Source organism: Sminthopsis crassicaudata, chromosome 4 (assembly GCF_048593235.1).
Source record: "Sminthopsis crassicaudata isolate SCR6 chromosome 4, ASM4859323v1, whole genome shotgun sequence".
Taxonomy (NCBI): Eukaryota; Metazoa; Chordata; class Mammalia; order Dasyuromorphia; family Dasyuridae; genus Sminthopsis; species Sminthopsis crassicaudata.
In genome coordinates, this window is record NC_133620.1 from 115,999,848 (window position 1) to 116,144,026 (window position 144,179).

General features: G+C 34.0%; 1 protein-coding gene across 1 annotated transcript; it reads left to right on the forward strand.

Moving 5' to 3' along the window:
* The first annotated feature begins 36,605 nt into the window (after positions 1–36,605).
* Positions 36,606–94,467, forward strand: LYPLAL1 (lysophospholipase like 1). Its single transcript, XM_074309190.1, has 5 exons — positions 36,606–36,758; positions 54,431–54,530; positions 76,938–77,107; positions 91,581–91,696; positions 92,579–94,467. Exons 1-5 carry the CDS (start codon positions 36,656–36,658, stop codon positions 92,816–92,818), a joined length of 729 nt encoding a protein of 242 aa, XP_074165291.1. The 5' UTR covers positions 36,606–36,655; the 3' UTR covers positions 92,819–94,467.
* The last annotated feature ends 49,712 nt before the right edge of the window (positions 94,468–144,179 follow it).

A 144,179-nucleotide genomic window follows, 5' to 3' on the forward strand; every position in this document is an offset into this window, starting at 1 on the left:
ATGAACTGATGTTGAGTAGAATCAAGACTACATTGTACACAATTACAAGAAGAATGTGTGATGATCAACTATGAAAGAGTTGGTTCATCTCAGTGATTCAGTAATCCAAGGAAATTTCAATCAACTTTGGATAGAAAATGCCATTTGCATGTGGTAAAAGGACTATGGAGATTGAATGTAAATCAACACATGGCTATATTCACTTTTTTTCTGTCTTTTCTCTCTCCCACGGTTTTTCTCTTTTGCTCTGATTTTTCTTTCTCCCATCATGATTCATAAATCAGTGTAAAAATGAATTAGTCAATTAATTTTACAAAAGAAAAATAAATAAAAGCTAATATTGCCAAATACCACAATTCAAATGAATTAAAATTGGAAGTGATTCAAGGGGTAAAGAGAATGGTTCTAAGTATCCTACAAAAATATTGACAACAATAACTCCTATAAAAAAGTAAAATAAATTATTCATGAAACTTTTGATGCTAGTAAGTGACACAGTGGAGAAATTGTTTGATCTGTAGTCATCTATAAAATGAAGATAATGAATTTTTGTTGGAAAAAATAAAATAAATTTTGTAAAGCAGTTTACAAATCTTAAAGTGCTATATAAATTCCATCCATTGCATGATTGAAAAAGTAGATGAACTACTTATATATCAAAAACAAGGGCTAACAGATGGACAATTGATGAAATCCATGGACTATTAAAACTCTTAATTTGGAAGAATCTTCCTTCACATTATGTCAATCCTCTAGGAAGAATTTGAGAGATAATATGGACAAGAATAATACAGATTGAGAAAATTCACTTGGATTACAACCTGAAAAAAGTATCAAGTCATACATAGCTACTGTCCAAGTACCCAGAGATGTAGGATGGCTATGACATCAGTCATATCAGAAAGACATTGAAGAACTAAAATATAGATATGTCTTTAGCACACCATGAACCTAACTTAAAAGCAGCTGAAGAAAGCAGTTAATTCTAATAGAAAAAAACTCCATGCGGGGTGGACTCATCAAAACATCTCACATTGTTTTGGTAGACTTGTTGTTCATTAAACACCTAAATATGTTTGGCCTAAGTCATTTCCCTTCAGTTCCTTTAATATACCCATGTGGATTTCCAGAGAAATGTGAACCATATGTTTCTGATTTTTTTATACTTAACTCATCAACATATTTGTTAAGAATGGTTCAATGCCCAAGAAGCCTTCTGAATATTTGCCGCAGATTCTTTCTTTAAAATTCAGTAAACAACTGGAATATAAAACCAGAATATTGGAGGCTTCATTTTAAACTTGAACCCCTTAAGGTCAGAATTAATTCTTTAACCTGACTGTACATGTACACTCCCTTCCAATTTTGCAACTGTGAAGAATTATGTTTGATAATTCAATTTGTGTTTGTCCCTTTGTTTTATAACAAAGAGTGACTTTTGACGATCTAAAATTTAAGAATTAGGCACAGAGAGATCCTCACTAGTTTTGTTTATTAGTCCAAGTCTAAACCATTGTTGCTAGTTCCATATGCTGATAGAACAAATTATTCTGAAAGGAACATTTTTTTCCTCAGTTATTCATTCTAAGAGTAAGGAGAACTAATCCATGTGACAATATGGTGTTATTTGTTTGATTTAAAAAGATAGGAAAATACACAGTTGGGAAGCCCTAAGTGAGGGTGCGGAGAAAGAAGGAAAGGAAGGATGGAAGGAAGAGAGGAAAAGGAAGGAAGCAGGCAGGAAGGAAGAAAGGAAGGAAGGAAGAGAAGGAGGGAGGGAGGAAAGAGAAAAAGAAGAAAAAATGAAGGAAAGAGAAAATGAAAGAAAGTTTGGCCTTCATTAGTAACATTTTCTCCATTACTTTCTTAAGCCTAGAAACAAGCAATCAAAGTCATGTTTTATAATGTTTGCCAATTTTTAGGAATATAAATAATAATGCAGTGTTTGGAATAAAAAGAACTCAAGTCTAAATTCTGATTTTGATACTCACTTCACAGTTGTGTAAACTTTATGAACCTTATTTTCATCATCTCTTTAAAAAATAAGAGTTGGATTGGGTGGTCTATAGTTCTATGATTCTAAGAAAGGAGGCATAGAGAGGTTAATATTTTATTTTGTTTTCTCTGCTGCTTAACTGACCTAGTATAGAATGACTGTTTTCATCAAAGTATTTATTTCATAATTTTCCTGTCCTATTCTGTCATCTTTTATAAGACCATGTGTATTACCTTTCTATTCACTTGGGAAAGCATATAGTTGCTTCTGTAATGGAGGATTTCATGAAATATGTAATACTAATATTTTGAACATGGTCTATTTTTCTCTGCCTAGTCAATCTTCCCAATGGGGCTTTATTTTTTTTTCCTTCCAGAACTTAGAAGCCACTTCTTTGGTTTCTTCTTCTCCTTCATGGGCTCTGCTCCAACTAATGACAAATTCTAGCTTCCTTATGGTTTGCAGTTTATAAAAACTTTTGGTAATTTGTACTACATTAGAGATAACCTGATTATGTGCACTCTACATTTCCCACTCCCATTTTCACTCTCCTTTTTTTTTTTTTAAGAACTTGTCTAAAAATAGAATTTTTCAATGACTATTATTTTCTTCCCGATTCCTAGTGCTCATTTGAAATGAAAATCATCTGATTAAGAATTGTTATTTAAAACAAAGCGTATGGTCAGACAAGATAATCAAAAGGAAATCTCTAAAATGAAAATATCACTATCACTAATCTATAGAGAATTATAAAAGAGATGAAACAGGTATGTGTGGTATTTAGGGAGAAAAGTTTGGGTTTTCCCCAATTATATTACTCCCTCTGGACTACGCCCCTTACTTTCACTCATATTCATGGATTGGTATCCCAAAAGACAACTATTCTTCCCAAAATCAAGAGTACATTATGAGAGATTACTCCCACTATTTTAGTTCACAATCTCCCATCAGTGTACTTCCCATCAAGAGTTAATTAAAAGACACAAGTAGCTCTAAGAAAGACATTTAATAATATGATAAATAAAACAAACAGTTATAAAATATTCCACTTAAAAAACTAGAGATAAACTCTCTCAAAAATACATATATCATCTGATCATAAAAAAATGCAACAGTAGTGAGGCAATTTGTAAAAAACAAACAAACATGTAGCTAAGGCTACTCCTCTTCTGGTGGCACAAAGCCTTGAATTTTTTTTTCTCTCTCTTTAAAGTCCTATCTTTAGTCCATCTTTGATTGATAGGGCTATTTATCTTTTGAGTCTATGAAGGGTAGGTTCTCTTTTAACAATCATTGGAAGGTCCCATTTCTTATACAATCCAAGTCATTCTGCAATTGATAAATGGTTAAAGAATAAGAAGAGGCAGTTTTCAAATGGAGAAATCTAAACTATTTAGACTCATACGAAAAAATGTTCCAAATTATATTGACTGTGGAGTTCTGAGGCAGAGTCAAGATGGCAGTGTAAAGATAGGAAGCTGCTCCAGCTCTCCCAGTTTCCCTTAAAAACCATATGAAACAAAGCCTCTGAACAGAGTCTAAGGGAATTGAGCCAATCTCCAACTCAAGATAGATTGGGAGGACTTCAAGAAAGATCGGTGTCACTGGAATAAAAGGAGTGGTCAGTCCAACTCAGACAGTCTGGGAAAGCCAGCAAAAGAATATTAAACAAAGATCAGCAACTGAAAACCTTGGCTCAATAGTGAAGCAGACCGATGGGTCAGCCTCTAGTCCCAGCTCAGAAGACAAATTCTGGGAAACTGGACTGTTTCCTGGAAAGAGCTAGTATGCTAATTTTCTGGTGTGAGCAAAGTGCCAAACACAAGGAGGTGCATGCTCAAAGCCAAGGCTTAGAGCTGCATAGGAAGCTTGGGACAGTGTTCCCTTTATCCCAGGAGTACAGTTCAACCATAAAAGTTATGAAAGAGGAAATACAAAAAGAAAAGGAAAGAAAAGGAACAAGAAATAGGAAAGAACCTTAACCACAGAAAGCTACTATGATGACAGGGAAGACCTAAACACTAACTCAGATGAGAATAAAATGTCCACAATTCTCAAAGAAAAATATGAATTGGTCTCAAGCCCAAAGATGTTTTTTGGCACTATTAATAGAAGATTTTAAAAGACAAATAAGATATGTAGAAGAAAAAATAAGAAAAGAAATGAGAGGTATGCAAGAGATTGTCAACAGCTTGGAAAAGGAAGGAATCAATTGGCCAAATGCAAAAAAAAAAAAATCTACTGAAGAAATCAATTACTTAAAAAACACAATAGACCAAATGGAAAAAATCAATTGACGAAAACAACACCTTGAAAAGTAGAATTAACCAACTGGAAAAAGAGATTCAATAAAATAATACAATAAAAATTGAAATGGGCCAAATGGAAGCAAATTACTCTATATGACCTTAAGAATCAGTCAAATAAACTAAAAAGAATGAAAAAATGGAAGAAAATATATATATTATTTCATTGGAAAAAACAGCTGACCTGTAAAACAGATCCAATAGAGACAATTTAAAAATAATTAGTCTATCTGAAGGCCATGACCAAAAAAAGAGCTTGGATAACATTCTTCAAGAGATCATTAAGGAAAACTACTCTGATATACTAGAAGCAGAGGGAGAAATAGTCATTGAAAGAATCCATTAGCCACTTCCAGAAAGAAATCCCACAAGAAAAACCCCAGGGAATATTGTTGTAAAACTCCAGAACTATAATCTCAAGGAAAAAAATCTCAAGCTGCCAGACAAAAATAATTTATATCAAGAAGCAACAGTCAGGATTACCCAGGATCTAGCATCATCTATAATAAAGGATCAGAGAACCTGGAATACCATATTCTAGAAGGTAAAGATCTGGGATTACAACCAAGAATTAACTACTCAGCAAGACTGAACATCATCTTTCAAGGAAAAATGAATGAAATAAGAGACTTTCAATTATTTCTGTTGAAAAAACCAGAACTAAATCTTCAAACATAGGATTCAAGAAAAGCATAGAAAGGTAAACAGGGGAGATATATATATATATACATATATATATATATATATATACATATATATATATATATGTATATATATATATATATATGTATATATATATATATATATATATTATTTAAAGGTTAATTTTATTACATCCCTAGATGGGAAAATGATATCTGTAACTCTTAATAATAACTGTTACTGGGGCAGATAGAGAGGAGCATCACATGGAGAGAGAGTATGATTACAAATGGACTCTGACGTGATGGTATCAAAAAAAAAAAAAAAGACAGTAAGGGGTGGAGAAATAATTGAAATGGGAGATGAGGAAAGGGGAAGTATAACAGGACAAATTAGACCACATGAATTGCAATTGAGGGAAAGAACAGAGTGGGATGAGCATTGTCTGAAGCTTAATCTCATCATTGTTGAATGTAAAAATTTATATAGGAAATTAATGAAAAAAATACAAAATATGATGGTCTGTCTATAAACAAGACATAAAACTACATTTTAAAGCAGCAGTCATCAAAAGCATTTGTTACTAGCTAAAAAAAAATAGAATAGTGGATCAGTGGAATAAGTTAGATACACATGACACAATAACCAATAACTATAGTAATTTAATATTTGATAAACCCCTAAATTCAAGTCTCTGGGATAAGAACTCACTATTTGACAATAATTGCTGGGAAAACTGGGGGGAAACTGCCAGAAACCCAGCATAAACCTAAATCTCACACCCTATACCAAAATATGGTAAATTGAGTACATTATTTGGGTATAAAGGGTGATACCATAAACAAATTGGGAGAGCAAGGAATAATTTACCTATCAGATCTTTGGAAAAGGGAGGAATTTATGACTAAAGAAGAACTTCAGAACATTATGAAATGCAAAATGGACAATTTTGATTACATTAAATTTAAAACTTTTATGACAAACAAAACCTATACAAACACAACTAAGAAAGGAATTACAAAACTGGAGGGGGGGAATTTTTACAGTGAGTGTTTCTGATAAAGGTCTAATTTCTAAAATATATAAATAACTGTGTCAAATTTATAAAAATAAAAGTCATGCCCCAATTGTTAAATGATCAAAGAATATGAACAAACCATTTTCAGATGACGAAATTAAAGCCATCTATAGTCATGAAAAAATGCTCTAAATCACTACTAATTAGAAAAATATAAATTAAAACAACTCTGAAATACCATCTCACACTTCTCATATTGGCTAAAAGGGCAGAAAAAGATAATGATAAATGTTGGAGAGGATTTGGGAAAACTGGGACACTAATGCAATGTTGGTGGAGTTGTGATTTGATCCAACCATTCTGGAGAGAAACTTGGAACTATACCCCAAGGACTATAAAGCTGTACATATCTTTTGATTAAGCAGTACTACTACTGGGTCTATATTCCAAGCAACTTATAAAGGAGGTAAAGGAGCCACAAATTCAAAAATATTTATAGTAACTCTTTTTTGTGATAGCATTGGAAAATGAGCAAATGTCCATCAATTGGGAAATAACTGAATAAGTTGTGATATATGAAGGTAATGAAATATTATTGTTCTGTTCTAAGCTGATTTTAGAAAGGCCTGGGAAGATTTGCATGAACTGATGATGATTGAAACAAGCAGAACCAGGAATATATTGTATACTGTAACAGCAAGATTGTGAGATGATCATCTTTGAAAGATTTGGTTCCTCTCAGTTGTTCAATGATTCAAGGTATTCCCAATAACTTTGTATGGAAAGCATCACTTGCATTCAGAAAGAGAACCATGGAAATTGTATATAAATCCACACATGCTATATTAACTTCTTTTATGTATTTTGTTTTTTTCATAGTTTTCCCTTTTCTTCTGAGTTTTCTTTAACAACATGAATCATAAAGAAATGTGTATTAAAAAGGTTAACATACATGTATCATGAGAAAAAAAATAAAACAATTAATTATTTTTTAAAAAGGGAACTCATCACCTCCTACCATCTATTCTATATTTCAATAGCTCCAATTGTTAGGCAGATTTTCTTTGTGTCAAAACTATTTGTCAAATGCCTCCCACAGCACTTTCTATATGGGAGACACATAATAAATGTTTGTTGATTGATTGAAAAATAAATAAATAAATATTGACTAAAGACAGGCAAATTAAAATAATTCTAATTATTAAAATAATTCCTCACACCTATAAATTAGTTAATATGACAAAAAAAAATAAGTGCCCTAGAGGGTATGGGGAAATTGGGACACTGATGCACTGTTAGTAAAGCTGTAAAATGATCCAACTATTCTGGAGAAAAATTTGGAATTATGCCCAAAGAGCTATAAAACTATGTATACTCTTTGATCCAACAACACATTACTAGGTTTGTATCCCAAGAGATTAACACAGTGGGGCAGAGGGACTTATTTTTATAAAATATATTTATATCATTTCTTTTTGTGATAAAAAAGGATTAGAAATTGAGAGGATAAGCATCAATAGGGGACTGGCTAAATGAGTTGTGGTATATGGTTATAAAAGAACACTATTCTTGCTAAGTTTCTTTTTTTTTCTTTTTTCTTTTTTCTGAGGCTGGAGTTAAGTGACTTGCCCAGGGTCACACAGCTGGGAAGTGTTAAATGTCTGAGGCCAAATTTGGATGCTAGCCCTCCTGACTTCAAGGATAGTGCTCTATCCACTATACCAATTAGCTACCCCCACACCAACTAGCTGCCTCCAAAAGCATAATATTTTTCACTTCATTTTTTCATGTTATTTAGTTTGTAATTTCTTTTACAATATATTTAATATGGAAATAAGTTTATCATGGTTTTATATGTATCAATTGATACTTATCTCAGAGTAAGGGGAGAGAGAAAGAGAATTTGGAACTCAAAAAATTAATATATATTAATTGATTTTATATACAATTGGGAAAAATAAAATATTAAAAATAATAGCAATCCTCATTGTTCATGGCTATGGAAGATTCAGAGATGAGATTATTTTTAGATCTCTGAAAACATTTTCAGGATTAGGACTAACAGGCATATTTTCTTTTTTTTTTTTTTAATTTTAATAGTTTTTATTTACCAGATATATGCATGGGTAATTTTACAGCATTGACAATTGCCAAATCTTTTGTTCTAATTTTTCCCCTCCTTCCCCCCTCCCAGATGGCAGGTTGACCAATACAAGTTAAATACGTTAAAGTATAAGTTAAATACAATATATGTGTACATGTCCAAACAGTTGTTTTGCTGTACAAAAAGAATCGGACTTTGAAATAGTGTATGATTAGCCTGTGAAGGAAATCCAAAATGCAGGTGGACAAAATTGGAGGGATTGGGAATTCTATGTAGTGGTTCATAGTCATTTCCTAGAGTTCTTTTGCTTGGTGTAACTGGTTCAGTTCATTACTACTCTATTGGAACTGATTTGGTTCATCTCATTGTTGAAAATGGCCACGTCCATCAGAATTGATCATCATATGGGATTGTTGTTGAAGTACACAACGATCTCCTGGTCCTGCTCATTTCACTCAGCATCAGTTCAGGTAAGTCTCTCCAGGCCTTCCTGAAATCATTAACAGGCATATTTTCTTAGCACTCACAGTTTGGAAAGGAATGTCTATGAAATTGTGAGGAAGTCTGGTCAAATTTCTAAAGTCAGATACTTGAGTCAGGTTAACAGAGCATAATAGAGTTTCTCTAAATTATTTTTGTAGTCCTATAAGTCAGTTAACAAATAAACATTTATTAGGTCCCTACTATCCTGTGCTAAGCACTAAGAATGCACAAAATACCAAAAGATAGTTTTTGTCCTAAAGCTAATGAAAACAGATATGGATCCCTTTTTTTCAATTCTAAAAATTCTATGGGAATTTCAGAAAATATAGAGACTAGCACATCTTCATCTTTTTTATGCTGATCCATTCTCTTGCTCTTAATGGAAATAAGAATCATGATATTTTCAAGTCTTTGGAGGCCTTAAAGATTGCCTTCTTTATAACTTTTATCCCCCATGACTCATGGAGAAAACTTCTCCCAAGAGGAGCTCTCACTCTGTATTCAAGCATACTTGGATTCAATACTGAAGATACCCAACTCCAAAGACATGGATGAGATTTTTTTCAAACTCTCTGGCTCAATAACCCACATCACAGGAATATGAGGCAACTTAAGTGGTGCAGGGAATAGATCCTGAACTTGAAGTCAGAAAAACTTAAATTTAAATGTGGCCTCAGACATTACCTGTGTGACCCTGGGTAAATCATTTAATTTTATCTCTCTCTCTTTTTTTTTTTTCTTTTTACTCAATTGAGGAAGATATAGTACCAGGCTCAGGGTTGGGAGCATTAAATGAGATTCTATTTGTAAAGTGCATGGGACAGATCTTAACAATTCCAGAGAAAATATCTAAAATAAACATATAGATAGATAGATAGATAGATAGATAGATAGATAGATAGATAGATACATCTATCTATCTATCTATCTATCTATCTATCTATTTTTTTTTTCCCCAAGGCAATTGGAGAAAAATGCCCCAGTGTCCAGAGTCACACAGTTAAGTGTCTGAGGCCAGATTTGAATGCAATAAGATTGATTATTGTAAAGGGATTTCATGTAAAAAGTATTATTAGGTATAGGACAGCTATTTATTTCTTCTATTTCAAAAGCTTTGCTTAAAACACAAAAAAGATTCATAAATGTGTCATAATAAGTATTTAAAACAGAAAATAATAATCTAATATTACAATTATATTTTCTCAGAAAGTAAAGACAACTTTGTAGAAAATTTCAACAGATATTTCACATTCACCTCAAATGTGTGTATATTAGAAAATTGGAAGTATAGATCTAGCCAGGTATGTCCTTATAACTCCTAGTACACTTTTTTTCCCCAAAAAGTTATGCAAATGACCTGTTGACACAAAACAGCAGAGGCAGTTAAGGTCCAGACTCAGGCTATCCCAAACAAACATATGTTGTGTTTACATTTCTCATTGCTCTAGGGAGAGGAAGGGGTGAGAGGAAGAAGAGAAATCTCTTTCTGGAAGTTCAAAAGTGAGCTGGAATTAGCCATGTCAAAAGAAAGAATCTGGAAGTTATCTCTACTCCTTATAATCCATAAAGTGAATGACTCTTTCTGGTTCAGTCACTGATGATGACCAATTAAGATCAACTTGTCTTTTAGTAAGGGCCCAGAACAAATATCTCAGCAAGTAGACTGAATGAATGTCCAGCTTCATGAGAAATGTTCCAGTCCTCATTCATGAGGAAAACTCAGACAATATAATTTATTAAGTACATTAAGATTAATAATGCTAAAAGTTTTATGGAAATATGAAACATGGGCTACTTTTTCCCATTGGCATTAAGAAGGTAACGATAAATATAGAAACCACAGGCAATATTCTCTCCTAGGGAAAAAAAAATGTATTTTGAGAGCAGAATTGCAGCAAGAAACTTCATAAAGCTATTTTCTTGATGGAATAAGAAAGGCATTAGAAGTCAACCTGGACGTTCATAGGAATATAGGAGAATCACCATGTACTCAAGAGAATTTGCCCTTGGAATGCCCCAGTTGTCTATGAGCAAGCAATATTATGCATGGAATGAAAGGCAGTGTGACACAGCATAGCAGAGAGACAACTAGTTTTAGAGCCAGGATTACCTGGATTTAAACCCTGCTTCAGATACTTAATACCTGTAGAACCCAGACCATGACATTTAGACTGTCTAAATCAGTTTTCTCATTAATAAATGAGAATGACAACAATAATAACAATAATAATAATGATAACAATACTGATCTCACAAAATGGTTGTGAACATGAGGTAATGCAGTAAGTGCTTTTGAAACTTGAAATCATTTTATAAATGCCAGATATTCTGATTTGGAGAGATATTCAAATTTGGAGAGGTATAAAGTCAAGTATGAATGAACGAAAGAACAGAGAACTTCTACTATTACTATATGATTACTATATGTAAAACATGATGTTAAGATCTGGTGATACAAAGACATACAAAAGTAAAATAGTCTCTGCTCTTCAAAGAATTCTCAATCTTATGTGTGATGTCTGCCCTCAAGAAACTTATAGAAAGAAGATTGTGTATAAAATAATTGAAATATAAAGTAGAATTTTATAAGAAAGGTACAAATGACTTTGTTGGGGGGGGGAAGAGAGAGATCACTTCCCAATGACAGAATTATAGAAACCTTTATGAATCAATCAATAATTAGCTATCAAGCATTTAAATGTGCCTATGCTAAATACTTTGGCTACAAAGAAGAGTTTACAAGAACCATGTGAGAAAGGATTAGAAGAATGAATGATAAGGTAACTTTTGGGTGGATCTCTTGTTCTGTGCTACAATAGATTAAAAATAATCTAATATCAATATGGTGAGCTCCTTTTTCTCCAAGGAAGAAATAAGAGAACAGGGAACAAGGCTCCCTAAAGAAGAGTAAATTGATACACATCAGAAATGCCGAAATAGAGCACCTCAGAGTTCACATGCCTATGAACAGTGAAATTGGCTTTTCCAGTCTGGGCAAGATAATGAGCCCAGTTGCAAAAATAAATAAATAAAAATAAAATATTACGGATAACAGAAGTTTAGGTATTGGAAATATCATCAGCAAAAGCTTTGGGAGGAAAGGCCCAATATTTGTATTTTCACAAACTAAATCCTTTCCTAAATCTAACAATGAGATTCAAGAAAAGTGAAAGAGTCATTCCTCAATTTTTAAAAAATGTATATATACTTTCCTCCCCTACCATAATGTGTATGCAAAGTCTAAGACAACTCTTTTCTCACTTGGCACATAGAAGAAAAAAATAAATCAGTTCATTGATAACCAGTCATAATTCAACATAGAGGAAAATAGTATCCACCTTTCTACTACACCAATAGATTCAAATATAAAATCAACAGGAGAAAATATTATTTAAAAATTACAAAGTAAAAGTGAAACAAGTAGTATTTTACTAAGTCTTACAGGAATATTTTAGTATAACTCTGTGAGTCTTTCAAAGTGAAATATGAATTATGCACTATCAAGAAAGTTCAAAGCCCTTCAACTGAGTTTGTTTGACCTGATTGGCAGGAAAATAAATATGTTGGGTGGTCTGTTTCAGGCGCCTGTCCAAGTCCAATCACATTACATTTTCATAGTATCAACATTTGAAAACACCATAGCTGTTGCATCAACAAAAGTACATGGGAACATCTCCAAAGCAGATGGCCACTAGCATGTTGTTAAAACATGAAGCTTGGCAAGTCATTGTCTATAACTGAAGGGCAATTATGCTCCCAGAAAAAAAACAAAAAGAACATTTGTATATCAAAACTCTGAGTCTGACTACTTGAAATACAATTCTCACACAGTGGGAAAGTGACCAATTCCTTCATTAATGTTAAATTGATCATGTGACTAAAAGACTAGAAATTAGAAGACCTGGATTTCACTACTGACTCTACCATTACCACTAGAAAAATGATTTTAATCTCCATTTCTTAATCTATAGAATGGGATTAATATCACAACTGTATTTGTATCAAATATTTTATATCAAATTATTATGATTAACAATGAGATGATGAATGTGAACATATTTTGAAAACTTTAAAGCACTATATAAATGTAAGGTTTATTATTTATTATTTCCAATAAATATTTGTTAAAGGAGTAAATAAGTTAATGAATACCATTGAGTAATCATCAGGATTGATTTACATTCATGCTTCACCATCATATTGCCCTGTTTATTTTCTTTGGCATAATATACTTGCTTAGAGAGTTAGTATTTACTATTTATAAAGATTGTGAGGCCTTTAGAGAAATACTCAAGGCCCAGGGGTACGTTAAGGGAACAGGAATGCCTTGAGCATTGAAAGAGGTAGGAAATAAAGATGTCTTCCACCATCTGCCTTGACAGAACTTTTTTTGTTACCTGTTGCTTCAACTACCAGAAGGTTATTTCATGTAACTAAAAAAATGCTACTAAGAAAACTGGAAAGCATGGAACTATAATACTGTTTATTTCTTCTTCCAACTGGAAATTGGGAACTTAAGAGAGAAAAAAGAATATGGAAAGAGATCTGGGTTTGATCACATAAATGTAACTGAAGAATAGGATGTAGTTTTCTGGACTGTTTCTTAAGATATGGAAAGGAAGGGAAGGAAAACATCTGAAAAGGAGTGGGAAGACTTTATTTTGGGATAGCTGGGTGGCATAGTGGATAGAGCATTGATTCTGGGGTCAGGAGCACTTGAGTTCAAATCTAGACTGAGCTACTCATTACCTGTGTGATCCTTGTTTTTGTCTAGAGATCTTTTTTTGTATGGATTGTATTTGTCTGGAGATTTGTTGATCAAATCAAAACAACTTTAAATTGAAAATTAATTATGAAGGAGAAAATGCAAAGTCCTAGGAGGGCATTAGGTATGACAAAGAAAGAAGCATAATTATGAAGAAAATGCCCTCAAAATTCACAATGAGAAATAGTATAGATAGTGTTGAATTTAAAATCAAGAAGTCAAGTCAAGAATCATTTATTAAGTGCCTAGTATGTGCCAAGCACTGGAGATTCAAAGAAAGAAAGAAAAAAAAAAAAAAAAAAAAAAAAACCAGTATCAGTTCTCAAAAGGTTCATTGCCAAATGGAAGATCTGACTCAAAATCTGGACTCATATATTTAGTAGCTATGTGACCCTGTTAAGTAACACAATTTCTCTCAGTCTCAGTTTCCTCCTCTATAAAATAAGGTAAAAACAGCATCTGCCTTACAGGATTGTTGTGAGGATCAAATGAGATAATTACTCATTACAAACAATAATGATTACTGTTAAAGGACTACATAAGGGCTAGTAATCATTATTGTTGTTATTATGTTTCTATAAGTAAGTGTCCAACATATGGTCAATAAGCAAAAAGTAAAGTAGAGATTTTAATATGAGGTAAAGTTTACCATCAAGATAAGAGGAGGAGGGTGAGGATGAAAGAATAGATTAGTTTACCAAGGTTTCACACTCAGTATGGAATCATAAACAAGTCTTGAACTGCAGGACTTCCTAATTCTTAGGGTCAATTCTCTATTCATTACATCATGTTGAACCTTACTTTGTTGCTGCACAGCATAAAATTTATACACACACCAGAAACCATAGTGATCAGGATACTTCTTTTAGAACCCTAATGGGGATATATAACCAGCTTTTCTGAGTGAGTTAGATCAGAGAATACTCACTCCAACTAAATATAAAGCCTGTGGACCACAGAGGAAAGGCATTTTTTTCTTCAAAATATATACATTTGTTTAAAAGTATTATTAACAAATTTTCACATCTTCATTGGCTATTTCACCTGGGAAGCTATCTACTTTTCACACTTCGAGATCTGGTTATATTGCTGAAAAGTGGATAGATGTTGGTCAGGGCAATTATAAAAGAAATGTGTGAATTAAGTAAGAGACTGTACTAAAAGACTCTAAAGTCTTTTCTAATGCTAGGGTTGTAGAATAAAATGGATTCTGTAATTTTCCATGAAAAACAACAAAGGGAAATATTTTTAGCAAAAACTAGTTTATAAATATATAATTAAAATACTGCCATCAGACAAATAATTCTAGTAAATTTCTCATTACTTTTAGTTCCTACTGATCTGGTCTGGTTTTAAGTAAATTACACAGCTAAACTCATTTAAAATTTTCATTAATCCACATTTTTTCCAGTATCCAAAATAACTAGTTGTGATTTTTATTATTACTGGTAAAGTTTATGTGACAAAATACTTTCTCCTGGACAGTTGTCTGGAGTGAATTTGGAAGATGCCCCATATTTTAATTCACTGGAAAACAAAATTATATTTTATACTTGCTTTTCAAAGATGTTGTCTGGCCACTATGGTAAGGACTATATATGAAGAGAAAAGCAAATTTTAGGGTTCTTTTCAATATAGAGATTTTTAAAATATATGATTATATTTGTGTGCATATGCTTGTGTGTCTCTGTGTGTTAGGTTTCTCTGTGACCTTCAGAAAGACAGTGAGCTGTTTGTTTTAAATGAACCACCCAATTTTTGACCTCCATATAGCAGGATAAAGTGTCTGCTGCTATTGTTTTCCATTAGTATATAGCTAGGTCACATGGCAATTTTAATAATGGAAAACTGCAAGACATTAATCCAGTTTGTGAGTTTGGGGCAGTCTGTTGTTTCAATACACATTTGTTTTCCACATTATGTGCGAAATGCTTAGGCCACACTCAAGCAGAGCCTTTTGGGTGATGTTAAACAAATAGAAATGCTTCATAGTCTCAGCTGGCCCAATTTTCTGCTTCCTAGCATCCCAATATCTGCTTGACCTAAGGGAAGTAAAACTAGATTTAAATCTTCCTAAAACCTTTCTGACTTGGTTACTAGATCAAGTTTCCAAATTTCTGGCAGGGATAGATTTGGATTGGCAAGGCCACAGTGATTCCCAACAGCTTTTTCAACTCATTTCCAATTCTTATCTTCATCTATAGGGGCCTTGGGTTTAGAAAATCACTTCTTTACAAGGGCCTTAAAGATTCCTCCTATGGATTTCAAGATGTTAACCTGCATTTTCTTCACCTTGACCGGTATTTTTTTTGCCAAAGAGGAAAGTCTTTATTGTTATTGTTGTTGTTGACTCAATGCCAACAAAATTTGTCCCTATTAATTTTGTCACATATTGAAGAAAACCTAAGACCTCAAATAAAGTGCCTTAGAAAAATGCTGAGTTTTACTTTAAAATTGACAGTCATTTACTATCAACATGACTTTGCAAATCTCTGCAAATCTCTTAACATCTCTGGGCCTAAATCTATAAAATGGAGATTGAGCTCCAGAACTCTAATATCTATCAACTCTTTTTCCTATGACTATAACTGAAGGAGCCATGCAGAAAAAAGAAGAAGAAGAAGAAGAAGAAGAAGAAGAAGAAGAAGAAGAAGAAGAAGAAGAAGAAGAAGAAGAAGAAGAAGAAGAAGAAGAAGAAGAAGAAGAAGAAGAAGAAGAAGAAGAAGAAGAAGAAGAAGAAGAAGAAGAAGAAGAAGAAGAAGAAGAAGAAGAAGAAGAAGAAGAAGAAGAAGAAGAAGAAGAAGAAGAAGAAGAAGAAGAAGAAGAAGAAGAAGAAGAAGAAGAAGAAGAAGAAGAAGAAGAAGAAGAAGAAGAAGAAGAAGAAGAAAGAAGAAGAATAGTGGGGACCCAGAAAAAATTGCTCCCAGAAAAAATAGTCCTCTCTGCAATAAATTTCTCAATATTCCTAGCTTTTAAAAAGGTTTCAAAACAACTCTGAGATTCTACCTTACATCTCTCAGATTGGCTAAGATGACAGGAAAAGATAATCATAAATCTTGAAGGGGATGTGGGGAAAATGAGGTACTAATGCATTGTTGGTAGAATTGTAAAAACCATTCTGGAGAGCAATCTGGAACTATGCCCAAAGGCCTATAAAACTGTGCATACCCAATAGTGCCATTATTATATTCCAAGGAAATCATAAAGGAAGGAAAAGGACCCACATGTGCAAAACTGTTTGCAGCAGCTCTTTTTGTAGTAGTATTCATCAATTGGGGAATGGCTGAATAAGTTGTAGGGTATGAATGTAATGAAACATTACTGTTTTTAAAAAATGATGAACAAGCTGATTTTAGTAAGGTCTGGAAAGATTTACATGAACTAATGCTGAGTGAAACAAGCAGGATCAGGAATACATTGCACACAATAACAGCAAGAATGCTTAATGATCAACTGTGAGGAATTTGGTTCTTTTTGGTGGTTCAGGTGATTCAAAACAATCCCAATAGACTTTGGACAGAAAATGCCATTTGCGTCCAGAAAAAGAACTAAAGAGACTGAATATAAATCAACACATCCTGGTTTTTTTTTTAATTTAATCTCTTCCATGGTTTTTCTCTTTTGCTCTGATTTTTCCCTCCCAACATGATTCATAAAGCAATGTGTTAAACAAACAAACAAATAAAAAAGATTTCAGGATTTCAGTGCATGAGATAGTAAGGAACTGCCAGTCCCAGGAGAACCTCATTTGTGGGGGAAAAGGATCCAGTTTTCAGTAAATCTGTAGGAAGCCAGGTCAGCCTAGTGGAAAGGTGAGAAGTATAATTATTCCAAATAGCAAGCATCAAGGCTGAAGACCAAAGGTGTTGATGATGATGATGATGATGATGATGATGATGATGATGATGATGGTGATGATGATGATGATGATGAAGAATTGGTGAAGATAGCACAAATTGTATACATACTTGTATTAATATATACATATGTAAACATTCACATAAGTAAATGTATATATATATATATATATAGTATACATATATTTACATAAATTTGAGAAGGATCTATGATTTTATTGATAAAGGAAACTCATTTTGGGAAGTAATTACCTACTATATGTAACAGATAAAATCATAGAGTAATAAGAAAGCAGTCTATCAGATTACTAACAGGGAGAAGTAATAAACCCTAATAATAGAATTCTGGATAAAGGTGTGTTTTGAAAGGTCTCACACTCTCTAAAGGAATCTATATACAAGAGTGTATACATGGAGACCCACTATCAGGTCATTGAAGTTGTCCAGTTGTGAAGTGATGAGGGCCTGCATCAAAGCGGTAGCAGTGCCAGAGGAGAAAAGGGGGAACATTTGAGAAATATTTCAAAGGTGAAATTGATAGAACTTAACATCTTATATCAAATCTGTCAAAAAGTCCTATTTTATTATTGTTTTGAAGATGTTTCTTAGAGTTAGGAGACTTTCTCAGTCTTTTTTTTTTATATCTATTCTCTACCATTTCCACACATTGGAAACTTGGATCCCATTCCTGGGTCCCTTGGCTCTTATAAGTGAGTTTTTAATCTTTTATTGGGGTCCAAGTTTCCATGACAGTTCTCTTTGGTCTCCTCTCCATCTCCTTTTACAATAGGCATCTTACTCTCTCCTTTTCCAAAATCCTTTATGTGTTGTCTTTCCCCATTAGAATATAAACTCCATGAGAACAGACACTATCTTACTTACTTATATGTATATCCTCAACACTTAGTATATAACACCTTGGCTAATAGTAAGCACTTAATAGGCACTTTACCTATCTATCTATCTTGGATTTATCCTTTTGTGTCCATTATTATGGCTACTACTATAATCCAGGCAGTCATCACTTCATGCCTGGATTATGGTGAAAATATTATTTGTGTTGGTTTCACATAATCTAGGCTTTCCCCTTTCCAATCTAATCTACAAATCACCTAAAATTCCCTCATTTAATAATTCTCGATGGCTCCTTATTGTCTACTTCAATGACTTCAAAAACTCCTTGACCCAGGATCAAGGTTCCCAATAAGCCATATATATCTAACTTTCATCCCTGATATTTTTCAAGAGAGACTCGTTGCTCCATCAAGCCAATCTCCTCACTTTTGCCCATACACTCCATTTCAATTCACATTTCTATTATTTTGCTCATATTATATTTTCTCTGTATCTTTTTCTACCTATTCAACCAGTTACCCTTTTTAAAATTCTAGTTAATTAAATTCTGCAGACAAATGTCATGTCAAAACTCAATAATTTCTATTGTGCAAAGCTTTAACATAACACAAAAACCAAATACAAATAACAACAGTACAACAGCAACAACAAAACAGTATCTGTCCTTAAGTTGTTACAATTTTACTGAGTTTAGGTAAAATCAATTTTCTTCCAGGAAAACCCATTTTGATCTCTCCCTTCTCTAGACTTGTATTACTTTCAGAACCAGTACTAGGCAATTAAATACTTATTGTATTGTGTATTGTTCTTTAATTTGATGTGTCTTACCTCTTGTTAAGCCAGAGACTATTATATTTATTTCTTTCAATCAACAATCAGCAAATGACTGTTTCTGAATACTAAATGGTATTCTAGCAGCATCATTTATATCAGAAGACACCATTTTGAGTAATTTAACTATACAATTTGGCTAGCCAGACAAGTTTATGGTTTTTTTCATATTTTGAATAATATATTTACATATATGAATGTGCATATACATGTAAGTACAAAATATGCATATACACATATTCCAGGGATTTATTAGAGCTGATTATTCAATTTTTAGTATTATTATTTACACTCCTAAAAATTGGTAAAAACTACAAAACATGACTTTTATTGATTGTTTCAGGTTTAAGAAACAAATGGAGAAAATGTTACTAATGAAGGCCAAACTTGAAAATATATTGTAAGTACATTTTTTTTCAGAGAGCCAGTTCTTATCTATTTACCAGCTCACTTTTATGTGCATGCATACATGTGTGTGTGAGTACAACAAAAACAAACATTGACAATAAACATGAAGAACCAAGTTCTAGTGACAGACCTATCTCTTACAACCTGATTGACTTTGATCAAATATCTTTTCACTTTTATAAAACTGGGATGGTAATACTTGCACTAAGAATCTGAAAGGGTGATTATGAAGATGGGAGAAGATAATGTACATAAATGCTTTTTAATCATAGGGTGCTTTGTTTATTGAATTATCAGTATTGTTATTTTAAAATCACATCTTTATTTCCATATGTGGTTATGATGAATTATTGTTCTATAACAACTGCCTTTTTATTTTCATTTTTTTAACCACTCTAGTAGATGTTTGTTGTGTCCATCACTGTTTGAGAATGTGACTATACATGATAGTATACAAGCATGATCCTTTTCCTGGCATTTCACAGTTTTGCTTTAGTTACTGGAGCTTTGCTCAATTTAGCCTGTAGAAATTAATAGTCTTCTCAAGAAATCTTATTTATGCCTTGAGAATAGCTTTCTTTCTCTGGCAGGCTTTAGGTCTTTCTTGCAAAAGTAAAACTTTATATTGCCTATTTTAAAATTGCTGCTCAGGAGCCCAGTATCCTATCTTTGTGGGAGTAAGTTCAGCTTGGAATAAGGCAGCTTTGGGATTTAAAAGAAAGACACCTAAGAGGGGTTAACTTGGGATTTCTGAGATTATTATGGAACATATAATTGTGTATTTGAAGTCATCTCCAGTTTACTTTGTCAGCATTGGATTGCATTTATTCACTATCAATGCCAGCCTTGGCTACATTCGTTTTGACTTGCAATTTTTGTCTTTAATGACTGGGGAAGTCTAGGCATATTTTACAAGCCCTTATTATGATTCACATTCTCAAAGGATGCTCCTTTTCTCTACCTTGCACCAGGAATCCAGATATTGCTCAGTATAAAACAAAGAACTTGTTTTGGGCTAAAATCTAAGTCTTTCACACAAAATAAATAAAAGGAGGTTTATCTGAGTTCATTTGTGCAGATATAATATGCGCTTGGACAGTCTCACTAAGGATGAGTCTTAAAATACTTTGCAAGTTCCCCTCACTTGCTTGTTACATGTTTCAGTAGGTATAGGAGTGGTAGGTAGGGGAAGAAAAGCCAAGGATTAAGTTTATCTTAAAACTTGCCAATCATTTCATTTTAACTTGCCTCAGCATGTATTAGTAATTGTTTTAACTCTTGTTCTACTGGTTATTAAATAAGAATAAACAATTCATTTTCAGCCAAGAGAAAACTCATCTCTTCATGTCTATCAACCCAGACAAAAGCAAATCAATCTGAGAGTATTTTGGGCACCTATGTTAAGACTTCTATTACTTAGGATGAAATGTGGTATTGGCTTTAATTTTTCAGGCTTGTTACTATATCAATGGAGTTGCAAAACACTACATTATTACTATTCTTAACCAGTTAATCACCAAATTTTTTGACTCTATTTCCTTGATATCCCTCCCACTGATCTTCTCTCTACATATGTTATAGTTGCTGAACATCAAGGCCTTATTACCTCTTTCTTGCACCTCCTCATTGGTATCTCTGCATCCAATCTTCCCCCTTTCCTCCACATAGCTGCCAAATTGATGACCATTCCTAAAGTACAAATCTAAGCATATTAGTTATTCCCCATTGCTTTTAAGATAAAATACAACTGCCTTGTTTGATAATTTAGGACCTTTTTTGTAGCCTATACTTTCAGGCTATCTACAAAATAATTCCCCATCAGGAACTCTATACAAGACTAGCTAACTTGTTCTCCATACATTCTATTCCTACTTGTATCTCTGTATCTCTGCATTTCACGGCATAACTTTTCTCCTTATCTATACCTTTCTCTGGGCATCAGCCATCTCTTCAGATGGTATCTAAAGTCCTTTCCATCTCTAAATCTGTTGTATTCCACTGGATTAATGCAGAGCACAAAACCCATCTTTTTTTTTTTTTTTTTTTTTGTATTCCCTAATCTTGTATACCGCCTGACATATAGCATCCCTTTAATAAGATCATGGAAGTGCAATTAGAAATAACTTCCCAAGACATCTAATCCAACCCCAACCTTTTACAGGTGAGAAAATTAAGAAACAAAGAGGTTAAATGACTGTGATTCAAATGTTAAATGGCAAAAGCTAGGTTTGAATTCAGGTCCTCAGACTTCAGCTCCAGTATTCCTTCCATTATACATAGGGCATAGCTTGTTGAATCACTGGTTGGTTGATTGATTAACTACCTCCTTACTTTACCTTTCTCAAGTCAAGAATGTGTATTCTCTCTGTCTCTGTCTGTCTCTCTCACTCTATTTCTCTTTTTCTTCATCTCAGCCTCTGTAATCACTAGCTCTTTTTCAGTCACAAGACTTTCACCCCCCATTGAAATCTTTCTAAGTGTCCACAAGCTGTTTTTGTATTTACTTTGTATATACTTTATATGTATTTATTTACCAAGCAAGATAGATATATATATATATGTACATATATATATATGTGTGTGTGTGTGTATACAATATATGTACACATTTATATATCATATAAACACATATATAAATTTGAAGATAATCAGCAGAAGGAAAGCTTCAACATTTAATAGGATTTTTTCATAAGTGTTTGCTTAACTTGAATTGATTGGATTATCTGGATGATTGTTCAACTTGCTCTATTCCAACAATCAGTGTTCCTTTAAGAAAGATAAATATTATGTATTGATTATTAGGTATAAACTGTTCCCCATCCCCCACATGCCAAGGTACTGTGGATTGAACTCAAAACTTACAAGATTGCATTAAGTCCATAAAAAAATCTTTTTTTTTCCCCCTTCCTCACAAACGCAAAGGCTATAAATTTAGGCCAATATAAACTTGTCAGAGTTATCCCTCTCAATTTCACACTAGGGTGTGGTGCTACACAGCTGGGGAGCTGAGCTAATAAGTGTTGAAAAATGAAAAATGTTGCTTTATGGCATCATATAAACTGGCAAAAAAAAAAAAAAAAACCTTCCACCTCCACCCCAATTTTTGACAAACAAATGGCAAAATCTGGATGTCAGAAGAGTGAAGCTTCTTGGGACTAGATATATAGAGGCAAACAGAATGGCCTGTATAGGCATATGTTTTCCTAAAATACTATATGTATTATGAAGTAGCATACATTTGTAAAAATCTAACCACATTTAGTGCCTGTTTGATCCCCAAAGGGGCCATTTCCAGAAATGTTGGAAATACTGCATAATGATCTATTTATTCAGTAGTGAAGCTGGTTTATCCCCTTTATAAAGGAACTGAACTTTTCGTAACAATGTAAATTATGTAGTATGAGTATCCAAATTGAGGTTTTTGAGGAATAGTAACAAATATTAAGTGATCATGAAATAGCATATGATACTATATGAAGTACTCTTGACTTACTAATAAGAAGTAACATCCTCCACACCAGAGGTTTCTGGGCTCTGTGAATTTGAGTAGATAATGGATTAATAGATAGGTAAACTATTTTCACATAATTGGTTCATAATATCCTATGTATTTTATTTTGTGCCTTTAAAACAGTAAGAAAGAGTCAAAAAGCTTTATCAGAATGCTAAATGATACTATACAAAAAGGTACTCCTGCTTTAGATTCAGCTGTGATTCTGAGGTTAGTGTCCTGACTGCCATAGTTAGAGAGAAATAATAGAAGAGTTGTCCCCTAAATGTTATTGAGAGGGATTTCATTTTAATTTTCTTCTGGCCTTTCTTCTGGGTGCTGGAGTGAGATCTGGCTATCACTAAGACCTTAACTAAGACAAAGGAAGAGACACTGCTTTAGTCTTCTCACTGGGATTCCCAGTACACTGAGATAATGAGGACATCACAAAAAGCAGGGAGGAATAGGGATAGAGTTTTAATGGCAGCAATTAACCTGGAAATCTATAAGGTACAAATCTAAGATCTATTGTTGAAAATTATTTATAGTTCTTAGATCTCTCTGGTTTTAATATTTAGTGAATATAATACATCATGTAATAATTTGTTCAGGCAATTGATTTAACCTAATACATAAGCAAATACTCAATTTTTTAAAAATAATATTAATAGTACTGGTAAGTGAAGGAATTTACTATCATCACAGAACTATATTTTCTTTAGGATCCAAAAGGAACAAAGAAAATATCTAGTACAACTTCTCACCCAGCATCAAAATAATATTGCAGGTAGTCATCTAGCTTCTGCTATAATAATTCTAATAACACAGAGCCCATTATCTTATAAGAAAGATAATTTCATTTAGTTCTTAGAAAAAGTTCTTGATATTTACTTTGATCCATGAATTTATCAGCATAAGTGTTTTCTCTACAAATGAAAATCAAAACTACTCTCATAATATCTCATCTTGTCTGATTCTTGTCTACATGTTTCTGTAAATCTTCTACATAGACTCTATCCATTGAATCAGCTTTAGTTGTTTCAATGTCTAAAGAATACCAAGGTAGCATTCAAATTGTCTTTCAGTTCTTCTTTCGTACCACATGTCAATCCCACTTCCTATATCTTACATTGTGTCCCAAAGGTCAGATTTTGCATGGAAATCATTATTTGTAGCTTGTAACTTAGCTTGGCTCAAACATGCATCTCTCTATTTCATTGTCTTTGAATTAATTGTAATTTTGATTCTTGTGTGGCCTATTCTTTTTTATAAACCAAAATTTTGTTTGTTTCTTCTATCCATGGGTACTATTGTTTACTTAACTATATGGTATTCTTTATGTCATGAGGAACATACAACAAAAAAAGGGGCAATTAGGTCTCCAGACTCACTATCCAAAACTTGGGATTCTTCTACCTCTTCCCCTCTCTGTAATGCTTTCTTTAATTCCTCAAAATTTGCAAGCCAAAATTTCCACTTCCAAAGATAAAACTGACATTGTAGTCTTTCTAAAGTCCTTAGGAAAAGCAAGCAATCAATCCTATCAGCCTTGTTACTCATAGTTCTTCAGTATCCCCTGCTCTTCTAATTTGAAGGTAGAGTCATGAACTGCTTCAGTTAAGAAGAGGGGACAAGACAAACATCTTCTGGTTTCTAATCTTTCTGTATTTATTTTGGTCTTCTTTGACTTCTTTACTCTACTGGCCCCTAACTGAGTGTCTTTCCTTTCCTCTTCTCAGTTTTCTTATGTGTGTTGTGTAAGATCCTTGACAATAAGGTCTGTCTTTTTCATATTTGTATCCCCAAGCTTTAATACAATGCCTGGCACTTAGTAGGCACTTACTATTTATTGACGACTGATTTTTAAAAATGTGCTTTCTAGTTCCAAACCCAATATTATCATCTTGATTTGGCCATTATTCTTCTATGCATTTAACCTAAAATTGCATAAGTGTTTTTAAGCAATAAGACTTTTAGTTAACGTAAGTCACTTATTATCACCCATGTATTTTTCACTTTTTTCCTGGCAACACCATGAGGAGCAGTTGGGCCCCAATTTTTAAGACTTGCAGTAGCCTACTTGAGTTTTGTCTTCTTATTGTCACATCAGATCTGGATTTACCCTATTGCTAACAAAGCCAGCAGGACACATTTAAATAAAACTTTTGTCCTAATCCCCAGTGAGTAATTAGAGTTGAGATCAATACAAGAGCTGCCCAAAACTTTCAACAAGTCCACAGATTTGGCAGAGTATATCTAATTGGTACTTCATGTTCAGTGTTTCAGATTCAAGCTCCAATGGATTTCTAGCTACATATCTCTTTAATAAAATCCTTAACAAAAATTTTTACATTTAATTCAAAATTGGTAATATGCTGTAGCCTATTTATGTTCATGTATCTCTCCACAGTCTTTTATATAACTTGCCCTATATCATTATCTGTTAAAAGGTTAGCATTTAAGACCCAGTACAATATGGCTTCCATCTACTTTTCTAGCCTTATCTCTTATTCTATTCCTTTGTGAAGCCTGTGTTTCAACAAATTGGAACACTTGCCATTGGTTATATTATATTATAAAATACACAAATAATATTGTCATTTTCAGAGGGAAACTATCTCTCCACTTTGTCATTAATTCTATTAAAATAGATTTATTTTTAACTATGAAAGTAAAACAATGTTACTATTTGTGTTGATATATTATTTTGTATATATGCCATGTAGCCCAGGATTCTCAAATATTTTGCAATGAGGGGAACTTTCATTTTAAGATAAACTTCAATGGATATAGGGTAATTACCTTCCATCTTGCTAAAGTTTATGAATTCTAAACATTGGAGTCAAAAGATCACAGATTTAAAGCGGGAAGACCTTCATTTCTAGCTTAGGGGTTACTTGGTAAAATCTCCTTCATTTTGTAGATGAGAAAACTGAGGACCATAAAGGTTAAATGAGTTGGTCAAGAACACACTGATGATAAGCTCCAGAAGTAAAATTTGACATCAAATCCAATCAATATTATAGTTCCTCTTGCCAGAAACACATGCTCTACATTTGAAACACTAAAACAGATTAGATATGTGCTGAAAACACTATCAATATTGAAGGTTTCAAAGAGTTTTGTTAGTCAGTCACCAAGCATTTAAGCTCTTAGCAAATGCCAAACACTGTGATGAGTACACAGAGAGACTACAACAATAATAAAATCCTTCTCTCAACGCTACATGCTAAGGGGAGAGACAACATATAAATAATTTGGTACACAGATTAGATGAAGATAATCTACAGGGGGAGGGTATTACCACTGGGGGAATGGGAAATTTATCCGAAAAAAAAGTGGAAGTTGAGCTGTCTTGAAGAGAGAAATAACTGAAAAGATCATTCTAGACAAGGGAGGGGGTCAGCCATTGGGAAGATTCAGAGACAAGTGATTAAGGAATTAAAAAGAGCCTAATATAGCAGGAGTAAGTGGGGGTGAAGTTAAATGTAAGATCTCTGGAGAGGTAGAGAGGGACCAGGTTATAAGGAAAATTATATGACAAACAGAAGTCTTTACATTTTATCTTGGAAATAATGGAATTAACTGGAATCCATTAGTGAAAAAGAAGGGGAGGGACATAAATCCACTTATTAGAAAAGCCACCTTGCAGGAAAAGATAATAACTAAAAGGAGGGGATAAACTGGGACACTAATGCATTGTTGATGGAGTTGTTAAATGCTTCAACCATTCTGGAGAGCAATTTGGAATTATGTCCAAAGTGCCATCAAATTGTGTATACCCTTTGATCCAGCAATCTCACTACTGGGTCTGCATCTCAAAGAGATCATAAAAAAGGAGAAAGTACTCACTTGTGCAAAAATGTTTGTAGCAGGCCTTTTTGTATTGTCAAGGAACTAGAAATTGAGTGGATGCCCATCAGTTGAAGAATGGAATATTATTGTTCTATAAGAAATGATGAGCAGGCTAATTTTAGAAAAGCCTGGTAAAACTTACATGAAATAATGTTGAGTGAAGCAAGCAGAAACAAGAGAACATTGTACACAATAATAACAAGATTATATGATGATCAATTATGAGACTTAGTTCTTCTAAGCAATACAGTGATCCAATACTGTGAAAGGACTGAAGCATAGTATTTTCACTTTCTTTCTTTCTTTCTTTCTTTTTCTTTCTTTCTTTCTTTCTTTCTTTCTTTCTTTTCTTTCTTTCTTTCTTTCTTTCTTTCTTTCTTTCTTTCTTTCTTTCTTTCTTTCTTTCTTTCTTTCTTTCTTTCTTTCTTTCTTTCTTTCTTTCTTTCTTTCTTTCTTTCTTTCTCTTTCTCCCTTCCCTCCTTCCTTCCTTCCCTTCTTCCCTCCTTCCCTCCTTCCTTCCTTCCTTCCTTCCTTCCTTCCTTCCTTCCTTCCTTCCTTCCTTCCTTCCTTCCTTCCTTCCTTCCTTCCTTCCTTCCTTCCTTCCTTCCTTCCTTCCTTCCTCCCTCCCTCCCTTCCTCCCTTCCTTCCTCCCTCCCTCCCTCCCTCCCCCTCCTTCCCTCCCTTCCTCTCTCCCTCCCCTTCCTCCCTCCCCCCCCTCTCTCTCTCTTTCTTTCTTTCTCTCAGAAGCAACCTACTTTTCTTAATGAAGTTAAATGAAGAGTGGTATTTTATCCAAAGCAAGAATTGTAAGGTAAATTTATGTTGTATGTATTTATTCTCAGGAGGATGGACTAACACTGAATATTATGTGAACTGAAATAATCAACTCTTCAATTTGAGCACATCTTTTTTGTATTTTAGAGGAGTTTGTTTTAAGACAACAAATATTTATTGATAACTAAATAATCTGATTCAATTACTGTATTAAAGGGCATGGTAGATTTGAGAATGTGTATATCAAAAAAAAGACACTATTTCCCTTCTATACTTTCCATTCTGGTATGTCTGTTTCTGAATAAAGCAACAAATTGGAGGAAGATATTATCCAACTGGCCTGAGTGAATTCCAGATGTTAACCATATGACTGACCATCCACTGACTAACAAAAAAAAAGGAGTTAGGGAGAGGAATTCTCAACATACACGACGTTTTTAATAACCATGCAAAAGTGACTCCTTATATCAACTCCACCTGCATGATGGAATGAACCTGCATAAATAAAAGTCTCTTTGGGGGGAGCAGGAGGGAGAGTACCAACTATGTAGTATCTGTGATCAAATTATTTCATTAAAAAAATAAAACTGCTGAATCAATGCAAGCTAACTACAAGCTAGTTTTTTTTTTCTCCCCAATAAGTGGGGCCTCTGTATTTAAAATTAGTTTTTAAAAAGCAAAATAAGGGAAATTCTTATATTCCATACTCAATTATAACAAGCTCCTTAGATGTTATACAAACCATACATAAAAACACTGTTATATTGTTTTCATCTGAAACTGAACATTAAAGACCTTTTCTTTTCAGAATATGGAAAAGAAACAACTTTCATACTTAAAGGTGGATATAACTTTCTTGGCTTTCTTGAAACAGGATTATCGCCTACAGTAAACACCATCAAGCTTCATGGGTGGCATTTCTCACTCAGGAGCAAGCCATGCATAAATATTTTCATTAGAATTTAAATTTCTAATCTTTATAAATAGAACGTTAGTAACATTTATCCTTTAAGCAATAGCTGGATGGCCACTTGTTGGTTATGTTGCCGAGAGATTCTTGCTTAGGAATGATTTGAATTAGATTGGATGGTCTCTGAATTTCTTTCCAGCTTTGAGATTTTTATGAGCCTATAACATAATTCTATATCAGAAAAAACTCCCTTCTTTGATGAGATTAACATTTTCAAAGTCTATGTCTCTACAGATATAAAAAAGTGAAGGTTTACAATTCAAGTTGAAAAAGCATTCTAAATATCTAAACTGAGGGTCCATATTGTTTAAGCTACCTAGGGTATATTGTTCTATCCTTATAAAAAAAAAAAAGAAAAAGAAAAAAGAAAAAGAAAATAAGAGAGGAAATTAAAATAACTTTAATGTGATATTTGTAAATAAGCTGTTGAGGCAAAAAAAGGATAAATCAAAAGATATTAATATCAATTATCATCCCTTCCTATAGAACTTTGACTAAAAATGATGTAGCAGATGTGTACAAGACCTGGATTCAAATCCTAGCTTTGTCCTTTATAATCTAAGTAGCCTTTAGCAAATTATTTATTCTATCTGGATCTTAATTTCCTTATCTGTAAAATTAAATGATTAGATTTTATGAAATCCAGAGTATCTTGCTGTTTTAAACCTGGATTCTTCTTGTAAGGAGGATAAAAGAACCTAGAGATTGTGTTAGTCAGGGATCTATTGTGCTTAATACATTTTATCAATATCTTGATTAAAGATATAAATAGCATATTCATCAAAATTTATAAATGTGCAAAGCTAAGAAGAATAACTAAAACATTGAATGGCAAAATCAAAATACAATTAATTTTAACAGGCTAGAGAATTGGAGTTTAATGAGATGAAATTCAATCAAGATAAATGTAAAGTCTTTGGGCAGAAATATCAGCTCAACAAGTATAAGCAAGGTGATTCAGTTGTTCTGAATAAAATACTGGATTGCAAGGACACATCTGCATCAAAATATGGCAGCCAAAAAAGCTTAATGGAGTCTCAAGTGAGGCTGAACTCTCAGTCTGTCAATAAATACTTGTTAAATACCTAAAACATGATAGCCAGTGTATTAACTACTAGAAATAGAAACACAAAATACAATTTCTGCTCTCAAGAAGTGTAAAGTCTAATGGAGAGGTGACATGAAAATTGCTATGTACATACAAGATAAATTGGAATTTATAGAGAGAAAACACTACCATTAAGAGTAATCAGGAAAAGCTTTTTCTAGGAGACACATTCTTAGGTCTGACTTGGAAAAAATTAAGGAAGCAGATGGCACAAAGGCAGCTAGGTGACACAGGGTATGGAATTCTGGGCTTGGAGCCTGGAAGAATTATCTTCCTGAGTTCAAATCTGGCCTTAGACACTTAATATTTATGTGACTCCTCGGCCTCAATTAAATCCAATTCACTTGGTAAGTCAAGACATCATCCTCCTAAAGTTATTGGTCCTTTACAAACAATAACAACAAGAAGCTGTGTGACTCAGTTTCCTCATCCGCAAAATAAGCTAGAGAAGGAAATGGCAAACCACTCCAGAATCTATGGCAAGGAAATCCCAAAAGGAGTAACAAAGAGTCAGACACAACTAAACACCACCATAATTTCCAGTTCTTTGCTGCCACAATTAAAGATGCTATAAATATTTTAGAACATATAAGTTATTTTCAATTTTCCTTATTATTTGGGAAACAAATTTTTTTTTATAGATTTCTCAGTTGAAAATATATAAAGAACTTTGTCAAATCTATAAGAATCAGTCATTTGTCAATTGATAAATGGTTAAATGATATGAACAGGCAGTTTTCTGATGAACAAATAAATAAAACAATTTATTGACATGAAAAAATGCTCTAGGTAATTAATGACTAGAGAAATGGAAATCAAAACAACCTTGAGATATCATTTGTCATTTGTAAATTTGGCTAAAAGTTTTGAATGGGAAAAGACAAATGTTGTAGGGATGTGGAAGAATTGGGACAGTAATTCATTTGTGGAACTGTGAACTAATCTAACCATTTTGGAGAGTAATCTGGAATTATTCCCAAAGAATTATTAAATTGCTTTTATACCCTTTGACTCAGCAATACCACTACTGTTTTCCAAGGTGACTAGGGGGAAAGAGATGTTACAAAAGTAAAACTGACAGGATTTGACAAGAGATTGGATATAGGGGAGTGAGAAAAAATAAGAAATCAAAGATGATACCTAGGATGCAAGTCTGGTTGACTAGAAGGATAATGGTCTCTTGATATAAGAAAGTAGCTCAGAAGAAGAAAAAGACTGAAGGAAAAAATGATGAGTTCAATTTAAAACATATGAGTTTATGATGACTACAAGGATAGCCAGTTAAAAATGTCCAATAGACAATTGTATATATGAGTCTAGAGGTAAGGAAAAAGTAAGTATACCTAAAAGTCGCCATACTGTTGCAGTTGTTGAGTTGGTTCACTTTTTTCTCACTTTTCCTGACCTCATTTAGAGTTTTCTTGGCCAAGATACTAGAAATACTGCTCATTTTGCAGATGACAAAACTGAGGCAAAAAAAAAAAAAAAAGGTTGTGATTTGCTTAGGATCACATAGCTACAAAATGAATGAGGCTGGATTTGAACTCAAGTATTCCTAGCCACTAAGCTACCTAGCTGGACCATATGAGCTGATGAGTTCACCAAGAGATATAGTATAGAGGGAAAAAAGTCTGAAGAGATAAAAGTGGGGCACCCACCTCTAATTGACATGTTTCAGGTAAAGATCTAGTAAAGGAGATTGTGGAGAGGTCAGACAACTAGAGAGATGATGAGGGCAATTCACAGTATCAAAGGATGAAGAGAGATTCAAAAGGATAAAGATTGAGAAAAGATCATTAGATCTAGAAATTAAAAGATTTTTTTTCTTTTCACTTTATAAATTTTTTTTTATAAAAGCAATCACAAAATTTACATTTGGTAAGATCAAGCTATTTGCTTATAACATTTATGAGAAAACTTTCTATACCCAAATATTACTGCCTTTTTGATCTATGGGATTAAAGAAAAAACAAATTACCACAAAAAAATTTTTTTTAATTTTTTTAACCTTTAAAAATTTTTGTTTAGACAGATTTTTGAATTGGTGGTTCATTTCCATCAGTCCTTTCCACTTTTGTACTTGCTTCATCTCTTAAAGATTTTTCAGAGTCACCACCTTCACCATGTACTTCCCTTGATTTTCCTGATTCAAATTTGGGCTTCTTGAGAATCTTGATTTTTTTGAACTGACAAGCTTTCAATACGGAATCTCACCATTCTACAGATTTGTCAGGCTAACTTCAATACCTGAGATGACCAAAGGTAATTGCTATTACTTCATTCTTTGTAACCAGTGTCTTGCCAATGCTGCCTATGTTCCACATAGCTGGTGTTTTGGCATTATACCAATCTTTCTCCAAAAATGGATCAATCACTTTCTTCTTAGCTCCTTTTTTTGCTGCCTTCACTGAGGTACTTATTCGTTTCCATTCTGAAAGTCAAAAGTAGTTAAGAAATCTTTAGTAACTTTAAAGTGACTAATTTCCATTTAATGTTGAAGTAGGAAGCCAAACTGTAGGTTGTTTAAAACATTGAAAGGAAGGGAAGGGGAAGCATCAATTAAACATGACCTTCTAAGAAGCTCATTCACAAAAGGGAGATGAGATATGGAACAATAGCTAGTGGTATAGACCTATCAAGTGAAGTTTTTGTGAGGATGGAGGAAACTTGGCCATGTTTGTAGGCTGTAGATTAGAAGAATCTGAAGATGAGTAAGAACTTGGGGATAAAGGGGTAGGGGGAATCTATTGGAGAAGAAAATAGTTTTCACTAACAGAGAGATAATAGTTTCACTGTACTACACTCTCATTGGACCTTATTTTCAATACTGTGATCTATTTTAGGGACCACTGTTCAAGGACATTGATAAGCTAGAGAGAAGTATAGCCAGAATAGAAAAAAGACCTTAAATCCATGCCATATAAAGATTGGTTGAAGGAAATAGACATATTTAGTTTGGAGAAAAGACAATTTGGTGGGATATCATCATGCTTGTGTTCAAGTATGTGAAGGGATGCCATGTGAGAGAGTAATTATACTTATTATGTTGGGCCCCAGATGGCAGAATTAGGAGTAGTAGATAGAAATCAAAGACCAGTGTTGGGGGAATCTTAACATTTAGAGTTATCCAAAAGGAAAGGCTGTCTAATGACATGGTGGGTTTCCCTTTTTGGAGCCATTAAGCAAAGAATTTGGTACATTATAACAGCTATTCCTTTGATGTAAGGATTGGGCCAGAGGATTGTGCTAGTACCTTTCAACTCTCAAAATTTGTGTGATTGAAAAGATATGGAAAAAAGAGAAAAATGATTTGGTAGTTAATGGTATTTTCATAAGTGCTGAAGCTATTAGAAGAACTTTTAAAGTTCAGTGAATATTTTGCAACAATGGAAAACAAATCAAAAATTAATTTTTAATCACCAAATATGCAAAGTTTCCCTACCTATCCAATGGAAAAGTGGAAATTTGATATTTAACTTTCCTAGGGACCACAGGTCAGGATAATCAAGAGTAAAAAAAGCCACACTTAGGAAATAAAGCACACATATGAGAATCATATTGCCCATACTACCAATGCTGTTTCATTCATTTAATAAAAAGTCATTTTCAAAGCACTAACATACTACTTTAAAAGGCTACGATTTCATGAGATTTTTTTTTTTCTAAAGCCTACCAGGTGTGCCCTGAAGCACTGCCAAGCACTTTATGGCACTACAAAATCCTAAACATGCCCTTCATTCTCTAGATCCCATCATAGCTTGGGAATAAAATAGTAGGTTTCTGTTTTCACTTGTTTTTCTTGATTTGCACCTAGACAACACCAATTAAGCACAAGAGGAGGCAAAAAATTAAACTCTTCACATGGTCCCAGTGAAAGTAAGCATATAACAGTAACAAAGAAGTTGAGATGCATCAGAATGTTTAAATAAAACCCTGCCAAGAAGATTTTCCACAAGATCACCAGGTTAAGGCTACAAAACTCCAAACAACTATGGCGAGACAATTAAACTTGAACACTGAGTGAAAAGTACTTTTTTTTTTTTTTTTTTTTTTTTTTGTCAATTGCTCACTTCCCAGATGGCATTTCTAAATACAGCATAGTAATTGCAAAACCTTCACTTTATACTACGAATAGATTAAGAAGATGAGAATACAGGCAACAAATAATCAAACATTCAAGTGGTCTGCAGCAGATTCCCCTTGAAAAGGCCACATCCATGAATTAAAACAGAATTGGGAAAATCCATTTCAGTTTTGAACACTCTGTTCTATAAATGTTCCTAAATCTGGAAAAGCTCAATTTCCAGCTGAAACTGAGAATTTACCACAATCCAGGGAGTTCTTGACACCGGTCCTCCTACTTCTTAGTTTGCTTGGACAGGTGCTCATTTGGTTATGATAGCAAATGGAGGAAGTGTTGAAGATGGAGTTGTCAGCTGGCAATTTCATATGAGGAACACAAAAAGTTCTGGGCAAAACTTCAAAAACTGGAAGTTGTGAGCCTTGTGAAAGGTAGTAGAAGAAGAAAGGAACTATATCAAGAGTACCACGCTTAAAGCTTGTAACATTTCTTGTGATTCTTTTAATAAAAATTGTTGGAGGTTATTTTCTAATCTTACCTTTGGCATGTAAAGTGTTTAGGTTTACCCTCGTTGACACTTATGTGAGATTTTTAGGAACATCCTGTACTTGAAAAATAATGGTGGTATTATGTACAAGGGGTCTATAATCAATCAATTAGTGATAATTTAAGACAGGGGTTCTCAAACTACGGCCCATGGGCCAGATGGGGCCCGCTGGGTTATGGCAAATGGGCTGAGGGCAGAGACAGTGAGAGTTTTTGTTTTTACTATAGTCGGGCCCTCCCACAGTCTGAGGGACAGTGAACTGGCCCCTATTTAAAAAGTTTGAGGACCACTGGATGTGAACCTTTAGAGTGAAATTTTCTCTAATTTTGTATCTCATGTTTCTTTTGAGCTACTCCAGGTCTTTTCTGATCTTAGATGAGCATGAGGAAAGGAAAACAAAGGTGGACAGCTAGGAAATAGGGTTCAAGGTAACAGTGGTCCTCAAACTTTTTAAATAGGGGGCCATGAGTCAATGTCTAGACATACCTGGAAAGTATACTGCCAAAGTAAGCAAACTTATCTACAAAATTCAAATTTTCTCCATTTGTTGTAACCAGTGGTTCTATATATGGACAGTATAATGCTGACTGGTAGAGAAGCTTTGTTTTATTTGGGTAAATTGTTAGGCCAAAATTAGTACAAGTAGCATCTTAGCTTCAAAGGCCAAATTAAGTGCATAATCAAAGAATAGAAAGTCACACACCAAGTCTCCCTCTAGCTTTTTCAACTTAAATAAGTTCTCAAAAGTAGGACCTAGCTGCACTGGAAATTATCTTTCATCCAAGAACTAATAGAGAAACATATTAATAGGACTGGACAGCTCAGAAGCACCATAGTGCATAGAGCTTCAGGCCTGGAGTCAGGAAGACTGACTTTGCTGATTTCAAATCTGAACTCAAGCCCTTAGTTGTGTGACCATGGACCAGTCACTTAACCATGTTTACTTCAGTTCCTCATCTGTAAAATAAGTAGGAGAAGGAAATGGAAAACTACTCCAGTATTTCTGATAAGAAAATCCCAAATAGATCCCAAACTAAAAAAAAACAAACAAATACAACTGTTTCCTAAGATTTTTGACCATGCCGTATATTTATTTCACCATGTGCATATTGAATCTTTTGTGTTATCCTGTCCCCAGACCTTCTTCCCCCCATATAAGGGAATAATCTTTGGCAGGAAGTGGTTTTTATTTGTTTGTCTATTTTCTATGTCCAGAACTGGGCCTAGTGCAAAGCATTGTGCTACCTGATATCTAGTCAACAACAATATTGATACTGAATGAGATGAGGTCAGTGCTTTCAAGGTAATTGTGAAAATCCAGTAAGGCTTCATCTACTTCAGCGTTTGAGTAGGCCTGAAGGACTTCCTGCTATCTTCCCATGACATCATTTCCTCCCTCTTTCAGTCAAATACGGACAACTATGTACTCATTGGTCAAGTTGAATTTCGTAATGTTTAGAATGTAAGACTCTCAGCCAATGAGGATGAGGCTCAGTGGTGGGAGGGGATATTTGCATTAGGGATTAAAAGTGCTCATCCTGCCCACAGGAGGCGCTTTCTCCCCTTTAAGGGGTGGGATGGCCCTTCTAGTGAGAAAGTACTTTGCTTTATTCTAGAAATCTCTCCAGCATTTTTTTTATTAAATGGTGACCCCTCACCTTTCTGTACTATACAATATTCATTAATAAATGTATCATATTGACACACTCAATGGTCTCATGGACAGTAATCTCCAAATCTGTAATGTATTTTTCTCTCCCCACATTTTCACAAAACAAAACATCTTCATATTTTTAATGAAGTATAAAACATTCTAACAAAAACATCATATACACTATTTGAAGGGAGAGCAGTTGCTTTTATTTTAAATTTCTGCCGTTTCTATGTTTCTGGCTTGCATGATTCCAAAGCTTCTATGAGCACTACCGGGTCCCGCTATTGTAGGAAGATTATTTGAAGATAGCTGTTGGATCTAGTCTTCCCGTTCTAATCCTGTTAGATTGTGAGCGCCGCGAGGGACAGTCTGGGCCTTTCTCTGTATCCCGGGGCTTAGCACAGAACAGGAGCTTAAGAAATAATTCTTGACCCTATGAGGATTTGAAAATATCTATTCCAAGTTTAGATCCGGGTCCCGTCAGAACCAATCCTCCAGTTCACAGATAAAGAGAGAGGGCCTGGGCTAGTCTAAGTGAATTCCCTGGGGAAATGCAAACTGGCAGGTACTTGGCTGGGCCTTTCCTCCAGGTCTCCAGATCCACCCCTCCCCCACTACACCTAATACTGGGTTGCATTTCTAACACAAGCACCGGTATTTCCTACTAGTGTGACCTCTCAGAGCTCCCTCTACTCATCTACACAAAGGAGGAGCTTGACCTTGAAAACTCCCAAAATACAGGAGATAAGCTTAAACCCTCCTGGGCTCGCTCAGAACTGCGGGCGCGTGCTCTGACTTCCTCGTACGCGCTCCCGACGTCGACAACACGGCCTGCTCCTGTGCGTGCGTGCGTGCGCGAGACGGACGTAGACAAACGCGAAGTGGAGAAAGAAGGGAGAGGAAGAGATTGGATGATTATGGCGGCGGTGGCTGGGACGTCGGCGCGGCTGCGGCAATATGTGGTGGCCCCGGCGGGGCAACACAGCGCCTCTCTGATCATGCTTCACGGTTCAGGTGGATTACGGATTTGTGCGTCGGGTTTTTTTTTGCGACGTGGGTGGAGGGGTCGTCTCCTGTATCCTCCCCCCTCCAAGCCTGAAAAGCGCGGGGCCTGCGGGCCGAGCTTCGGCTGGAGAGGCGCGTGCGCGTCACGGTCTGGGCCCCATTACGCGAGGCTCCGCGCCCTCCCCCCCAAACCCCCCATGGTCCGCCACCACATTGCCCTTCCCCAACCTTCGCAGTCTTCACCCTTGGCAACCCCACCAAATTCCCGGCAACCCCTCCCCTCATTTTAAAGATTAGGAAACTGGTACTAGTGCTTTGCCTGAGGTCGCGAAAGTTTCTCTCCAGCATCTCTTGACTCTCCTGGGAAACAGTCTATTGCCAGTAGAGTCTTGGCGATGAAATTTAGGGAGACCAAGTTTCGAGTCCAGCCGTTGACTAGTGCAAATCCTTTAAAATAATCAAAACTGGCATTTATGTGCCATTTTACATTGAGGGATTTGAGATTAAATGATTGCCTAGCTAGGCTTTTCAAATGGGTGAATATCTGGGTCTGGATTCGAACTCTTCTCTTTTGCAGCTCCGGTGCTCCATCTCTGTGACAGCTTGGTGTTTCTTTTGAAAATTTAAGTTGCAGAAGATTTTCCCTTTGGTTTCATACTATACAAAGTTTCCTCACCTTGTTTTCTCCTCTAATTTAAGAGCTTGTCACCTCGTCTTTAGAGGACAGGGATAGTCCTCTGCCTCTTTATATCTCGTGTTCATACAGTCCCTGTACACAGTAGGCGATTAATAAATGTGATTATTGATTGATTAATGCTGTCTTCCATCAACAGCTTTCACTTACAGTTTCCACCTTATTTTGAAACGGATGGCATTGCTACCTTTAAAACATTTTCATTTGCTTTTCAAGTTAACTACAAGGATTATTTGGATTTTTCAGTGTTTTGGAGAAGCAGTATTGTACAATGGAAAGGACAAATGAATTGGGGATGAAGAGAAGTTTTTTACACCTTGTCATTTGCATGTGGTCTGAGGTCAAGTCTCATGCTCTAATGCCTCATTTTCCAAATATAAAGTAAAAGGTTGAACTCTAAATGACTATCTTTAAAACCTAAAAATTTCTTGTGAGCAGAGTGCTTTGTAAATCATGAAACACAGAAATATAGAAATGAGTTATTATGTGTTTTGGAGGTTTGCACAAAATATAAAATAGAAAGTCACATTTGAAAAGGACATTTAAAATCATCTAGTCCATCATTTTAGATCTGAAAAAACTGAGGCCCAGTAGTTTAATTGATGTATCCTAGATCTGGAACCTGTCTTTTTTTTTTTTTTTTTTTTTAATAGTTTTTATTTACCAGATATACGCATGGGTAATTTTAGAACATTGACGATTGCCACACCTTTTGTTCTAATTTTTCCCCTCATCCTCCCCATGGCAGGTTGACCAATACATGTTCAATATGTTAAAGTATATATTAAATACAATATATGTATACATGTCCAAACAGTTGTTTTGCTGAACAAAAAGAATCGGACTTTGAAATAGTGTACAATTAGCCTGTGAAGGAAATCCAAAATGCAGATGGACAAAAATAGAGGTATTGGGAATTCTATGTTGCAAAGGTCTGGTCTAGCTCCTCTTGTCAGGATAAGTAAAAGTCCTTGCCCCACGTGTGGACGCCAAGTGTAACGAGCTGTCGTCTCCAGAAGCTGCTGGATCGCTCTCTGGGAAGAGATCTGCTGTGTCTTCTCAAATCTCTCCGACAGATTCTTCTTCCTGTAATGAACCGTTGTCTCCAGGCAGTTGCTGTTAACTCTTGTCCAAAGAAGTGACTTCCCTTCCTGTAGAGAGCCCCGTCAAGCCTGATGCAATTCAGAGTCCTCCTTCTTTCTCTGAGAGTCCTCTCTTTTATTCTCCCAGAGAATGGGCGTGGGATAATGCAAGGGCTTCTGGGAAGAACCACCCCAGCCAATGAGCTTGCCCCCTCTTATCAAGTCAACCTGAGTTCTCACCTTGTAATTGTCCAGAAAACCTGAATTCTCACCTTGTCACCCTCCAGACAACCTGAGTTCTCACTTAGTAATCCTAACATCTCCCCCTTTCTTTTGATTTAGAACATAGGACAGTCATGACCTTGAAACATAAATCCATCAATATGGGAAGTATTACAGATAATTACATAAATGACCTTGAAACATAAATCCATCAATATGGGAAGTATTACAGATAATTACATGAATTACATAAGCACATAGTAACATAGTAACATAACACATGCTAGAAGTATATAACATAATCATAAATTGAGAATTTATAAATGTCCATAAGTCCATTGTCCATTAGTCTCATCTTGTGTGAGGAAGTCCAATGGCTCTTTCAGTGTCAGATGTTTCTTAGATCTTCTCCTTTATTTTGAGATCTTTCTCTTTTTCTGTCTCTCTCTGATGGACAAGGCGAATATGACTCGTTGGCACCCATCTGATTCCTTCTCCTGCTGAAGAAATACAAGCAAACCCTCTCCCCCAGGCAGTTAACCTATCTGGTCCCTTCCATTCACCACTTTCTGGATCTCTCCACATCACCTGGCGATTATCTAAGGACAGTGGAGATGCTCTCACTGGACACTGCCCTTCTGGTGGGTTATAAAACCTGTCTGCTGGAGCCAGTGCATCTTTGTCAAAAATTAGAAAATTAATGGTATAGAGAACTAAATTTAGAAGTTCCCTAGGGCTACCTGTGGCTCCCCCTTTCTTTTGTTTTTGGAGGAGTGTCTTAATATCTCTGTTTCTTCTCTCTACTATTGCCTGCCCTTGAGGATTAAAGGGTATGCCCGTGGTATGTAAAATCTTATACTGTGCACAAAAGTGTGTAAAATGTTTGGATGTATATGCAGGTCCATTGTCTGTTTTTATTGCTTGTGGCACACCCATAATTGCAAAAGCCTGTATAAGGAATTCAGTGACCACTCGGGCTGTCTCTTTTGCTGCTGGCATTGCAAATGTGAATCCTGAAAAGGTGTCTACCACGACATGAATAAAAGATAGACGACCAAAAGATTTATAATGGGTCACATCCATTTGCCAGATTTCATTGGGTCTCAAACCACGAGGATTCTTCCCTGGAGGGAGTGTAGGAGCGTGGAAAGGAAGACAAGCTGTACAGCTTTTTACTATGCTCCTAGCTTCCTCTCTTGTGATTCCAAATTGTAAACGTAAAGCTCGAGCAGCCTGATGATATTTAGAATGAGATTCTTGTGCTTCCTGAAATAAAGGACTACTGGCTAACATGGTTAGAAGGCTATCTGCCTTTGAATTTCCATCAAAAATGGGACCTGGAAGTCCACTATGTGAGTGGACATGCAAGATATAAATCTTGCCTGGATGTTTTCTCACTTGCTCTTGAAGTTCCTTAAAGAGCTGATAAATATTGGAGGCTGCAAATTTTATTTGGGCTGTGGCAATTCTTTGTACTACACCTACTGAATAGGCTGAATCAGTAATTATATTTACGTCTCCTGGGTAATAAGTGAGAGCTAGCATGATAGCAAATAATTCATTCTGTTGAGTAGATTGAAAAGGAGTCCTGATTACTCTCTTTATGGTTAAATCATGAGAGTATATGGCACAAATATTTTCTTTGGAGGCATCTGTAAAGATTGTTGGTCCTTTAAGAGGAACCTTAGAAACCTTTTCTTCAAAAATCCATCGCCAATTATGTAGTAGCCGGGTAATCTTTAATGGAGATCCATGTGCAAAATTTGGAGCGGTGGCCAATAAAATTTGCCATTCTGGGATGGTCTCACAGCATACATTAATTTGTGCGTTAGTATAGAATGTGTATATTTTTTCAGGACTTATTCCAGATAATTGTGTTACTCTCTTAATAGCCTTTAATAAAATCCTAGCCACAAGCACTGGGTAAGGTGTAAGGCTTTGTTCTGGTTGTGCTGGGAGGTTCACCCACTCAATCACTCTGTCTCCTTGATGAAGGACTGCTGTGGGTGCCTCTTTTGTAGCAAAAACTGATATTTCCAAGGGTTTTTGAGTGACTCTTTCAACCACATTGGATAAAGCCAGTTCAACTTCTCTCAAAGCCTTTTGTGCTTCTTTTGTAAGCTGGCGTGGTGAATTTAAAGCACTGTCTCCCCTTAAAATATCATATAGAGGTTGTAGTTGATTGGTAGTTAAGCCTAACACTGGACGCATCCATTGGATATCTCCTATTAATTTTTGAAAGTCATTTAAGGTGTTCAACTTCTCTGTTCTTAAAGAAAGCTTTTGTACTGTGAGTGTCTTAGGATATACTTCATATCCTAAATATTGAAAAGGAGCATGTCTTTGAATTTTTTCTGTAGCTATATGCAGTTTGTAGTACTTTAATGTTTCCATGGTCCTTTGTAGACATGCCTCTAACATTTGTTCCTCAGGTGCACATCCCAAAATATCATCCATATAATGTAACAATATTACTTTTGGAAAGGCTTTTCTTACTGGAGCAAGAGCAGCTGCAACATACATTTGGCACATAGTAGGGCTGTTTTTCATTCCCTGTGGCAAAACTGTCCATTCATATCTTTTATAAGGCTCAGCCAAATTAACACTAGGCACTGAAAAAGCAAATCTTTTCATATCCTCCTTATCTAGAGGAATAGAATAGAAACAATCCTTAATGTCTATAACCCATAGAGGCCATTCTCTTGGCAACTGAGTAGGAGATGGAAGTCCAGGCTGAAGAGTTCCCATAGTTTCCATCTGTTCATTTACTCTTCTTAGATCAGTTATCATCCTCCATTTTCCAGATTTCTTTTTCACCACAAATACTGGGGAATTCCAAGGACTTAGAGAAGGCCGCAAGTGTCCTTGGTCAAGTTGTTCTTGCACTATGTCTAATAAGGCCTGAATTTTATCACTTCTTAAGGGCCACTGTTCTACCCACACTGGTGAATCAGTCTTCCACTGAATAGGAACTGGTGAAAGTGCAGGTAGGCCTTCAACAGCAGCCCTGCCTAAAAAGCCGAAGTGCTTATTTGTAATCCTATCTGCTGTAAAATGTCTCTTCCCCACAGATTGATGGGGATTTTTTCAACCACAAAAGGAGTAAAAGCTCCTGTTTCTCCTTCAAATACCCATCTCAAAGGTCTAGCACTAACTTCTGCTGCTATTGATCCTCCCACCCCAGACATATAGGTGTCTGCTTTAATCTTTGGCCAGTGAACGGGCCAATTGGCACCTCTAATAACTGTACGATCTGCACCCGTGTCTACCAATCCTTCAAATGGTATTCCGTTTATATAAATAGTAAGCATAGGTCGGTCAGCTGTCACAGCTGCTGTCCAATATATTCCTGGATTTTGTTCATTGGAGTCAAAATCTAGGCGACTATCACTAGGTTGCTTATTAGGGGTCCGTAACAATAAGCCTGATGCTACTACTTCTCCTGGTTGATAAATCACACGTTGTCTGCCTGTGTTAGTGACTGGGATATTAGATACACGTTCTCCAGTCTCCCACATCAGTGTATGGATGGACACTGTTTTGTAGGCACTCTCAGAAGGTGAAATGGTCAAGCCTACTGTGCCTGGAGGCAAAGGATCCATAGGCTCAACAGGAACAGATTTCACTTCTCCAGGGAGTATCTCGGTAGTCTCTACTGCACACAACTCTATTTTTCCTAATTTCAATCCCTTTCTTCCATCTGATTGCCTTTTGGCTGATTGATCATGTCTTAAAATTCTCTGGATGTAACCTCGGCTGCCATCATGCCCCACTTGGGGGGCTGAAGCTGGGCCCCACCTGTCATTTCCCTGGGTCAATCTACATTCGGAGGCCCAGTGGAGGCCCTTGTGACATTTTGGACATGGAGTTTTAGGTCTTCTCTCACCCTGTCTTCTCACTGTATCTCCATATCTACACTGAGCTCTTAGATGCCCAATTTTTCCACATTGAAAACATCGCCGAGTTTCTCTAGAAGTCCCTTGCCAGGAGGGACCCTGCCTTTCCACATTCATCATTGTCCGGGTGTAAAAAGCATTTGTTCCCACTGTAGCACAGCGTCTTATGATCTCCTCTAAAGGAGCATCTTTGTCTAATCCCCATATAATTCTTTTGCAAATCTCATTGGCATTTTCCTTAGCCAGATGTCTGGTCATTATTTCTGTAGCTGAATTTTCTCCAATAGTTCTTTTGACAGCAGTTTGCAAACGTCCCACAAAATCTGCAAAAGGTTCATTGGGACCTTGCTGTATTTTAGTGAAAGCCTCTCCACGATCTTTCTGTCCAGGAAGGACACCCCAAGCTTTTATTGCAGCCTTAGCAATTTGCTCATATATTGTCATGGTATAATTAATCTGTTCCGAATTCTCTCCATACTGACCTTCACCAGCTAAGTGCTCAAAAGTGAATTGTGTGTTAACTCCTATTTCCAAATTGCATCTGACTTGAATTTTACATAATTCATGAAATTCCGCAAGCCATAATAAATTTTCTCCAGGTTCCAGACATGTCCTTGCTATGGATTTCCAATCATTCGGGGTTAGGACTTCATAAGACAAACCATCTAGTAACATTTTGACATAAGCTGATGTAGCCCCATAAAGGGTACAACCTTTTTTCAAATCCTTAATTGTATTCAAATCTAAAGGTGCATATCTTCTCCTTTTTTTACCTACAGAGTCAGTATTTTCAATCACAGGATATGCATGTATAAAATCACTTATATCCTGTCCTTCTCTCTTAGCTTTAACCAATGCTTTTTCTAATCTTGTCATAGGCTTAGGCTTCTTCACAGGCAATTCTGTTTGTGTTTCTGCCTCTTCCCCTCTTTCTTCCTCCATCTCTGAAGGTGGGGTTGATGTGGGCCTGTCAATAATCTGTTCTCTAGGCAGGGTTGAAGCTTCTTCAAGAGAATCATACCATAATTCCTCATTTAAATCCTCTTGCTCTAGGGAAAGATCTTGATCTTTCCTTTTTTCCTCACACTTCCTCCTCTGTTCATTTTTAGAACTTTTCCTTCTCCTACAACTTGCTTGATAGTTTAAGGCTAATTGAACTATGTTGTAGATATAAAATACTTCTGCAGAAATTGAACGAGGCCCATTTTTTGCTTGAAATTCTTTCATTTCATATCCCACTAGCTTCCATTTATCTACATCTATCTTTTCTTCCTCTAAGAACCAAGGGGATGTGCGTCTTAATGCAGCCAAGAGTTTAGCAATCTGTACCCAGGTTACAAGTAAACTCTGCTCCTCAATTATCTTGATTATACTCTCTATAGTACCACTCCTGAATGGAGCTGAGGTTGCGTCTGGGGCTGAGGTTGAGTCGGCTGAGGTCCAGGGATTGAATATAGCTAACATCTGCCCCATTTCAGCTATAAGAGATTCCTGGTTTAGCCCTTAACAAGTTAAGTTCCTTATTTATCTATTAGCACGCTCACTTAATCTTTAACAAAGTTTCCTCGTTACTCACGGTTCTGGGTCAGAGAGACTGAGATCTAGATTGGAAGCTTTTCCACTGGAATCAGGACTGTGTCTGTCCCTGTTCGGGCGCCAAATTGCAAAGGTCTGGTCTAGCTCCTCTTGTCAGGATAAGTAAAAGTCCTTGCCCCACGTGTGGACGCCAAGTGTAACGAGCTGTCGTCTCCAGAAGCTGCTGGATCGCTCTCTGGGAAGAGATCTGCTGTGTCTTCTCAAATCTCTCCGACAGATTCTTCTTCCTGTAATGAACCGTTGTCTCCAGGCAGTTGCTGTTAACTCTTGTCCAAAGAAGTGACTTCCCTTCCTGTAGAGAGCCCCGTCAAGCCTGATGCAATTCAGAGTCCTCCTTCTTTCTCTGAGAGTCCTCTCTTTTATTCTCCCAGAGAATGGGCGTGGGATAATGCAAGGGCTTCTGGGAAGAACCACCCCAGCCAATGAGCTTGCCCCCTCTTATCAAGTCAACCTGAGTTCTCACCTTGTAATTGTCCAGAAAACCTGAATTCTCACCTTGTCACCCTCCAGACAACCTGAGTTCTCACTTAGTAATCCTAACACTATGTAGTGGTTCATAGTCGTCTCCCAGAGTTCTTTCACTGGGTATAGCTGGTTCAGTTCATTACTGCTCAACTGGAACTGATTTGGTTCATCTCATTGTTGAAAATGGCCACGTCCATCAGAATTGATCATCATATAGTATTGTTATTGAAGTATATAATGATCTCCTGGTCCTGCTCATTTCACTCAGCATCAGTTCATGTAAGTCTCTCCAGGCCTTTCTGAAATCCTCCTGCTGTGCATTTCTTACAGAACAATAATATTCCATAACATCCATATACCACAATTATACCACATACCAGCCAGTCTCCAGTTGATGGGCATCCACTCAGTTTCCAGTTTCTGGCCACCACAAAGAGGGCTGCCACAAACATTCTTGCACATACAGGTCCCTTGGAACTCAAGTCTTAAAAGATTTCCCAAATTCAGGATACTTTTTGGTCTAGATGGGGAAAAATCTATATGTAAAAACTTATTATTGCAGTTATCAAAGTCTTACAGTTGAAGATGACAATAAATGGTTATTTTATAATGTATTAATCATCATACAAAAGATGACATAGTGGGTTGAGTACTGGAACTAAAGTTGTAAGGCATAGATACAATTCCTGTTTCTGATTCTTATTGGTCCTGTTTCCAAATATTCTAGAGTTGACAAAAGACATTCTCCTTGCTGGTGAAATAAATATCAGATTCTTCTGGTACATATACATGATTATTAAATGAATGGATTATAATTGCCTTAGGTAAGAGTTGACTTTGTTGAAGTAAGGAATTTTTTCAAAAAAACTGGGATTTATTCTAATAAACTAATTTATTTAGTTTATAAACCCTAAATTTAATCTAGCCTAATCATTTAGTCTAATTAATCATTTAATCTAACCTTCTTTGTTTTACAGACCAGGAAAGGAAGGCCATAAAATTGGAGGGACTCTGAATCCAGTCTCATTTGTGTACATGTCATTTCACATTGCTTCCTGTAGAAAACATCAGATTTTGCCTTGAACTATGGTTTAGAGGATTTGAGACATTATCCTGTAGGCAGCATTATCCTTTGAAAATTTTTCAGTGGAGAAGTTATAAGGCATATTGGAAAATTAGTTTTTATGGCACATGTGGGATGAATTAGGGCTTTGGGAAAGGTAATAGGGAAAGATTAAAAGAGGAAATTGCAGGTAGGCTATTGAAGGTCTTTAGATTATATGAACCTAAGTTGGTATCAAAGGAATGGATAAGATGGACCATTTTAGGAAGAAAACTCATTGTATTTTGTGACTGGATGAGGGAACAAAAGAAGAGGATAGAGCTAAAGATGATTCCATAGTTTTAAGCTTGTAAAAATAATGGTAAAAATGTCATATCTAAGTAGTTAGAAAAACTAAAATGATCATGTTTGATTAAAAAAAAAAAAACTTTTAAAAGTACTCCAAGTCTTATTTTTCTCCTTTCCCTACCTTTATTCAAATGCCTTTGCTCATGTGTAATTTTAAAAATTCATTTACTTAATATTTTTCCCAGTTATATTCAAAACTTTGTTCAGGGAGGACTTTCCAGGTTTGTTTGTTTTTGTTTGTTAATTTTTTTCCCCCTGAGAGCATCCTGCTCATCATTTCCCTGATAACAATAATATCCCATCAGAGAAACTTGTTTCAAATTTTTTTTTTACAATTAAAATTGTTAATTGTATTCCCCCCCCCATTTTATTATTTCCTTTCACCCTGTCTCTCCTCAAAAGTATTTTGCTGCAGACCACTCCATTCCCTAAAATGCCCTCTTTTTTCACCCTCTATCTCTTCCCATATCCCTGTTTTCCTGCAGAGTAAGATCAATTTCTATACCCCTATTGAGAATATATGTTATTTTCTGTTTGAGCCAGGTCTGATGAGAGTAAGGTCCACTCACTTATCCTCTCCACAGCCTCTTCCTTTCCATGTAAAAGCTAAGCTATTTTTTTGCTTCTTTTTTAATGGCAGATAATTTGCATCATTCCATTTCTCCCTTTCCCTTTCTCCCAGTATACTCCTTTCCTAATTTCATCAGTTTTTGAAGAGATATTATCCCTTCGTATTCAACTCAAACCTATGCCCTTTATCTATATATATTCCTTCTAACATCATAATAATGAGAACATTATAATGAATTACAAGTATCATCCTCTCATGAAGGAAATGTAAAAGATACACCTTATTAAGCCACTTATATCACTTTCCTGATTACCTCTTTATGCTTCTCCAGAGTCATGTATTTGAAAATCAGACTTTCCATTCAACTCTGGGCTTTAAATCACAAATGCTTGAAAATCCTGTTTCATTGAATTGACCATCTTTCCCTCTGAAGGATTATACTCAATTTTGCTGGATAGGTGATTCCTGGTTGCAATCCTAGCTCTATTGCTTTCCAGAATATCATATTCCTAGCCCTTTAAAGTTGAAGCTGCTAAATCTTATCTTATCCTGACTGTGGCTCCATTACACTTGAATTCTTTCTTTCTGGATACTTGGAATATTTTCTCCTTGACATGGGAGTTCCAGAATTTGGCTGCCATATTTCTGGGAGTTTTTATTTTGGGATCTCTTTCAGGAAATGATCAGTGGATTCTTTCAATTTCTATTTTATTCTCTGGTCTATTTCCAGGGTGTAAGGTGCATTGTCACAAACTTCGGGGGGTTTATGTTTTCAGAGATCCTTCTAGGAATCGGACCCCAAGCCCTATTTTTTTCCCTGGAGATGTTAGGTGTGTCTCTCTCCCCACCCCTCCACACACACACAGTAGCTGTAAGATCTAGTGTATACTGGTGGGTTCCACTGACCTAGGCTTTGCTGGGACCACACACCAGACTTCTATCCCCTTACCATAAACTCTCTCCACTGACTCTCCGAGTCCTCCCTGATGTTCCCAGGTGAGAGGTCCAGAAGCTTCCAGCACTACTGCTGATTCAGAGCTCCTACCTCACTGATGCTTGGGGACAGGCTGGTATTGTGCTGGCATTGGGCTCTAGGCTCCAATCCTGGACCCACAAATCTTTTCTTCTGACTTTCTAGCACTTTTTGGTGTCTCTCAGCTGAGAGGTCTGGAAGCCACCAACACAGCTGCTTTCAGAGGTTGAGGCTGAGCTAAGCTGGAGAGGGAGCTGGGGCTGGGCTACATCAGAGCGCCTTGCAGTGGCAATATCTGTTGGATTCCCATCCTGTGTCACATAACTTTTCAGTTGAGCTTCTAAGTTTCCTTTGGCTGGAAAATGTTGTCCTACATCTTTTTGGGTGTTCTGATGCTCTAAAATTTGTTTAGTCATTATTTAAAGCAATTTGGAGTAGTTTGGGGGAGAACTTGGGCAAGTTCCTACCTTTATTTCACCATCTTAGCTTTGCCCCTCATGTGTAATTTGAAAAAAAAAAATTACATTTTTTTATGACTTTGTACCATATTCTTGATTTTTAATATTTTTTCTTTTTCATAAAGGTAATTTTCCAAAGATTTTTTTTCCAATTCAATAGTAGAGCTCTTTTATACTAAATTCACAATAAATGCTTGTTGAGTTGAATAATGCTATTATTGGGGGGACATCCATTTTAGAGACTAGTCATATTATATTAAGATTTTATTATACATAGGTTTGAAAAGTAAATGTTTGGCTCATAGTGTATCTGAATTTGTGTAAAAATGAGCCATTATAACAGGGTTCTATTTTACTGTTTAGTGGTGGAGAATAATTCTTCCCAGGTGTATTTTGTGAATGTATAAGCATCTCATCTTTTATTTGTAGCATTTATTTTTTTTTCTTTCCAAAATGGAAAAGAGATTTTCATAGACACATTTTTGCTTATTAAAAACTTGAAAGGTACCAGTTACTGGACCTCACTTGTCATCTGTAACAGGTGGAAGGAAGGTAAGGTTTGGTACAGTTTAATTTGCGCTTTCCTACTACTAAGGCATGCATTGAAAACAAAACTAGAACTTTCTTTAAAGTGACATGGACATATATTATCATATGTTTAATCTTTCTTAAATGGAAAACATAATATATTTTACTGGGGATTTTTTTTTTTTTTTTAATTCAGTCAGCTGGTTTTGGTTTGTTCTTTTACTGATTTTTGTCCTGGTGGGATTTTTGACGTGTATAAACATAAGGAAATTAATGAGGCATATTGTCTTTTTTATCTTTTAAATTTTAATTCTTTAAGGATATAATTTTGAGTAGAAAAGAAAATTATAGCTAGAGGAGACTCCATAAATAGTTAGGTATTATAAGGTTTATTATTTTTATTCATTATATTTAGAATTCACCTAAAAGTACAATTCATGAAAAATCAACTTGTTTTAACCACTGTTTCTGTTTTATTTTATTTTATTTTTTATAAGTGCTCTTTACCAGTTAGGTAGTCATTTTATTTAATACTTCATGTATTTCCTTCCTAGGACTTTGACCAGTTTGGATCTAGTATACTAGCAGTATTATAGATTGAGAGGTGGGGGACAAAGGGGTTTGGTGTTCTTAGAGTCTTTGTAATTCAAGTCCTTCATTTTAAAGACAGGGAAACTGAGACTCAAAGAAATAATGTGACTGGCTGTTGGTCATAGGTGATAGAGTCATGACTCAACCAGTGTTCTGTCTTTAAAGCTAGATAGAAAATAATTATCATTTGTATCTTTTCAATGGAGTTTAGATAGAAACAGTCCTGGGGCAAGTCACAAATTTCCTATTCTCTTTAAATACTGGGGGCTAAGATGAAATAAGAGCATTGTCATATAAGCCCATCTTCTGTAAATTCACTGAATACAAGTTTAGGACGATTCCAGAAACTGACTGGATAAGAAGAATGATAATCCTCATCCTGTTTCCACATTATCCTTGTTATTGTTGTTATAGTTGTTTCATTTTCTGCTAGGTCTCTATACTTTTAAAAGCTTTTGTTAAAAAGTTTGGAGATTAAATGTTTGACAGTGACATCCACAAAAGATGCTTTTAAATTTTTGTGTGTGGATGATTTTTAGCAACAATTCTGTGATAATGATCTGATTCTAGAGCAGGTAACTTTGAATTCTTAAGAGTATTTTGAGATTTCTCTTTTGGAGGTCAGAATTATACATCAAAAACTCATAAATTAAATTTATGACATACTGAGTTTTTGATGTATAATTCTAGTCATCAAGTAGAACCTTGCTAGATTATTCAATAGGGACTAAATTTTTATAGCTTGTCTTGACAAAAACAGTTTCTACTGTTTCCTTGTACAATTCGTATTAATCAGTGAATACAGGTTCCTTAAGAGTAACTTTCCTTTAATTTCTAGCGAGCTGATCCTTAATTGCAATCATAAAACCACTCTTTCTATAAACAAATCCTTCATCAATCCATGTAATATATCTATTTGCTAGATATAATGCAATTTATTATCACAGGTCTTTAGGAGAAGAAGAAGTCTATTTAAGAATAGACTCCAAATTATGTACCATTGAAAGTTATGAAAAAGGAATATGAATTAGAACCTAAGAAACTCATAAGTCCATATTTTAGAAAAATCCAAGAAAAGACAGTAGTAAAAATCAAAAACAATTATCTCCACACAAATGCCCCAAACTCTGGCAACCAATGAGGAGCCATAGGTATTAACATAAGGAGTCAGTTTTATTCTTATTGGTACAACTGAAACTACCTCACAGTGTGGTTGTGAGGATCAAATGATACAATATTTATAAAGTACCCAGAGCATAGAATTTGCTTTAAAAAAAAGAAAAAAAGTATACCTTTTCCTGCTCCCTTCTTAGATTTTACTGAGTTTCTCATCAGTATCTCATACTGTTCTTGGGAAGAAGCTGGAGATAGGTGGATAAAATTATAATATAGGTAGATGCATTCATAACTAGTTGGCTAGCTAGACTTACTGATCAGTAGTTAGCATTTTATTGGCACCATGGGAGGATGTCTTTAGTGGAGGAATTGTTCTTGATCTGTGATGTTCTCTTTCTCTAAATTACAATCGTTCTCTGGGAGCAGATCTCTTGGGGAGCTTCTGAAGGCAACCTTATTTCAGTTCCATCACCCCAAAATGCAGCCAGGAGCTAAAGTCCGGATCCTTTATTGTGTCCTTCAAAGTCTTGAATCTTTTCCTGGGGTCTAGCTAGCTTTAGTAGAAGCCTGTCTCTCTCCTTGGTTCCCTGATGAGCTCTTGTCAGAATGTCTCTAGCCAGCACGAATGTCAAAGTGTGAATGAATCTGACTCTGCCTCCCAGGGAATGGGCTTGTGGGTATTCCCTGGGCTTGTGGGAGCTCCTTAAAAGTATGCTCTCTTAAAGGTGTGAACTCTGAACTAGAGAATTGTTAAGTACCATGCTAAATGAGATAATTATATCTATTCCAGTGACTTAGCACCTTGTAAGAATCCTAACATTGATCCTTTACTGTTTAACATTTCTTAGTAACTTGGTAAAATGATAGATATAATACTGATTGAATTTTCATACAACATAAAGTTAAAAAGGCATAGTTAACACACTTAATGATAGAATTGGAATCCAAAAATGTCTTTACAGACTAGAGCATTAGGATTGTAAAGGGCTAGAACTGAGCAATGCACTTGGATAATGAAGCACATGAGACTAATTGCCAATTGGACAGTTCCCTATTAACTTGTTTGAAGGTTGACCCTCCCCAGTTGTTCTGTGCTGACTTGATTGGTGGGACAAAGAGGGGGAAGTGACGTGTGTGGGAGGAGGAGGAGGAGGAAGAGGAAGTGAGACTAGGAAGCTGACTCAGTCTCTCCTGGCGTTTGAGGGAGGAAGGTGTGTGTGAGGCAGCTAGGCCTAACCCCCTGACCTTGACTGTAAAAGATCAAGAATAAAGACGTTTAGTGATCCTGATTCCAGCTGATTTCTGGGAAGACAGAGTTCCAGCATAGGATGAATCCAATAATTTGAAATTTAATGGCCATAAATATAAAGACTTAGATGTGGGATTCAAAAAATGAATTCACAAATACAGAATGGAGGAGGCCTGGCTAGACAGCAGTCCTGAAATAGATCTGTGGGGTTTAGTGGACTGTAAGTTCATCATGAGTCAGCAATGTGATGAATTAACCAAAAAAAATGTCATTGGTTTGTATTAAGAGAGGCATAGCTTCCGGGGATAGGAATGAAGTAATCTTAGTGTAGTATTCCCTTACAAGATTTCATCTGGAATATTAGATTCAGTTCTGGCTTCCATAGTTTTAAAACACTGATAAACTGGAAAATGTTCACATTCTAAGATGATGAAGTTCTGAGTCCATGCCATACGAAGATTGGTTGAAGAAACTGAAATGTTCTAAATGGCTATGCTGAGAGGCAACATAGTATAGTGAATAGAGTTCTAGAGCAAGGGAGCTGGAGTGAGAGAATTTAGGGAAATGAGAGTCCCGATCATCTGGAGCCAGAGGCTAGAGAGATGGGGCCACATTCCCTGTCCCTCAACCCTCCTTGGCTCTGCCAGTTCCTATGTATGTGAACTTGGGCAAATCAATTCACAGTATTCATTTTCCTCATCTATACAATGATAGGTTTTATTAAATGACCTAGAATCCCTTTCAGCTCTTAAGTCTGTGATGGTATTTTATTATAAATGTCTTTAATTACTTGAAAGTCTGTCATGTGGAAAAGAGATTGGACTTTTTCTATTTAATCCCAAATGGAAGACAATAGATTGCAGCTGCAAAGAAGTACATTCAGCCTTGATATCAGAAAAAACAAAAATCACAAACTTTCTAGCATCTAAAAGTATCAAGAAGTAGAATGGGTGTTATGAGCACCACTCTTTTTAGAGGAGGTCTTTAAACAGAATTAAAATGCCCATTTGTTATATGTTATAACAGATATTCTTGGATTGCTTTTGAAGTCAGTTGATCAATAAACATTTAATAAGCAGCTACTGTGTGCCCAGGTACTATGCTTCTAACTCCATAAATTAGCCCTTTGCTTGATAACTCTTTATATATTATTGGTTGAGTTGCCTATGGAGAGATTTTTGAGATGATGATGATAGTAATTGTCTTTGAAAATTAGAACTTTATTTGTGGCTATAATTGAATGTTCTAGTACAGTTAATGTATTTATGTTGCACTGTTATACATATATTCCATAATTTCTCTAGTATAAAGAAACATGACTAATTAAAAATTAGATTTAACTAAAGTAGTGTAAATAGCTCTTTGCAAAATATAATTTGATTTTTAAAGCAATAGTTAGACATAAACTTAATGAATAGTGATCACATGATTCATGGACTTAATTGTCTAATATTATTTCTTCTTCAGGTTTATAGTTCTTATATATCACCATGCCAACTATTGAGATTTGTTGTTGTTGTTTTTTAATTCTTACTGATTTATTCAAAACTACCATGTAAATATCATGAAACATTTAAAATATGATTCTTCAATTTTAAAAAAAAATTCATCTGAAATATGTGTAAAGAATTATTTTACTAGTTTGAAAGTTTGCTATGATATATATTTTAACTTTGATAGATATCTGTGTCTATAAAGAAATTTCAATAGTTGACTTAGAAATTCATTGAGGGGATGCCAATTTTTAGCTGCCAATGTAATACTAATATGATGATATGACATTGTTGTGAGTCATAGATGATAAAACTCCAGTTCTAAGTCTTTGATTTAATAAAACCATTCTTATGCCTAAAATTGTTGCTTTTGTTTTAGTCTTATTCCAGCAATATAGATAAAAATCAGTAATTTAGCATTCATTTTAAATGGACATATGCATGGAGGATGATTAAGCAATTATATCTGATATACTTAAAATCCTGTTTTTTAGTTAAGAATCAAAATTCTTAAATTCTCTAGACATAAAGCTGAAAGAGACCTTAGAGATTATCTAATTCAAATATTTCTTATTTATTCCCAGTCCCTCTGGATTATAGTTAATTAAGTTACTTGCAAATATCTACTGTCAGAAATAAAGATCATTTTTAATTGATTTTTTTTACACCCCAGGGCGTATATTAATTGTTTTATAGTCTATAACAAATTTATTGAAACAATTTATGTTTATATAAATGAATAAATCAAAATATGCCATAGAATTGTTTTGGGGGAAAAGTCAGGTAATGAAACTAAGTGATGACATGGTTTCACAAATTTAGTTACTCTTAGGAATTTTTTTGCCAGTCTGAGAAATGATTTTTTTTTTTTTTAATTTTAACTTGAGCAAATAGGAAATCAATTTTTTTTTAGTTTATATTTTTAGAGAATTTCCTTTTAATATATTTGCTAAGATAAATTTAACAAATGAGAAAATCCACAATTTCATAATCAAACCATGAAAAAAAGCATGGTATTTTCTGGTCATTGCTAATTAAGACTAGCAGTTCTGTTCATTTTTATTATTTTATTATTGGTATAACATGAAAATTTTGAAAATATTTGAATAATATAAATCTACCTTTTTAAATAAATACATTTTCCTGCTTATCGAAGAATGTTTGTTATATGTTACTTTTAATGTGAATGTAATCTTGTAAGGATTGCTCTAATAATTAAGATTTTATAAAGTATTTAGTAGGGAAATTCGTGTTCAAGAAATATTTATTCATTTCAGTAGAACAATTTTGGTTTACAGCCTTTTTATTTAAAATCTTCCCCTTTTTGTATCTTTAGGTGATTCTGGCCAAAGATTCAGAGGATGGATCAAGCAAATTTTAAATCACGATTTAGTTTTTCAGCACATAAAAATTATTTATCCAACAGCTCCTTCCAGGTATGTGATAATTAGACTCATTGACCAATATAACTTTTTAATATAAAATGCATATAGCAGTGGTATCATTGGAAATATGTAAAAATTAATTCCTTATGCTTTAACTTTTTAATATATGCACCATTATTTAAAATTTTTGTTACTTAAATTTGACCCCAAAGTTGGGGTAACATCTCAGATTCTTTAAATTTGTTTTATGATGTTCAGTCATTTAAAAATAGTAATTTTTCCTCAAAGAAATTCTTACTTTAAATATCATTTTTAAATCACTTCTTATCATGAGAATACATTAAAATTGCTATGTCAAAGAGAAAAAAAAGCAAGATATTAATACTAATATAAGTAAAGAAAGTAAAATAAGAAAGTAGACTTTTTTTCATTCTTCTGTAAAATCTAGTGGGGATAGCATTGGACAAGCTTAGGACACAGGAAAAGAACTAGGAAAGATCAGTTAAGTGGTTAGTGGTATTACAAGATAGAGAGAAATAGGAAAAGAACTGGAAAAAAATGATCCATTTAGCAGTTAAAAACATTGGTGACCTTAGAAGAAGCTGGCTGAATGGTAGGATTGGAAAATAGATTTCAAGAGGTATATTAAATCCCTCTTTCAGAATGAAATTATGAAGATACCAAAAGAAATTCCAAGGAGAAAGAAAATGGACAATATTCTGAAGAAATCAATGTGTTTCCACAGAGAATTCACTGAGTGTTAGAGAGTATTAGAGAAAACCTAACTGTCCCTTGAAGAGTACATGTCGCTTGGTGTAGATTAGCAAATGTAATTTACTGAGCCACCACCAGCAATATTTGAAAGATTCTGGAAAAGGGCAAAATGTCCCAAGTTTCATAAAAGGAAGAGTGGAATTTGTCAACTATGAGCCACCTTGACTTAAGTTTCTGGGAAAAGGGTAGAACAGAGGTGTAAAATATGCGGCCCAGAGGCAACAAATTTTTAACAAAATAGACTAAAACAAAAAGATAGATAATGTTAATATATGGTTTTCTAAATCAACATATCTTCTTCAAGGATCTCTATTATATATGGAATAGTGGCCTCTATTTCTGTTTGAGTTTGATACCATGGTTCTAGAACATATTCTAAAAGAGATGATTAGTGAAAACTTAGAAGAGCGTCAATAACTAAGAGCCAACATGGCTCTGTTAAGTCATGCCAGTCTAAACTTATTTACTTTTTTATGGGTTTATTTACTGATATTTGGAGAATATTGTGATTTTAATGATCTAAAGATGATGTGTTATTCTTACCATAAAGTTGGTATAGGCTAAGTGATAGTATAATTAAGTAGATTTGGAATTGATTGATTGGCCAGACTCAAAGAAAAGTGAAGGACTGAAGGATTTATGCTTGGCCATGTCACTGAATTCAGTAAAGGCATAAGTGACATGCATATTAAATTTGCCAATTACACAAAGTTGAAGAAATAGCTAATATTAGGGAAAATGTTTGTAGCAGCCATTTTCATAGTGGGGAGAAACTGAAAATTGTGTGTTTGCCAAACAATTAAGGAATGGCTGAATAAGTTATAGTATATGAATGTAACGGAATAGTATTGTTCTATAAGAAATGATGAGTAGGCTGATTTCAGAAAAGGTAGAGAGACTTAATCTAATGTTGAATGAAGTAAGCAGAACCAAGAGAACATTGTACATAGTAACAGCAAAATTATGTGATGATCAACTATGATATATTTAGCTCTTCTCAGCAATGTGGTGATCTAAGACAGTTTCAGTAGACTCGGGATAAAAAATGCCATCTGCATCTACTGAGAATACATTGAAGTATAGTATTTTCACCTTTTTGTTTATTTCTTTTTTTTTCTTTGTGTATTTTTTCCCTTTTGGTCTGATTTTTCCTACACAACATGACATATGGAAATATTTTAAAAAGAATTGTACATATTTAGCAGATAGCAGTTTGCTTGCTGTCTTGGGAAGGGGAAAGGGAAGAGAGGGAAAGAGAAAAATTTGGAACACAAAGTCTTCCAAAAATGAATGTTGAAAACTATCTTTACATGTACTTGGAAAATAAAATACTACTGAATATTAAGATAACAAATGGAAGTTGAAAACATTCTTAATGGCATAGTCAGTATCTAAAAAGATCTTGATAGGTTAGAATATTGGGATGCATCTAATAAGATGAAACTTAAAAGAGATAAAGATAAAATCTTACTTAGGTCCAAAAATTCAATTTCATAAATATAAGATGGATTATTAATGGTTAGTCACTAGTTTGTATGAAGATCTGGGATTTGGCAGATGCAGGGTTAGTCATTAGTATGACAGAGCAGGCAGAAAAACTAACAGGATCTTGGGCTTCATTAAGAGAACAACTTCTAGAAATAAGAAAGTCATAGTTTTTCTGGACTCTGCCGTAGTTACACCATAGATATATATGTATATAGTACTGTGTTCAGATCTGCCTGCTCCCTTATGACGAAATGATACCAATAAGGTAGAGAGTATATCTTTGATGGAATTACCATCATATTAATAGCTTCTGTTTCTATGATTCAAAATTTGCAAAGCAGTTTACATATATCATTTAATGCCGAATAAAAACTGATTGAAGGAACTGAGGTTAATAACCAAGAAAACAGAAGGATCAGTGGAAATAGAATAACCTTCTTCAAGTATTTGAAATGCAGTCAAGGGAACAGACTTGTTCTGTTGGGTCAGGGTAATTGCAGAACAGTGTGATAGATGAACGTTTTAAATTAGGGAGTTTGAATGTGATATAAAGAAAAATTTGCTAATAGAAGCAAGTAGAATAAATAGGTTGCCTTGGATGGGGTATCTTTCTCATTGCAGGTATTCAAGTGAAGGCTGGATGAATTCCTATCTGTCATACTGTTTCTACAGTTAAGATTCTTTTTTCAGCTATCAATTGGACTAGAACATAGTTTTTATTTTCTCTCTCTTTCTCTCTTCCTTTCTCTTTCTCTCTCTCTCTTCCTTTCTCTTTTTCTCACTCTCTCTCTCCTTTTCTCTTTCTCTCTCCCCCTCCTTCCCTCCTTCCCTCCCCTGTCTTTCTTTATGTCTTTTGTACTCTTGGTAATCTGGTGTAAACTTTTAAATATTCAGAAAAGCCTATACAGGATTACAAAGAAAATGACAAGTTAATAATGATGAAGATGTAGGCTTTTTATTTGTGGACCTTGAAATCTGTTTAAAGACCATAGGCTAATTTCTTTGATTCTGTATTGATAAGTTAAGGAGATGAAAGCCTTTAAGCACGGAAGAAACCTTGGCATGTTTATAAGTATCAGGGAGAGAGCCTTTGAATAATAAAAAATACATAAAAGTGAAGTAATAATCAAAGGGGCAGGATAAGTGACAGGACAAATATTGTAGACATCTGCCTAATTGAACAGGGGCACCTAGCTCACCTCTCACATAGCTACTCAAGTAAAACTCTGTAAACCACACCAGATTTAACAGTAATCAAGAAAATCCAGTGAATAACTAAAAATAGTGACATATTTCATCAATCAAAAATAAAAAGTTAGCCAAAAATCCATGCACAGTAGAAGGGGGTTGTCAGCACTGGCAAACAAGTCCAGCCTCTCAGCTAGATCAGAGACAATAGCCTGGAACCAGTGAGAACACAGGACCCCCATGAGGAAAACCCAGAAGGGTCAGAAACCCAAGTGAAATACTTGGAAACCACTGATAGTAGTAGTGACCAATGTGAGTGTGGCTGTTCTCAGACAGGAACAATCCAGTTTTTGAGGTTCCCCAGATTTTTGAAATGTCATATAGGATTGTAAAGATTTGTTTCTCTGAATATCAAAAACATAGGAAGAGCTAAACCTGAGAAGGAGGATGTTAACACTGGAAGATGGATTACTAAATGATATTCCTTAGTTTTCTTTGCTGGCCTCAGAAAGCAGGTATGAAAACCCTATCCAAAAAGCACAGAATTGGAATCTGGCCTTGCTGCAAAGCTCCAAATTGGGAACTGAGGCTATATAGATTAGTAAAATGATGAAGACTCCAGTCTCAATAAAAAATTATTGTAGATCTAGAGATGCCTAAAAAGAGAAATTAACTCTTTAACAACTGCAAGAAGAGACTCAAAGGAAAGATCAATAGATTTTTGCAAGGTCTGTGTGAATAATTAATTGAAGTGAGAAATTACAAAAATAATAAAATGCTATTGAACAAGGATAGAAAGGAAAATAAATTAATTAAGGAGGGCAGAAGGGAAGGAAATAAACATTTATGTAGTGCTTAATCTGTGCCAGATATGCTAAGCACTTTAATAGTTTATTTCATCTGATCTTAGAAGAGAAAGTGGTAAACCTTTTTCAAATAATAGATGGCTTTCCAGCCAAAATAGACTAAACTGAATTCAGTGACCTCATGAAATAGCAGGAAGTGTTAGAACAATCAAAAGATTGAAAGAAAAAAAAATAGAAGAACATGCAACTATTTGATAATAAAAGCAATTAAATTTGGAAAGCAAATCAAAGAAAGATAATACAGGAATCAGACTGTCTGAAAACTACGATTCTTAAAAAAAAGCTGAATACTTATATTTCAAGAAATCATAAATGATGACTCCATTCATGACAATTATAGGGCAAAATTGGAAGGACTCCATCATTCATCTCTGGAAAGAAATTTCAAAAGCAAAATTCTCAGTATATCATAGCCAAAATCCAGAGCTTCATGTTAAAAAAAAAATATATTGCAAAAATTTAAAAGGAATTACAGTACCAAGTAACCTACATTTTCCCTGTTTCCTTTTCATCAGAATTTTTTTTTGGTGTATGTATACATCTTCATAATTTTATTCTTGAGCTTTCCAGAACTCCTTAGTTGGTTCCCTTTCAGAATGTTAGCCCACAAGATTTTTCCTCTTGTTTGTTTAAACTTTGAAATCTGTTCTCTGCAAAATTTAGAGTGAATATGAAATGATGCCCCAATTCCTTCTCTTCTATAATAGTTACAAGGAACTTTGAGATCATCTTATCAAACCCACATAAATTAGAAGTGAGGATGCCAAAATCCAGATTACATGACTGCCCTACAGTCACAGCCTCAAAAGTACCTAGCAGAGACAGTTTCAATTGTTAATTCAAGTTGTTCAGATTTGAAGTTTCAAGGTTTCTGACTCCTTCTCTTTTTACTACTTCGTTCTGTAATAATTTCTCTTTGTGGTTCCCATCATTTCCAAATAAGTAATCACTTTTTTATGGGTGAAAATTAAAGTAGAAAATCCACTTGGTTCTTCTACCTTCTGAAGAATGAAATTGTCATTAAGGTAAGCAAAAGTTTTTTTTGCTCAGCTTTTGCACTGTGTGAACTTCAACAGAAGTTTAAATCATTCAAGTTCCCCATTATTACCTCCTCACTAAGTTCATGATCTGTTTCCCAGAATTCATCTTTTTCTTCTTTCTGAGGTTTTTTTTACACTTTTAACAATACCTTTTATGTTTCTACTTATAATTATTATCTTCATCCCAGAAATGTTCACTAGGCTTTCCTAGATTTTCTGACTTAAATATATTCTGTATATTCACAAAGTTACTCTGTTTCTTCCCTTCTCCCTCCCTTCCCCACTTTTTAACTATCTTTTTTTTTTTTTTTTAAACAAAGTATATACTCTCTTAAAATTATACTCTAATATTGGCTCTTATTCATCCAAGTCTCATTGAAATCTATCAGGCCAAAATTGCCTCCTTGAATTAGGTTATGATCACTTAATTTATGTATTATTGGGTATTATTTTGGATCTTACACAAAATGATTTTCTAGGCATTTCTTGTGCTTTTTTTTTTCTATGCAAACTATAAACATTCTATATATTTAACTTGATATACTTAAGCAGTTTCTTCCTTTTCTCTTACTCTAAGTTAAAACCTTTTAAAAATTAGATCTGCTAAACTCTAAGCACATTCTAAGTAAACTTCATCCATATTGAGGAGTCTTTCATTTCATTATTTAAAAACATGATCCAGAAATCATCATCTCATTCTTAAACACTAACTTTATTATTAGTCATTCACTCCCGGATCTGCCTCTCTCTTTGGAAGATGATGTCTTTGATCTTCAGCAATGATGAAATTACTATCTTTGTTTCTGTTATCTTCATTTTCTTTCCCAAGTCTTCATAATCTTTAGCAATGTCCTCTCGACTTCTCTTTTAGGCCCTCATGAATCACTGACATTTGTGATGACTGAAAGTCAAACATCCAATTTATTCTTTCATTTAAAAAATGTTTGTAAATGCTTTGGTCTGTCAGATAATCAGGAGAGTAGAGAAGCATACATTTATTCTTTTTTATCTTCTTTTCTAGTAGGAAGACTAGTCTGTGTTTTGAACATAGATAGTTATTATCTATCTGTGACAGGAGAGCAAACATCACCAGATATTTTTTTCATTATACTTTATTTAGGTATCTATAAAATTTGACATACTTTCTAGAAGCAAAGTTCTTAATCTTTTATAGTTCTTGATAATACTTTATATGGCCAGCTCCTCTAGAAGAATTTATATATGACTTGGAGTCCTACTTCTAAAACTTCTTACCTTTGTGTTGGTTCATACAGTTAGTAAGTATCAGAGGTAGGACTCAGTTCCAGATTTTGCACCTCCAATCTTAGCAATCTCTCTGCTATGCCATGTTGTTACTTTAAGGTTAGAAAAACTGAGAAAGTCACTTTTAAGTATAATTTTCATCCTTTATAAAGCATTTGACTGGACTAAATGACTTGTAAGATGCCTTTTAATCTTATGTTCCATATCATAAACAGTTTTTACCCTCAGTTTTTAACTTAGTGGCTTTCCTACCTTGGAATAGGTTGAAGATTGAATTAGTAACTATAAGTCAATTTTCCTAATACATAAAATAAAACATAAAACATTAAATAAATCTACATTTGTAAACACCTTAAGGTAAATACTATTAATATTATTATTCCTATCTTATGGAGAGGAAAGCTAAAATTCAGAGAAGGTAAATGAATACCCTCACATGGCTACTTAATGCCAGTGATTTTTAACACAGATTTCCTAACTTTTAACTCTGGCACCCTCTGCATTGTACCATTAGTCTGACAGATACTGTTGTGAACAATGTTCTTAACTTTGGAGTTAAGAAGGTTTGAGTTTGAATCTTGTTTTAGATACTCATTAGCTGTGACCTGGCACACTTCATATATGTTCTCTGGGCCTCAGTTTCCTCATCTGAAAATGAGGGAATTAGACTTTTCAAATGACCTTGAAGATATCTTTGAGCTCTGAATCAGTGCATGATCCTATGATCTCTTTGGAATGTAGTTCTTTTCATGTATTGGATTCTTAGACATTTAAGAAAAGAACAAAATTAACCAATGAAGACATGAATAGTAAAATCTTTGAATTTTAATTAATTACAAATTCACATGGAAATAAAGATTATCTCCAAAAGAGTTTTTTTAAGTACTAGGCTACTTTTATTTTAAGACCTAATTATTCATAGCCAGAAGCTTTAAATATTTTTCTATTTCCCCAGAAATGGGGACTAGTTGCTTTTCCTTACTCTTTGAGTTTAAAAATTTTTTGCCTCCTTTCCTTAGGGAATAGCTAAAGTTAATTATAGGATATAGCACTCAAAAATGTTAAATTTGTTAAATGTTTGTTGAATTAACTTTTGATTTCTAAGAAATGTACTAACATTTCTTGAACCAGACATAACTGTGAAAGCAAACTTTGTTGCATTTTTTAAATATTTTAAATAAAAGCAGTTTCTTATATTGAAAAAGGTTTTAGAAAAATGAGCATATTTTCATTTTGAAACTCACAAGCATAGCATAGTCAAAGAAAAAATAAGGGAAAATAAGTAGTACATTTAAAGAAAACTGTTTCATTTCTTTTTCTGTGTTGTTAATGCTTTTTTTCAAAGCATCTATAAAAATTGAAAATATGGAAATTTTTCCTTTAAATAAGAAATATACCAATTTGTAGTCATATATCCCTCAACACTATAGCTTTTCATAATATTGCTATATACTCTTTCTATGAAAGGATGTATCAAAAGAAAAATACCTGAATTTCATTTGTTTTTGTGTGGTTTTTTTTATTACAAGAAGTGAACTACATTATGGAATATTATGTTTCAGGCCCCTGTGTCTGATAAGAACCATTAAATGAAACAGTGAAATAAAACAGATGCATTTAAGTACTGTAATGCCTGCCACAGTTTGGTACCAATATACAAACAAAGTAATTTTGTAAAGTTATGCCATTGGCTGAAATCTAAATGCCAGAAGTCTGTACTAACCTAAGTCAAAATATTTGAATGTTTAAATATACAGCAGATTATACATTTTTAGAGATTATATTTCATTGGTCTCTTTCTATAACAGTTGTCAAGTGTATTGATGAAAATATAGTAGATTATAAAACTAATTATTAAAAATGAACTTTTTAAAAGCATCCATAGTTTAAAAACTATTTTTTTTTAGTTCCCTTAATTTCTAAGGGCTCTTCTAAATAATCAAAAATATATAGACAGAGAGAATAATGCAATAATACTTACTTCAGTGTTTTAGTCAAGTTTAAAAATGTATTTCAAAGTTATTCTTCTGTCCCAAGCTGTGAAATAATTTTTTATTCGTTTTATATATAAGGTGGGGGTTACCAAGTTTTGTTTCCATATATCTCTTATAGAACATTTTAAAAGTAGTTGGCGATGTTAGCTTTTTATAAAATCTAAAATAACAAGACTAAGGATATTTACCTTTTAAAATATAAATCAACTTTGTGTTGATTAAGAAATAAGATATTATAGGTTAAGGGTTTCTAAAACTGATTTGGTTATTCCATCTTACCTCCTCTCTCACATTTCTACAACTATATACAATTAAACAGAAAGTTTATTGCAGTTATATTATCTATTTGTACTTTCTTTGTGGATTGATCCAAATTGTTTTGTTTTTTTTTTTCTCTATCAGGTTATAATGATATTTAGTGTTGTTTTCACTTCTTAGATTTTAAACAGTCCAATAGTGTTATAAACTGAAAAGATAATCAAATGAAGTAATATATACAAGGTATATTACAAACCTAAATCTGTGTAAAATGTAGATATTATAAGTATGAGTTTTAGTATTGGTATTCCTATAGCTTTTACTTTTTAAACTAGTCATGGTGATTGATGTTGGTGGATATTAGTCATAATATTTTTTAAAATCTAATTTTATATTATTTTCATTTCCCAATTTGCTCCTTTCATCTTCTCCCTTCCCCATTGAAAAAGTGAGAAAAACAAAACTTGTTATAAATATGTATAGTCAAGCAAAACAAATTTCCATTTTAGTTAGGTCATACATAAAATCTCATAGTCTCATTCTAGTGAATGCAATTCTTTATAGATATCTGAGTTTGTTTTTTTTTTTTCTATTCATTAACATTCTGTTCAACAAAATGTTAATTACTTCTATTTTTCTTTCAATTTATGCATGTATTATGGGTCATACTCAGAAAAAAGCTTATTTACAGAGCTATATGATTATGTTGAGATAAATCAATTATTCATGCCTAAATGCAGAGAAATATTTAGGGCTCTTCAGTACTATTAGGATTATTAGAGGTGACTGCAAATTATCAAATTAAACAATTTCTTTTCTAGGTGGTAACTAGTTTTTCTGCCTTTTTTTTTTTTTTTTTTTTTTTTGCTTCTGATTCAGTAAAATGAATTACAGTACAAAGACCACAAGACTAGTAAATAGAATGTTTTACTTCTTCCCTTTGAATTTACCTTTTAATAATTACTTGACCTTTGGCAAATCACCTATCCTCTCTGATCTTCCTCAGCTTCCTAAGCTTTCTCAGCTTCATCAGCCATAAAATAAGGGAATTTAATTAGATGATCTCTGAGATCCTTCCCAATTCTGCCATTCACTATTGAAAATTTTGTTACAGATTGTGTAATTTCACATTTATTTTTCTAGCAAATTACTGTCAGTCTGACTTTTCAGATGGTCTTGAATAGTTTTTAATGTTTATAAGTATTTGTTCATATGTCTTGCTTACAGTTTCACAATATAGGCCACAACCAAAACATATATTATGTCCAGTTTTTTTTAAGTGCCTATTGTTACATTGTCTGATTATCTGCACTTCATGTAGAACATTTAGAGAGAATTGGACTAGATGATAATACAATTAGATACAATCAAAACAGACTGCATGAATAGGCTCAGAGAAAAGTTGAGAAGAATTGTGTGAAGGGTTCTGTGTCCTTTTGTCCAGGATCTCCCTCAAGTATAGCACCTCAGAGATCTCTGGGCTTTGTGCTCCTTAATATTTTTATAAGTGACTTAGAAAGGATTGATGATCTATAATCAAATTTGCAGTTGATGCAATCTTGTCAAACTTTTGTTTGACAGAATTCAAAGAGATTTTGAATAAGAGAACATTACACTACATCTAACAAGATGAAACAGTAAAAGTAAATACAAAGTTTTATACTTAGGTTCCATAAAAATCTGAACAAGTACAGGATAGGGGAAGACATGATGTCTGAAAAAGATAGAAGAGTTTTATAGTACTACTATGAATAAAGGTTGCATTAAGAGAATCATAATTTTCAGTTATTAGGAGATGTTAGAACCTTTGTATTCTGTCCTAGTTAGACCATTTGTGTTCAGTTCTAGATAATAATGTTTAAGATGGATATTAATAAGATACTGTCTAGAGTAGGACAGCTAGTACCATAAAGTTAAGTTGCCTTAAGCTGTGGCTTGTAAGAGTTAATTGAAGTAAGTGAGTACATTTAAAGTGGAAGCTATTAGGTTCTGGGTCATCCTGATTGATAAATAAGTGTATTTATAGTCAGGAGAAGAAAAGACTCCAGGGAGACATGATGGTTTTTTTCTCTCCAAGTATTTGAAGAAACTGGACTTAACTATTTTACTCTAGAGGCTGTAATCAAGATCAGAAGATAGAAAATTCAAAGAGATAAATTTATACTTGCTATAAAGAAAATCTGACAGAACTGGTCAAAAATTGCAGTTGGTGGGAGAAAGCCCCATCTGTAAGTTTCCAAGCAGAAATTGGCTACAGACATACACATACATACATATAGACTTGTCATATATGTTAAAATGGTGGATTCCATTTAGGTATGAGTTGGACTGTTCTCCCAACTCTGAAATTCTATAAAGTGCATATAAAATAGCATCTATATGCCTTTTTTTAAATGGACAGAAGAGATAAAGTTAATTTTTAATGTTTTTTATCTGAGATCAAATTTTTTTCCTAAAATTTTATACATTGTGAAGTTAATTTAGTGACAAAACCTGTAAGCTTAATTTAAAATTGTAAATAAAAATCTTGGAAATCCAGTTAAAGTACTCAAGTCATTTAAAAAAATTAATGAACTACCCAGATCTAGTCTCGGTATCAGCTATAAGAATAAATGTTAATTGTCTGTAAATTTATGTATAACTTTCTTATATTACTCTAAGCTATTGGGATCTCTTTATGTGAGATGTGTAATGTTTTGTTGACCAAATGATCAAAGTTCCATACTTTAGGGACCTGGATTAATTTTTTCTTATTTGGTTCTAATGATGCCAATTTTCCTTTTAAAAAAGAGTGTGTGTGTGTGTGTGTGTGTGTGTGTGTGTGTGTGTGTGTGTGTGTGTAGTATGTCACATTTTAAAAGTTTCCCATTATTGACATGTTTTTGGCTAACTTCTTTAATTAATTTCTAAAGCACTACTTAGTTAAATTTGAATTCTTCCTATTCTAATTTTTATGTTATCATTACAAAACAGAAGTTAAAATTAGATCTGTAAGAACTGATGCAGCTCTTTAATCCATATCTGCACAGCATTTTCTTTTTTTCTTTCTTTTTACTGAGACAGTTGAGGTTAAGTGACTTGCCCAGGGTCACACAGTTAGGAAATATTAAGTGTTTGAGGTCAGATTTGAACTCAGGTCTTCCAACTTCAGGGCTGGTGCTCTATCTACTGTATCACCTAGCTGCCCTCACAGTATTTTATTTTATTTTATTTTATTTATTTTTTTCCCTGAGGCTGGGGTTAAGTGACTTGCCCAGGGTCATACAGCTAGGAAGTGTTAAGTGTCTGAGATCTGATTTGAACTCTGGTCCTCCTGAATTCAAGGCTAGTGCTCTACCCACTGCGCCACCTAGCTGCCCCCTCCCACAGTGTTTTAAAGATAAAGAAAATTCTTTTTACTTAGCATAGTAATAGTTTTAAATGAATTTCTCTTTTAATTACTTTGTTGCTGCAATATATCAAAGTATTGAAATAATTGTGATTCAAATTACATTTAGTATAACATTTATTTTTATTTATTTACCTTTCTATTTTATAATGCTTTTGAATCTAAATCAGTCATTCATCTAATTTCCTCATACGATCTTCATTTTTGGTAGCGCTTTGGAAGTTGAATTGAAATTCTTAGTCAACTTCTCATACTAGATGCAGCTTTTAGCAATATTGTTTGAAAAATTCAGCTATAGAATATATAATTTGTAGTATTGTATAGAATATATAATTTGTAGTATTGTTTGATGATATAATGTTGGGACTCCAGAATAAAGTACATTAAGTGGTTCTAATGCCCATAACAGTATATAGGAAAAGATAAATCATTTGTATTTCTTTTGTGTTAATTCTCTGACAGGTAGTAAGGCTCCCAGCTTTTGATTGGATAAAACTCTGTAGCTAGTTCTCTCTTCTGCTGCCTTTGATAGTTATTATTAGGTCCTTTTCTCATTTTGGGGTCCTGATAAAGGAACTTTGTATACCTAAGTCTCACTTAAGTTTGGTGATCCCAGAGTAAGACCCCAAAATTTTCTCCACCACATCTGGGTCTGATTAGGAATACCCCTTCCCACATATGGCACCAATTACATATTTTCAACTAAGCCCATTCTTTGGGTATATAATTTTGTCACCTGAACTCCAACTTTGAGTATGTTTCCTCTCTGACATGTTTTTCTCCCCTTTATGCTGGTTGATTTTCTTGTATCCTTGGGGACAGCCTCTGTCTATTTATGTTGCCATCTTGTGTGCATGAGCATATGCTCCTGCACACTTTTGTTTGCTTGCTTGCTGTGCCACATAATAATAAAGCTCTTACTTGTGTCAGTTTTTCAAGTACAAATTTCCTGGAAATTCTTAAATACAGAACTTTGCTTTAATGCCAAATAAAGCAGACATATCTTGGCTTAAGATTTATTTAGTAGCAAAGGTGTATCAATGCTATTACTGGTGAACAGTTAGATAGGAAGGGCTAAATAAATTATTAATACTATTGCTAAGTGTAAAAGCCTTAACTAAAAATATTCTATTGAGTAATTAAAAATTCTTAGCTTTGTTTTTAAAAGACTAGTGGCATTTTGTTAGACAAATATTTTAGATAAACTATTCTCATCGAAATTCTATAATTACACTCAGATCTTTAGTTTAGTATTTAAGAAAAGCTCACTTTTCCCAAGTAGATGATTTTCAGTCATCATTAGTTTTGATGTTGGCAGAATAGCATGATGACACCTATGACTAGTTACCATATTCTTTCAATTTGTCAGACATGAAAAAATTGTACAGTGTAACCCAACCTGCTCCCTTTCAGGTAATACTAGACGATGTGATTAACTTTGTACAGGACCTAAGCATAGTAAGCATTTAATAATACTTGTTGAATGAGAGGATCCAAATTAATTCCAATTGATCGGTAATGAACAGAATCAGGTACACCCAGTGAAAGAACACTGGGAAATGAGTGTGGACCACAACATAGCATTTACACTTTTTCTATTATTATTTGCTTGCATTTTTGTTTTTCTTCCCCTGTTATTTTTACCTTCTTTCTAAATCTGATTTTTCTTATGCAGCAAGATAACTGTATAAATATGTATACATATATTGTATTTAACATGTACTTTATTTATTGTATTTAATATGTACTTTAACATATTTAACATGTATGGGACTACCTGCCATGGGGGGGGAAAGAGGGGAAAAGTTGGAACAGACGTTTTTGCAAGGGTTAGGGTTGAAAAATTACCCATGCATATTCTTTGTCACTAAAAAACTATAATGAAACTACTTGTTGATTGAAGTCTTTTAATTTTCATGATCTAAGACACCAAAAATTTTCATGTAGATATAAATATTCATATACATGTATATTTTATACATAATAATGTATACAGAGTGCAAAGTGCTTTACAGGCCTAAAAAGCTATGTCTAGTATTTTGTTATATGTTAGGTATTATGTATAAATTGAAATGTTAGTCATGGGTTTTTATTTAGGTCTTGTAAAGTGCTTTATATTTATTCATTTTTTTTCACTGGTCATTGCCCTAGATAATTCTCTTCTTTTTTCCCCTAAAATCTAAGATACAAATTAGAATCTGACAATACAAGCATCACATAATTTCTCAATGAAGCCACTCTGGGACATAGTCCTCAGAGCAAAGTAGACAAGTTCTGACAGCTATATATTTTTACTAAGGCCTCTCCACCTAGGGTGGAGGAGTACATCTGAACCTATGACTCTTCTGGGAACTCTTCTATTTTGATGATTATAGATTCTCCAGGATGGTTTGTGCTGGTACATAATTAATTGGGGAGGTGAACTCAAGACATGTAACTCCAGGAGATAATATAAACATAAAAAAGAAAGGCAAAATTTTAAAAGTGAGTTCATTACTATTATTTAGACAGCCAAATAAGTAAGCATTTATTAAGTATATTTTTTGGCAGGCACTGTACTGAGCACTGGAGATCTAAGAAAGGCAAAAACCAGTCTGCTCTCAAGGAGCTCACAATCTAATATGTGTGTATGTAAGGCAGGGATAATAGGGGGAGACAAGCAAGCAAAAAAAAAAGGGGGGGAAATTGAATAAGAGACTTTTGAACCAACGTGTGTGTGTGTGTGTGTGTGTGTGTGTGTGTGTGTGTGTGTGTGTGTGTGTGTATGTGTGTATTCAAATGCTTTCCTCTAAATTTATCTTGAGTTGTTTTGAGATAATTTCTTTGTAAAGAAATCATTTTCAATATGAGTTATTATCAGTCTAAACTATATGGAATAACTAGGGCTGTCACTTCACAGACCTCCTGAAATCTATCATCTGACTCGAGGTTGAGAACTCCTGCTGTTAAACTAGTAGACATTGGCATACCTGCTGCCTTCACTCCTCCCTCTTCTTCCCCAATCTCTGCCCATTCCCTCAGAAGTCATTTTATATAGAAGAATGGCTCATTATGTTCTAAGGTTATAGATAAAGAAGGAAAAAGCACTCTTTAATTGGCAAGCTACATCAAGAGAACAGTCTCTACATTACAATTTTCATAAAGACTTTGATCTTAATGAGAATTCCTAATAGAAGAATTCTTTCAGTACTTGTGTTATCGTGCCACACTCACATCTTGTTCTTTTTTGTGGATATATCTGGTATACATATAACTGAGATTAAACTTGTTTTCCTCTTCTTCACAACTTAAGCATGCTCCTTATTGATTTTCTTTGAGAACAATTAAGTACTATGCAATGTGAAAATAAGAAGACATATGGAATATATCTAATTACTTTTGATAAGGAAAATTTTCAAACTTGATGTTTTTTGACTAAATGCTCTGAAATATGTATAATCTTTTCAGTATTTCTTTTAGGTGGTGAAAGTTCTCTGGTATATACTGCATATAACTTGGTTGATATATTGATGTGTGATGTATCATAATGCTCAAATTTCAAAATGTGTTTTGTTTTCACTTAGCCTTTAGTAGAAATCACATATGTGGAAAATACTATTTGAAAGCCCCAGAATTACCTTCTTCGAATTTTAGATAATGTCTTCTTCCAGTTATAAACATATTAAATAGAAACATTTTTGGTCACTGTTGTGGTGCTTCCCATTGCAAATTAACATTAAAATGCTGAGGCATAAACAAATTCAAAGACATATTCAGATTCTTCAAGTGTTTTGTCAGTTCATATTTCTGGGAGTTTCTTTTGACACATATCTAATGTGCTAAATATTGCTGCTGACTTGAATCATTGAACTAGAGTTGTTAATTATTTTACCAGTATACTATATGGTCAGTATTTCCAGAATAAGTCTCATTTTGAAAAGTTTATTATTTAGTCAGAATGTCAGTTCAGGATAGTAAGGTAGTATTATGAGGGAAAGAGGTTGCTATTCCTCTGTTCAAAAAAGTTTTAAGTCAATTTTATGTACTTTTATTTTAATGAACCTTCACAATTTTGCTATTACATAAATTAAGAGAAAAACATGGGACTTTTTCTTAATCATTCTGTAGATGTAATAAAGTAATTTTTTTTAGTAATATACAGGGAAAGATTATGGTTTTAAAAACTTAAACAGAATCGTTTTTTGTTTTTTGTTTGTTTTTTACTAAGTAGAACCTCTGATAAATCCCAGCCAACAAAATATAATAGTATTGCAGCAGCACTGTTGTCTGCAATGAAAAGAAAAGATGTTAAAATGCTATCAGTATAAGCCAATATCTGGGACAAATTTATATGGGGTTAATATTTATATAGAGCAATATCTGACAAACTACTTGCAGGACAAAACTAACTATGACTCAGCAGGGGTTGGGAAGGGAGTGTGATTGGGGAACTTGCCTAGTGATGGATTTTTTGGGGTGGATCCTAGGGCTTATGAGACAGCAGAAGACCATAAGTCAAGATCTTGAGAAACATTCCCTCACTTGGAAGAAAGCATATTGGGGAAGAAAAGCACCTTCATTGTCAGCACCCAGGGACAAAACCCTTGCTTCTCTATATTCGTTTATGAATCTTTTACTTCTATACAGGTTCTTCCCAATATTGTATTTCAAATCTTAACCTATTTTCTATTTCTAATACTGCATCTCAGTTTAGGATATGTAGTAGAATATCCTCCTACATCTCAAATTCCTATTATCCTTAACAAAATTTAATCACTTTTCCCAAAATCCCAGTCTTTTTTTTGGCAAAAAATTTGTCAAAATTCACAAATTCAAAAAGATTAGTGTTAATTTTGAACATTCTGCTTTAATTATATATGATAAGTTACTAAATCAAGTAGATTTGACCTCTACAATCCATTATATCTGATACCTTCTACATGTACATATATCTGAGACTCCTAGAAGGGACCTCTGAGATATTTTTTCCAACAGTAATTGAATAAAAATCTCTTTTCCAACATTATTGCAAGTTGAACTAATTATTACTATCTTCAAAGACAACTTAGTTCTTTTGGACAGTTCTAATTGCTAGGAAGTTTTCTTTATATTGATTCTGAAACTTATTTAACACAATATTTCTGCTTTCTAGTCCTTCCCCAAGATGACCCTTCAAATGCTTAAAATAACTACACATATTCTACTTCATTTTTATCTTTACCAGGCTAAACATTCTTAGTACTTTCATCATCATATTAACCTTTTGCTGGATATGATCAAGTTTATCATTAACTTTACAAAAATATTCAACATATAATCTGATCAATGTAGCATATAACAAAACTATAATATCCTTCATTCTATGTGTTTTTCCTAATGCATTCTAAGATCTCTAGGTTTGTTTTGTTTTTTTTTTTTTTTGTCCATGATGTCATATATATGCTTCATTTGTTGATCCTTTAGTTGAAATTCTCTCTAGTTCATTTTCATATGCTGTATTGTTTGAGTCATGTTCTTTATTCTATATTAGTGTACAGTTTTGGTTTTTTTTTTTTTTTTTTTTTAGATTCAGCCCACAGTTACATACTTTTGGGATCTTTGGATCCTCAGTTTTTAATATATTTTACTTGCAGTCAGAATTCTGTCATCCACAGATGTCCTCATGTCCTCAATGCCACTATATTAACATTAATTGGAATAAAGCCAAGGACAAAAGCTGGTTTTATTCCATAAGTGAACTCCTCAAAATTCACATCAAACATTTTACCACCATTACTTAAGTTCATTTAATCAACTTATTAAATCAGTCTGAATTATTTTGTCCAAACTTGTAAGGACATATATTAAATTCTATAGTATACTTTGTATATCCTTCTTTTTCGATTATAAAGTTTCTAAAAAGGAGCATGTGATTTTATAACCCCACTGTGTAAAGTATCTTTCACATTGTAGGTATTTAAATAAATTTGTTGAACTAAGTACACAGTTATAAACAATTCACTTCTCTATATAAAAACCTTCTAGTTTCTCATTATCAAATTCATATTTCTTCCAGATTATCTATCCATTGTTATTTCATGGTATTTTCTTTAATATACTTTATACTTAAGCAAAACTAGACTGTTATCTGTTCCAACATTTTATTGAGATATCTTGTAAATATCTGTGTCTTCAGATATCCTACCCCCTATGATTGAATCAGTCTCTTTTCTTTTGTCATTTCTACACCAGATTAAAAATACCCACTCCATTAATGGAGAATAGGTCATAAATATCAATAGTATAAGGAAGAATGTAATAAGTGTAAAGTAGATGTTCAGACTAAGTGCTAAGAGAAATTTGAGGAAGAAAACATTTTAAACAGAAGATCAAAAAGGACTTCATGATGGAGTTTGGACTTTATAGCATGATTTTAACAGGCAGAAAAGGGGGTGGGTGGAAAAAATTAGGTCTTTTCCAGTTATAATGGGATGGTGTAAGTAAAGGCACAAAAATGTAAGGGATCCCAAAATGAATAGGAGATAGAAAGTCATGTTGTGTTGTCTAGAATTAGATTATATAAACAAAAGTAATTTGAAATAAAATTGGAAAGTAGTTTGGAATCAAATTTTAGAAGGCTTTTGAGTTCCAGTTCTTTATTGTTGACTGGACAGTAGAGACACTCAATGTTTAAGGAGTGATATGATTAGGGAAAACTTAGAAATAAGTGTGGTAGCTCCACTGAGAAGAGAAAGATTCAAATCAGGAATTCTTTATAAGAGACTTTCTGTAGTAATTGAGATCAGGCGTACATGTTGAAAGCTTTCAATTAGAGTAGTTGAAATGAAATTTGAAATATGCGATTTGCCTCCTAATTGGACAGTGAGAGTGAGGAAAGGAATAGAGTCAAAGATTACTTCAAAATTTTGTGCCTGAGTGACACAGAGAATGGTGCTATCATTTACTGAAACAAATTTGGGGGAAAGCAGGTTAGTTTTTGGATAAAAAGTATGTTTTGTCAGCTAGATGGCATAGTAGATAGAGCACTAGCCCTGAAGTCAGGAGGACCTGAGTTCAAAAATGACCTCAGACATGTTACACTTCCTAGCTGTGTGACCCTGGGCAAGTCACTTATAACCCCAATTGCCTCAGCAAAAAAAAAAAAAAAAAAAAAAGTTTTGTTTTACAAATATTAAACTTTGGTGCTAGATAGATATCCAGACCAAAATTCCAGTAAGATTGGAAATTGTTTGGAACTCAGCAGAAATAGTTGGGTTGTGGCCAGGATTTTAGGAGTTTTTTATTTTATTTCATTGGATGAGATTACTAAAGAAGAAGCTTTGGAAGGAAAGAATGCTGAAGAAAGAGCTTTAGGGAATACCTTAATTAAGGTGGCTCAATGAAAAGGTTCCAAAGAAGAAACAGTAAAAGAATCAGGAGAACCAAACAACTCCAGTGTCACAGAAACCATTAGAAGTTCTTCAATAAAGGGAGTAATCCCCATTATCAGATTCTGCAGGAAGATCAAGAAGGATAGAGATTTTTTTTTTTTTTAATGGTGTTGAGTTTAACCTATAAATCATTGGAAGCCATTGAGGGAATAATTTCAATGAAATTAAGGAAATCAGAAGCTAAATTTTAAGGAATTCAGGAGTGAGTAGTCCAGAAATGAAGATAGTGTAGACAAGAGATTTTGATAACCAACATTCAACAGACAACACTACAAAAAACAAGCCAGTATGTCTCCTGCAGTAAAATAGGTCAGCCTGTGTTGCCATTTCAGTTTGACATCTCTGGTCTAGACCATGCCTCACTTTCATTCATTCATTCATTCATTCATTCATTCATTCATTCATTCATCTATTTATTTATTTATTTATTCATTTGGTTCTTTATTTGTTTGTTCATTCATTTATATATTTATTTACTAATTAATTAATTAGTTAATTAATTAGCTTATTTTTGCTGGGGCAATTGGGGTTAAGTAACTTGCCTAGGGTCACACAGCTAGGAACTGTTAAGTATTTGACTTTAGATTCGAAATCAGGTCCTCCTGAGTTTAGGGCTAGTGCTCTATCTACTGTGCCACCTAGCTGCTCCTCTAGACCTTTTTTTTTCTTTTCTTTATTTGTTTGTTTGTTTTATTCAAGCTTTTTAATTACAAAGCATATGATAGGTAATTTTTCCAACATTGACCCTTGCATAACCTTTTTGTTGCAAATTTTCCCCTACTTCCCCCCCCCCATACCCTCCCCTAGCTGGCAGGCAGTCCAATACATGTTAAATATGTTGAAATACATGTTAGATCCAATATATGTATACATATTTATACAGTTATCTTGTTGCACAAGAGAAATCGGATCAAGAAGGAAGAAAAAGAAAAACTGAGAAAGAAAACATAATGCAAGCAAATAACAGAGAGAGTGAGAATGCTATGTTGTGTTCCTCACTCTGTTCCCATAGTTCTCTCTGTGGGTGTAAATGGTTCTCTTCTTCACTGCACAAGTGGAACTAGTTTGAAACCTCAATATTGAAGAGAGCCACTTCCATCATCATCATAATCTTGTTATTGCCGTGTATATAATGATCTCCTGGTTCTGCTTATTTCACTTAGCATCAGTTCATATAAATCTCCAAACCTCTCTAAAATCATCCTCCTGGTTGTTGCCATATTCCATTTGTAATTCCATATTCCATTTGTAATTCCATATTCCATAGCATTCATATGCCAGAATTTATTCAGCTATTCTCCAATTGATGGGCATCCACTCAGTTTCCAGTTTCTAGCACTACAAAGAGGACTGCCACAAACATTCTTGCACATACAGGTTCCTTTCCCTCCTTAGGATCTTTTTGGGATATAATCCTAGTAGTAACACTGGTGGGTCAAAGGGTATGCACAATTTGATAATTTTTTGAGCATAGATCCAAATTACTCTCCAGAATGGTTGGATCTGTTCCACCAACATTGTATCAGTGTCCCAGTTTTCCCACATCCTCTCCAACATTCGTCATTATCTTTTCCTGTCATTTTAGCCAATCTGACGAGTGTGAAATGGTATCTCAGAGTTATCTTAATTTACATTTCTCTGCTCAATAATGATTTGGAGCACCTTTTCATATAACTAGAAATAGTTTCAATTTTTTTGAAAATTGTTCATATCCTTTGACCATTTATCAATTGGAGAATGGCTTGAACTATTATAAATTTGAGTCAATTCTCTATATATTTTAGAAATGAGCCCTTTATCAAATCCTTTGGATATAATATTTTCTCAATTTATTGTTTCCCTTCTAATCTTGTCTGCATTAGTTTTGTTTGCACAAAAACTTTTTGACTTAATATAATCAAAATTATCTATTATTGATCAATAATGATCTCTAGTTCTTCTTTGGTCACAAATTCCTTCTTCCTCCACAGAAGTAAATTATCCTATATTCTTCTAATTTGTTTATGGTATTATTCTTTTTTTTTTTCTTTTTTCTCTGAGGCTGGGGTTAAGTGACTTGCCCTGGGTCACACAGTATGGTATCATTCTTTATGTCTAAATCATGTATCCATTTTGGATCTTCTCTTGGTATAAGGCAGTAGTCCTCAAACTTTTTAAATAGGGGGCCAGTTCACTGTCCCTCAGATTGTGGGAGGGCTGGACTATAGTAAAAACAAAAACTCACACTCTGTCTCCGCCCCTCAGCCCATTTGCCATAACCTGGTGGGCCACATAAACGTCCTCAGCGGGCCGCATCTGGCCCGTGGGCCATAGTTTGAAAACCCCTGGTATAAGATGTTAGACATAAGTTTTATATGCTTACTACCTGCTTGTCCTTTGAAAAATAACTTAAGTCTCTCTGTCTAAACTATGAAATGAGGGGATTGAACTAAATAAACTCAAAAATCCCTTCCAGCTCTCAATCCTATTCATCTGTTAAAGATGATTTATGGAGGGGTATAGGTAGAACTGGATGGCCTCTGATTTCCATTCCAACTCTGGGATTCTTTCATCTTTTGATTACAAAGAAGTAGGGATAAATATGAGTGAGAGTGAAGAAGGGGATAATGAAAATGGGATTCATACACATGTAGATGGACATTGTATAGACCTATTTTGTTTCAGAAAACTGAAGAATTTGTTTCCCATTTTGGAAACTCAAAAGGTATTTGAGGTTGTTGCAGTTTTCTCAAAATTTATATAAAACTTTTATAGCCTTAATTAAATATCTCTTTCCAATTATTTTTATAGGCCATATACACCAATGCATGGAGGACTCTCCAATGTGTGGTTTGATAGATATAAAATATCAAATGATTGCCCAGAACACCTTGAATCTATTGACTCAATGTGCCAAGTTCTTGCAAATTTGATTGATGAAGAAGTAAAGAATGGTATAAAGAAGAATAGAATAATAGTTGGTAAGACATTCTAGTGTTGGTAATATATTAAAGATATGTTCATATGTATCTACATACATGCATTAGACTATATTTGAAGTATTGTATTTAAGCAATTTATGTATTTTAACAATATGAATAATGCATAAATAATGTTCAACTATATATTGTTTCAGTTTAATTTTATATTTCAATATGACAATTGAATTTTATTTTTACGTCATTTTGGTATATATACTTTGAGATAATAAAATATGTGTTATTTTAAGAATACAAACTTTTTTTCTCAACAAATCATCTTTAGCTAATAGATTATAAATTTCAAATTTCTGGAAGAAATTTACAAACTTTCTCTGAGCAGTTATTTAAGCAAGTAATATTGGTTGACAGTTGCAGTCATAAAAAGGAAATAAAGTACAAAGAGAACACATCTGAAATTTTTTTAAACTAGTAGCATAAAGATATGGAATTTTGTTACTTTTGAACATGACTAAAATTTTTTATTCTTAAGTTGGTTTTGAAATAATTTGATATATCACATTTCCATATTTTCATATTTGTATTTTTCCCTTTTCAAATTTACCTTTGGTAAAAGGTAAGCTAGTTTCTAAAGAAATCTGCAGTGGAATCTAATCATAAGGAAAAGGAATGATCTCACACTTGTTTTAAGTAAGGCTTTAAAAACACAAAACATTTTTGAGACAAAGGTTTAGGAAATTTAAACAAATTATGTTCAATGAGATATGAAATCATGATACCTGCTAAGCTGTTTAAGGAAATTTATTTAGAGGTTTTCTTCAGTCAGAGTAACATTTAAGTAATTGAAAAGTAGAGGAGTAAAGAATGATTAAAATTATGCACAAAACAATATTCTATCTTCTGTTATATATTTCTCGAAAAATTCTCCAAGTTATTAACTTATTAGTAATAGTGTTCAGTATAGTTAATAATTTAGTTAAGATACATTGCTTTTAGCATTTTTAGCATGTTAATATGTGCTGGAAATTATCGTGGCTTTCCTGTGAGGAAAGAATAAGCATTGGTGATATCCTCTCCGCTCTCTCATACTCAGTTACATTTACACATTTTATTAAATTTATTCTTTGTGCCATCCATTCAGTTTCCTAGAATGGGATATATCTTCATGGAAAACTGTAATTCGGGGACATCACTCTGGCTCATGTTGATTGACCAACAGTAGGTCCCAGGTCAGGCCTATATTGACAATAATATTATATAATATAATATATAATTATATAATATAATGACAATAGTTATTGTTTGGGTCCAGTTTAACTCAGTGAGTGTAATTACCTTTTTTTTGTTTGTTTTTGTTTTTTTTTCTGTTTTGACTAGAAACTTTGAGGGTCTCTAGAATGTGTACATATTTTGACTAGATAAGTGGCCCTTCTTTGCCTCATTTCTTACCTGACCTTAATCATTGACTGGGTGTCGTCAAAAGTCTTTAGCTTAAACAAGTTCCTAGCTTAAAAAGGCCAGGATCTTCCCCTGGTGGCATTTAAGACCATATTTAGTCATTCTTTTATATCTGGCCATTGGACTTAGATAGCTCTGAAGGAGAAAGTGAGTTTGGAGACTTTGCAGAACCTTGTCTTATTTAAATCCAATTCACTCCCATGTCATGGTCCTTTTTGAGAAGAGAGGACAAACAACAGCAATAACAATTCAGGTAAGATTGATAATGTGCCTAAGAGAAGTCTGGGGGTATTTAGAACATAGAATGATAGATTCCAACCAAGGGCATACATAAAGATTAGCCATCCCAAAGATGGTATTTGGATTGAAAGAAGATTTTAACTGTCTGATATGAGGGCAAAAAAAGGGAAATTTATTCAGAGGAACAGCAAGAGCAAAACAAGAGGGAGTCTTAGAAGACAGTGAATACTCTAGCACTATTAAGGAGAGTAATAAGAATATTAATTTGAAAGGGTTAGTTGTAGTCAGATGGTATTAATTGTTCGGTTTAAAAGAAAATTGCTTTTTCTATAGGTTATAGGAACCAATGTGGAGACAGAACTGATAGACGTTAATTACTCTTAGAATGTGAGAAAATACATAAGGATGAAAAGTTAAGTCTTGGTTGACTTAATATTTCAAGAGGTTAGCTCCTTTCCTAATACAGATACAGTTGCTATAGTTAAAAATTTATAAAAATTCAATATCCCATAACCATTGATAATGAAACTTTTACTCTTTGTAAAACAGGTACACAGTTTGTTATAACTTTTATACTTAAAGCTTTTCCAGTTCAATTGGACTGCCAGAAGTTGTATTCTCCTGGATTATCCTGTGAGCATCCAAGGTCACTTCCATGCCTCAATAAAGCACTAGGCTTCAAGAATCGATAGCCTGGTCACACAAACATTTATTAAGCACTTTACTTCCACCTTGACCCATAGTAATTTTAGTCTTCATTGTAGGGTGCTATCATTACAAGGCCAGGATGACAGTAAATTGCTTGATAAAAATGACTTTCTTTCTTTGTTGTGCCCTATAGCTCCACTACTGCAAAAATGACTTAAATTACTCAAACTATAAATCTTTTGCTTTTGCCATTGAATCTCAAAAGACTTCAGTTTATATCAGATTTTTAGAACATCCTATCCACTTCACTTAAGGTGAAAATTCTGTTGTTCTCTTCATGCCATTACCAATATATTGATAAATTATGTTAGTAATACTCCTAGTATATTCCGTGATTCTATGCCACATGATACCTGGATAGTTGAACTACAATGCTTCACACTCATACTTCTATCAAGAACTTCCACTAAGAACATACTTGTAATGTTCTGGTTAGTTTTCTGGAGGTCTCTGGACCAGCCTTTGTTTCAGCAGAATAATCACCGTGAGAATAGCCAGAGATAAAGTCCAAAAATCTTTATTGTCTCCCTCACAGTTTTGTTTCCTTGCCTGAGGCCTGGATCTGGAGATCCTCTGGAATGTTGTCTTGGTTTCTGTGGGGGAGGCAAGAGGGCCACCACAATGGTCTCTGTCTTGAAGTCTCTCTGAGTCTGGGAGCTTGTGTTCCAGCCTCCAGTCCTCTGTCTTCCCTGAGTCTGTTCCAGTCCCCCTCTAGGTCTGACTCTGGCTTCTTAAATACTTTAATTAAATCCATTCCTCATACTGAGTAAAAGCCAATCATTATATCACTAGGGAACCACTATTTGTTGTAAGATTAATTCAATCATACTGAACTAGAGAACTATTGATCACCATGCTAAACTAGATAACCATTGTCTTATCAATTCCACCTTTCTCCAGAGTTCTGGCCCATTACCTAAAGTATATTATTTGTCTCCTCCAAACAACATGTAAACCTTGAAGGAATATTTTGCTTTTTTAAATTTTATATGAATTTGCTAGGCTTTGTAAAATTCTTCTGTTCATTCAATTTGCATTTCAAAGGACCTGCTCCTATTTGGTTTCCTTCTTCTCTGATTTCTATGGGATATATAGAGATCTAGTATTGGGTCAAAGGATATGCACAATTTAATTTCAAATTGCTCTCCAGAATGGTTAGACCAGTCAACAACTCCACCAACAGTGATTCAGTGTCTCAATTTCCAAAAATCCCTTTCAACATTTGTCATTTTCCTTTTTCTATCATATTAGTCAATCTGGTAGAACCTCTATATATTAACCACAAAGTGCAGCAGGAAGGAGAAGAGAAAAATACCCTATTTCAGGGGATTTTTTTCTTAGTTCAATGATGGCTTGTTCAATTTCATTTTCTAAGATTAGGTTAAGTATTTTCTTTGTTATTTAAGTATAATAAGTAATGTAATAAATAAATATAACTTAATAATAAAAAGTAATTTAAGTATAATAAGTAATAAGCAATACTTATTTAAGTATTTCTATTTCTCTGTTAATTTGGACAATTTATATTTTTTGTAAATATTCATCCAGTTCACTTAGATTGTCAGCTTTATTGGAATACAATTGGTCAAAATAACTACTAATATTGCTTAATTTCATCTTCACTGGTAGTAAATTCAATATTTTCACAACATTTTTATTTTTGAGACTAGTAATCTGGTTTTCTTATTTCTCTTTAAAAATCAAATTTACACATGATTTATCGATTTTATTATCCCTTCCCCTAACATCAGTTCCTACCTTTATTTATTAGTTCAGTGGTTTTCTTACTTTAAATTTTTATTAATCTGAGCTTTGATTTTCAGGATATACAATTTGGATATGCAAATACCCAACCTTTAATTGGATATTTTAAATTTGGAATGCTCAGTTTGCTGGACAGACTATCCTTGATTTTAATCCTAACTCCTTTGTCTTCTAGAATATTATATCCTAAACTCTCTACTCCTAAAAATTGAAAACTGCTAAATTTTATGGGATCCTGACTATGATTCTGTGATATTTGAATGGTTTCTTTCTGGCTATTTGTAACACTTTCTTCTTAACTTTGGAACTCTGGAATTTGGCTAATATTTCTGAGAATTTTTACTCTGGGATCTTTTCAGGAAGCTGATCAGTAGATTCTTTCTATTTCTTTTTTATTCTATTGTTTTAGGATAATAAGACATTTTTCCTTTATAATTTCTTGATATATGATGCGTAGGTTCTTTTTTTGATGTATTTCAGATGATCTAATAATTCTTAAGTTATTTCTGCTAGAATTGTGCAGTTCAGTTTTTTTCTTTCTTTCCTTTTTTTACAGTATTTTGCTTTTTAAATTATATGTAAAAACAATTTTTAGCATTTAAAAAAAAAAAAGATTTTCCAGTTCCCTCTATCTCCCATTCCCTTTTCTGATTTGGCAAACAATCTGATATAAGTTATATATGTGCAATCATACAAAACATTTTCACAACCATCATATTGTAAAAGAAAATGAAAAATCAAATGAAACCAAACAAAAACCATTGCGAGGGTGGGGGGGAGGATAGGGGAAGAGAAAATGACAAATGATATGATTCAGTCTATATTCACTCTTTTTTTTCTGGAGGTAGACAGTATTTTTCATCACAAGTCTTTTGGAATTATCTTGGGCCACTGTATTGCTGAAAATAAGTAACTTATTCACAATTGATCTAAATGTTGCTGTTCTTATGTACAATGTTCTCATGGTTCTGCTTCTTTCTGCATCAGTTGACCTAAATCTTTCCAAATTTTTCTGCCATTTAGTGTAGCATAACATTATTCCATTATAATCATATTCCACAACTTATTTAGTCATTCTCCAATCGATAGACATATCAATTTCCAATTTTATTTTGCTACCAACAAAAAACTTCTCTTAAGTATTTTTGCATGTAAGTCATTTTCCTTTTTTATCTCTTTGGGAGACAGACCTACTAATAGAATTTTTGAGATTTTGCTTTTAGTTGTTTTGATACTGTCGATTTTTTCCAAAATTGGAAATATCTTCCGTGTTACTCTAATAACTTTTAATGATCAGATTCCTTTTTTGTTGTTTCTTACTATTTTAACTTTTAATCTTATTTTAAAATTAGGCTATCATCCTAAGATGGAGGGGGGATTGCTCTAAGTTTCAGGGTTTTTTGTTGTTATTTTCAAGCGAATTCTAGTGAGTCTGCAATTTTTCAGTACTTCCAAAGAGCTTATGATCTAAGGAAAGAAGTGGTCACTGTTCTCCTTTGTGCTCCAGCTTTCCTTGGGAAAACATTTTATTTGCTTTATTATTACTTAACCTCCTCCCACCCATGGATCTCTCCCTTGTCTTTTTTTTTCCCTGAGTCAATTGGGGTTAAGTGACTTACCCAGGGTCACATAGCCAGGAAATGTTAAGTGTCTGAGGTCAGATTTTAATTCACGGCTAGTCCTCTACCCACTGTGCCACCTAGCTTGCCCCTCTCCCTTCTCTTTGACTCTCACCCTTTGATTCCTTGTCTGCCCATCCTTCTCCCCTTACTTAGATTTTTGAGGGTGCTATACCCTTCATTGTATATATGTAGGTTGCCTATTGAACCTATTCACAATAGGAGTAGGTTTTCAGAACTACAAGCTCTCCTAACCCCTCTAATGTCTCTATGTCTATTCTTCCTCTGCATCTTATTGGTATAACATAATTACTGTTTTTACTTAATTCTGCCCCAATCTTTCTTTTGAGCTATTCTATTGTTGATGTCAGTCTTAAACATATGGCATACATTTTCCATGTAATAAAAATAAAAAAGTAAACAATTTACCCATGTTCAATTCCTTCAGATTGATCTTTGACACTGGCTCTTATATGTTAAATTTTCTATTGGGTTCTGGTTTGGTTGATAGTAAGTCCTGAAAATCTGCAAGTTCATTGAATGCCCTTTTTTTTTTTTCATTCAATATTATGCATAATTTAGCTCGATATGATATTTTTGAACTCAGGTGTAACTCTCTTGATTGTCGTTGGTACATATGATTCCAGGACCTGAGGTCTTTTATTATAGCTGCTAAGTCCTGTACAATTCTAAATGTAGCTCTAGCATATTAAAAAATGAACATTAATCCAAAATTTTTAAACTAAATCTCATCAAACTGATTAACTAAGGTGGATTTATAATAGCAATGCAAGGATGGTTCAACATTAGGAAAATTACATTGGAGTTGTTTGCACTGGACACAGCCCTGTTGGTTTAAAGTGCCTGTATTCTCCCCAAGTGTAATCCATTTTTGCAATCTGATTGCCTTTTGGCTGACTTATCCGGTAATCCCTTTCTGCCATGTGATTGCTTTTCTGCTGATTGATCAAATCAGAATCCTGACCTTCTAAAGGCTCTTTGGGTGTTACATCAGCTGCCATCATGCCCCAAGTCTTTTTTGCCTGGGGCCCTGGACCTGGGCCCCTCATCTTGTTTCCCTGAATTATTCTACACTCTGATGCCCAATGGAGTCCTCTGTTGCATTTTGGACATGGGGTTTTAGGTCTTCTTTCACCCTGTCTTTTCACTCTATCTCCATATTTATTTACACTGAGCTCTTAGATGTCCAATTTTTCCACATTGAAAACATTGCCGAGTTTCTCTAGAAGTCCCTTGCCAGGAGGGACCCTGTCTTTCCACATTCATCATAGTCTGGGTATAAAAAACATTTGTTCCCACTGTAGCACAACGTCTTATGATCTCTTCTAAAGGAGCATCTTTGTCTAATCCCCATATAATTCTTTTGCAAATCTCATTGACATTTTCCTTAGCCAGATGTCTGGTCATTATTTCTGTAGCTGCATTTTCTCCAATAGTTCTTTTGATAGAAGTTTGCAAACATCCCACAAAATCTGCAAAAGGTTCATTGGGACCTTGTTCTATTTTAATGAAAGCCTCTCCGCAATCTTTCTGTCCAGAGAGGACACCCCAAGCTTTTATTGCAGCCTTAGCAATTTGCTCATATATTGTCATGGTATAATTAATCTGTTCTGAATTCTCTCCATATCGACCTTCACCAACTAATTGCTCAAAAGTGAATTGTGTGTTAACTCCTATTTCCAAATTGCATCTGACTTGGATTTTACATAATTCATGAAACTCCACAAGCCATAGCAAATTTTCTCCAGGTTGCAGGCATGTCCTTGCTATGGATTTCCATCATTCGAGTAAGCAACTCTTGTGGAGAGAGTGAGCTTCCTCACCAACTTCCACTCACAGGATAGGCAAGCCAAACAAAGTAAAAGGGGCAAGGCAAACTGAGGTAAAGATAGGAGAAAACACATGTCATGCAAGTCACACCACTTCCTTCACTACTTTGACCACCTGCCTTTTCAAACCCTGATGGAGAGCCTTAAAAAATATCTTACATTTATAACTAGATCTTAAGTGCTGAACTGTTTAATTAAGTGGAATTGAGAAGACAATGGTTATCTAGTTTAGCATGGTGATTAATGGCTCTCTAGTTCAGTATGATTGAATTAATCTTACAACAAATAGTGGTTCTCTAGTGATATAATGATTGGCTTTTACTCAGTATAATGAAAGGATTTAATTGTAATAGAGTATTTAAGAGGCCAGAGTCAGACCTAGAGGGGGACTGGAACAAACTCAGGGAAGACAGAGGCTGTGGATGCTGGAGCACAAGCTCCCAGACTCAGGGAGACTTCAAGACAGAGACCAATGTGGTGGTCCTCCTGCCTCCCCCACAGAAACCAAGACACATTCCAGAGGATCTCCAGAAAACTAGCCCGGGCCCCACGGAAGGAGACAAGACTGTGAAGGAGACAATAAAGATTTTTGGACTTTATCTCTGGCTATTCTCACGGTGATTATTCTGCTGAAACAAAGGGTGGTCCAGAGACCTCCAGAAAACTAACCAGAACATTACATTTTGATGCCCAACGTGGGGCAAGAATTATAAAAAGAACCAGAGCTGTTTATGAGAAGGATCCTTCCAGAGTTAAGGAAGAAGAGCCCTGCTAGGATTATATTTTCCTCTCCCTCACTAATGCTAATCTATCCTTATTCCTAGGCCTATCAGAGAAAATCTGGTAAATATCAATAATATCAATCTCACCTCTTTTTTGAGGTCTTCAGAATCCTCTGGCTACTATCTCATTTAAAGTAGTTGAAGCATAACAGAGCACCTGAGAGTTTAAATGAGCAGCAAACTTTATTCTCATAAATCACATCTACCCTATGACCTCCTGCACATACCTTAGTATCGACTTCCCAGTCCAGGCTTCAGGTGGAAAGAGGAAGGAGAAAAAGGAAAAGAGAGAGAGGTGCTCCTTGTCTTGAGCTTAAATAGAGTCAATGAGGTCACAGACACAAGCCAGGAGACTTCAGAGCAAGATGTAGGTTCCCGCCATGGGTGGAGGTCCCACCCAAGAAGGAAGTCCTTAAGTACTCAACTCTAAGCTCATCCAGGGATAAAGACCATTGGTTCACTTACATCTCAATTGAGCTTGCCTGACCTTGGACCCTTACAGAGCCCCAGTAAGACTTTTTTAGTTGAGGTAATTAAATGTGCTAACACATCAAAGAAGCCAGGAGACTAATGAGAGACTTAAATGCCTGTTCTGACTACAGCCCTCTTCTCCAATGGAAAGTTTGCCTCTATCAGCACCTGCTACAATCATCCAGAAGTGATAGTTCTGCTTTATTCCTCAATGTGCGGATCATGCTGTGAGGAGAAAATAACAGCAAGCAGAGAGAAAAGGAGAGAGGTCAGACAATACAATGGCCTCTCAGTCTCCTTGTATCGTCCTCTCACGAGAGGAGATCCATTCTGGGTTGGATCTCCAGCAGCCACTGTCAGGTGGCTCCCGTGTCTTCCAACAACTTTAGATGCTTGGAATTTGAGTCAGGAAAGGGGGACTCTTTGAACACAGGTTTGCTGAGATGCTGATGGGAATTAATTAGTTCAGCCATCACGAAGAACAATTTTAAATTATATAAGATTACTAAGTTGTTTATACCCTTTTGCCCTAATGGTTCTACTACTGAGATTATAACTTGAGTAAATTATCAATAGCAAGAAAAGAATCATGACTACAAACTATTTGTGATTAATTATAATTAATTTCATAATAAATAATTTATAATGTACTTTCTGTTCATTGAAATTTTGCAAAATTCTGTTCATTGAAAAATTGCAAAATTTAGGAGAATATGCTTTGCAAAGTATTTTGTTTTTTGGGGATACTTGTTGCATCAACAGAGAAAATATCAATAAATGTACTTTTAAAATAAGTCAAATAATAAAGTTTGAGAGGTACTTAATTCATTCTGATTTTTGCCACAGTGTATTGTTGGAAACTGTTGACAGAAAGCAGAATGATTAAAGATACATCATTTCCTCTACTCCCACTACCACCAGGACCACCTCACTGTCCTTCCCCCTCCCCCCCCACATACTTCATTTCCCCAGAATTAGTGTTTAAAACTTGTGCTACTTAAATTTGCAGTTACTGGATTTGACCACTAGGTGTCAACCATGCATGTTTGAGATAAGTTCTTAATTAATATTAAGAATATTTTTGTGGCCAGACTAGATAGTGTGTGGTACCTTGGAAAGATCACTAGCCTGTCAGTCAAATGCCACCTCTTGAACTATAGTTCTTGTGTTACCTTAGACCATTCATTTTACCTACTTGGTCCTCAGTTTCCTTGACCATAAAATTAGGAGGTTAAACTAGCTGATGATCTCTGAGACTCCTTCTGGTTTTATATCATGATGCTGTGAATCCATTAAGGAACTGAAGTATTAAAGAGTTAAGTTGATATTTTGATATTACATATCAAACATACTTTTTTTTCCTGAAGTGTGGTTTGTGTAAATATCTTTTTAAAAATGAAGAAACTGAAGAGAGTAGTACTGATAAATAAAATAAAATATCTATTTTAATAGAAATAACTTTTAAAAAATTAGTCAATATATTTTTATGGCAATTATCTTTTTTCAGCATAATGAAATGTAAGGGCAACAGAACTTTAGATTTGGAGTGAGATAACGTAGATTCAAATCCCAGCTCTTACATGAGGCAAACCATTTATTCCCTCTAGGACTCCCTTTTCCCATTTATAAAATGAGCTTTACTCTTCCTGGTAACACCATATCTAGAATGTTGTGCTGAATTTAATTGTGTAGACAGGTCTCATTCTGCTGCTTTGCTTTGCATTAGCCAGTTAAAAATCATTTATTAAATGCTTATTGTAATAACTATTATCTATCAAACATTGGGTTAGGCATTGGGAAAACAAAACAATACTATGCTCCTTCATAATGAATCTTCATTCTGTTGGACAGATAAGTCCAGTTACTATCATTTATAGAATAAAGATGAAAAAAAAACTACAAATAATTGTATACCAGATTAATAAAAAGTTGTTTGGGGGGGGGGGAAGAGGTATAAGGATTTGAGGAAATTGGTAAAAAGCTTCATGTAGAAGAAGATGCTTGAGCTCTGTCTTGAAGGGAAAAAGAAAATTATTTGATTGGCCTTCCAAGGGAAGGTGCTTTGCAAGCATAGAGGATGGCAGTAAGCATAGGCACCAAGACCCGTGGTGGCATGTGGTAAATAGAGGATTGCAGAGTAGAAGAGGAGGAATAATGTCCAATGAGTAAGAGTTAATAGTGTTCAGTGGAAAGATTGCTTGGGACTGGGTTGTGAAGGACTTTTGAAGGGCCAAACAAAAGAGTTAATAGTTTATCTTAAAGTCAAGAGAAAGCCACTAGAGTTACCTAAATAGGGGAGTAATTTGGTTAAGCTGTAAGGAAAATCTTTGAACACAGTGGGAAGAGACTACACCAGAGAAACTAATTTGGAGACTTGCAATAATTTAAGTAGGGGATAGTGATATCTTGAATAAAGATGGTAGCTATGTGAATAGCATAAAGGTTGAATTCAGTGAATATTTTGAGGTCAAAATGGCTAGCAGTTGATTGAATTATAGAGGGGAGAGTGAGAAGTCAATAATATTGAGTCAGAAATTTGAGTCATTGAAAAGAATGTTGTGGCTTTTTATTGAAATTGTTTAGAAGAAGAGTAAATTTTTTATAGGAAGACATGATTTCAGTTACCTCCAGGTTTTCCCATTCTGAAATGTAAAATAAGCAATTAGTGATGCAGACTGAACCTGGTCAAAAGGTATTAGTTTTGCAACTTATTCTATTCTGCGTATTGCCTTCCAAAATACTTATACCACAGTGCAGTCCCCTGAACAATGAATAAAAATGATTGTTTTCCCAATAGCCATGCAAACAATGAATTATATCCCTCCCCCCCCCTTTTTTTGCTATATTTTGCCAATCTAGTGGGTAAAGTTTTCCTAATTTGCATTTTATTTAGATTATTATGTAACACTCTCTCATTGAATACCATTAGAATAATAGGCACTTAAAACTTGCCCATTGTTATCTCTCCCAAATATTTTGGGGTATATTTGTTGAATCTCATTCAAAGTAAGGTCTAAATATTCAGGGAATTTCCTGCAAACAACAGGCAGGAAAAGGAAAACAGCAAGCATGTCCTTCCTATATGGGACAGGAAGTGAGATGGGCCTGAGTTAGAACAGCTTAGTCTAGCTAGGTTGGTGAGTTTCTTGAAAGGGACAGTGATCTTTCTTTAATATACTTATTTTCTAGTTATGTGATTTATTCTCTAATCTACTTAATCTCTTTGGTCTTTTCTTTATTTCCTTCACTGAGTAAAATTAATATTCATTATAGTTCATAAAGGATGAATTTAATGTTTTCATTCATTTTTAAATGAAAATCTAAATTTACATTGTGTATCTTTATTTTGATTATTTTATTAAGCATTTAAGCTACTATGAATATTCTTACACTTTTCTCATTTCTAGGAATTTAGTTGTTATTATTATAGATTCCTTTCTTCTACAGTATTCTCCTAGTTTTAAAAAAAAAAAATCCAAATGATTTGTGAAAGAAAAAGTTCATGTAAATTTTTTTAATAATAAAATCATAAATTCACCCAAATCTTCCAAGTTGCAGATATATTTACTGGCACGCTAAATTTTGCTTAGCCCAGTTTCATATAAAAAGAATATAGCTTATCTCATTGGATGATCAAGCATTAACATTAAGCACCTATCTTCTTCCTGTATTTTAGACACTGTGTTATACAGACTAGGGATAGAGAGGGGAAAAAACAAACAAACAAACAAAAACTACTCCAGTCTTCTACATTTTTACATTGCAATTTAGGAGATACACATGAGAAAATATGAAATAAAGAATAAATGGAAGGTAGTAACAAATCAGGAAATATCTTTTAGTGGAGGTTGAGTTCAGCGTTGAAGTATAGATAGGGTTTCCAAGAAGTGGAAGTGAAGAGAAAATTAGCACTCAATGCAGAGGCATATGGGTTGAAGATAGAATGTTATCTCCAGACCTGGTAGACCATTTTGGCGATATAGAAAGAAATAAGGAAATACTTAGGAAAAATTAGTTGGATCTAGCTTATGAAGTATTTTTTTTTTTAAATTCTGAACTGAAGAAATTTTTAAAAATAATACTTTGTCCCAAAGATTATGGGACATTGGTTCTTTCTAACTAGGAGAGTATCATGGTCAGACCTGAGCTTTAGAAATACCAAGTTAATCACTATGTAGAAGAAGAATTGGTGGGGGAAAAGGGAGAGGGGTGAAGAGAAGGAGAAAAAAGTAGCTGGAAGAACAACTATTAGACTATTAAAATAATCAATAATAGAGGCACTGAAGTCTTTACTTAGAGTCAAATAATCAAGAGAAAGGAATGGGTGCAAGGAATGGGGAAGTCAAGGAAGAAGAAGGAATAGTTGAGATTGACTCTTAATTTGTAAACCTGGATGAATGGAAAGATGATGGTACCATCAGTAAGAGAGGCGATTTTAGGAGAAAAGATAATGAGACCTGTTATATAAGTGAACATTAAAATCCTAAAAAAAAATTGGCACTAATGCTAAACTCATTTTGAATTTGTTTTGCCATCAGAAGGATTTCTTTTTTCCTTGACCTAGCTGCTTTTAGGCCAGTATTATAATTTCTCTATATGGTTAAATTCACTTAATCACGATTGTCTAACAAAGGTTATATTGTTATTATGTGATATTTCTCATTTGGCAAAATATTTCAGATGAATTCATAACAATCTAGAAGTTCTTTAATGCTTTGTTTGACAATACTTAGTGAATTGCTTGCTCTTTGAGGGCAGGGACTCTTTTATTTTTGTGTTTGTGTCCTTAGTGCTAATATCTGCCACATAGCAGGTGCTTAATAAGTGCTTATTGATTGAGTCGGCCATGTGAGTAGATATGAAGAATGGAAAACCTGGATTTGAATTCTTGACCTGATTTTAATTTATAAAGATAACATTTTCAGTTTGGACTTAATTCTCTTTTCTTTCTGATGATTTGATATCACTTATCATTTAAAGTATATTCCATTATAAATTCTGATTCTATTACAGTTTTCATGATATCAATAATATTGAACCTCATCATTTTTATTTTAGTGTTGAAAATTAAGTGAATAAATAGTTCTAACTTGGCTGAGAAACTAAATATACTTGATTTCAGTTTAATGTCTCATTTGAACACTGATGGAAAATTTTAGTAAAGGTTCAAAAATTAGCTGGGCTTTGAAATAAATAGCCCTTCTCTTCTTAGATTTTGTCCATAGAAAACAGAATGTTTTGGCAATTTTAGATAAAGCTTACCATCTAATCCAACAATATATTCTTTTCATATCCAATTTACCAAGTGCACTAAAAATAAAGTGGCATAGCGTTTTTTCTTAATGAGTTTTTTCTTATTTGTATAAAGGATCCAAACAATTAACAGACAAGTCATTATAGTAAATTAATTTTTCAGAGGATGAGGGTCAGTGGAACAGATTAACTTCTATTTGATAAGATTTTACTAAGACCTATATTGAGTTTTGAGATATTTTTCAGCTCTTAAGTTCTTTAAAGCCTTTAAACATATATAAGTAAAAGGACAGGTACTGTTATAATATTTTATATAAGTATGACTGTTGGTTTAATTACTACTTAGGCTAATATGGTTTGTTTCTTCTAGGAGGATTTTCAATGGGAGGCTGCATGGCACTACATTTAGCATTTAGGAAGCATCATGATCTGGCTGGAGTATTTGCTCTTTCTAGTTTTCTCAATAAAACTTCTGCTGTTTATCAAGTAAGTTATAAACTTAAAAAATACTGTATACAGCATATATAAATTGTTACTCAAAAGGAAAATGATCATTTAACAACAACAATAATAACTGAGCCACCCAGCATTTCCTGAGGATTAATGACACAGTGTAAGGTGATTGATTGTGGTCAGTTGATGATAAAAATAATAAAAACATTATGTAAAGCATTTAAGGGAAAAGATTTTCAAACCTACATAGGCTCTCTGTGACAAAGTATATGTAGAACCTATTGTACATAACAGTGTTGTGTCAAATTTTGTACATTGTCATGAAAAAGCTAGTGACTAGTCACTTCTAATAGATTTTATACAGTAGTATCTTTTTTTTTTTTTTTTCTTTCAAAGTAGAATGTTTTTAATAGAGTAATTCATTAGGAGAGACTTCCTTATCAAGAGTATAGGAGACATAGGGATTCATTCTAGCATATAAATTCTCTTTATCTTTTATCCTGTATCTTATATCTTGGTCAGGCAACCCTTTTTCCTTTCTCTTCAGGAAAAGATCATGGCTCTTCCTGCTTTAAACCTCTGAAGGAGGCACTACATCTTGTCTTCCCAATTCCATTTGAGCCCATAAGTCATTGCCCCAACTTCTAGGTGATTGGCCTTGTGATCCTTAGGAGCTCTGCTAATTCCTCAGCTCAGCCCTGGATCTGGTCCTTGTCACAACTCTAATGAGAAACCTGAATCTTAAGCAGTTTCACTGTGTCTGTTTTTCCTTAGCTATTTTCCCACTGATGTAGCTTTATGCCAACCCCTCCATTTCTAAGCCATTTTTGTCCTGTTCACATAATAGCTAATTAAATTATTGTGGTTTTTTGTTTGTTTGTTTGTTTGTTTTGTTTTGTTTTCCTTTCTCACTAGGCTCTCCAGAAGAATGAAGATGTACTTCCTGAATTATTTCAGTGTCATGGCACTACTGATGAATTAGTTCTTCATTCATGGGGTGAAGAGACAAATTCAATTTTGAAATCACTGGGAGTAAGCACAACATTTCACAGCTTTCCAAATCTTTATCATGAGTTAAACAGAACTGAGCTAGAGAAATTAAAATCTTGGATTCTTGAGAAACTACCAAAAGAAATAGAAACACCAAGTGAATAAATCAAGTGTTTGTGTTTCTAACTCATATGTGTTTGTAATGTCCTTATTATGAGAAGTGAAATTTGTTGTCAAAATATTATATAATTAATAATGATTCCAATTAAATGAAACTGATATCATGTAATGACTTGTATATAATCATTCTTTGTTTTGGCTTTTGTACTTTTTGTACTTTTCCCTCTATTATCAGTAGTTACTTAGTGCTTCAAAGTAGTTGATATATAGACTATAGAATTACACAATTTCACAAAATTGTCTTAAATGATCTCTATAATATCCCTATGTGCAGTTTGTATGTAACAGTGTTAAATGGTGTAAAGGCCTAGAACTGAGCAATGCACTTGGATAATGAAGCACATGAGACTAATTGCCAATTGGACAGTTCCCTATTAATTTGTTTGAAGGTTGACCCTCCCCAACTGTTCTGTGCTGACTTGATTGGTGGGACAAAGAGGGGGAAGTGACGTGTGTGGGAGGAGTAGGAGGAGGAAGAGGAATTGAAACGTAGACTGAGTCAGTCTTTCTGGGCGTTTGAGGGAGCAAGGTGTGTGTGAGGTTGCTAGGCCTAAGCCCCTGACCTTGACCGTAAAAGATCAAGAATAAAGACGTTTAGTGATCCTGACTCCAGCTGATTTCTGGGAAGACAGAGTTCCAGCATTTTGGCGCCCAACGTGGGGCTCGAACCCACGACCCTGAGATTAAGAGTCTCATGCTCTACCGAATGAGCTAGCTGGGCGAATGAAACTGATATCATGTAATGACTTGTATATAATCATTCTTTGTTTTGGCTTTTGTACTTTTCGTACTTTTCCCTCTATTATCAGTAGTTACTTAGTGCTTCAAAGTAGTTGATATATAGATTATAGAATTACACAATTTCACAAAATTATTTTAAATGATCTCTATAATATCCCTATGTGCAGTTTGTATGTAACAGTGTTAAATAGGACAGGATAGTCTGAAGTTGATCATTTCTATTTATAGATTACCCTTTAAGCTTTATTTAACTCATTCTTATATTTAATTTCATAAATTTTATGGCAATCTAGAGATATATTTGGATTTTTCCTTATTAATTGCTATAACTTTTAAATTTCTCAATCAACTAAACTCAAATTCCTCATTCTCTTAATCTCTTAAACAGATATTAAAGTTGTCAAATATATTATTTACTAATACTAGAAAGTACACCAAAGATATTATTGACAGTGTGTTAGCTGTAAGAATGATCTCAGAATTATCTCTAAGCACTATTGGTGGAATTATAATCTTCTTTAATCATTCTAGAAAGCAATTTATAATTAATAATGCCTAAAAAGTTATTAAACTGTGCATACCCTTTGACCCAGCAATATAGCTTTTAACTTTATGTCCCAAGAGATCAATGAACAAGAAAGGTATACATCTGCATAAAATTTTTAGCAGTTGTTTTTGTGGTAGCAATGAATTGGAAACTGAGGAGATGCTCATTTATTGGAAAATGGCTAAATAAGTTATGGTATATGATCATGATGGAAAACTTTGTTGTTTTAAGAAATGATGGAGGATTAGTTTCAGAAAAATCTGGGAACACTATGAACTGATGAAAAGTGAAATGATCGGATTTGGGAGAATGTATAACAACAATATAAACACAATCATCTCTGAAAGTCTTTGGAAGTTTGAAATTGTGGTTGATCATTGCTATGAAAGAACTTATGATGAAATATGCTCTCTACCTCTAAATAGAGAGGTGATGGATTCAGAGTATCTGTCCCTCTCTCTTTCTTTCTGTCTCTTCTTTTTTTTCCTTTCTTTCTCTTTCTAGACAAGGCCACTTCAGGAATTTGTTTCCAAAACTATGCATATTTGTAATGGGCTTTGTTTTTCTTGCCTTCAAAATAGGTAAGAAGTGGGAGGGAGAATTTGGGAATGAGAATTAAAAAAAATTGAATTGGAATTTCTTGTAAATATTATTATAACTGAAGATGACTTCCTTTTCATTCAAGATATGAAACAAAGTCTTTTCTCAAGAATTCTCTTCACAACATTAAATTTTAAAAGTTTCATCAGGAAAAAAATATCCTATTGTGTTCTTTTTCTCTATTTGTCTCTTAGTAGATGCCATCCCCATAAAATGATCTTTATAAAGTTTGTTCAGTAAATTACTTTCCCAGCTTCCCTACTTCTTAAAGAAATGTTAACAATTACTATTGCCTCTAGAATAAGCTTTTGAAACAGGTTTTAGATTTATCCCTTGGGCCAAAAATTTTCAGTCCCTTGAAAATTATTTTGGGAAATATAAAATTAATAGTATTATTAAATACAACACACATATCCCAGTGTAAAGTACCACAGGCAGCTTCAATGAAGAGAAAAACAATCCTAGCAAAAGAAAACATAATAGTTAAATAGAATACATACATACATACATACATACATACATATATATACATATATATATATATGTATCTTTTCCATCGTTCTTTAGCCTATAGGTTGAATAATTTATTTAACCTGTTTGTAATTCTGTTTTGACCCATTAATCCATATATATATAATTGGTTGATATCACAAGTAAAAAATTATTAAAAAAAAAAAAAAAAAACTAAATTGATTTTTCGTCACTTGTTGCACATTTGTTACAAGAGTTTTGTTTTTGTTTGTTTATTGAGGGAGTGGGGAAGAAGGGAGAGAAAATTAGTGTCCTATAAAATAAAAGGTATCTAAATAAAATTTAAAACTAAATGAAATATTTTGGGAAATGGCATTCCTATAAGGGCATACTTTTCAAATATGTTAGTGGACTGGCTTTAGTTTGTTAACTTTTGTTATATTGTGCTTTTTACTTCAATTAATTGTGAAATTTCTAATTTGGAATAGAATTAATAATACAAAAGTAATTCTGAACATTTTATTTTAAAGAAATATTGTTTGAGTCAGAATGCTCATGAGAGAAGATTTCTGTTTTTAGTCAACAATTCACTTTTTTTTTTTTTTTTTAAATAGGTTTTCATTTTTAAAAAATAATGAGGGGGATTGAAACTTTGAATGATATTAAAATTTGTAAAATCTCATTCCTCTTTATGGTGTTCAATTTTTTTTATTTTATTATTTAATAAATTGTCATCTATTCTTGTGGGCATAATATTACACACTTTTAAAAAACTACTATTTTCATTTTCTATCACCTATTCCCTGTCTTTCCTCTCTATGCTTTTCTATTCAATTGATGGTTGTACCATTGTAATTACAGTTATATTACAACAACCACATAGTTCTTAACATTAATTTTTGGCAGCTTTCATAGCTTTTTTGTCAATAAAATTATTGAAATTGAAAAATCAAATAAGCATTTCTTAAAAGACAGAAAAAAATATTTCCCCCTTTTCATTGAGTATTAAAACAATTTACGTATAGCAAGGGATAAAGACTTAAAACACAAGGTTAAGCTACAGTACTTTTTAAATTAATTTTGTAAATGAGATTTTAAGTGGCAAATGAAAAATATATCTTTTTCACACAGTGACTGAAGTATTTTTTGATTAAACTTTATAGTTATACCATGAGAGATAGTTGTAGGTGTACTTCAGTGTGAAGTAGTTAAAATGTAAAAGCAGGTTTTTCATATTCTCTTAGCAAAACCCTAGAATCATATAGTATTCTTTGGAACTAGAAAAAGGTTTATTTAGGGTTGGGATTAGGATTCCAGAGAACTTAAAGTTTATACCTATTCACAAGGCCAGGGTGAAGCTCACAGGATCATAATGAGCTCTTCCCTTTTTTCCCCTTTGGACATTGATAATGTGCGAATTTGTTTTGCTTAACCATATATTTATGATGGGTTTTGTTTTCTTCCCTTATTAATGGATAGATATAGGGGGAAGAGAATTCAGAATTGAAAATAAAATTGAAATTAAAATTTTTCCTTGATTTTATTTGATCTTTTTTTTTTTTTTTTTTTTTTACTTCTTTGCATTAGATATAGGGAATTCTTTCTTCCTCTAATGCACTTTTTCATCTCTCCTTATGTAATCCTCTTCTTCCCTAAGACTCAACTCAAGTGATAGTTCTTCCATGAAATCCTCTCTTGCTGTCCTATAGCTAGAAATGGTTTCCAGCTTAAATCTCTCTCTACCCCCACCTAGAAGTAATTCTGTCCCCTATTTTAGATAGTTCCTTGAACAATATGTCTTACAACCCTTTTGTAAACTTGAGGGCTGAAAATGATATTGTATTTCCTCTTTGTATTTTTCATCCTAGCATGGTACCCTACTCTAAACATAAGTATGTGCATCTGTGTTTGTGTGTTGAGATTGCAAATATATGTGCAACAAATATGTATTCACATGTATACATGTATGTGTATATGCATATAAATGTGTATATAGAGAGAGAATTACATTGAAAAAAAATGGAATCTTTGAAAATAACACTAGAGTTGGAATGCAAAGACCTGGTTTCTTGGCCCAGGTCCATAACTTACTATTTCAGCTTTGTAATTTAGGGAGAGTTGCAAACACTTCTCAATTTTCCCATCTATGAAGTGCGGAGTAATAATACACTATCTACCTCAAGTGTTTGTTTTTTGTGAAAAACAGAAAAATAACAATGTTTGTAATTATACATATGATTATCAATTATCATTATAATTCAATGGCCAAAGAAAAAAATTGACTTCAATTTATATTTTCCTGTGCACAAGAAATCTTTTTTCATATTGTTTAAAATCAAATAAAAAGTCATGTTTGTGAATATAATAATTACATTTTATCATACACTTTTACTTAAAGTAGTAGAATTAAATAATAGTTTGAATTTTAAAATGATAGTTCAATAATAAATTATAATTTCTAATTTAAAGTTTTGAAATTCACATATACACTAGCATTTTAAAACCATAAGAGTATAATTCATGAAAATGTAAATTTTTTTAAATTACAGTTTTTTATTTACAAGATATATGTATGGGTAATTTTTCAGCATTGACTCTTGACTGTTCCAACTTTTCCCCTTTTTCCCCCCACTTCTTCCCCCAGATGGCAGATAGACCAATACATATTAAATATGTTAAAGTCTATGTTAAATGCAATATATGTATACATATCCATACAGTTATTTTGCTGCATAAGAAGAATTAGACTTTGAAATAATGTAAAATTAACTTGAGAAGGAAATAAAAAAATGCAAGCTGACAAAAACAGAGGGATTGGAAATTCTACATAGTGGTTCACACTCATTTCCCAGAGTTCTTTCACTGGGTATATCGGGTTCTATTCATTATTGAACAAATAGAACTGATTCTGTTCATCTCATTGTTGAAGAGGGCCACGTCCATCAGAATGGATCATCATATAGTATTGTTGAAGTCCTGCTCATTTTACCCAGTATCAGTTCATATAAGTCTTTCCAGGCCTTTCTGAAATCCTCCTGTTGGTCATTTCTTACAGAACAATAATATTCCATAATATTCATATACCACAATTTATTCACCCATTCTCCAGTGGATGGGTATCCACTTAGTTTCCAATTTCTGGCCACTACAAAGAGGGCTGCCACAAACATTCTTGCACATACAGGTCCCTTTCCCTTCTTTAAGATCTCTTTGGAATATAAGCCCAGTACTAACACTGATGGAACAAAGAGTATGCAGAGTTTGGTAACTTTTTCAGCATAGTTCCAAATCGCTCTCCAGAATGGCTGGATGTATTCACAATTCCACCAACAATGTATCAGTATCCCAGTTTTCCCACATCCCCTCTAGCATTCTGCATTATCTTTCCCTGTCATTTTAGCCAATCTGAGAAGTGTGTAGTGGTATCTCAGAGTTGTCTTTGCATTTCTCTGATTAATAATGATTTGGAGCATCTTTTCATAAGGCTAAAAATAGTTTCAATTTCTTCATCTGAAAATTATCTGTTCATCTCCTTTGACCATTTATCAATTGGAGAATGGCTTGATTTCTTATAAATTAGAGTCAATTCTCTATATTTTGGAAATGAGGTCTTTATCAGATCCTTTGACTGTAAAAATGTTTCCTAGTTCATTGCTTCCCTTCTAATCTTGTCTGCATTAGTTTTGTTTGTGAAAAGCTTTTCAATTTGATACAATAAAATTTTTCTATTTTGTGATCAGTAATGATCTCTAGTTCTTCATTGGTCACAAATTCCTTCCTCCTCCACAGGTCTGAGTGGTAAACTATCCTATGTTCCTCTAATTCAATTATAATCTCATTCTTTATGTCTAGATCATGAACCCATTTTGACCTTATCTTGGTGTATGGTGTTAAATGTGGGGCAATGCCTAGTTTCTGCCATACTCATTTCCAATTTTCCCAGCAGTTTTTGTCAAACAGTGAGTTCTTATCCCAAAAGCTGGGTCTTTGGGTTTGTCAAACACTAGATTATTAAAGTTATTGACTATTTTGTCCTGTGAACCTAACCTATTCCACTGATCAACTAGTCTGTTTCTTAGCCAATACCAAATGGTTTTGGTGACCATTGCTTTATAATATAGTTTTAGATCTGGTACAGCTAGGCCACCTTCATTTGATTTGAAAATGTAAATTTCAAAACTTTAAATTAGAAATTATAATTCATTATTAAACTATCATTTTAAAAATTTAACTAATATTTGAACCCTGCAATTCAGCCAACTACTACTGCCTCTGTTTGTCTTGTACATTCTCTTGTTCCTCTTAATATAATGCCTGGATAGAATTATAGTCTAATTTAATCTGAAAGCATGTGTTTCTAAAAATGGAGAAAATATCTTAACCTCAATGTGAAAATATTCAAAGTGTATGGTTAAAACATCTACAAATGCTGTCACAGGAAATACAATTTTTTTCTTTTGCAGCTCCAGTCATCTCCTTAGTGTGAATTTCACCTACTTTTGTCCTATAAAATCTCCCAGGTACCCACCCAAGTAGTCACTTAACTACTTGGAAAAGCTATTTGTAGGTCATGGCAACAAGATGCCTTCTTTAGAATGAGATCTCAATATCTAATTACACAGATACTAGAAAACAGCTAATCAACCCATTAAAAAATGACAACTAACATAAGTTAGACATATCTCTAAAATATAAAGTTCTGCCTTCAAATTAATCCCTCTTACTGGTATATAAAAACAATTGGAATTTAAAGTAAATCATCTTTAAGACCATTTAACAGTCTTGTGCAGATGGAAAGAGAGCCAAGTGGGTGAATATCATGCATGCATGGAGATGAGATCCAGATGACTACAAACAGGGAGAGAGTCTTTTGAAATATGTTAAACGAGAAAAAAGAAATGAGAACAGAATAAGTTCAAACAATTTTAAACATTTTTTCTAAATTCTTAGAGGCAGCTTGGCATAATCGCATAGAAAACTAGCCATCATGAATCAAGGAAAACCTGTGTTCAAGTTTCATGTGCTGGCTGTGTGTTCTTGGGCAAACTTGCTTACTCTTAATGCTTGAGGTAAATCTCTGACTATAAAGTTGCAAAAAGGATGCCCCATCTGTATAGTGATAGAAGACAATTCTCCATTCTGAGAAGCTCCCCATTACCTGATGTAAATCACAAGTCCAGTTAAAAAAAAAATACAAGAATAAAACATATTGCGACTTGCAAGTAGGCCCTGGTACTAAAATATTTCATCTATATTTTATGCTTTCCTTTCATATTAGACATTTATTTAGCCTATAATTTACATACTTACATATACACATTGTTGTGTTATCTAGATAGATAGATAGATAGATAGATAGATAGATAGATAGATAGATAGATACAGACATACACACATATCACAGGATAATCTATTATTCAAGTCTTATCACTAGAAAATTAATTATTTTTTGGGTCTCAACATCTAAGAATCTAAAAGTTCTTCTGGAGTATTTTTATATTGCTTTTTATATTTGAAGATGCATTTTTTATTGTCAGGTATGTGCATAAACATATTGTTGAAAAGAATTATATCCTAATTCACAAATGAAGATTCTCACTTTGTTCCTCACTAATACTGTGACACAGCAATTCTCAAAAACCATATGGGGGGGGAAACCCTTTCAGGGAGTCTTAGAGGTCAAAACTATTTTCATAAGAATACTAAGACATAATTTATCAATTAAAATACTCCTCCCTCTTCCAATTACATATTCCAGTGAATTGGGGGGTGGGGGGGAGCACTGTTTGTTTTTTATATTTCAAGCCAAAGCAATATATCACAAAATAACCTACTGCAACAAATTGGAAGCAGAAGCAGATTGTATGAATCCAGGTGTTATCTATTAAGTCAGACATTATGAAAATTTGTAAAAATATGTAAAACAATGCTACTATATTTTTTGCTTTGGATTTTTTTTTTTTTTATAAATGTGTTATTTAGCATGCAATAAGTTCATTCCTAGCTTAAAATAAATTAATACATGTTACCAGTTTTGGTTTCTAACAACAAATATCAGATATACATGAAAAAAATTCTGGGCTCTGCAATAGCAATTTTTAAAAATTTAAAGGAATCCTCAAGAAAAAATAAAGTTTAAAAAATAATGTAAGGGGCTCCTAGAAACAAAAAAATAACTTGAGTCATTGATGCAACATAGTCATGTTTATGACCAAATATTATGAAGGTTTTATAATTCTTCCTTCTTTTAGGGAGCTACATTTCTCTTCCAACTACAAAAGATCATCTTAAAGTCACTTAGATTTTAGTGATATGTAACAACAAACATATATTAGGCACTTAGTACAGGCAAAGCAATGCACTAAGCACTGTTCTTTGTCCTCCAAGAGGACCAAGGCATTTGCCATGACATGTAAGTGAATTGGATTTAAGTCAGGGAAGGATTTTTACTTTTTTTTTTTTTTCTTTTTTTTTTTTTTTTTAACTAAAACTAAGCACTAATGACAAAATGAAAAACAAAATCAATCCCTGTTCTCAAGGAACCTAACTTCTAAGGGAGAAGACAAAGGTAAGTAAATACATACAAGTTTTATTGAGAGTATATGAAAACTAATCTCAAAGATGAAGACACTAATAAATAGCAGTAAGGAAAGGCCTCCTCTAGAAGGTATTATATAGATTTATCATATTCATGTCAACATAGTTACTTTTTTTGAACCCAAACCTGGTTATAATTAATGTTGTTTTTTCAATAATAGTGGTGTTTTTTCACAGATTAATTTTTCTTTTCCAAGAGATTTCATTTTAGGAATGAAGTACATATTTGGGGAATGGGTAGTATTTTAAGAGTATTTAATCTTGTCAGTTTTATGCCAAATGACTTAGGTTCTCTGCATTTAAAAAATAATAATAATACTTAAATTGTTTGGCGCCACTTAGGTTTTTTGCCCCTTTGTAGTAGTAGTTGACTAGTAGATAGTTCTCTGCATTTAAAAAATTGTGGCGACCGCACTAGCACCCTGGATATCTTAGAATCATCCGGGGTCAGGATAAGCAAAAATCTTTATTCTTGGTCTTTAGCGGTAGAAGTGAAGAGAGTGGACTCATAGGATCTCTGCGACCTCACCAACTCGTCTCTCTTGCAGAAGTGACCCTGGCCAGTCTCATGGCACCTCCTAGTCCCTCCCACAATTCTCTGTATACACCAAACGATTAGGCCAGCACAGGATAGTGGGAAGGTCATTTTCCAAGGATATTTTTATAGAGTATTATCCAATCAGTAATTAGCCTCAAGTGCTCTACTTGTCTTACCCCAGTGCATTGCCTCAAGAATTTCAGCCCTTTACAAAAAATAATAATACTTAAATTGTTTGGCCCCACTTTGGCTTTTTACCCCTTTGTAGCAAAGTATTGACCAGTATATGAATCCCCAAGTATAAATATTAATCAGACATCTCATCCATATGCTAGTAAGACCCTTTTCAAAATAGACAATAATGATGCAACTCTAAATTTAAGAAATTAAAATTAAGCCAAAAATACATGAAGAACAATTCAGATTTAAAAGTCAATCAACACCTAATTAACACCTACTATGCTGGCACTGAGAAGGTACTGAGTCATCTATAATTTAAAAAGTCATCCATAAATAGATATGATACTAAAAATCACATGATTTTCAACAGGAAGTCAAATTTAAAAAGCAAATTATTGCTTTGCTAGTTAATTAGTTAACTCTGATTCTTCCGGATTTCTGTATCCCTTTCCTTTCTCTGGTTAAGTAAAGGTTCTTGAATAGATAATCATCTTTACTATAGGATTCCTAGGATTAAGTTTTTCTTGAAATACTTTTATCTTTCACTCAGTTTCTTTAAAATGTGACTTTTACTTGCTAATTTAATTATTATTTCTTAACAATGGATATTGAGAACTATAGTTTACTGGACTAGTTGAAATGGGGGGGCAGCTAGGTAGCATATTGAATAGAACACTGGGCCAGTATCTGGAAGACTTCTTGAGTTTAAATCTGGCCTCAAACCTTTGCAAGTCACTTAACTCTCTGACTTAGTTTCCTCATGTATCAAATAAGCTAGAGAAGGAAATAGCCAACCACTCCAGTATCTTTGCCAAGAAAACACCAAATGATGTCGCAAAGAGTCAGACACAACTGAAAGCCATTTATTACTCTAAATTATTACAGGATCATTGGTTATATCTGAAATGGGCATAGGAAGCAACAAGTTTAACTTTTGATTTTTTAGATAAGGAAATTGAGGTACGCCTATTTTCAAGTGACTTGTCCAGGATTACTCCGTTAATAAGTCTATGAGGTGGGAGGATTGAATCCATATATTTCAGATTCCAAGTTCATAGCTTTATACATTTATTCTATACTTCAGTTTTATCTAGAAAAAAATTAGTTTCCTTTTGCTTCATACTGTGCAGTTAGGTTAAAAATTAAATCATTTATTCTTTTATCCTGGTACTTCAGAAATATAGCGAGGATGTAGTAAATTAGCAGGGCCACTTAATGTGCAAAAAATATTTATTTTGAACATTTGGATTGTATACATTTCTTGCTTAAATTGTGCAGCCCAAGATCTTATTTATGTCTATAATTCGTTTTGACTTTAAGGAAAAAGGCAGAGAGGGTTTTCATGATGAAAGGAAAAGATTAAGGTAATCTTACAAGATTATTAGGAATGCTGGGCTACATTTGTATATAGAAAACTGACAAGACAGTGTGCAGATATTGCGATAATTGTACCATTAAATCACACTCTTGATGCCCTCACCAATGTGTTTTTTAAATAGATACTTCTGTCAGTAAAAATGTAAACATCTGAAATATTAAGGTGACTTTCTTGAAACGGCGGATTTTTTTTTTTTCCCACCAAGGACATAAACTTTCTAAAACTGACACAGAAGTAGCTTTGATTACTACCAGACTTTGCTGAATTATAAAGGGAAATTGTCAAGCTACACTATTGTTTGCATGACACAATCCAACCACATATGTATCAGCATGAGGAATCAAAGCTGGATCTGACTTGGCATTACCACAGGGAGTTTAATAGTGTTTGTGCATTTGTCTTTAATATCTGAGACAGGACTTTTAATGTTCACACTAGGAGTGTATGACAATGGCCAAAGTAGTTTCTGCGTAGTGTCAGAATAGTCAAGGTAGCCACTTGTGCTGTTCATGATTATGCGCTGTGGGCCATAGAAAATACCCTACTTGTTTTATTTTAGAATTATTCATGAAATGAGCCCTAGAATTAGAATGTAAGTCTTACTGGCACCAGTAAGACTTCTCAATGCCAATGTGGAGATTAGGTATACCATGTCTGCTTTATATACCAATTCCCAATATATAATAATGTTCCTGATGACTTTTGGCATGTGTTGTATTGAGGGCTGCAAAAGATAAGTTGACATTCTGAGTACCCCTTCTTGGATCAGGGCCCAAACACGTGGCTTTAAGGCTCAGCATTCATTCATAGCTCTACAAATATTGTTTTCATTATGGTGGGCTTAAATAAGCATTAGCAGCCTTCCTATCAAATAAATTAGTCTTTATGTGAAAGGCCTGTAAATAAAATTGTTGCATAGTGGAATAATAGGAGCATGTAATGAAACTTGGTTTTTAGCCAAACAAACATATGGACTTTTTTTTAAAGTAACTTTTAAAAGTTGTTTTAAATCTACCAATGCAGATTTGCAACTGTTCTGTAATATACAGTCTTACAGAGTTGCTAGGATGATAACTAGTTAAGTGCTTTGTCCAGAGTCAAGAAGCCATTATATTTAAGAGACTCCAAGACCATCTTTCTATTCAGTGGGTCAGCTGCCTCTTAATTTATATTATCATATGATATTGTCTTGTAGTAATTAGACCTTTTTTAGATGTATTTTATATTAGATATATTTTTCTGCAAATCAGGTTGCTTTCAAAGGATCTAAGGTTGTTAGCTAATTGTTTTATTCCCTCAACATATTCACCCAGCCTTCTTGACATGCAAAGTTCTAGCTGTGAAGAGTGCTGAATACGTGTCTGTACTTATGTGACACCAAAAACACGCTATCAATTTAGCAATAAAAAAAATTTAACTGTGTCTTCTGTTTTAATATGAAGCTCTAAAATAGTGGAATATACTGTTGGGTGGAGATTCTCACATGAACTTCTATACTCTGTATAATTTCCAAAAAGCCAATTTTATAAAAAAAAAAAATTAAAAGCATCTTTTAGATCTCCCTCTGAAGTATTATTAAGGAGACTGAATTTTCCCCACATATGATATTCCATTTGTGCTTTAATGGTTTTTCATAATTTGTCCTCCATACCTCCATGTCCTTATCTCCTCCTCACTTCTCCCTCTTAGAACTCTTAGTTATCTTCACAATTCATCTTTTCTAAAACAACTTTCTTGATGTTCCCAATTGTTCATCCTTAAAATCACTTTGTGTTTTTGTTGTCTTGATCTCATACTTATTTATCTGTGAACATGTCGTGTCTCCTATCTTAACTTTCCTTGATGAGCTACTCTGAACAAGAACGAATATATCCAAGAGAAATGGAAGAATTTATGATTGTTGAGCCATTGTCAGTGATTTCTAAAATATGCAGAACAAGACTAGAATAGTAATATGAGAAAAATGCAAATATTGTAAATTTTCAATAAAGGGATTATGAATTTAATCATGAAACTATAAAATAGTGAGCTTGATTCATCTTCCTGGCATATTTCTGGAATATATAATGAAATGATAATCAGTAACTACAGTCAATTCTCAACTTTTGTGGGGATTAAATAACTTTCTTGGAAAACATCATGAAAATAAAAAAAAAATGTAAATGTTGAAACAATAATCCTATAGGACATAAAGAATTAGATTGCCACAACCATCAAAACCTGTAATATGTTTTAAGATTATTTAAAATATCATTTTCTTCATACAATTTTATTAAAAACAAATTATGATCATATCTTAACACAGTAATCATGGAAAATCATACAATACAGTACACAAAATAAGATTGGTTAACATGTAAAACTTTTTTTCCCAATGACTTTCTAGAATTTGATGACCTTTTGTGATAACAGTACAATTATAAGTATATATACACAAATACAATTTTTAAGACTTAAACTTTGTTTCTGGGGGTGCTCCAGCTCTCCCAATTTTCCTCGAAAATCACATGAAACCAAGCTTCTGAACAGATTCTTACAGAAAGAAACCACTCGCCAGCTCAAGATTGATTGGAAAAACTTCAAGAAAGGTCAGTCTCACTGGAGTGAAAGAGGTGTTTAGCCCAGCACAGACAGAATCTAGGAAAGCCAATGAAAAGGGCTTAATCACAGCAGAGCAACAACTTGAGCCCCTTGATCCTGGCCCAATAGCAAAGCAAACCAATAGGACTGTCCCTAGTCCCAGTTCAGAAGGCAAATTCTGGGAAACCAGGTGGTTTCCTGAAAAGAACAGATAAAGCTGTCCCCTGCAAACACAAGGGGCTCCTGTGCTCAAAGTCAAGGCTTAGAGCTACACAGGAAGCTTGAGATAGCACACACTTTGCACCAAAAGCAGAGCTTGACCTTAAAAGCAAACAAAACAAAACAAAACAAAACAAAAAACCAAAAATAAGGAAAATGAGCAAGAAACAGAAAAGCATTTTTGACTATTAAAAGCTACTGTGGTGACAGGGAAGAGCAAAACACCAAATCAGACAAGGGGCACAATGTCCATAGAGGAAATCTCAAAAAGTGTTATGAATTGGTCTCAAACCCAAAGAGGCTTCTTGGAAGCAGTCATAAAATATTTTAAAAGGTGAATTTTTAAAAAATGAAAAAAGAAATGATAGGTATGTAAGAGAGAGTCAACAGTTTAGAAAGGGAAGGTTACTTCTTAAACAATACAATTGGTCAAATGCAAAAAACAATTTCACTGAAGAAAACAATACCTTTAAAAGTAGAATTAATCAAATGGAAAAAAATGCAAAAGCTACTGAAGAAGATCACACATTAAGAACTAGAACAGGACAAATAGAAGTTAATGACTCTATGAGAGATCAAGAGTCAAGCAAACTAAAAAAAGAATGAAAAAATGGAAGAAAATGTAAAAGATCTCATTTAAAAACAGCCAATCTGGTAAATAGATCCAGAAGAGACAACTTAAAAAGTATTGGTCTATTTAAAAAAAAAAAAAAAAAAAAAAGGCAAGAGATTATCAAGGAAAACTCCCCTGATATTCTGGAAACAGCGGGGGAAGTAGTCATCCATTGATCCATCCATTACCTTCAGAAAGAGATTCCCACAAGGAAAACCCCCAAGGGACATTGTTGGTTAACTCCAGAACTACAATCTTGGCATATATCTACATTCATATACCATACCAAAACAGGGTCAAAATGGATTCATGATTTGGGTATAAAGGGTGATACTATAAACAAATTAGGAGAGCAAAGGATTATTTATCAGATCTTTGGAAAAGGGAGGAATTTATGATCAAAGAAGAATTAGAGAACACTATGGAAGGCAAAATGGACAACTTTGATTACATTAAATTAAAAGTTTCTGCACAAACAAAACCAAGAGAAATAAAATTAAAAGGGAAGTACAAAGCTGGAGGAAAATGTTAAAGCTAATGCTTCTGATAAAGGTCTCATTTCTAAAGTATATAATATAATAATATAATATAATATAAATATATGAAGAACTGTGTCAAATTTATAAGAATACAATTCATTCTCCAGTTGATGGTCAAAGAATGTGAACAGACAATTTTCAGATGATGAAATTAAAGCCATCTGTAATCATATGAAAAAAATGTTCTAAATCACTATTAATTAGAGAAATAGAGATTAAAACAACTCTGAGGTACCTCTCAAATGGCTAAGATGACAGGAAAAGATGATAAATGTTGGAGGGGGTGTGGGAAAATTGGGACACTAACATGTTGTTGGAGTTGTGACATGATCCAATCATTCTGGAGCAATCTAGAACTATGTTCAAAGGGCTATACAATAGTGTATATCCTTTGACTCAGCAGTACCACTACTGGGTTTGTATTCCAAGGAAATCATAAAGGTGGGAAAAGGACCCACATGTGCAAAAATGTTTGTAGTAGCCCTTTTTGTACTAGCAAGGAATTGGAAACTTAGTAGATACCCATCAATTGGGGAATGGTTGAACAAGTTGTGGTACATAAAAGTAATGGAATATTTTTGTCGTATAAAAAATGTTGACCTAGATGATTTTAGAAAGAACTGGAAAGATTTATACAAATTGATGCTAAGCAAATCAGCCAGAAACAAGAATACATTGTATACAACAATAGGATCCAAGGCAATACCAATAGATCTTGGATAGAAAATGCTATCTGCATCCAGAAAAAGAACTATGGGAATTGAATATAAATCAGAACATGCTATGTTCACTTTTTTTCTCTTTGTTTTTTTCTCTCCCATGGTTTCTTTTTGTTCTGATTTTTCTTTCCCAATATGATTCACAAAGCAATATATATTGCAAATAAATAAATTTTTAAAAAACTAAAACTTTTTCTGCATCTTATTTTCCACTCTGTTAGATGGTGATAGGAGAGCATTGTACTTTAGATGTATTGCTATAAATCTCTCCTACTTGGTAACCCTCTGAAAACCAAGGGAGAGATGGCTAGGACTTTTGTCACTACTATCAGAAGATGCTGAGACTGTTGAGGTCTCAACATCACCTGTGACACTGACTTATACATTTGAAAGATTTCACTGGAGATCTCAAAGGATGTACCAGCTTGATTCATCAGCAATGTCTACTTCATGTGCTGTCTGAAATCCTTCAGAGTCTCAGAATATGGAAAATAGCAGAGGCAAGTTGACATTTAACCTTGAGAGTTTGAAACTGGCAACTTTGATGTCTTTATCCAGCTCATCAATCAGACCAACCGTAATTATAAATATTATTACATGAAGTTTTTCTAACACGTTTATTTTCTCACTAAGCTATATCACTGTCTTTGCATGTTTGGGCTTAGAACTCAAAAGATTTGCAATATGCTTTGGGTAAATAATTGCAATCTAAAACTTAAATTTTCAAGGCAAACAATGAAAACATGCAACAAATGTACAGGGAGCCCTTTTTTCTAAAATGGCAGAATGAACAAGACCAGTGAAGTGCCAGTAGGATACTGACCTCTCCACAACTTGACCATGTTGCACCTCTCATTTTTTCCCAATGAGTTTACTAATTAGTAAACCAGTTAACTATAAAACTAAAATCACCCTAAGTCACAAAACTTATAAAGCTTGAATATTGGGGACTGAGTGAATCAAGAAAAGAAAAAGTCAGCATGCTTTCATCAAAAACAAATTATTTTAAATTAACCACATATTTTTTATAGTTTTGCTATACTTTTCAGATGTGACAGAATTACAATTTTATCTTTATTTTAAGGGGAAAAAACAGAGAAAGGCTTCATTCTACTGGTATGGAAAAGCTGAAAAACTGTGGACTATATGATTGTACAGTAGATGAACTTGCAAGTGATTGAGTAATTAGGCCCACTGAGCAATTTAATTATTTGACATCAGCTTGGAGGATGCCAATCAGCAGAATGCCCCTGGGGTTTATGGTTGGTTCTATGCTGTCTAACATTTTTATCAGTTACTTGGATAAAACCAATGATGGCATGCATATTAAATTTGAAAATGGCTCAAGGCTGAGGAGAGAAATAGCTAACAAGCCAGATGAAAGAATAAAGATTCCAAAAGTTCTTGACAAGCTAAGATGTTGAGTATAATAAGATGAAATTTAAATGGCATAAACATAAACTTTTATATTTGGTTTCTAAAAAGCACTTCCTCAAGTATGAGATAGAAGAAGTGTGATTAAATGGTTTTTTAAAGAAAAAATCTGAGGTTTTAGTAAAATTCAGGCTTTATAGTGATATAAGGCAACCAATTAGACTGAATTGAGAGAGGTACGGTTTTGAAGGTGATAACTTAGTTATACTATGCCTTTGTCAAACTGGGTGCCACATTTTAAGAAGAATATTAAGACACTTGAAGACTTCCAGAGAATGGCAAAAATTATTGAGTTCATAGCATTCAAAGATTAGTCAAAAGAAAAGGGCATATTTCTTCTGAAAAAGAAAATTCTCAATAGTTACTCAATAGCCATCTTCAGCCTTAAAGACTGTGATATGTGAGAGGGAACAGATTTGTTCTGCTTATCTCCAGAGAATAGGACTAATTGAAATGGGAGGCAGTTAAATTCAGTTTTTTACATAAGGAAAAAATTCCTTAATAATAATAATTATTATTATTCAGTCATTTTTAATTACTCTTCATGATACTCTTTGCAATTTTCTTGACAGAGACTCTGGAGTAGGTTTCCATTTCCTTCCCTAGCTCATTTTATAGAAGGGAAACTGAGGCAGAGTAAAGTGACTTGCCCAGGGTCACACCGCTAGTAAGCATGTGAAGCTGAATCTGAATTCATGTCTTTCTTATACCAGCTCTGCTGCTCTATCCACATTTCCATGTAGCCTTTCCTAGTAATTAAACCTATCATAAAATAGCTGCCTCTGGAATAAATGAGTTTCCCCTCATCAGAAGATTTCAAAGCAAAAGCTGGATGAGTAAAAATTTGTCAGGCATTTCTCAAAAGGCATTCTTATTTAGAATAAATTTGATTAAATGAACTTAAGTCTAGCAAGTATGAAAATCATAAATTTAATGAAAAACACACATTATGATATATACATCAAATCACAAACTACATCATCATAACAAAAAGGAGGAAATTACAATTAACAGATAAGGAAAACTTAAAGAATCTATTATTCTCAGCAACTTATTGACAAACTCTAAATGAAATCTATGTACAAAATATGAAAATTTAAATGAAATATATAAATACATACAAAACTATGAAATACTCAGATTTGCAAAGCAAGAAATATATAGACTAAATAAAATCACTTCAAAAAGAGGAAATAAAAATTATCACTGAAAATATACCTAGACCAGATAGATTCACAAGTAAATTTTAACCAACACTGAAAAAAAAACCCACCAACCCTATATTATGTAAATTATTTTTAGAAATAAAGAAGGTACTCTCGGTATTTCTTTCAGTGAGAGAAATATAATCCTAATAACTAGCTGTGGAAGGTTAAGGCAGAAAAAGTGAGCTATACTCGAAATCACCATAAATATTAATACACAGAATCACAAATTTCAGAATTAGAAGTGACCATTTCCAGCCCAATCTGAAACATAATTTTTTTCTCAGAAACCTGATATGTGGTTATCTGGGTTTTCTTCAATACCTCTATTGACATGTTCATTGCAAGACTTTGAATTTCAATTTTTGTATAACTACAATTGTTAGAAAGTCTTTCTATAAAATCTAAAGCTGGCTCTTTGAAAGCATATCTTTATTCCTCTCATTCTATCCTCTGGGGCCAAACATAATCTAATTCTGTTTCCTCATGACACCCTTTCAGATCTTTAAAGATAGCCATAATGCCCTACAAGAGTCATCTATTCTCCAAATTAAAAATGCTTAGTTGTTTCAAATGATCCTCACAAGGCATGGACAATACAAAATACTGGGAAAGTATTGTATTCTCTTCATTACATTCCCAAAACCTTTTCATGCTGGAAACTCACTCTACTCCTGAAATTTATACAGTGGAAAACTTTCTGCACCTGCAGCCTCTCCCTTTGATTCAATGGTTTCTACATTTAAGGAGGGTAGCACTCCTACCTCCTGACTATTCTTCTCCAGGCTGCATGCCAGACTTTTCTCTCGTACCCCCATACAGGACACTTCCAGCATCCCGATTTCTCCTTCCACTACCTTTTAGCTTCCTTTGACTGTTTTCTTCTCCCTTGAGAACAGAAGCCCAATAAGGAGTTTTCTGCTTTTATTTATATTTCCAGTGCTTAACACAGTAGCTGGTATACACAGTAAATGCTTGATAAGTGCTTATTGATTGACTCACTATTACATTTAATGAATCTGAGAATGATTCAACGTTAAGAAAAGAAGGAAGGAAGGAAGGAAGGAAGGAAGGAAGGAAGGAAGGAAGGAAGGAAGGAAGGAAGGAAGGAAGGAAGGAAGGAAGGAAGGAAGGAAGGAAGGAAGGAAGGAAGAGGGAGAGAGAGAAGGAGGGAGGGAGGAAAGAAAAGAGGAAAAGAAGGGAGGAAGGAGGAAGGAAGTCAGTAATAAAACTGGTAGTTTTAGGTGTCCATATACAAATGGACAAAGTATAAGTAACAAAGAAAAGCCACAGATTCTAACACAAGGACATGCACTTGACTTTGGCAGGATCACTATGACTTACCCTGATGGGAATTATGAATTTTAGTTCTTACTAAGTACTGTACAGGAGCAAAAGATGAGAAAGTGCTGCTGAATAGAATTTTATGTTAAGACCTACTCATGTGAGGGATTTAGGAAATAGAAGATGGGAAGTGGAGAAAAAATATTTATTGATGATCAACAGAAGATGGGAAGTGGAGAAAAAATATTTATTGATGATCAACAGAGTCAGAAACAAAAGTAGATCACTTAGAAAAACGAAATAGATAAGGAGATTGAGAAACAGATCATAGATTTACCGTAAAGGTTGAATAATAGCATACTCTTGTAAAATCCACATATCTTGCTGGATCATTCTTTTTTACCTAGGAAGAACTAATAATAATTTCTTGACTTTCCTTAAGAAAATTTCACTTTTTAAAAGTTGGACAATAAATAGCTAGTATTTATTTACATAGAATTTTAAGGTTTGCAAAACACTTTACAAATAGTATCCAATTTTATTCTCATATCTCATAGAGAGGTGCTATTATTAACCTCATTTTACAGATGGGGAAACTTAAGTTACTTGCCTGGTGGCACAAAGCTAGCAAATATCTGAAGTCAGATTTAAACACAAATTTAGACCTGAGACATAGAACTGTATCCACTAAAGCATCTGACTTTATCATTGGTGCAGGAACCATTTAGAGAAGCTTTTACTATGACTTGATTCTTACTAACAAGGAGAAATTGGTCATTAGGTTGTAAACCTTATGCAAAAAGAATGGTACAACAAGAGAACTGCACTTTATATTTTGGAGTATAAAGACAAATGTTCTTTCCATTATTATCCTGCTTAAAATACAGTTAATGAACTGAGCCAAATGCTAAATAGTGTCATAAACTGGGCTGATCTTTGCTTTCTTCCAATGCTTTTTGTGATTTATAAAATTACTGGTAACCAATAAAACTAGTAAAGTGCTAGATAAACAGCCCATTTCAACTGAATTATAAAATATGTAAGATTATTAAAAAGTGACAATGATTTGCAATTTAGGATGCTTCAGCAGTTGCAAAAACAGAACTTCTCAGTATTTGCTAAAAGATATATCCATCTAGATACCTGGCATTTACTTCCTGATTTATGAAAAGTTTTTTGTTTTGTTTTCTTTGCTTTTAAATAGCAAATCAAGAAACCAATACTAAAGGTTTTTCACGGAGTCTGAGTCAGTCATATGGACTCTATCCAAATCTTATGAAGAAATCTATGAGAAGTGTAAGGAAGCCAAGAGGGATTTCAAGGGGGGAGAGGGTGACGGTGGGGGAGATTTACAAAGGTTAACTAAGAAGGGGGTAAAGGTCCTTTTAAAGTAAAAATCAGCTTTTTTGGATTCTTATTCTAAAAGAGAATATTGCTGGACCAAATTCTCTTTGTAAAGAGAATACCAGTCCTATATACCAGAACTACCACTTCTCAAAGTATTTCTTAATACACATCTAAGGTTTCATTGTTAAAGAGTCAAATTTTCCAAATCAGAGAGGAGTATTACTTCATGGTTCCCAAGTTTCCAATCACTTAACATATGAAACACTGAAGTTTAAAAGTCAAATGCTCCAAGTGAAAAGCATCTGTTTGATGTATATAAGGTCTCAGACAAATTCAGTGTTAAAAACCTCTTTGTGCTGCTTTTTGAAAACATATCACTTAATAATGATTCTCTGGGCTCTGACACACTCAGTGATCAGACTTTTTTATGGACTTATGTGAAAGGATATGTTTGCAACACCTGGTTTTCTCCAGTATGGGAGTCTTAGATTTTAAAATCCAAATTGCTTCAAGTTCATTTTTAAGGTGATGACCTAAGTGTTCTTTTTATTTTCTTCATAATCAGATGTTTGCAAGACAGGTCATTTTCTTTCGCTTTTCATTCCTTGATTTCTCTACCTTAGGAGAAAGACCAATGAGTATACAAAAGAAAAAAGAAACTCAAGCCAATAAACGTATGATGCAGACACAGAAAGCCTTTTAATTTCAATTATTTTCATAGCTGTTCATCTCAATAAATGCTTGTTGACTTAAATTTTTGTTCTAAACTAAATATCTGTAATAGTGGTTCATTTAAAATAACAGTTCATCACTGTATTCTTTTAAGTTGTCTGAGTGCTTTCTTTACAACAAAGGACCAAGTGAAAAAGCTAATAGACATTATTATTATTATCTTCTTTCTATAAAGTGAGAGGCTCAATGATTGAAGCCCAGAGAGAGACTGAAGTCTTGTTGATGTTCATAGTTATTAGGTGTTTGAGACAGAAGCTGATTGATTATAAGCTTTCTGAGTTAGATTCAATGTTTTATTTATTGGTCCCTGGTGGATAGTTGTGGACGTAGCTTTAGATCTCTCTTGTTCCCTACATCCCCCTTGTGGAGTTATGTAGCTATGGAAACTGCATTAATTTGTAGGAGAAAAAGGTTTTTTTTCCACTTGAGTCCTACTTCCTCACTGAAGGCAAGAGGATCTTTGGGAGTTTTATAATTACACTTATCTGGAACATTGCCTTCTAGCCCAAGAATGTTGAAATGTAGATTAATTAATCTTATGTTTGAAGATAAATCTGGCAGCTCTCTATCTTATCACTGTTTGTAGAGTTTTTCATCAGCAAGTTATTGAGTGTTAGTACTATCTTGTCAAAGGTGCTATTGTATTTGGAGATTAATATAGCTTTTCCCTTGATAGCCAATGTTTTCATTACATTTGCTTTACTCCAACAAGGTAAGACATCAAGATATAAAGGATTCTTTCTTTCTTGAAAGAGAGATAGTTGCATTATGAACTAAGCAAATAAAGAACAGCCTAAAATTTCATTGATACTGGTGATTGCATTTCCTGTCCTTGAATTTTGATTTGCATAAAAACATTTTCAAAATTCAAGAGAAGCATTCATTTGGCAATGTGGGAAATTTAAATTTTCTGCTAATTCCCAGAGTATAGATGTATTTATTTGTCCTTGCTATATCATTATCATCCAATATCAATTAAATGAGACCTCTCTGGGAAATAAAAAGAACATTCAATTCTTCAAACTAGATGACTCAAAGATTAAAGTTTTCCATGAATCAAAAGCTGGCATACATTGAATTATCTACTGAAATCCCACACTGACATGGAGTGTCAGGGGACATTCCAGTGGAATGAAGATGACTTGTTACAGAATGGAGATGACTTAAGTGAGTACAAATTAAGGTCACAATTTATGGTTGCTGTCTGAGGAAAAACCTAGACCCATTATTATCAGGTTGGCCAAAGCAGTTCATGAGGATGCATCCCATGCAAGACATGGTATACGTACATTGTCTTTGGAGGAGAGAATGCACTCATACCTGAAATATACAAGTAGTAGACAATTTATTTGTAGGATCATACTTGAGGAATTTGAAGGGTCCACAGAGACTATCTAATACAACTCTTTTTTAATAAATGATGAAATTGAGACTTAGGAATTGGTTTTTGATAACAAGATGACCGAGTGACAAAGGAAATCTGCAAAGCCCTCCCAAATTCCTCTCCAAATAACTAGAAAACCACCTCAGATTTGATCTAGAGATCTAAGAGCAGCAGCAATAGCAGCCAGCCTCATAGCAGGGGACCTGCAACAAGGCTACAAACCTGGGCCATTCTACCACTAAGGACGCATTCTTCTACATACCCTTCCTTAGGTAAGTGAGCAGTAAGTGTAGCACAGCAAGCTCACAGCCCCATGACCCTACCCCAGCACCAACTATCAGAAAGGCCTTAATTCCATTACTAGCCAGAAGGGAAGTCTCATCCTGGGGCTGGCCAACTGGGAGATCCCATCCCTGGGGCCTATAGAAGAGAGACCATAGTTCAATAGCTAACCAGCAAAAAGGCCCCAGACCTGAGACAGGCCTGCAGCTAAATACCACACCCAGGACAGGCCCACAGGGAGGCCTTCCCCAATCAGTGAAAGCAAGCAGCTAAGTCCTAAAGTCCAGAGAAAGTAGTAAGGCCCTGACTCCCAACATAAAAACCTTGGGACAAAGCCCAACTTTCACATGAAAACAAGGCACAGAAAAGGCAGTAAAATGAGCAATCCCTCATGCTCTCCCTCTTCAAAAAAAGAGAACTTGACTATAGAAAGTTACTATATTGATAGGGACAAATGAGACATAAACTTAGGAAAGGACAAAATAGCTACATGTGAAGCCTCAAAGAAAAAAGTGTAAATTAGTTTCAGGACCAAAATTCCTGGAAGAACTTTAAAAGGATTTAAAAAATATTTTATATTTTATATATTTTTATTTTATGTATATATTATATATGTTTATATATAATATATTATATATTGTTATATATTTATTTTATATAAAATATATTTAAATATATAATTATATAAAATATATAATTAAATAAAATTATATTTTAAAATATTTAATATTTAATTTTAAATTTAATTTTAATTTAATTTAATTAAAATTTAATTAATTTTTTAAAAATTAAAAATATAATCTAAAATAAAAATAATTAATTAATTTAAATAATAAATTTAAATAAAATTTAATAAAAATATTTAAACTATTTTTTAAAAATATATTAAATTTCTCATTGGAAAAACAATTGACCTAGAAAATAATTCTAGAAGAAATAATATAAAAAGTATTGGGCAAAAAATGTTTGTGGCAGCTCTTTTTGTTGTAGCTAGAAACTGGAAGTTGAATGGATGTCCATCGATTGGAGAATGGTTGGGTAAATTGTGGTATATGAAAGTTATGGAATATTATTGCTCTGTAAGAAATGACCAACAGGAGGAATACAGAGAGGCCTGGAGAGACTTGAATCAACTGTTGCTGAGTGAAATACCTGAAAGCAAAGATATACAACCAAGAATCATCTACCCAGCAAAATTAAATATAATCTTTCAGAATAACAAAATGGACATCTAACAAAATAGAGGACAGACAATTAAATATTCCTAATTTTTAAAAATCGACTTCCAAATACAAGACTCAAGGATAACATAAAAAAGTTAAAAAAAAAAAAAAAAAGAAACAAGAAAGAAAAAAAATATAAGAAATTCAATAAAATTAAAGTGCTTATATTTATATGTTGGAAGATTATATTTGTATTAAGACAATTCTGAAATAGCACTACATACCTCTCAAATTCTCTAAAAGCAGGAAAACATAATGATGAATATTGGAGGGGATATGGGAAAACTGGGACACTAATACATTGTTGATGTAATTGTGAACTGGTTCTACTATTCTGGAGAGCAATTTGGAACTATGCCCAAAGGGCTGTCAAAAAAGCTGGTATTCTAAAGAGATCATAAAGGAGAGAAAGAGACCCACATGTGCAAAAAATGTTTGTGATTGCCGTTTTTGTAGTGACAAGATACTAGAAACTGAGTGTATGCCTATGAATTGGAGAATGGCTGAATAAATTGTGGTATATGAATGTTATGGAATATTATTGTTCTATAAGAAACAATCAGCAGAAAGATTTCAGAAAGGCCTGGAGAGACTTACATGAACTGATGCTGAGTGAAGTGATCAGAACCAGGAGATCATTGTATACGACAACAGCAAGATTATACAATGATCAGTTCTGATGAACATGGCTCTATGAACAGTGAGGTGATTCAGACCACATCCAATAGTTTTGTGAAGAAAGCTATCTGCTCCCAGAGAGAGGACAGTGGGAACTGAATGTGGACCACAACATAGTATTTTCACTCTTTTTGTTATTTGCTTGCATTTTGTTTTCTTTCTCATTTTTCCCTTTTTGATCTGAGTTTTCTTGTGCAGCATGATATTTGTGGAAATATATAGAGAGGAATTGCACATGGTTAACATATACTGAATCACTTACAGATTGGAGGAGGGGGAAATGGAGGGAAAAAATTGGAACACGGTTTCATAAGTGTGAATGTCAAAAATTATCCATGTATACATCAGTATACAGTGCATTTTGAAAATAAAAACTTTGTAATTCTTAAGAACTTTATTACTATCAGAGCAATTAGGAGTATATATATATATATATATACTCCTAATTGCTCATATATATATATATATATATATACATATATATATATATATATATATAGAGAGAGAGAGAGAGAGAGAGAGAGAGAGAGAGAGAGAGAGAGAGAGACAGAGACAGAGAGACAGAGAGAGACAGAGAGAGAGAGAGACAGACAGAGAGAGAGACAGAGAGACAGAGAAACGCAGAAACAGAGAAGGTGTACATATAAGGTGATTTTTGATGGAAAAGTGCCCCCCAAAACAAGATTAAGGAGTGAGAAAGGGGAAAATATATACTAGAAGAAGGAGGAAGATTGAATGTGGTAAATTATTCCACATAAAAGAGACATGAAAGAATTATTAAAATAAAAAAGAATTAAAAATAGTAGGGTGGTGAACAAAACAAATCTTATTCTCATTAAAACTGGTTCAAAGAGAGAATAACATATCCACTCATTTATAGAAATCTATCTTATCTTACAAGGAAATAAAAAAGTGATGAATCATAACTTGAAAAGACTGATGATGATATACTTCTCACTTCTTAACAAATTAGTGAATGGGCTACAGCAGGGGTGAGCTGGATTCATTTTCAACCTCCTCTTAATTGATCAATTAATTGAATTTTCAGAGTGAACTTTCAGACTTCAGAATTTTTTGGGTTTATTGTCCATACTTTAAATGGTGGAGAAAATAATAATAATGCAAATTTAAATTTAAAATGTGTCATGTAGTTAGCTAAACCTTTTTTTTTTTTTTTTCTATCATGTGTTTGGACTAGAGTCAGCATTCTAAGAGGGCTGATATATTGCTTTTTTTTTTTTAATTAGCATAACTACACTTACTTATTTTGAAGAAAAACTTTTGCTTCAGGGATGAATAGATTATGTAGTGGGAAACCATTGACATGAACTTCCCCACCCAAATCACAGAGGAAATAAATTACAATAGAAGACACTTGGGGTGACTAAAGTAGGATCCCAGATTTAGAGATTTAGAATTAAAAGAGAATTTGGAGATAAGCTAGTCCAAACTTTTTCTTTGTTCCCCCGCCCCCCCCCCCCCCCTGAGGCTGGGGTTAAGTGACTTGCCCAGGGTCACACAGCTAGGAAATGTTAAGTGTCTGAGACCAGATTTGAACTCTGGTCCTCCTGAATTCAAGGCTGGTGCTCTATCAACTGCGCCACATAGCTGCCCCTTTTATTTGCTTTTTAAAAATCAATTGCATTTTATTTTCAAGAAATAATTCTCTTAGGACTATGGAGACTGAATGTGGATCACAAAAGTATTTTCACTTTTGTTGTTGCTTTTGCTTGCTTCTTAGTTTTTTTTTTTATTTCATTTTTTCCCCTTTTGATCTGAATTTTCTTGTAGACCATGATAAATCTAGAAATATATTTAGAAGAATTACACATGTTTAACTTATATTGGATTGCTTGCTCTATAGAGGAGTGGAGTAGTGGGAAAAGAGGGAGAAAAATAAAGAAAACAAGGTTTTGCAAGGGACTTTTGAAAAATAAAATGCTATGATTAAAAAAAGAAATAATTCTCTTTCTTTTACCTCTCCCTCTTCTACTCATTGTGCTTGGGACTAAATTATACTGTTGTTCTGTAGACTGACTTTGATGTAAAATAAATTACATAAGTTGATGTGTGGAATTTTGTTTAACATTATATATTTTTTAATTTTTTATTAAAGCTTTTTATTTACAAGTCATATGCATGGGTAATTTTTCCAACATTGACCCTTACAAAACCTTTTGTTCCAAAATTTCCCCTTCTTCCCCCCACCCCCTCCTCTAGCTGGCAGGTAGTGCTATATATAGCATTATATTTTTATATAGTAACACCAAATCAGGCTGAGAAGAGGTAGAAGGAATATATCTCTGAATATGGAAAAAGTAGATTCAAAAAACATTTTCCACTTTTGTTTTTGTGACTTGCCCAGGGTCACACAGCTAGGAAGTGTTAAGTATCTGAGGTCAAATTTGAACTCAGATCTTCCTGACTTCAGGGCTGGTGCTCTATCCACTGCACCATCTAGTTGCCCCACCACCACTATTTTCTACTTTTTATAAACTGAGTATTCTTTCTTTTTTCCCTATGTTAGAGAGATAATCTTCCATAGAAAATAGGCCCTGTGATGATGTGTCTTCAAATTCTGTCATAAACAAGCTATTTGAAATTATTATTATAACTGTTATATAATTCCAATGCCAAAACGATTCTGGTTTACTTCACACAATATCAGCCAGCTCTGTTCTAGGGGCAGAATATTTATTACTAGTGATGACATAAGAGACAGAAAGAAAACAGCTGGACTTTTAGAAGATGGGTTGGGTCAAACACCTCATCTTTTGCTCTGGGCACATTTCTCATCAAGGTAAACTCACATATGAACTATTGCTTTCACAAGACCCTTTATGCCTGAGGTAGAAAAGATTTTTTTGTTTTATGTGGTTTTGTTTTGTTTTTGTTAACCCTTGGGATATTTGTCACAATAAAATAAATTTAGTTTGGAAAGTGACCATTGAAAAGTTCACTTCCAGACACCTACATGGACAAATAAAGTTCTAAAATGTAACAAAGAGATGATGCCTTTCAAATTGATTTAAAAATCTAAATGAATGGTTGAATGAATGAATGAATGAAAAGTTTCTATTAAGAGCTTACAAATTACCAAACTTGAGATACAAAGAGACAAAGTGAAACAGTTAGATATTCCTATTCTTAAAGAATTCACACTAGAGATGGGGAAGACAACAGATAACAACCTTATGTCCTAGAAGCTACCTTTTGGAAAGGTGACTTTCTTATCACTGAGGTCTTTTCCAACTTTCACAGCCTGAAACTATGTTCGACAATACGATGGATGATGAGGTAGCCGGGGCAGAGGAGGCCAAATGAGAGCAGCCTATGAATCTAGAATTGTTCAGTTGGTCTTTTCTTTTCTTGGGGTTTTAAAAGGTCCTGGTGTGAACCACTTCAATGCCTTCTACTGTTTTCTTTTGCATTTTATAGAGCCTGTGAGGGCTCAGGAGGGAGCACATTTATTACATGAGTCCTTCAATTTAGAGTCTACTGGAGCACGTGATTACAGGGACTCTGAGGAAAGGCTGGAAAATAAGTCCCTGATGTCAAACTAGCCATGGAGCCAAAACAGTAGTGCCAATTATGATTTCAGTGCCTTACACACATTGCTTTACGAATTTGCCTTTCTGTGGATTGGTAGTTTTTTTGTGCACCTTTTAAAAATTATTTATTGGTAGGTTTGGGTATATTAATTTTTTCCCTAATAGTTGTCTTTGTATTAAAAGTTTATGTTAAAGTCACCAGTTCACATTGATTCCTTCATTTTTTTAAATGAGGGGTGTTTATGGTGGGCTTGTAGGGAGAAGGGGAAGAGCCCAGAATAAGTATAGTGGCAGTGCTTATATTGATCTTTACTCTCTTTCCAGCTAATATTCTTTTAGCCCATTAAAAAGGTAAGAACTGTTAGATTATGCTATCCAGTAGATTAATCAATAAACAAATGTTGATGGACCCCAGAGCTCAGTTATGTGGCATATACAATTGAGACCCAATCACATAGAGACCCAATCAATCAGCTTACAATTTTATGTCCCAGAGCATAGAGAGTCTGACCCAGAGTTGAAGAATCTTGAGTTCAAATAATAGTTTGTATGACCCTTAGCAAGTCATTTAAGCTCTCATTGTCCCAGGCAGTTCTGTAAGAGGTTTACTCATATATTCATTCATATACTAGAGAGTCTGGGGACAGATATAGATGTGCTTGTGCACACATGCATACACACACAGTATAAAAAGAAGATGAAAAAGAAGCTGGGAAGAAGGAGGAGGAGGAGGAAATAAAAGGAAGGAGGAAGAGGAGAAAGGGAAGAGGAAGAGGAGATGGGGAGGAAGAGCAAGAGATGGAGGAGAAAGAAGAGGAAGAAGAAGAAGAAAGGAAGAAGAGGAGGGAGAAGGAAAGGAGAATGAGGAGAAAGGAAGAAGAGGAGGAGGGGAGAAAAAGAAGGAGGAGGAGGATGATACATTATGACATATTGGATAAACAGCTGGCTTTGGAGTCAGGAAGATCTGGGTTCAGGTCCTGTCAGTAATGTTTGTGGGTAAGTTACTTAACCTTTTAAAGCTCCAGGAAATTCTCTTAAGACTAGAAGTTACAGAGGAGTTTCTGAGCTTCATGAAAGGAGTTTGTTTCCATGCCAGGGAGTTCCTGACACTGATGAAATCACCCACAAAAAGTCAAGAAGTATAAAATTAAATTTATGGAAAAAACTGTTGAAAAAGAAAAATTATGAAATAGTGTAAGTTTTAGGAAACCTGCAACTCAGCTGTGTGGATTCCCTCCCAGAATTCCTAAACTCTAGCCCTTTTACCAAGTGTATGAATTTAGCTTCTGTATTCACCCAAACCCCAGGGAAAACCTTCTGGTGACACAATCAGTGAGTCAAGAGAACATGGGATCAGTTCAAGTATGACCACTCATCCATTCCCCGTGGCAAAATATTACTCATTTGTTTATATTTTAGATGTCTTAAAAGAACCCATCATATAAACTTGGGACACTTTTCCAAGTAGTTAATAACCCTGAAACTCAGGCCAAAGTCAATAACAACAACACAATAACTCACTAGAGTCAGCCAACACCTGTACCAATTCCAAGTACAGGGATTAAATAGATCAGGCCTGGACAAAACCCCAGTCAGCTAAGGTTTTGCCAAACCAAAGTGAGTTGCAAAATGTAGATAAGACATACCTAGCTATCAACTATCAGCAAAGGACAAAGGACAATTCTTAACCTAATGGCTGTTAAGATTCATAGAATTCCTAACCTAAAGGTGAAGTTTGAAAAAAACTATTGAGCACCCCTGGCTCAAAGGGTAACTAAATTTCCCTATGGAAGAAAGTGCTGGGCATTTGGAAAAGTGATGATTCTGTGCTGTATTAAAATTCTATTTCTGATGCTCACTGTATGATCTTGAGCAAGTTCACTTAACTGTTTTAGACTTCAGTTTTCTCATTTGTAGCGTGAGGATTTGTATTGATGGTCTCCAGGGTATCTGTGGAAGCAGCTAGGTGTCTCAAGTGGATAGGGCAGTGGGCCTGGAATCAGGAAGTCCTGAAGTCAAATCTGGACTCAGACACTTGCTATCTGTGTGACCCTGGCCAAGTCACTTAACCCTGTTTGCTTTTATCCACTGGAGAAGAAATGGCAAACCATTCCAGTATCTTTGCCAAGAAAATCCCACTGACAATATGGTCTTATAGGGTCATGAAAACTTTGACATGGGTGAGCTTCTTCTATAGGTCCCTATATTCTCTGACCTACCTGCCCAGTATCTTTTTCCATTACTTCAATCCCTATGTGTTGCAGTCTATCCCCAAACTGGACTTTTCTTTGTTCTTCAAACCTATCATACCATCTTCCACTTCTTTGTCTTTGTAGTAGATGGTCTCCTCAACTGGAATCTGCTACCTCTTCACCTCTGTTCTCAAATCTCTTAATTCTCTTAAAAATTCACCTCAAGTGCTACTTCTTATACATACATACATACATACATATATATATATATACTTTCCTAATCTAATTCCTTCCACCAACTACTAGTACCCTCTCCCTCTAAGTACCTTGTGTCAATTTTTACATATATATATATATATACTTATATGCATATGTACATATGTATGAATATACATACATATATGTGTATATGCATATATGAATGTAGGTATATAAGTACACACCTCTAGGGAATATAATCTCCTTGAGTGTTGGGATTGTTTTATGTTTTAACTTTGTATGTACTCTGTGCTTAGTCTACAATAGGGCTTAATGACAGATTATTGACTGACTGACTAATCCTATAATATTTATCTCATTATTCAGTATTTATAGTGAAGATCTTACAACCCATTTCCATAATCATTTATTCAACATACATGTACTGAGTGATTACAAGATATTATCCTAGATATTGAAAGAGAATAAAGGAAAAGAGGCCATTCGAAGTTTTAGAAGACATGGTTCTTTCACTTCAAGAATGCATCCTCATAGTCCAGCTTGTTTGTGGACATGCTTCTTTGTCATAGTTAAAGCCACATTCTTTAATAGATTATTTCTTTTTTGTTAAAGATGTAAATTAGACAAGGACTAGACTCTGCAATTTGATCAGATAGTGGGCACATCTTTTCCTTAAAATACACTGAAAGGGAAGAATGACTTGTTTGTAGTTGTGTATATTTATGTGCATTGTTAGATAGACAAAACAGAGATAGATAAATACACAGAGGCAGAGAAACTTAGAGCTGAATTGTATTCTTATCTGAACTATGGGGAAAGGTGATGATGGATAGACTGAAATGAGCAGCAGAAAAGCTTGAAGCCCTAAGAGGTAGCAGCTGAGACAAAAAGAATTCTCTTCCTCAAACTCTGTAACCTGAGGGGACTCCTCAGGATTAGTTGGGGGTGGTGGTTGGGGGAATCTGAGTCAAAACAAGATGTTTTCGGTTATGTACTGTATATTTCTTAGCTCCTTTTATTGCTGTTGAAAAGAAAAATGCTTTAGAGCAACTGCAATGCAGGGAATGGAGCCATATGCTTAAAAAAATAAGAAATGTTCAGCATAGTGACTAATTCTTTTTAAATGATTCAGTTTACAGACTTCACAGGTAGTGGAAACAGTGTGCTAATGCACAACATAAGAGAATAATAGTCATTTCAGTTTTCTCACTCAAGAAGGGTAAATATGCAGGGACTAAAAAAATCTGAGTAATATCTTAAATATGCATTAGTATGACTGAGGATATTTTCAGTAGCTGCACTTAGAAGAGTGTGTTCAATGCTTTGCCGCCAGGTCAAACATCATAATTTAACTATGATGCATAGTTAATTTTTTGTCTAAATATATGAGTCAGGGAGATGTGGAATTCAGTCTGCCTGTTCCTTAATTTTTGATTCCCATTGAGTTCTTGTTTCATACCTGATCATTATTACCCAATTCAGTTTCAGTTGGAATATTTATTAACCCTTCCTATGTTCCAGCACTGTTTGATGCTAAAAATATGAAATAGTCCTGCCCTCAAGCAGGTTATCTTTGAATGTGAGGGAAAACAACATGTACACAGAAAGAGGCAAGGTATATACCTTTTGTCCTTAAGTTTGTCTGTCTCTGAATCTTTCTAAAATATTTCTGTGATTCTGTCTCTCTGTCTACACACACACACACACACATAGACACACACACACACACACACACACACACACATAGACACACACACACACACACACACAATTAATAGATGGTTATATTCTAAAATAAACAGGCTATTCTCTAAGGACAATTTTCCTGAAAGTGTTTCTTCACATATTTACAAAGCTAATTGTAGCAGCTCTCTTTGTAAAGGCAAAGAAATGGAAACTAAAGGAGTGTTCATTATTTGGGGAAATTATGAATAAAACATAGCATATATGCATTATTGGATACCTTTGTGCCATAAGAAATAATAAAGAATAAGGTGTCAGAGAAACCTATAAAGGTTTGCATGAACATATGCAAGGTGAAATAACCAGAAACAGGGGAACAATTTATACAGTAACAACATTATAAAGACAAACAAATGAAAAAAAATATTTGATGAATTTCTTTATTAAACCTGAGAGAAATAAGAAATGATTTGATATTTCTAGTTGATATATATATAAATACATATATATTTATATAGCTGTACACATAGTTATAACAAATCCAACCTCCTTATTTTATAAGTGAGGGAACTGAGGCCAGATATAGTTAAGTGACTTGCTGAAAGTCACAGAATCATTGAATGACTGAGGCAAATTCAACTACAATATAATCGTTATTCAAACAGAATGGCAAAATTTAATTACTCTTTCAAAAATATAGCAAAATGTTTTAGGTAAGATAACTACTAAATGTTTACAAAAAGAAAGCAAAAATATAGCTCAATAGCAAGGGATGAAAAAGTACAAAGATTTGCAGGCAACACAGAAGATCCATATGCATACACATTTACATAACATATACATACATATATAATACATATGTATCTGTAATATATTTGTATATATATTATGAATGATTTCTTTGAGAAGATAATTATACACAGTGATAACTGAAAAATATGACCAAAAAATCATTTCACTTTAACATACAAGAAACTATTCATTATTTAGAGGCATTTCTAAGTCCAATGTCTGTATATGGATCACCAACTTGTAAAAAATTAAAGCTAATATAAAGCTAGATGTTAACAATTTTAAAAATATGGATTATAAATAAAATGCTTCATCATTACCTGTTTAAAGAAGTTACTAAAAGGGATGGGGATGGGGGAAGGGTGAGATGGATAGAAGAAATAACCTTAGCACCATTTATCACAATTTCAAACAAAAGCTTGAGTTACATAAATCAATCATTATAACAAGCCAAAAGAGACTGGGTAGCAAAATCTTAACAAACAGAAGGGACATGCAAGTATTAAAATTTCAAATTCTTTGTAAATATAATAGAGTCAGGGCATTATGAGCATTCTTGCTTCATAACAAAGGAAGAAACCATGGAAAGGAGAGAACTATAGTTTAAAGAAACTTGGAAAGAGACCTAACAAGCAAAGTAATCCCAAGAGTATGTAAGGACAAAAATAAAATGACAATAAATAGACAAAAAATTTAACAAATTATTTTCATTATTAGGGACTGCAAAATCATAAAATGTAACCTCAATCTTATCACAAAAAGGGGACATTGGGGAGCAGCTATATAATACAATGGATAGAGCACCTGCTCTTGTCAGAAGGTCCTGAGTTCAAAACTGCCCTCAGACACTTAATAATTACTAGCTGTGTGACCCTGGGCAATTCACTTAACTCTAATTGCTTTTCAAAAAAGAAAAAAAATGGCTTTGAGAAAATAGTGAAAACTATTTTCCTCCATATCTACTTAACTACTTATTTAAGAACTATACAATAAATAGACATTCTCATCAAGACCATCCTTGATCAGAGAATTACAAAAGAATAGATAGGCTTTTACAAACAACATTTTACAGCAGATCATAATAATCAAAATGTAGAGATGTAGAGAACACAGGAACACATATTAATTCTTATTTGAAAAGTACAGAAAACTCTTTGATTTGGTCAAACAAAATTTCTCCTTAAAGGTTACTTACCAAATGAGAGTATCCCATGCATATGTTAGTTATACAAGATTTCCTAGAAGATAAAATAACATAGATTGTTTTACAATCTGATTTTTTTTATTTCAATGAAGCATAAAATGGAATACATGTGGTTAATGAGCACTCAGATCCCATAACTGTTATCTACTACTTCTATAACACTGAGCAAGTCATTTGATTTCTCTAGACTTAAATTCTAGCTCTAAATCTATATTCTTATAATTGTACATATTATCATTCTAGTAGGCTATGATCATATTGAAAACAATATTTTAATTTTTTGTCTCTCTAATATTTATTTCTTGGGGGCATGATAGCAATAATAATAATAATAAAATATGCAAATATTTATATAATAATTATGTTATATTGATATATTACTATAAATATATATAAGCATAATAATTATAAAATAATTACTAAAAGTTTGTTAATTGACTTGACTTATATTATATCATGTAAAACCAAGAGATAGAGGGACTGAATCTGTCATGTCCCTAATATAGGGAAATTCTAGGGTGAGACAATTCCCTCAACAATTTTATTTTAGAACCTCCTCAACAACGTAAAGTCTTAAGAAAATTTCCTAGAACACTGAGGGTGAGTTGGCCAGGGTTTCACAGTAGTATGTCAGAGGCAGGGCTCCACGGCTCCGTAGCTAGCTCTCCAATTATACTGACTCTCATAATATAAACAAAACTAACATTAAAATGCCACTGACCTCATAAGAATTTCAACAAGAAATCTTAGTCCCTGAATGAATAAGAAACATATGCTGCCTTATCTCAAAGGAGAGATAGTAGGTTAACAGGGAAGAATGTTACAGATTTATTCAGTTGCATATGTTTTGTTGGTGGGTTTTTTTTTTTAATTCTATTTTTTATAAGAAATAATTTAATGGAGGAGAGGTCACATTGTAAAATAATTCTTGTATAACTTTTAGAAATCATAATAAAAGAGTTTTTTTTTTTAAATGAAAATGTGAGGGGAAAAACAAACAAACAAACAAAAAATATTAAGGAGCCAAGGTGTGCAAGTGGAAATCAATAGTTGGGACAGGATTTGGAGAGGACTCTGATAGGAGAAGGAGGAAAATCTATGAAGCTTAGTTGGTAGGTCAAAACTAGAGTGGAAGGGAACATAAGAACAGAGGATGAGAAAAGCAAAGAAGCCCTGGTGACAGTGGAGATGTTATTTCTCATTTTTGCTTCATCTGTAAGAAGAAGGATTTGGACCAGATGATCTCTTAAATTAATTAATTTCTTAATTAATTGCCATTAATTACTTAAATTTATGAACAAAAGTGGAACCTACAGATCTAATCTGGACATTTTGATTCAGTCTCACCATGATCCCTGAAGAAATGTTAAGTTAGCTTCCATAATTGCATAGGCATGAGGATCTGCCATTTTTTCCTAGTTCACACTTTGATCCTGGACAGTTCTACAGTTTCTAAAGGAGATAGCCAGGCTCACCAGACCTTCAGTGAGATAAGTCAGTTGATTTAATTCTAATTGATAAAAGGAAATTTGGGAAAGCAAGGACTGGAAGAGGAGACAAACATTGACAGTAATGAGCGTGCTGAAGAAATCTAGTACAACTCTTCCTTCTTAGCCCCTCAGAGTAATATTTTATGAAAATAAAACAAAACAAACAAATAAACAACAAAAAAACAAAAAACAAAAAAAACAAAAAAAAAAAAAAACAACAGAGAGTTGCCTTGCTTGGTCATGGTAATGTTATTAATGTCAGAGTCAGGCCTGGAAACCAATTCTCTCCCCTTAGATGGTACTGAGCCCGAAGTCTAGAACACCTAAATTCAATACTTACTCTAGCTGTATGACTCTAGAAAAGTCACTTACCCCTATCTGGCTTCAGTTTGCTCATCTATAAGATAGGGAGAATATTGGCACCAGCTTTGCAGGATTATTTTAAGTATCAAATTAAATACTATTCATAAAATGATTAGCATAGAGCCTGACACATAGTAGGCACTTAACAAATGAATGTTTTTTTTTTCCTTTCATCCAATATTCTTTCCAGAAAGACAGCAGAATACGATGAAAACAGAGTAGAATTTAGAATAAAATTTAAAATTCTATCTTGACCTTGGATAAATCATTTAACTTTTCTATCTCAGTTTCCTTATCTGTTAAATGGTAACAATATAAAATTCTACATTATTGGGAATTATCATTGTTACTATTATTATCATTTCTATTGTACCCTGCTGTGGTAAGAAAAGTAATCTGTGAATCAGATCCACATGGAGGAAGAATAGTTGCTAACTTGTCTTTAGACCAATATAGAAGAACAGAACAAATTTCAGCATATCTTATGAGTTGTTTTACTCATGTAAAGAAATACTTTTTAGATCTCTCATCTAAAAAAAAATCCTTATTATATTTTCTGAGAGGAAGACAATTAATTGTAAAATAGGAATAATTATAGCACTTGCCTCACAGTGTTATCCTGTGAATGAAAAGAGATAATATTTGGGAAAATACCTTAGCACAGTAACTAGCACAAGGCAGGTGCTTTATAAATGTTTGTCCCCTTATCATAAATGGCTGGTATCTGCTAGTGGTGAGAGTACCCACACCATGAATTCCACAGTTTAATCTGGTTGGTTGGTTGTTGTCCTTCATTTTCAGAAAGGACCAAAATGGCATTAGTATGTTAGTTAGTTATCTCTAACTGGGCTGATCAGACCAATATGAGCTCAGAAGGCTCTACCACAAGTTTGGTACAAATAGTCCACATTTGGAGTGAGAATGTCTCGACATTTGTACCTCTCTCATTTCTGTTAAACTACTGCAATTTTGCTTCACGGCACTTTCTTTGATGTGGGCACACCATGCAGGACTATTCTGTGCCAGTGTCTCCCATGCCTTGACAGTGTCCTTGTACTGCTTCTTCTGACTTGATGTGAGTGTTTTACCTTGTATGTGAGTTCTCCATAAAATAGTCTTTTAGGCAAACGTACTTTCAGCATTCAAACAATGGGGCTAGCCCATCAGAGTTGTGCTCTTTGTAGTGGAATTTGAATGTTTGGCGATTCAGTTTGAGAGTTTTTCTTCATTGTCTGGGACCTTATCTTGCCTTAATCTTCAGAATCTTCCTAAGATAGTTCAAATGGAAGTGATTCAATTCCCTGGCATGGAACTGGTAGATAGTCCATGTTTCATAGATATACAATAATGAGGTCAGCTGAACAGTTTTATAGACCTTTAGTTTGATAGGCAGTCTAATACCTTAATTCATTCATAATGAGAAATATCATGATATCACTTTTTCCTTGAGTGCCAAAGAACGAAATACAAGTTTGCTTGCCTTTGATTTATTAATGTTTTTGTTAGGTACCTGATGAAGGTCTTGTTTGCTGGCAGGAAGAGACTAAATGACTCAGAAGAATGGGGCTCTGGAGTTTTTTCTACTTTTCAGCCCCTAGTCCTAATTCCCTAGGACTGAGGCTCTTGGTTTCTATTCTGTCTATGAGTAAGTACTGATAAATTGCAATACAAGTATCCTATAGACATTTCCATCTGTATACTCTCCATCTTCCCAAATAGATCATCTTCTCCTTGTGATCAAGTTTTCTGTTTCACTTAGAGCCTCCCATCCATCAAGATTGTTTCATTAAACTTCTGATGAGAGTTACTGATTGACTGAAATAGAAAAAACAAAAAGTCAAACCAAAATCCAAAGTTAAAACAACCACCTAATCCTCAGATTTCTCCAAGGATCTTGTCAAAATGAATATGATTCATGCAGACTATTATTCTAAAAAGTAAAAACTTACAGCAGGGATCATTAAGAATTTGCTTGGCTTACTAGATGAGGATACTTCTATTGAACTCAGCATGTGTGCTGGTCTTTTTTTCTTCAGCAATAAGCCACATAGCATCTCCCTTGTAAAAATCAGGATGCATGTTCATCTCTATTGAAAATGCCTAACAGACTTGTGATGGAAAGTGCCATCCACATGCAAAGAGAGAACTATAGAGACTCACTGTGGATCAAAGTGTAGTATTTTCACCTTTTGTCATTGTTGTTTGCTTTTTTTTTTTTTTTTTCCTTTCTTGTGTTTTTTCCTCCTTTGATCTGTTTTGATTTTTTGGGGGGAGGGGACGGAAGCAGCATGATGGATATGGAAGTATGCTTAGAAGAATTGTACATATTTAATTTATATTGGATTGGTTTCTGGGAGAAGTAGGGAGGAGAGAGAAAAACATTTGGAATACAAGATTTTGTAAAGGTGAATGTTGAAAGCTATCTTTGCATGTATTTGGATAAGTAAAATATTTTTTAAAACAAGGTAACTAAAGAGGTTCAAATAAAAAAAACCATCCTTAATATTAAAAGTACATAATATGTCAATTTTTGTAGTATGTGTCTGAGAAAAAATATTGTAAACAGACTATTATATATATATGTGTGTGTGTGTGTGTGTGTGTATAATATATATATATATATATATATATATATATATATATATATATATATATATATATATATATATATATATATATTTTTTTTTTTTTTTTTTACTGGACTTGTGATTTAAGGGATCTCTCAGTGACTTGGAGACAAACTTTTTCTGATGTTTTATATTAATTTAGTTCTGCTTCCATAGTTTAAACTCTTATGGAATTTCCTGGAGGCATTGAAAAGGATCACACAATCAGTGTTTTTTTTTTTTTTCTCTGAAAAGTGGGTTTATTTAAAAGAACTTTATAAACTAAGAATTAATGGGTAATTTCCATAATTATCATTCATTTTCTTCTCTATAGTCATGAAATTTGACAATTTTGAAGGTCTTTAAAAAATTATATAGCTCTGATTTGCAGTTTCTTTTCTTGAATTAACTGTCAAGAATTTTTTATATGTCTGATTCAGTACTAGATTTTATGAGGAATACAAAAATAAAATAAAATAAAATAAAATAAAATAAAATAAAATAAAATAAAATAAAATAAAATAAAATAAAATAAAACAAAATAAAAGGGAGAGGTAGCCCTTGTCTCTCCAAATAAAAAATTTTCAACTTAGACATGCCTCAGTATAAGTTGCAGACACATTTCAAATAGGCATTGAATGGAGCTCCTGTCATTAATGTCATAAATGAAATCACCTTTCCTTCTTACCACAAAAGTTGAAAAGTCATAATCCTAATCTTTCTTAATTTTTTTTTATAGTCACATTGTAAGCAGATTTCACAAAGTAACTGAAAATACCCAAGTACATTTGAGAGCACTTGTCCTCCTTAAGCCAATGTGTAAATCTTTCCTAAATTTTAATAAAACTCCTGTCATGAAGATTGATAATATATTACCTGTTTTACTTTGAGGTGAACCAAGGTGCACCTTTTACCCTATATCATTAACAACTCTGTTCATAAGACTAAGGATTCTTGACTCTCCCTTCACTTTTTGACCCTGAAACAATTCTCCAACTAAACATGGCTGAAATGTAATCTTTTCCCCCTTTTCTATACTTGCCTTAATATTGCTTCTTTTTTTTTAACTTTTAATAGAGCACAATGAAGGAAATCTAAGAATTTCCTTTCAAAGGATCAGTCATTGAAGGCAAGGAGATTTGTCTAAGGCCTTTTGCCTAGTCTTACAGAGACAAATAATCTTTAGGTAATTTTTTGGAGACATCAATAATATGAGATAGACAAAATAAACTCTCCTTATCCCACCCCCCAACTCCCAATCCCCAAACCCTTTAGGAACTGGGTGATTTCCTACTCAATTGCCCTACTACACGATAGTTTTATCTTTCAACTACTCACACACTGAAATACAACATTAACTGGATTCACCATTGGGTCAAATTATTTTGGTGACTATTTTCTGTGACATGGAAAAAAGCTGCTAATTCATTACCAGGAAATGAGGACATAATGGCTTCATGTCTATTAAATTATGGTTTCCCTGCTCTGTGAGGCAGCAGTGGTATTATTTGGAATTAAGAGAAAGCAGCTAAGGAAATCAATTTTTACATTTGCTGTGGCCTCTTTTTCTTTTAAATAGATTTACAAGCCAGGAATGTTAGCTACATGAAAGCATCCATTGTCTAAAAGACATGGATTCAAGTCAGCCAGAGGATAAATTGACCCCCCCCAAAAAAAAAAAAACCCAACAATCTTATTAGTGTCTTAATGGAAAATTCTAAAAGGTCACTTCTAAGTTAGGATAAGTGGCACAGTTTCTTGTCCCTGGGGATTCTGTGTGTAAATTACCATATTTGCTCACTTGTAATGATACAGTCTTCTTGGCCTCCAGGGCAAATGACAAATAAAGATTGATTTTGCTTTGAGTGAGGCTCACATTGCATATTAGATGGGAAATCTTACACAACTCCACTTTTGTATGATGCTCAGACAGCTCAGTTTGCAGCAGGAGTCAGGAGTGGGAGCCGGGGAGAGAAAAGCCCCACAGAGCCCGTGCAGGACGCGCCAGAGTTCATTATAAAGAATTACAAGAGTTTAGCTATTGAAATGGAGATGTCCTGACCTCGGTTTGACGTTGTATGACTTATATCCAGATCAGTGACAAGTTACAAGAGTGACTTCAGAAATCAGCCCACTGATGTTCACTCCTGTGCTGAGCAAACTGACTCCCTGGGAACAATGGACTGTGATGGGGGACTGTGCCCTCTGAAAGTCCCTGATGGCAGGGACCTGAGGTTTCTGAGCCTAAGATCTGTGAAGGCCATTAGACCTTGAAAATGGACCTTTTTGTATGGCTGAAGGACGGTGACTGGAACATCCCTGGCAAAGGCGTCAACCCACTTTTAATTTGACTTAATCCTCAAATGGAACAATTAATTTTACAAATATCCTGTTCCTTTACTTTAACTTGAGAGATCTGTGATGAGGACAGTTGTCTTTCATGATACATTTCAATAGATCCTTTTACCTAGAGCTGAGAAAATCTGCTGAATCTTCATAGATTTTGGTGTTGCTTTAAAAGGAACATGGCTGAAGTTTCCTTGATTGTGTGTGTGTGTGTGTGTGTGTGTGTGTGTGTGTGTGTGTGTGTGTGTGTACAGGGAAACAGACATTGGGTGAAGACATAGAGAGGAGGGTAGAGAGATGAGGAAGAATAGGAAGAGAGGAGACTGAGGAGAGACAAAGACAAACAGAAATGGAGAGAGAGAGGTTAACATAATAGGACAGACCCCCTTAAAATCACAGACAAATAAAGCCTTATTTGTGAAAGATATGATCCTTATTCTTTGTAAATGCAACAAATGGGAAAGGAAGTGGGTAACATAAGAGACAAAAATTAAATTTTGATTTTTTTTTTTTGTAGCATCCCGGTGGATGCTCCCAGGGGAAAGAGCATTAAAACTGTAGTCCCCAAAACCAGAATTCAAATCGAGTCTCAGACCCCTCTTACTAGTTGTGTGACTCTGGATAAGTCAATTAACTTAAGTCTCTTTATCCACAAAATCGGATGATAGTACCTACCACCCAGGGTTGTAGTGAGGATAAAATGAGATATATTTGTAAAGCAATTTGCAAATTTAAAAATCTAACATAAATGGATATTTAAATATATATGGATAAATGGATATATATATATATATAATACAACTATTAATTTACTATTATTGTTAAGGTAAGGTCAAGCATGACAGTAAGAGTTGGAGTGATAAAAAGATTTATCCATAAGTGTTTATAGCTTTAAAAAGACAATCACAATAGCACCTCCCTCTTGGGTTTGTGTTATAAACTCAGCTGGAAGATATCTCCTATGCAAAGTGCTTTGCAAATGTGTAAAGCATCATATAAATGTGAATTGTAAACAGAAACAGTAGTAATTGCTATTGTTTGTTGTTTGTCAGAGTTTCACATGGTCTGGAGTGGCTACTTCTCCCAACTTACACTCACACAAGCAGGATAGGGAAAGTTCCTCAAGCCTACTTCTCTTTTTGCAGTTCTAAAAATACTCCCAAGGGACTGGATTTCTAAACCTGTTACTCATGAGCCTCGGATGTTTTCCACTAATTTTTTTTGTTGTTGTTGTTGTTGTTGTTGTTGTTGTTGTTAATAGGTGGAATCAGTTTTGACCAAAGATAATTACTATTGTGGTATATATAGGAAGATCATTTGACACAAAATGTCATTGCCAAACTTGGGATAAATACGACCTGGATGCAGGAGATGAGTGAACTTGAAGTAAGAATATGACGAGGTATATATGTATGAAGGGCACATGTGGCCGGAGGGTACACTTACAGCTCCCTATCAGGAATCTTTTTCTCCTTTTTTGGAAATCTTCATGAAGTTCTCTGCAGGTTGTGACATCAGTGTTAAATAAATCACTCTGTGAGGTTGCCTCCTCCTAGGACACTGTCTTTTCTACTAAAAGGGGTTGGTCTGCTGCCTTTTTACCATTTCTCCAGACTATGCAGTTCTTGTAAGATTACTAACCTTAATAAAAATATTCTGGGCATATCATCTTAAAGATGCTCCTGTAGCTATTGCTACCAGCCCTGGGAGACTTTTCTCCTGACATAGGTCACTGGTGAGACCCTTGAGGAGGCCTCAGGTGTTCCTGAGCACTCATGATCTCCTGAGGAGTGGGGTGATGGTAAAAAGAGGAAAATCTCTCTTCTAACAATTCCCTCTCAAAAGCTTAGCTGGAGCTCCTCTGCCACTAGACTGGCCGGCCACAGTCCCGCTTCGCTCTAAACTGGTTTGCTATTTCATTCATAGGCTTGAGGTGTGTCTGATTCTATTAGTCAATTACAAAATATTTCCTGTAGGGCATCCTCTATCTTTATCAAGTCAAGTCAACTGACATCATTAATCAACTAACCAGCCAAACATTGGCAGGCACTGAACTAAACTCTGAAAATACAAATCCAGGCGTAAAGACAGATTCTATCCTTAAAAAACTTATGTTCTAAAGGGAAAGACACATAAAAAGGAGCTGAAAAAGGAAGGAGAGAAATGACGGTACCTAACCTAGGGACATTGGAAAGAAGAGGATAAGGAATGAATTCTAGAGAGGAATAAAGACATGGCTTAAAACAGACATTCTGGGAGAAACCAGTCAGTGAGGAGGGGCTGCTAAGTGGCTTAATGGAGATAGAGCACTAGGTAGGCTTGGAACCACAAAGACTCATCACAATGAATTCCAGTCCAGCCTGAGATACTTATGAGCCCTGTGACCTGGAAAAGGCACTTAACCTTGTTTGCCTCAGGTCTTCATTTGTAAAATGAGCCGTAGCAGAAAATGGCAAATCACTGGTATGTTTGCCAAGAAAACCTCAAATGGGTCCTGAAAAGGTAAACAGGATTGACTGAAAGGACTCAACAACAACCACCAATAAGAGCCTGAGAGAGTAGAGGGTACTATCAAAGTGTGAAATCTAAGAGTGTAAAAAGTTTTTAGGGTACTTAAAGTTCCAGAATGAAGAAATTTCTAAAGCATCATAGAGAAAAATTGGGAGGGGCAAGATTGCATTCCTTATCCATTGATTGTAGCATTTTTATTTTCTCAATTTGATTATGGATTTATTCATATCAAGTTCAAGTTCATTCTTGAATGATTGATTGAATCCAAATTTTCTGGACCTTTCATGAATTACATTAATAGAAGTCAGTCTACAACTAGAAGTTCCATATTTTAGCTTCATTGGCTGAAAACACATTGAACTGAGTAAATAAATAACCAACAGAGGTAATTATGTCTGATTGCTTTAAACATTTAATAAAATGGTATCAAATTCAAATAAGAGATCACTAAACTATACATAAAGATGTCATATTGACTTAATTTTAAAATATAATATAGTTTTATGTTTAACATATTTTTATTTATTTGTAAAATATTTTCCAATTACATTTCAATCTAGTTCAGATGACATTTGTATATATTATAATATATATATATAATAAATATATATATATATATAATAATATATATATATATATTATTATATATATATATATATATATATATATATATATATATATATATATATATACAGAAGGCTATGCATTTGATATCTGTTAGTATGTCATCTTTGGGGATCTTTCCTCTTATACCTGAACCAGACTCCCAAACATGCCCCTCATGTCCATCCTTTTTGCTTCTCTGCAGTTAAAATTTATATGTATTATTGATATCTATTACCCCCAAATCTAGTAGATAAAAATTACTTATTCTTCCTTTCTCACTAAGCTGAACTCTGGATGTCATATCATGCCCTCTCACTGGTAGCTCTCTCTCTCCCCACTTCTACTTCCTTTCATGTGTTGTCTTCTCCATTAGAATGTGAGATTCTTGAGGTAAGGGACTATCTTTTTTACTATTTGTATTCCTAGAATTTCATACATGTGTGTTGACTAAATAAAGTTCTTAATGTTTCTGGGCCTCAGTTCTCTTGTGACAAAGTACTGGAATTGGAATAATTCATCTCCAAGATCCCTTTCTAATTTGAGCTATATTATTATAATGTGCTCTAATAAGATAAGCAAACATTTTATAGTATTTTAAGGTTTGCAAGACATTTTTCATATGTTATCTCACTTAATACTCCTAAAACTAAGAGAGTTTAACTGACTTATCAAGAGTTATACAGCTAATAAATTTTTGTGTAGGACTTGAATTCAAGTCTACTATACTTTTAGCAGCAATGACAAATAATCACCTCGGATGTTTCAATTATTCTTTTTTAGCTTGTATTTCTTCACATTTAAATAAATAGGAATGATATAAGACTTACATTACAAGGTTATTTACAAAAAACCCTTTGTATTTTATTAAGTATTGTATTATTGTTGTTATTTACCAATACATTGCCAATTAATGAAAGTATAGGACTAGAGAGAAAATAGTCTACGGAAAAATGACAGTTGAAAGAATGTGAGATCTTTAGCACTTAGTAGTAGGCAGCATGATAGTAGGGAAGGTACTTGCTTTGGATGGAGAGATGTGAGCTGAGAGTTGGAAAAAAACCAATTCTGACTCAATGTAAGGAAAAACTTTCTAACCACTAGACAAGTCCAAAAGTGGAATTGAATGTCTTGGTGAGGGAGAGAGGTTATCACTCTCTAGAGTCCTTCAAGTCAATACTGGATGACTAGTATTGGATGTTGAAGAGATTTCTACAAAAAGCTTACTTGGCTGAAGTGACCTCTGAAAGTACATATAACTTGATCTTGGACTTCAGTATTCTGCTTCTGATCCTGACTGAATGTATAAGGAGAGAGTGAGAGAGAAAGAGAGAAACTCAGGAAATTAGAATAATTTTTCTAGTGTTTTGTATGTGTGTGTGGGAGAGACAGAGAGATACAGAGACAAAGGAAGAGATACAAAGACAAAGGCAGAGACACAGAGACAGAGAGAAATAGAGACATAGAAATAGAGAGAGAAAGAGTAACAAAGGCACATAGAGACACACAGAAAGAGACAGAGAGAAAGACAGAGAAACAGAGAGAGACAGGGAGACAGACAGAGTCATGTAGAAAGAGAGAGAAAGAGAAATAGAGAAAGACAGAGAAAAGAGGGGAGGGAGAGGAGGAAAGGGGAAAGAGAAGTAGAAAGGGAGGGAGGGAAAGGAAGAGAATCCAACAGACAGATCCAAAACTTGTAATGTCATTGATAGGAAGCTCCCAGATGAGGAAACTCCCTTTACCAATACATATCTGTATATTCTCTGCCCCATACAATCCTTGAGACTTGCCTAAAATCATGAGGGATTTAATGGCTTGCTCAGGGCTACTGGTCAGAGGTTAGTTAATCAAATCACCTAATTTCTCTAAGCCTTGTTTTTTTTCATACTGAAAATTGAGTTCTTATAGAACTTACTTCAACTAATTAACTAATTAATTTGATGGGGTGAAAGTACATTTATTAAATAAATAATCCTGATGAAAACATGAGATGATACTTGTCAAGTACTTTGTAAACCTTAAGATTCTTTTGTACAATAGAAGCTCTGATTATTCTTCCTTAGGTCAGTGGTCTCACATAGATCACTCTAGAAAGTTCTTGAGGATATTTTTTTTTGCATATTGGCAAATATTTTGGAAGATTGCTTTTTTTTTAAATCAACTGTTTCCACCTCCCCACCACCACCCATGCCTGCTACCCTATCTTCTAGGCTTCTCTCATTAGAGTATCTTCAGAGAAATGACTGAATGTTTTATTTTCCATCCATAAAAGGATTCAGAGAGAATCAAAGTATTCAAAAGTGAAATTTTATCTGTTACATCCAAATTCAGTCACTCGATCCTTGTAACTCAATAAAATAACAAAGTCATCAAGATATTTTGCAAAATGCCTTAATAACAATGATGTTATTTTCTAGCACAGATCCTTACACACAGGAAGTACTGAACAAATGCTTGTTGAGGGCAGTTTTATCTTCACAACACCTGTACAAATATTGCAGATGAGAAAAACAAAGGCCCACAGAATATAATGTGATGTGTCCAGGATCATACAGCAAGTTATTGAGAGTCAGAAGTCAAAAAGAATTTATGTTGAGACTATGTGCAAGGCACTTTGATAATCCCTAGGGATTAAAGAAAGATAAAGTCTCTGCTCTCAAAAAGTTCACAGCCTGATGGAAGAGAAACATTCAAACAACTATATACAAATAAAACATATATATATATATATATATATATATATATATATATATATATATATATATATATATATATATATATATATACTGAGGGAAAGAAAAACATTAAAAAGGATCAGAAAAGACTTCTGGTAGAAGGCTTCTGGGATTTTAGCTTAGACTTGAGAGAAGTCAGGGAAGCCAGAAAGTAGAGAAGAGTAGAGAGAGATTTCCCTATATAGAGGACAACCAGCATAAAACTCAATGTCAGTAGATGGAGTGTCTTGTTCAAGAAATAGCCAGGAGGTTACTGTCATTAAGTACAGAGTAAATGGATGGTAATAAGCTGTTAGAAAACTGAAAAAGTAGAAAGATATACAATATATGAAAAGATATGAATATATGAAGGGCTATAAAAACCAAAGAGAAGATTTCAAATCTGAATCTAAAGGTTAATGAGGGCCACTGAACTTTATTAAGTAGGGCATACCATGTTAAGACTTGTACTTTTTAAAGATAGATTTGATAACTGATTGAAGAATGGATTGCAGTAAGGATATGAACAATTTTCAGATATTTATATGTAGTCATGAAAAAATACTCTAAATCATTATTGATCAGAGAAATGCAAATTAAGACAACTCTGAGGTACCCTTATACAAGATGACAGGAAAAGATAATGATGATGTTGGAGAGGATGGAACAAAACTGGGACACTAATACATTGTTGGTGGAGTTGTGAACTGATCCAACTATTCTGGAGAGCAATTTGGAATTATTCCCAAAGGGCTATCAAACTGTGTATACTCTTTGATCCAGCACTGTCTCTATTGAGCCTGTATCCCAAAGAGATCATAAAAAAGGGAAAAGCACTTATGTGGGCAAACATGTTTGTAATAGCCCTTTTCATAGTGGCAAGGAACTGGAAACTGAGTGGATGCCCATCATTTGGAGAATGATTGAATAAGTTATTGTATATGAATGTTATGGAATATTGCTATTCTATAAGAAACAGCAGGATGATTTCAGAAAGGCCTGGAGAGACTGACATGAACTGATGCTAAATGAAGTGAGTAGAACCAAGAGAACATTGTACACAACAACAAGAAGATTATGTGATGATCAGTTCTGATGGACATAGTTCTTTTCAATAAGAAGTTGATTCAGGCTATTTCAATGGTTTTATACTGAAGAGAGACATCTGCAACCAGGGGGAACTGTGGGAACTGAGTGTGGATCACAACATAGTATTTTCACTTTTTATTGTTGTTTACTTGTTTTTTTTTGTTTGTTTTGTTTTGTTCTCATTTTTTTTTCCTTTTTGACCTGATTTTTATTGTGCAGCATGATAATTGTGGAAATATGTATAGAAGAATTTCATGTTTAACATATATTGGATTACTTGCTGTCTAGGGGAGAAGATGAGAGGGAAAGAGGGAAAATTTTGGAATATAAGGTTTTGTAAGAGTAAATGTTGAAAATTATTTATTCATATGTTTTGAAAATAAAAAGATTTAATCAAAAAGAGAGAGAGACAGAGAGAGAGACAGAGAGACAGAGACAGAGAGATAGAGAGAGAGAAAGAGACAGACAGACAGGGAGAGAGAGAGAGACAGAGAGAGACAGAGAGACAGAGACAGAGAGAGAGATAGAGAGACAGGGAGAGAGAGAGAGAGAGAGAGAGAGAGAGAGAGAGAGAGAGAGAGAGAGAGAGAGAGAGACAGAGACAGAGAGACAGAGACAGAGACAGAGACAGAAAGAAACAGAGAGAAATGGAGTCCAGAGTAGCTTGAGTCAGGAAAACCAACCATAAGCTATTGCAAGGGTCCAGATCTGAGATGTACAGGGCCTGCACCAGAATGGTGGAGACATCACAAGAGAGAAAGTAGAATCAACGGAACTTAGCAACAGATAGTACATGGAGGGTGAGAGAGAGTGAAGAATTGAGGACAATTTCTAGGTTATAAGCCTGCATGACTGGGTGGGGGTGGGGGTGGTGATATTAGTAGAAAAGTTTGAGAAAGGAATGAGTTTTGGAGGGAAGAAGATCAAAGTTCAGTTTTGGATATATTGAATATATATTGTCTATGAAATAGTCAGTCTGATAGGCAAATTAGAGATATAAAATTGAAGGTCACCAGATTAGGGTTAGACCTTTAAATCCAAGAGTCATATGCATAAAGGTGATATGAATCTTTGGGAGTTGAAGAGAGCTCCAAGAGAAATAGTATAAAGGGAGAAGAGAAGAGGATCCAATGTGAAGACTTGGGAGATACCACGATTAGTACATATGACTGGCTAAAAATCCAGCAAAGGAGGTTGAGAAGTGGTCAGATAGTTTAGGAAAAGCAAAACAGGAGGGATGAGTGTAATAGAAACCTAAAGAGCAAAAAATGTAAAAAAGATATATGATCTGATGGATAATGTCTAAAGCTAGAGAGAGGTAAAGAAGAATGAGAATTTTAAAAAGAATTAGGTTAATCTATTTAAATGATATTGATAACTTTGGGGAGAGAAGTTGCAATTGAATGATGAAGTCAGGAGCCAGAATGCAGAGAGTTAAGATGAGGATGAGAAGCATTGACCGCACTTTGCCTTCTCAAGGATAGGAGAGACAGACAATTGATAGCTAGCACAGATCCATAGATCAATAGGGGTTTTAGTGGGTTGGAGGAGATGTGGGTGTGTTTGTGGACACCAGTAGAAACTGATGGTAAATAATAGTATGAAAACAATAGAGTGTGACCAGCCTATTTGAAAAGACAGGATAGAAGGGGTCATTTGTTTGTGTAGAGGGCTTTACCTTGGGAGAAAAAGGGTGACTTCTTCATGTGGCTCATGGGAAAGAGAAATGTAGCAAAAAGTATCTGCATGATGTGAAATTAGGAGGGGAAAAAAGGAAGACCACAATGGATAGCCTCAAATTTTTCTTTCTGTGAAAAAAGAAGAAAAATTCTCAGCTGAAAAGGTGGTAAAATAAGAGGTTTGAGAAGTGATGAAAAGATGTGGAGTAGCCACTTAGGTGAGTAAGGTAGTGAATCAATTAGGCAGGTATGAAAGGCTTATTTTGTTAGAACCAGAACTCAAGACTGCAGACTAATGATCCAGTATTCTTTATACTATAACACATCACTAAGCCTTCTCTTCCATATGACTGGGGTGCCTACTGTTTTGGTGATCTATCAGAATGCTTTATGTGTCTCTATTCTTAAAACCTACTTTAGGGAAGGACTCAAATCTGGTTATTCTTCATCTCCACATTCCACATCAATGTCTTAGGCAGTGCTGAACATGGAGACATCAACAAATACTTGATTGATTTATTAATTAGAGAATGAAATAATAACCCCATGGACTCAATCATTCTGCTTCCTGTCATCAGGCATGGGACATATAGAAGATATGAGGCTGAGTCAGTCTGATAAGCAAGAGATAAGAATTCCTCTCAATTAGCTTTCATTTTCCCAGTATAACCCTAAAAGGGACATGTGGACTTATACATATTTTTTCTCCTTTGTCAGTAGCCAACTAACCAGAAAATTAAATGCTTTTTAAAAAATAATTATTCCTTGCTTCATACAGGATGTGTTTTAAGGGGGCAGTTACATGGGATAAGTAGAAGGAAAAATATTTTTTCAAGTAGAGGGTGATATATTGGATCCTCCATGTGATAGGACAGGATGCCATTAGCTAATTCCTGTTGGGAAAGGGAAGAATGTGTTTCATTTTTTGATGGCAGGGGGTGATGCTCAAGATAAGCTGAATGAGATGGCAGGCAGTCACCCCATTTCTATCCCTTAACAGGTAAGAAAAGAGG

What these genes read in the sequence shown, in the direction of transcription:
- LYPLAL1 (XM_074309190.1), top strand. Translation starts at nt 36,656, where the DNA reads ATGATTATGGCGGCGGTGGCTGGGACGTCGGCGCGGCTGCGGCAATAT. An exon ending in TATCCAACAGCTCCTTCCAG is followed by an intron (nt 54,531 to 76,937) that starts GTATGTGATAAT and finishes TTATTTTTATAG; the next exon opens with GCCATATACACCAATGCATG. An exon ending in AAACTTCTGCTGTTTATCAA is followed by an intron (nt 91,697 to 92,578) that starts GTAAGTTATAAA and finishes CTTTCTCACTAG; the next exon opens with GCTCTCCAGAAGAATGAAGA.